General features: G+C 39.5%; 1 protein-coding gene and 1 pseudogene across 6 annotated transcripts; one reads left to right on the forward strand and one right to left on the reverse strand.

Annotated features, from left to right (window-relative positions):
• Nucleotides 1-1008: 1008 nt before the first annotated feature.
• LOC128745401 (uncharacterized) lies at nt 1009-92495 on the reverse strand. 6 transcript variants are annotated; one of them, XM_053842470.1, is made up of 13 exons: nt 87206-87264; nt 83216-83653; nt 40787-41609; nt 30195-30896; nt 22865-23050; nt 22288-22458; nt 7813-8040; nt 7542-7748; nt 7265-7475; nt 7064-7196; nt 6054-6260; nt 5698-5984; nt 1009-5345 (listed from the first exon to the last, which is right to left on the reverse strand). In XM_053842470.1, the coding sequence occupies exons 3-13, from the start codon at nt 41574-41576 to the stop codon at nt 3479-3481; spliced, it is 4989 nt and encodes a 1662-aa protein (XP_053698445.1). In that variant the 5' UTR covers nt 41577-41609; nt 83216-83653; nt 87206-87264; the 3' UTR covers nt 1009-3478. The 6 variants fall into 6 exon arrangements, with proteins under 6 accessions (XP_053698445.1, XP_053698446.1, XP_053698449.1 ...); XM_053842471.1 differs by having other exon boundaries at nt 83216-83511; nt 86899-87250; XM_053842474.1 differs by having other exon boundaries at nt 7813-8037; nt 83216-83511; nt 86523-87250.
• On the forward strand, nt 44685-47365 carry LOC128745618 (ATP-dependent zinc metalloprotease YME1L-like; annotated as a pseudogene).
• Nucleotides 92496-144179: the final 51684 nt, after the last annotated feature.

Raw genomic sequence — 144179 nt, forward strand, 5'->3', positions numbered from 1 at the left:
GAGAGATGATTATTTAATACTACAAGTGACAGGTTGTTTACTTATAGGCATACATTCTTAGACAAAATATGAAAAAGTTTTGCCTGTCCGGAAAATGATTCAAAAGTGTCCGGATATTGATTCACTGAGATGTCAGGTGTCCGGATTTATGAACAAGACAAGCCTGTTTATTTCTCTTATTTTAATGTTTTTATTGGGTTTTCATTGTAAAATTGACGTGTTATTGCGAATTTAAGCTTTATATTTGATTATAGTACAAAGCAATTACTAGAATGTTGCGAAAATATTGTTTACGGAGCATATTAAAAATATGACCTGCTTAAGTGTCCGGATATTGATGCAGCATGGTATACGACCGGGTGCTAACTAAGTTTGACGGGTGTCTTCTGATGGACGATGAAACCTATGTCAAGGCTGACTTCGGGCAATTGTCAGGTCAAAAATTTTACTTGGCAACGGCTCGGGGGGATGTTCCAAGCAAATTTAAATTTGTTTTTGCCGACAAGTTTGCACGAAAATTTACGATTTGGCAGGGCATTTGCAGCTGAGGCAGAAAAACGAAAGTTTTCGTTACAAATCAATAAAACAGTTTATTTTGCTTTTCCCGTTTAAATCGTATAGGAGCATTTGCTCTAACTCTTTTATTCATAGGGCCTAATGACGTCGGAACTGTATCAAAAGGAGTGTCTCTGAAAACCAGCTTGGTCAGATTTGGCAAGCTGTCATTACACCAAAGTCGTTCAAGAATGGTATGCAGAGAAAGGATTTTTTTTTCTCCGAAAGAGCTTAACCCACCCAATTGCCCCCAGCTCCGCTCTATTGAGAAATACTGGGCAATCATGAAGAGGAGACTCAATGCAAAGGGAAAAGTTGTCAAAGACATCAATCAGATAAAGACCTGGTGGAATAAAATAGCCAAAACGATGGACGAATTCGAATTGCTTCGCATCAATTAAAAGACTTGAATAATAATTTTAGTTCAACATGTATTAGAGAATCTTTGTGCAATCTTATAGATTTTAAATCTACATATTTTTGTTGGGATTTCTGCTTGTGGTTACGTGATTGGTGTGTAATATCCATGTAGGTCCCAGCTGCGGCCTTTCTTAAATCGTTTTTATTTGTTATTACTAGTTAAAATACCGATTTATTTACATGATTTTGTTTTCCAGAAAATTACGCCTTTCCGTAACTCGCGCGGTAGCTCATCAGACTTAAGAGCTATCCGCAGCAGCATTGTGAGCTGAAATATCCACGTACACGTACGAGATGTTCTTTTTCGTAGGGGAAAGTGTGTTCAGTATAGAATAGAATCAATTTTATCGCTTTGCGGCGGGATAAGCTCGTTGTGAGTCTCAAACCAGTGGTAATAAGCCCTGACGTATGTAAATTATTTTTTGATTCCATTACATTATTTATCATATGAGAGTTTGATTTTGTGTGACAACATAACACTAAAGGCTCCAACTACAGTCGTCAAGATCAATTTCGCTGCCATGTTTCTTGTTCAGTTTATTAATTTTCCACAAAAGTGACCAATTTGAAATGAATGTTTCATCGCGAACTGCCGGCGGTAATAGGAGCTTTTTGCAAATGTTACTTGTTTGTTTTCATTTCGGTATTAATGCTGAGTATAGATAGCTTGCATATGCAATCTAATTTAATTTATTAGTTTTTTCTTCTAATTATTTTAACAACAGTCATTTTTGCTAAAGGACCTTTTTTTGTATTTCTATCGTATAAATAACAACAGTTTCAGTGATTTTTATAACGGTGGTGCACATCAGATGAGGAGAATGGCAGAAGAAAGTAATGAAACTTTGGGCATATGGAGTTAATCAAAGTGTAAACACGAAAGTGTAGAAAAATTATAAATAACGAAGATTATATGAAGTTGGTTGGTTCGAAGTAAACTCTGATCAAACCAGGGTATCTTCCAACCTCGCAGAAGATGACGTACTAGCAAAATAAGTGTGCCTAATGCACGATTCATGCTTATTAAGAAGGGTTGATTGAAGTATCTGATTGGATCAGAAAGAACTTCGAGCTTCACCTTCGAGCGATAAGGTAGCTTTAATTAGTTGTGCAAGGAAATATGTGAAAATATCAGATATCACATTGGCGATCATGCCAAATTGAGTATGTGAAAATAGACAGTGAAGTGTTTGCTTTGCATTGCATGCGTTGATGAGGCGGAGGTGGTTGGGATAAGGAAAATGAAATTTTGTTTTATAACACAAATGGACTGGTGTCCAACAGGGTGTTAAACAAAAGTAATGCATCGTTTTATGGCCAGTGTGTACGTTTGTTTCTTCTTCGCTGTCGGATCCTATGGCTGTTTCAATTGGTCTGTAGATAGAGTTATATGCCTTCACATTTTGTATACGTGCTGCTGGGGCTGTTGCGTGTCACTTGGTTACTGAAGATCTTTACTACGAGAGTAATGAGCCAGAAAGATCAAGGATCCTGATGTTTATGCTATGGTAGTAGGGATGTCTGAAGTGGATCATGCAAGATAGCTAAAATATCGCTTAAAATATCACACCGCATCGATATCTATATTCTAACCTTTCTACTATTTTTTAAAATCTGTTGTAAAACACCGTTATAAAAATGTAGTTAATGCCTGACTTCATTCATCAGTCACGACAAAAATACATGAGATTAAGTATAACAGTTTCAGTTTTATTTAATCTTACACACGACACACCTAGTGTCAGGATACACTGATAGAAAACGTTTCATGCTATTTATTGGGCTACTTTTTCCATGTCAGCTTACTAAAATCGTGCTAAGTTCTACCTCGCATCTAAACTTTGAAAAATAATAGTAATTTTGTATTTACTACTTGCGTACAACATTTCATATCTTAAAAAATTATGATAAAATAGGAATGGACGCTGATAAATTTGAACTGGCAACCCGGCAAAGCGACTTAAACCGCGAAACATTTAATTTTGAACACAAGCCAAGTTTTCTTCTATTGCAAAAAGATTTCTTCTAAATTTAAAAACAAACTTACTGCTAAACTGAGAATCAGCTGATTTTAATAATGCTGCAAAGCTTTTAATGTACAATTCGATCAAATTTGTTAATTTTTGGTATTTTTGCTTGATCAATTCGCTGCTAAATGCGGATGTCCGGAATTTATCTTACAGCATTACAAGTATTTTTCTACAGATCGGGGTCTGCTAAATTTTTCCAAAGCATAATATAGTCATTGTTTTTACCAAAAAATTAAAAATCATCTATCATTCAATAACGGTTGTTCTAAAATATAGAGAGCTAGAGATTTGCGCTAGACTACTTTTATCTTACGAAACAGAATCTATCACATCGGTGTCTTTCATTGTTGTCTCATTTTTGTTCGGTTAAGTCTATATCTATGTGTAGCACTAAGAAAGAGATAGTCACTAGTTTACAGAAGACTGAAATACACAAACATGCACACACGCGCGCGTACCCGTTAACATTATTACTATATTTCGGCCGTATCGCGGTTGGAATGTTCAATGGCCGCCAGCAGATCATGCTTCTGGCGAACGTATAGGCGCCCTTTTTTCCACGGATTTTGCAGCTGAAGCGGACGAAAGTCGTCTCGCAAACAGCGTTCTCTGGCACCGATCACTGCGACAAGGCAGAAATTTTCCAACTTATCAGCTGCGTAGATGGGCCCTTCTTTACCCTTCAGTACAACCGCCATGTTGAGCTGTTTCACCACAAGATCGATCACTTCCCTAGCGGAAGTTTTCTGCGTGACTCGTAACTTTAGTGAAGTTCCACTTGGCAGTCCCGTCTCGTAGGCGGCGTAGACCTGAACGATGCTTGTGGTCACGGGACCGGTGCCTCCAGATTCTGAAGATTTTGCTGATTCGGCACTGGTCGACTCTGATGCACCAGGCGCAATTGGACGCCGTTGAGAAGATTGAGCCAAATCTGGTATGGTTGGCTCAGGTACCGTTCGGTGATCGAGAACATCGGGTGGAAGTTGCTGGAGGTGCTTCGCGGGTTCTTCGGCTATATGAAGTGCGGTTTGATAGCCCTTCGCCTCGTTTTGCAGCGCGGTTAGCGTAGGCTTTAAGTAGGTTGTTACGATCGGTTCGTAATCAGGCTCGATTTGATTGAGAGTTTTGAGAGCCTGTTCGCGAGGTTTCTTGCTCACTACCTTGGTCAGTGATGGCTGAATGCTTTGATTTTCCATGTCTTCGTTGGTGTTGGGTTTTGTTGCGGTGGCAATCGGGGCTGTGAAAGGCGATCGGACATTCAATAGTGGACTGGAAGTTGCAGAATAACTGGAATACATGGTTGGCGGCCGTTTCTTGTTGCTATTGGTGGATTGTTCGGAAGTTTTCTTTTTTTCGATATTCAATGTGTCCTCCGAACGAGAAGGTGGTAATCGTGGGACGACGAACTCTTTTTCCGGTTCCACTCCTGTTACTGAATAGTAGCTGTTGCCTGAGTTTGAGTAGGCAGAGTCAGCGCTGTTTTTTCGTGAATTGACGTTACTAACATCTAAAAAGCGTTGACTGTTGTACTTTAATAGCTGCTCGGATTTGGAATATTCGGCATCTAGTAGGCCGTTTTGTCCTAGGGAGTTCTCAGCCGTAGGTCCAGGCCATGAACCTCGGCCTGGACTACTTTTGTGGAATACAGGTGGACAACCAGGGGGTTGCAATAGTTTTGGTTCACTGCCACCCTTTTTGTCGACGTTTGTGGATACCTTTTTCCCGAAGTACGCGCTTTTGTAATCCAAAATTTGTTTCATATTTAACTCTGGCATGTTAGCCCGATCCCTTGCATAGCTTATCACATCCATCAACCAGCGTACGCCTTTCCAAATTGTATTTAACCCAGTGGATAAATCCTGTAACTTAGCTAAACGGTCCTTCGCTTTTTGGAGCTCCAACGTACTAAATGCTTCCCTATGTAAATGGTTCGCCATCATAGTGTCTAACTCCAAGATGCAGGATAACCGTGAGTACTTCTGTACGATATTACTCTGGTAGGTTTTCAGATGAATCATTTCGAAGGCCTGAATCGGCATCGAGAACAAATCACCCCGCTGAAGTAGAACGTCTTTCTGGCCTGGCACTGCACAGCTACTCTCTGCCGGTGGGCAAACAATTAGAAAACTCACATCGTGATTCAATTCAATCACTTCGACGTCGTACAGCCGATGAGCGACTGCAACGTCTATCGAAATGTCCATGTACTGGAACAGATTGTGCACGGCTTTGGTTAATATTTCCAGAAAATGAAACTGAACTTCGGTCGGGCCCTGGGTTTTCGGTCGAAATTCCAGCAAACTGGACTGTTTGTGCTGCTTGATGAGTTCCCATTCCTCCCTGAAAAAAAAAGTTTAAATTATTAGAAACTTTGAATCGACTAATATTGAAAATTTTCACAAATGCAATTATTTAAGTACTGCAACTTATTTTATATCGTTTTCAGGGGTTAACAAATGCGTTTGTTCGGAATATGATGCGAAACAAAATTATGAAAAAAATAAAAACCATAAACAGCTAAGAAAGCCAGGACGTGGCAGCATTATCAGTCACGTCCTACTTTGAAAGAATAAATTGTTCGGAAGCGGTTTACACAGTAACCGTCTGACAAATCCCACCTCCATGTTGTGCCAGCGGCGATAAACCAGCCACTCAGACTCGGCTTGTTCGAATGTCATCCCAATATACTTACGCTGATACGTGCGGATTATCGCGAACCTTGCAGTGCGGTAGTACGTTCGGGGCCTTCACCGGAACCACCACCTGGATTACCTCCACCGAGCTTTGCATCTTAAGATAACCAATGTAAAGGCCCCGCGGCAGCCGAATATTGGACACTTGATGATAGTTGATCTGGTCTTGAATCGAGTTCATTAGCAACTCGTTGATGCTGCTGTCCTCACTCGAGACGGCGAGCTTCTTGTGGATTTTATTTAGTGGAATCCAACGTGAGTTCAGTACTGATATACTTTTGGGACTCTGCAAAGAGAAAACGTTTGCTGCAGTGAAATCTCTGTTCATACAATAAGCAACTCTACGGTGCAATACCTTTATGCAATTAACACAGGATAGCACCACGGTGCCGTGCACGTCTCGTAGCGGTTTGTAGTATAATTGACCTAGGTCCGTAATGGAAAGGGCGGCTTGCATCTGGCAGGCAGCCGACAGCAGCTTCGTTCGAAAGTGAATTGCAGAGGAAGCGTTACGTTCCATGTCCATCCGTAGTAGCTTCACGTCGTCCCACGTGCAGGCAACCTGTTTCAAACAATGAGGAGAAAATATCATGGTAGGTATAGCGTACTTTTTTGCCGATGAAATATTTTTACTGTGGGAAATAGTTATGGTTCAGCATGTTGGAAAAATATTCTTGAACTTTTTTTTTCTTATTTTCTTAATGGCTTAAGACATGATTCAACTGTGAGACAGCTTTTCCTGAGCAAGAGTATTTTAATCAGCTTTACTGAATAAAACATATTTCATTGGAAGTATTAAAAAAGACATCGAATTAATTCCGATAATCACTTTATCAGAAGTTGAATGTTGAAGAAAGTTGAATTATTACCCAACTAGTTGAGCCCGAATCTTACGATCCGGAAAGTAAAAATGTCTGTCAAGAAAACTGCATTTACATACATTTCATTTGCTTAGTTTTATTTAAATTACGACATTCGAAAATCTTACGATTACAACAATATAGCTTTAAGAAATTGTTTTACATAAAAAATCAAAGCCTGGAAATGAAATTAACAGTTTTTATACTCGCATTGGGTTTTGTTTAACTTTTAAAGATAACATCTCTACCACGAACGAATTGACATGATACATAGAGGAAATTCAATTCTTTTAAAATATCGTGCTACATATTCCGCTTGCTCACTAACACCCGCTGTTATGCATATTGCGGAGTAACTAATATTTGTAGGGCTTTATACTGAGGGGGTTTCACATTTGTACGATTTTATACTCAACAATCTAAGCAACGCTCAAGCGCCGTGATGCGGCCATGTTGAGAATCATGCTTTTGTGCTAAATATTCGACATTTCGCCAATAAACTTACCTTCATCATCCAATAGAAATCGGTGTGCAGGTTGCTAGTGAACGTTTCATCGATCTCTATCACCGGTACGAAGTCTTCGTTGGTGAGAAGCAGTTTGTCTTCGTGGTACAGAACGCAGGCCAGGTAGATACCCCTGTGTCACCATAATAATGTCAGTGAGTTAGTAAGCAGATGAGCGGAAAATAACAACAAATTAAATACCTCTTCATATTTTTCTGAAACTTGGACGCTGCCGAAAAAAGCTGCTTGATTGTGGTTTTCTTTTTGATGGGTCGTTTTGCCGGAATCACTGTATCTAGGGCAATTTCGGAAGCATCATCTGGTCGAGCTAGCCGGACCGCATTGAACAGATCATCCAAGTTACGTTGCTTCCCGGCAAAACGGTTCTCGCGACACCCCAGGTCTCGCCAGCCTGTGAACGGATCGAAAAACGTTTATAATGGAAAATCAATCATTGTTGTGAGGCGGCTCAACTCACTGGATGGAACGACGCAGTTTGGCGTGGACAGTTTGTAAGAGCCCCAGCCTTTGATGTTCCCAGCAGACGCACGAAAGAAATACCGTCGACCCTGTATCAGTTCGTTCAGATTGCACACCGCACCCATACAGCCGTGGAAGCTGGTCCATTCGTTGACTTCTCGCTCACCGACTATGTTACTGAAGTCCGAGCGGGATGACCATTGCACTGTTGCGAAAAAAACAGATTTTCTCCATTGGAATCAATTCACTTTCATCGAACACACTCTTACCTTTGAACTTGGTTGATATGGCACCTTCAAGTGGTTCATACAGCCTCAGACTAACTGAGCTGCACCCGGTTACATCGATTTCTATCCGATTGGGTAAATCGGGCGGCTTAGTTTGATCCCAGCCCAGTATCATCCTTCGAAGACCTTTGACCCGACGCTCCCAAAGTCCGACCTGCTTGTCGACATCACTACCGGTACAGCTCGTAACCGATGGTCCCCCACTTCCTGCTAGAACAGAAACGAAAAAAAGAAAAAGAAACCGGTAAGTGCCAATTTTCGAACAACGATTTTTCAGTCTCGTTCTACAAGCCTCCCGACAGCACACCTTGCAGGTGCAGTGTAAGAACGCTGCAGCCCTAGAAAATGCCGGCTGTCTTCTAATCACGAATAAAGCAAGCTAGTGTTGGTGCTGAAAAATCACTGCATCGCACAAGGATAAGTGGCAAACCAAATCACTACAGGTTGTAACGCTAATGAAACAGCTAGGAAAACGAAGATAATTACCACAACTTTGAATATTGACCACCATGTAATTTAGAGCTGGCGTGAATAGAAATCGAAGAGTAGTATGTATTAAATTGCGATCTTGTACAATTCTAGATTTTGATTGAAGTTTGAATTACAAAAGCTGTCGCATTTCTACAGATACGAATATTTTTTAAATCGGTACACTTTTAAAGGGGATTTTTTTTTTAATTGTTTCTATTTGCAGGCCCAGAAATATTTAACTAAAAACGGGGCAGATTTTGCAGACACAGTAATGAAATAACATTAAAGCTCGATCAACATATTTTTAATTACGGAATGGTACGAAAATAGCAATTCAGTTTCCCGTAGGGAAGATTGGCAAAACCAAAAACAGATAAACAACGAAGTTAGTGGCTCTACGTATCAGCAGCGAATAGCATCCACCAAGTTTGAATTATGCTTTCCGGTCTGGTGTATTCCACAGGATATTAACCCTTTGCTGCAAAAGGGGGGTTCGGTAAATGACAGCTGGAAAGCAGAAAACCTCCTGCCCACAGGTAGGAAGCGGGATGAAACCCTCACGTCACCGTCGTCATTGGTGGGTTAATCTAGAAACAATGGAACAAGCAGCGATAAGAACCGGTAGTCTGTTGTCGCAAAGAATTTCCAGTCCAACAACGGAGAGCGGCGACTTATACATTTTTCATTCATTCCAAGCTGGGTTGTGGACTTTTAGTCGAGGTTCTATTTATGTAGCTCTTTTGTTTTCGTCTTTTAATCTATTTTTAAGCTATCGATTTAGCGACGAGCATGTTTTGTACAGGTATATGTATATGGTAATTATAGGTTACATTTGTTTAAAGATTCATGTAGGTCCTGAATATCTTATTGATTTAAATTTGATTCGGATACAAATTCGATCCATTATATTCAACATAATTTCAGTGTACGGCACACGGTCGATATTGTTTAAATTAAAAAAGCTTTCTATTTTTTATTGTTTACCCTCCATAAATTGTAAATATATTTCAAGTTTTGACGTAGGACTACGTCTTTGTTCACTATACTGGGACTGGGTAGCAATTTGTGAAAACGAAAATAGAAGTGTAACGTATGAATGATAGATTTCAAATGGTAATAAGGCCATTACAAATATTTTATAAAGTTTTTGTCCTTCCGGTGTTGGGCCACTGAAGGGGGGGGGGGGGCGAAAAAAAAACAAAGAGATTTTTTTAATCGAGCAAAAAAAATTGATTTGAGGTATTTTTACTTAAAGTTTAAACATGAAAACCAAATTTATTCTTGCTTTTAATATAAACGTTATTATTTTCCAAGCAAAATACTACGAAAAACGACAAAAAGAAAAATTTTCCGGCCGATTTTCGGAAATTCCGTTGTTCGAATTTTCATTTCTGTTTCGTGCTAGAGGCATTAACTCATCTCGTACACTCATTTTTCGAGTTTTTCAGGCTGTAGAACCCACAGACTATTGATTTTATGAAAAAAAAATTAACTCATATCCTAAAAATTATTTTTTTGCCCCTCGATTTTTCAAGCCAATTTCCAAGGGGGGGTGACAAAAACTTTTGAAATTATTTGCAATGGCCTAACTACTAAACTACTAAACGAAACTGAACAATTCATATGTCGTTGAATAGATAAAATTATCAGCAATTTTATGGAAGTGAGAGACTAATTTTTCGGGGGGGGGGGGGGGCTCCCATACAAATGAAACCCAAATTCCCTCAAAACTCGATGCAAATGGAACCAAATTTGGCATGTGGGGGTTTTAGAAGGCAATAATTTTTGCTATGGTGTACTGAGACCCCTTTCCCATCTAAGAGGGGGGCTCCCATACAAATGAAATACAAATTTCTTCATAACTCTTAAACTAATCAAGAGTATGGAACCAAATTTAGCATGTGGAAGTTTCAGAGGGCAAGAATTTTTTCTAAGGTGAACTGAGACCCCTCCCTTCTTCTGGGGGGGGGGGGGGGGGGGGGGGGGGGTGCTCCCATACAAATACACCACTCATCGCGATGAATCAAAAAGAAAGCTATTCGTTTTTGGCATTGGTGAAAAAGTACGAGTTTCAATTCGCTTTTCTCTCACTCTCATAAAATAATTCTCTGCTAGAAATGAATTGCCAAAGGATTTGACGTTTCGAAATCACCTATGAGGGTGTTTCGAACCGAATCAGTACTTTTATCGATGAATAGCAATGCAAAGTTTGCGATGAATGTGCTTTGGCTTTAATATTATTTGTAAACATGTCAGGCTACGTATAATCATATTTAATACAATAATCTGTGGGCTGGTCATTCATTACTATTTCAACCTTTATGATGCAAACAAGTGGTTTTTAAAAGAAATCTCTATGTCTCAATGGTTGTAGGCGTTGTACTTATGAACCTCCGTCCACGTATTTCCAAAGCCACCATTGCCATTCAATGAAGATTTGAATCTGAATATTTCACTCTTCTCTTTTAAACATGCCCTTAAACAATGGCACTCACAGATACTTATAAACATACATCTGCCAGAAATGCAGTTTACATTAGTCATTGATCTAATGATCTGATATAGTCCTACGTCACCCTTTCGTACAACCCTTAGGGCTATATACCTTGTAGTTTTTCAACTAATGTTATTTCGTGTAGCATACATTCGACTATATTAAAAATATAGCAAGATTTCTTTAACAAGTTTTTTTGATTTGGACCTGTTTTGTCATAGTGGGTATAAGCACCAGTGCGGTAAGCAACTGCACCAAATGATATTTGTTCCGCGTATTTAAGCTATCATTTGTGTATGTATGATTATACAACTATTGTTTTTTTTTGGGGCGAACCAACCAACGTTTGAAAGCCCCATCAAATAGTAAATAAATAAATAAATAACTATAGTTTTTTAATTTAGCTAATTTAGCAACGTGCCTTGCTCCAATAATAGAGTAAATGTGTCTGTAATAGTGGAAGATGTTCCAGTAATGGTGGAATTTCAGTTTCTAACTTCGAAATAGTTTATCTATGAGTGCATTCTTCATTTTCTTATTCATGTGATTAAGACGTATTAGACTGCTAAACACTTCGAATTGGTTTCAGAAAATTCACACAAATCTGGTCGCAAAACTTTTGATCGGGCGTTTACACTATTACTGAAACAGGGACACTAAAGTTTTTCTTTGTTAGATTATAGTTAGATTATAGACAGTATAGTCAGTTAGATTAAGGCACAAATCTTCCACATGATTGTGAGGAACGTGCTGCTCGAGCCAAAGATGCTGATAGATTATAGTCACTCTAACAGCTTGTGTCATTCGTGACTTCTGTAGGGTTGGAATTTAAACCCGGGCCCTCGGCGTGAGATAAAGTTGTTCTAGTAATAAAGCTTGAGTTTCGTTCCTCAAACTAGGGTAAAGAACCGGTTTTAAGCAGTCTAAGCGGGTCACTGATTTTTTTACCTTATTACAAGCGATGCACAGTGGGCAAAATCGACCGAAAAAACGGAACTTTTTGTTGCCGCTGTTTTGAAGGTAGCCCATTTAGCCTCATTCACTTCTATTCAGGGATGGTTCGATCACTTTGACTCAATTTTGATTCATTTGACAGTAGCGTCCTAACCGAGCAAAATTTGACAAATTGATGTATGGGACATTTGTAGATAACAGCTAAATCTACAATTTTGCAGTATAAAGTGTTGCTGTATCTTTCATAGTTACGGTGCTACAATGCTAGTACCTCATTAGTAACTAAATGAACGTTCATTTAGTTACTAAAGAGGTACTAGCATTGTAGCGCCGTAACTACAAAAGTTACAGCAACACTTTATTTAGCAAAATTGTAGATCTAGTTACTATCTACAAATGTCCCATACATCAATTTGTCAAATTTTGCTCGGCTGAGACGGTATTGTCAAATGAATCAAAATTGAGTCAAAGTGATCGAACCATCCCTGCTTCTATTTTTAACACTTTTGAAAGAATCATACAGAATCATTATTTTAAAGCCACCCTAACTCAGTAAGCGGCGCCCTAAGCGTCCAATAAAAAAATATGGATCTAAAATTTTTCAACTAGGAACAAACACACCAAATTTAAACGAAATCGAAGCACTTGCAGATTTGCTCCTTTTCCTATCAATACATTCTCAGATTTCTGTAAAAGTTGTAGGGTAAAACAAAGCAAAACACTCTTTTACATGACATTTTTGTGAAAAACTTGATTGTCGTTCGATCTTCTGACTTTTTCAACCTTCCCAACAGGCATGCCTTTTTGAAAATTACTGGTAAAAGTATCAAATTGGCATTTTACCTGTAGTACAGAAACTACACACTTGTAGATTATGACGCATTGAAATAAAATTGTTCATTTACCTTTTTCCTAACATTTTTCTTCTTTTCTAACCACAGAATCAAAAATTAGAGAGTTTGTAGATGATTCTTTTAAAACTTACCGTCATTTCCGCGCGTTGAGACCGTCATCAATCGATTTCTCGTGATTTTTTACATAAGAAAAGTTACTTTTTACCCCTTACAGCGGCAACAAAAAGTTCCGTTTTTTCGGTTGATTCTGCCCACTGTACGATGGGTTGACTAAGTGGGGGATGTCAGCATACCAATCTTCTTGCTACCTTTAGTTCTTCAAGCTGTTGCCATTGGAAGACACTATTGTTGAGCTAAACTTTTGATTTTTCGCTTTAAAAGCTGGAGCGATGGAACTAATTTTGATCAGATCGAACATATTTTCACCCTCAAGGTGCTTTTCTAAATTTTTAACGCCCCCATAAAAAATCCCTCGAACTTTTCCCCTATTCAGTAAGTTCGCGTTCCTATCCGCGACCTACTAATCTGCATCTGCATTAATAGATTTGATATTTTTGGTCGGTAGATGCGTAAAATGCCATTTTTCTAAATTGTTTATCGGGGCATACACTCACCGTGCCATTCGGAAAACGATATTCGTCGTCTCTTTTATTCTCTAGTGTTCTTATGGGAAACTGCGAGTTTGACGTCTCACTCGCTGTTCATAAGGATGATGGGAGAACAAAAGAGGCAAACATAGCAGTGCACACGGTCCGACTACAGAACAGTGTTGTCAAAGCAAATAACGTTGAAACACATCGTTGCTCCATCAATCACTGAGAAAATCTTCGAAAATTATTGAAAAAGGTGACTTTTCTGTTGTTTTTAATAAAGAAAAATTAATTATTAACATACTCTTGAAAGTATTGAACCACGTTTTCACCGTAGGAGGTTTCAGTTAATTTCAAACCTATAATTCCTATTTCCAAAACCTAGACAGTGCCTTAGCAACACGATAGTTCATGAGTTACGCTGCAGTTGCTGCTACTGCTGAACAGGCTCCGTCAATTCAGAATTTATTTTCAGTTTTGTTATAAAATAATAAAACTTTCGGCTAGTAACAAAGCCTTAGATAATAGAAAAACAGGTAGTGAATAATATGGTATGTGACAATTGAGTGCTTGAGTTTTAGAGTGGTTGTAATCAGTGCTGAAAAATGTGATGGATTGGTTAGTTGCGAGGTGACGATTGCCTTTAGCAGCTGAAAAATGTACGTTTTTGGACAACAATTTTTAATTCATCATATTTCTTATCGGAAACCCAGTAGATCGTATTTGTGTGACTTAAATCTATGGTTAAGTGATTTGTGAACACTGCTTAACTCGTTCCTTACCTAAATCATTAAAAAGTCACTGTTATTATAAGTGTTCGAAGTCATTTAAATTGTAGAAGTATTTCTAGATAATTCCAAGACAACCGAAAATAATGACAAACAGTTTTCTACCAATATTACTGGTACAGCCACTATTACTGGCCCATCCACCCTAACGCTAGCAACGTGTACGAATTAAAAAAAAACTGCTTACTAAAAACCTTTAATGAGTACCTTTTACTATTAGTACTACTATTACTATTTAGTTTTGTTAAAGTTAATTGCCACAATGGTTCGGAAGAAAAAATTTCAAACCCTAAATTTGCGATTTATGCATCTGTGTCTTGCCGAATGCATTAAGTTGTATGCTTCGGTTTTTGTATATTTGTGAAATTTATATCCTTTTCCATACAGACTTCATCACCCTTATAATGCGTTACTTATTCAACATTTAATTCTACATGACAAACAGACAAATCGTAAATTAATTTACAGTATACATTCGCAATGTTCATATTGTTACGCTCGTGACAACAATCTGGATTGCATTCCTTTATTTATCGTAAATAATTTACACGAAATGGCATGGCGAAGGCGAAACAAATAGACTGCAGTACACAACTAATGCACAGCACAGTTTTATTCCTCACTATAGGTCACAACTTTTCTCACTTCTGTTGACTCAGTAAATATCCTGGCAAGGCAAGTGTCCACATCTGCTGGTGGCTTTATAAAGTGCAATATTTACATTGCAAAACGTGGACAATAAATCTTAACTATACTAATTGTAGGGCATTTAATTTCTTTTTCAGTGCCTAATACAATCACTAAGCTTGTATTAGTAGTTGGCAGTGACTTTATGACTCATGTGATTTAAATTTAAGTAGTTTTCTTTTACTGTACCATTATCTAGATTACTTATTTTTCTTTAAAATCAGCTTTGCAACATCACTTTTAGGTAGTTAGAAATCCTTAGAGTAACAGAAATACGTGAATGCTCAATGATTTAGCAACGCTGCTCTAGAAACTCCCAGTACTTGCCAAAGAGTAAAATATTGCAGTTTTGTGTGCATTCTGGTTGCTTTGAGCTTTACGCTGCAGTTTTGTTTATTTTGATTTTCAGTTAATTCTTAAATATTGCCTACATTGCCAAGTTTTTTGTTAATGGCGCTTTAGTTGATTTCAGCACATATTTCATTACTACTCTCTTAACAAATTCAGAAAAACAGTAAACATGAGTTTTGGTTGAGATGTTGGCAATTCTCGTTGCTTGTTTAGCTCAAAGATGGCTGTTTCGGCGTTTCTCTAGTACAGTGTGACTATTAATTTTAATAAAAATATAGTTTTTCGCTACTTTAACTTCCGCCGACTTCGGTCTACAACGGATCAAATATTTACACTGCGGTAGATCCTGTTTGTTGACTTCAAAGCCGCATATGATACCATCGACCGGAAAGAGCTATGGAAAATCATGGACGAGAACAGCTTCCCCAGGAAGCTCATCAAACTGATTAAATCTACGATGGATGGTACACAGTGCTGTGCTCGGATTTCGGGTGGATTGTAAAGTTCATTTGAATCACACAGAGGGCTTCGTCAAAGTGATGGTCTCTCATGTCTGCTGTTCAACATAGCGCTACAAGGTGTTATTAACCGAGCGAATATCAACACGCGGGGCAGGATCTTCAACAAATCTAGTCAATTCGTCTGCTTTGACATGGATATTATTGGCAGAACCTCTGCGGCGGTGGCTGAACAGTACACCAGACTAAAGCGCGAAGCAGAAAAGTTTGGGCTAAAGGTAAATACGTCTAACACAAAGTACATGCTGGCCAGCGGAACCGAGGCCGACCGACGCCGCTTGGGCAGTAGTATGATGATCCACGGCGATGAGTTTGAGGTAGTCGACGAATTTGTCTATCTTGGCTTACTGGTAACAGCGGACAATGATACCAGCCGTGAGATTCGGAGACGTTTATCAGCGGAGGTCGTGCTTACTGTGGGCTTCTCAAGCAATTGATTTGCGGTAGAGCAGACTAAGTCCCCGTCCAAAGTGCACTCTGTATAAGACGTTTATTAGACAGGTTGTCTTCTACGGGCATGAAACATAGACAATGCTCGATCTGCAATGCTCGAATGCGATGATCTGCGAGTGCTTGGAGTTTTCAAATGACGAGTGCTAAGAACGATCTTTGGCGGCATACAGGAGAACGGAGTATGGAGGTGGAAGATGAACAATGAACTCGCATACCTCTATGGTGAACCCATAGGTGGCTAAAGCTGGACGGATATGATGGGCAAGAATGCCGGACAACTACCCTGCAAAGATAGTGTTCGCCTTAAATGCGGTAGGGACAAGGCGACCAGGAGCGCAGCGAGCAAGATGGTTAGACCAGGTGGAGCGAGATCTGGTGAAGAGTACTTGGTGTCTAAGGAATTGGAGAGCGGTAGCCCATAACCGAGTTATTTGGAGAAACCTTGTTCAACAGGCTTTGTCTTAGGACGGTAAGCCATTTAAGTAAGCAAGTATAGTCCAGCTGCGTGTTTTGTCTTAACCTTTAATGGGGTCAGGCATATAATTGATTTTTTATAACGGTAGTTTTATACAATCTACAGAGGAAATGGTAGAAGAAAGTATCAAATCAAAGATGTTGGTAGTATCCAAACAGAGCGTGACAAGGCGTGAAGGGGAAAGAGTGGAAAATTAGGTAAGAGAGGAGAATTGAAGCAACGCTTAAGAAGTTATGTACCGTTCCTCTTCACCCAATCTGGGGTATCCGCGGGTCGAAGCAAGCTATAATCTCAGCCAATTATAACCGGATTCGAACCGATTTCGTTAACCAATGTTGCTTGTCAGTGTGGGATGCCAAACAGTAGTGTCACGATGGTAATCTGGCGCCACAAGGGGTTGGTGCAGGCATTACAAGCCATCAGTAATTTTATTATTGTAATGTATTATGTATATATGTGGTCTACTTTGTTTGACGACTAATAAATAAATAAAAAAAAACACCACTACAGGAAGCAGTAAATAAGGACTGGAACAATCGGCATAGACCAAGGTAACTAAAAAGGACTAACGATTGGAAGCTTGGAACGTGTAACTGCAAGTCTCTCAATTTTCTGGGAAGTGCCCGCGCTTTTCTCGACTTATTGACGGAAAAGTGCAAGTTCGCAAGTTCGACATTGTAGCGCTGCAGGCTGCAGGTATGCTGGAAGGGGTCTACTCATATTTATAGAAATGTTGATTTCAGATCATTCTATGTATAGAAATGGATACACCATTTACCCGAGCTGTGGCAAAACACACAAGCTGGGAACATCTCTTATCACGATAGGCGACATGCAAAAGCGCGTGATTGGGTGGTTGCCAATCGACAGTCGTATGTGTATGTTAAGGATTACATGCCGTTTCTTCAACATTACTATTATTAACGTGCATTACCCACACCGAGGAACTGATGAAAATGATATGGACGCTTTTTACGCGCAGCTTGAGCGTGAATACGACAACGTCCCAAGACATGATGTCAAAATCGTCGTCTGAGACCACAACGCTCAGGTTGACCAGGAGGAGGAACTCAGACCGGTTATTGGAAAGTTCAGCGCTCACCCGCTTACGAACAAAAACGGCCATCGGCTCGCTGACTTTTCCGCCTCCAAAAATTTGGCCATACGAAGTACCTATTCCCTGCACCGCCTCCCATAGCGGTACACTTGGGGATCACCGCAACAGACAGACTCGCAAATCGACCACATTTTGATTGATGGAAGGCATTTCTCAGATATCATCGACCTTTACATCGACTACCTTTTGATGGTTAAAGTGTGCCAAAGACTATCCGTTGTTACCAACATTCCACCCGCCACGGTACAATCTGGAATGACTCAAATTACCTGAGATCGCTGAGTACGTGTAATGTTTTGAGGCTGCAGGTGAGGGAGAGCTAAACGAAACCCCTTTCCAGGACTTCTGGAACAGTGTTTAAGCAGCCATTATCAGCGCAACGGTAGGTATCATTGGGTTCGCTGAGAGGAGTCGACGTAAAGACTACCTCGACAAGGAATGCTAGAGGGTACAGAGTAGACGAGAAGAATGCAGCGCCGGGCGTCGATGCTGCAGCAGGGGACCCATCAAAACATAGAAAGATATCGACAGAAACGAAGACAGTAAACCCAATTTTTCCGGGATAAGAAGCGCTGCCTGGAAGAAATGGATTGTGAGCACATGGAAAAGCTGCATCGTTCTCAGGAAACGCGAAAATTGAACAAGAAATTGGACGTAGCCCGCAAAGGCTTTGTCGGGATAAAGACGGAGGAATCTTCTCGGAAGAACGTTAGGTGATCAGAAGATGGAAGTAGCACTGCACTTAAATGGTGCGGAGATGGAATACCAAGACAGCAGGGAGAATGACTACGTCAGTACGGCGGATGATGGTGATGTGCCGACCCTCACAATAGGTGAAGTGATCGAAGCCATCAAGCAGCTCAAGAACAACAAGGCAGAACAACAAGGATAAAGATGGCATCGCAGCAAAGCTTATCAAGATGGACCTGAATAGGTTGGCTACCTGTATGCACCGGCTGATAGTACCGCCTACAAAGTACTTTGTCAGAGCATCTTTCGCCATCTATCGCCGCTAGCAAGTCGATTGGTGGGAATTTATCAAGCCGGTTTTGTGAGCGAGCGATCGACACCGGACCAAATCCTTGTGCTGCGACAGATCCTCCAAAAGTGTCGCGAATACCAAGTCCCTACGCGTCACATATTCATAGAATTCAAGGCCGCCTATGATACTATCGACCATGAAGAGCTATGGAAAATTATGGACAAAAACGGCTTTTCCGCGAAGCTGACACGACTGATTAAGGACACGATGGATGGAGTACAATGCTGTGTGAGGTTATCGGGCGGGTTACCAAGCCCTTTTGAAACACGCAAGGGATTTCGACAAGGGGATGGTATTTCCTATCTTCTGTTCAACATCGCGCTAGAAGGAGTTATGAAACGTGCGGGTTTTAACATGCGGGGCACGACTACAATAAAGCTAGCCAATTTTTCTGGACTGGAGTCCAGCACCTCTGCGGTTCAAAGGTACATGGGTTCCAGCGAACCACATGCCCTGACGGGTGTTGTGGGTTCAAATCCGGTTATGATCTTAGATTATAGCTTGGTTCGACCCATGCACCTTCCAGCGTTGGACAAAAGGTAGGAGTCACAACAACTTGTTAATCGTAGCTACCAGTTAGCCCCCCCTCATATTTCCGATCTTTCCCCTCCATTAAAAAAATATTACTTTCCCCTACCGTCCCTCCATCAATTGTAGAACCAACGTTTAAAAAAATATTGATATTAATTCTTGATCACATTTCAAGGTCAAAGACTAAAAACACGAGTTTGGTCTAACTCCTGACGAATCAGCTGCCCGTGCGGCCTAGTGGCGCACAGGGATATAAATTTTACATTACTTTTTGTTTTCTTCTTCATCTTCGCCCTCGATTCTACTCATGGGCGGGAGTGCGAGCTGTCGAAATAAGCAGATCGGGTCCATTTCCGTCACATGCTCTTATTTTTTATTGCCTAAATTTCAGAAAATACCAGATTACGAAAGAGACTACAGGAAAGTACGGTCAAAATAATTTTCACAATTTTCCATTTCAAATGGGTTTTGCACAAACAATTGCGTTTCAATGAATATCATATAACTGTTATTATTTTGAACTGGAAAGCATGTAACTTACAGTAGAGAAGTTTACGTAATTTTTCCCGTAAAAAGGATGTGTGAACTTTTTGACTGTTGGATGTCTCTCCAAAAGATCTGAATTGATCATTTGATATTGAGCTCTAATAACTCAGCAATTTCCTCATAGATATTCAATATTTTTGTACCATCGGAACGGAGAACCAACCCCAATAAATGCATATATTCTTAACCATCTTTATTGAATCATGGAGTTTTGTTAAGAAAAGCATGCATTCACTGTTGGGGTGCATCAAGATAAGATTTTCCATGGGTATCTGTATTTCTGCTTGCAATGCAATTCGCTTTCACCTTCTATCTTTTACAAAAGCACAGACATAAATCTCGTTTTACAGAAGATGCTAAGAGTCCGCGCAAATGGTTTTTTACTGGATTGAATTACAATCTATTAAATTCCCGCTGCAGCACAATTCTGTATATCCGCACTCGTTTGATAGCGTCGGAAAGTATGCTGTGTGGCGCCGAGAAATGCAACGATAATGTCACTGTGGGAAATATCCTGTGGATCTGTAGATTGAGATGCTAGTTTCAACCTGTTTTGGGATACAATGATTCAATAGTTGGACGATTTTAATGGCAAATTGTAGATCTTAGTATTTAAAATTGATTTGTTTGTTCCATGAATAATTGGATTATAGTTGAAAAGCAGATAGGTAAACATACATTTTCAGATTAAGACTAATTCAAAAGATTCAACAATTTTGTTGAAAAAAAAAATATCAATAATGTTTCCAAACAGATATCGACGGATTTGCGTCGCTGCACAACGACCGTTGATATCTAGGTATTTAGGTATCTAGAAAGTGCGTCAAATAAACAACTTACAAGACCTTGATTTCTTAATAATATAATTTAAATCTACAAATTAATAGCGACAAATTACAATAGCTTGTTGATTAGCCTTTCGATTATACCTCCTAATAGGACCACTATTGTCGGTCTCAAACGAGTACTGCTTAGATGAAAGTACATGACTGCTTCAGTCGGCTAGGGATGGTACACTAACTTTATCAGTTGAAAGTTCTCTATCACTTTTAATCAACATTCGGGAATGTGTTGTGCGAATCGCGCTCCGTTATGTGATGATGATAGAGTTGACACGAAAAGTCGACTCATTCCTAGATGATGAAAGGAGCTAGAGTTAACTGGCTGGAGATGAAATATAAACGTATTCAAATTGTCGAGGATGCAATTAAGATTCGCTTATTAGCGTTGCAATGGAAGCCAGTTTAACGAAGAGAACTTTTGCACATTGTGTTCAGACGACGAGTGTAAAAGTGGTGCATGCAATGTTACTTATTAGAGAGAATGCTCGCGAAAACTTATTGGACTTTCAAATTATTAACAACTTGAAACTTTAAGCACCAACTTCCTAACCGGGTGCGAGTGGTGCTGAGATGCTTCTTACCTTCTACAAAGTTTTGCGCCTCCTCGAAAATATTCCACTTCATCATACTACATCAAATGTGCTTCATATATGGAAAGATGTTTTTCTTCTAAAGTAGAATTACCTACGCCTTTGTTTTTTTATATTGCGCGCAATTTAAAAATACATGAGAAGAACTCAATACTAAGTTTAGAGAAAGCAAAATTTGAAGTTTGGTTTTTGACGCTGGAATGCCGTGAAGGTGGTCTTCCGGGTCTCTTGGTTGGGTTCGAAATACGACGCTTGTCTAACAAGCCAGTCGTCGTATGTTCGAATCTCAGCTGGGAGAGGCTAGTTCATGTCTAATTTCTAATCCAATTTGAAATCTAAATGCAAGTCCAACTACGAGTTTAATGTTAAGTTCAATTTAAGGTCCATCTTCTAGTTCAATTTGAAGCAAAGTTTCAAGTACGAATTGGCAATTGGTGCAAAATTAAGCTCCATTTTATACTAATGAAAAGTTCAATTTGATGTACAATTTCTCGTGAAATTTCAAATTCAATTTTTGTTTAATTTCAATTAAATATTCGTGCTTAATTTCAAATTCAATGTCAGCTCCGACTTTATGATTAATTTCAAGAGCGATGGCACAGACTGCCTTGTTTCTGATTATTGATAAGGAATTCATGAATTAACCTGGGAACGATACACGCAGTTTGATAAATCGACCCGTAAACCGTAATGTTATAGCAAATTCATAAATTAACCTGGGTTCGTGTTAACTCGAATCCGAAATTTATTAACGATACGCGCAGTTTGACAGATCGGCCCGTAAACCGTAATGCTAAACAGTTTTAACTTGCGCTTCGGCCTGAATGCTGTCAGTTTAACCGGGATGCAATGTCGGTTAATTTATGAACGCTTTGACAGCAGTTCGATTAAAACCGAGTGCTAAACGGCCTGAGGCAAGTTAATTGAAGAATTCGGTATAGGTTTTGCGGACAAGTAAAGTATATGGCATAACTCTTTTCACTATTCTGTTCAGTTTATCGTAAAGTTAAAAACTAACATTCCAAGTAATAATTTAAGTTTTATTACACTCTTACAATGATCAAAATTGGTCAAGAAAATTGCAATAAGAGTACGATAAAATTCGCGTTGTTACTTGGCATACAGCTCGTCTCACAAAAGCACTCATCACTCACCGATAATGTTCGAGAAGGTCGTCTTGCCTGCAACCCCACTGATGCCACCGCTACCCTGATGTTGATGGCCCGGTTGGCTTCCGTCGAAGTTTCCCAGTTCATGGATGGTGGTCTCGGCCTCGCACAGAAGATTGTTCAAATGCAGTCCGACGTTATTGTTGGCCGCTTGGACTAATTTTTCCACGCGTAAAATACAAAAAGAAAAACAAAAAAATATTACGAGATCTATTACTCAAGAAGGGTGCCTTGTTTCTAGTTACACTAAGCGTAGTTCTAAATTTAGACAGGTAGTTCTTCAAACGAGCTCTTATGACAACATTGTACGACTGGCGCTACTGAAGCGTAATGTTAAATTTAATCATCGAATTTAATTAAAAACTAATTAACCTCTTGGGAAATTTGAGCTGTCGCTGCTACTTCTTCTTCGGCAAAGCACATAAACATCTGTTACACGGGAACCAGACGAGTAGCGCACGGAGAGCGACGTTCGCGCCCTCTGGCGTCAATTAGCAATATGGAAGCTAAAGATAGCGCGCCATTTGGGATATACAACAAGTTCGCTATAGATAGTACTTACTCGTATGGGCATTCTCGATGGCACCGTGCTGTAGCAGCATTTTCGTCATAGATCGATTATTGCTGAGAACGGCCACATCGAGGGGAGATAGACCGTCGCTGTTCAGGCTGTTGACGTCCACGTCTGTGCTCTCAAGAATCGTACGAGCCTTCTCCAGATGGCCATGCTCGACCGCAGCAAATAGGGCTGTAAAAGTAAAAAGTGAACAAAACTTCATTTACTTCAACCCACAACCAAAGTTTCAGATTGATTTGGTTCGGTTTGGTTGTCACATTCGTTTCAAATGATTCGAATCGGAGGTACGATTTCGCGTGAAGAGTCTGCCACCCATCATTCTTGAAATGAGACGCTTGCAATTGTACGCATTTGATGCGGCTTGTTGGGATGTTTCACCCTAGGTTTCACCAATAGTCAACATGGAAAGGCATTTGCTCTCGGTTGGTTTGAAAGATTATCTTTGGCAGATCATATGGCACCGGACTTTTCGAACGAGGGCTGGATTAAATTTTAATTAAAAACCACTGCCAGAGCTTTCATTGGAAATCAAAATGACTACAACGGATGCAGTGCAGTGTCATGGCAGATAAGATCAAAGAAGCATTGAAAAGCCTCAACAGGATTTAAACCTGCGTAACTTTTTCAAAAGGACCTAAGTAACAGTAACCGAAGAGAATCTGTAGCCCACAGTCCCAATTATCACGGTGGCATAGAAGCATTTCAACACAAGTTCCACATGCGGTTAAGTGCATTTGTATAGCCGCGGCGCGCCGCGATCAGTAGAAAATAGAAGAAATGAAGAGAATCGCTCATTGTTACTTGAGTCCTTACGAAAACTTTAGCATGAAATACAATGAAAACACACCTACTAGTGAAAGGAGCCGATATATAGCTTGTGATCGCTTTCGAAGCTGGTAGCAACCTGAGAAAGAGAAGCCAGCTCAGTGACAGATTTATTGTTTTGGTTTTCTTCTTATTATTATTGATGCCAAACATTCAAATAGTACTATTTAAATCAAGTTAGCATGTTCGGGTTTGCGAGGGGTTTGATATTTCATCGCAAATGAATACTTCTCCTATTTTATTAAATCAAGCTAGCCCGGTTCACAGTGACAGTTGACAGGTCATACCCGGTTTATGCTGACAGTTCCGTGTACAAAAACAATCCCAGCTGGCTGTTGTCTCTTAGGTGGCAACTATGTTACCACTAACAACTGACGTTATTTTGTTCACTAACAGTAGTGAAACTATTCATTCATGGTATTCGGCAACACTTCTGATCTGTTCGATCACGGACGGAAGATTATACAATTGTCAGCTTGAGAGCCTCTTTTTGTTTTTAAGCGCCATTTTGCTGTTATTTAAAAATAATAAATAGCTGCTGGATTCATTTTTCTAATTTACTGTTAACTCATTGATGCATAGATATTTCCAGATAGAATTAATCAAAGGGCGTTTGTGGCAAATATAAACCAAACGGATGAGAGTTATTTTTTACTGGACTAGCATAGGAAAATCAACCCCCATCCGGTTTGTTTACGCTTGCGACATTCGCCCATTTGTTAATTCTATCTTCATTTGTTGTTTGTTGCATCGCCACCTTCCCCTCAAAGGAAATAAACTTTTCTATCAGTACACTCAAAAAAATCGGCACGTCGCATCCACGTGAAAAATCATGTAAACTTCTGTACAGCAACTTACGTGAGCTTCATGTACTAGTTAATGGAAAAATTGATACAACTTACCGGGATCGCACGTAAACTGGTTAGTATGAGTGTGAGTTACCAACAATTCACGTGCATGTTACATGAAAAGTGTGATGGATGAGAATTACCTATGTTTTCACGTAAACTTGACGTGCTGATTTTTTTAAGTGTATAATACCACTGCACTGCCAAACCACAAGTAGGGGAGAGTAGTCAAAAGTGAGACAACAGAAACATTGAGTCAACGGGAATAGCTACGTCATTATACATTGAAGATCCATGATAGTTTCATGGAAAGTGAAGTTTGTGAACCTACATCGCATCATGCAGTTTGAGAAAAATTTGATGATTTTTCAATAAAAATTAGGTTGGGGGGGGGGGGGGGGGGAGGGGAGAGGGGGGGGGGGAAGGGGATGTGTCAAAGCAAAGTTTTTCTCAATCATTTTTAAGTGATTTTCAACAACAAAATACATATTAAATTTAAATTAAAATTACTGCAAGGCATCACATAGTAATAAGAGTTAATATTTGACAAAATATAACAATCGAACTTCGTTAGTTCACTATTTTTCATAAAACATTCCCATTGGCAATGGTGAGACGCAGAGACGTGGGTGACACTGAGACATAGCTTTTGCCATGCAAATTTTTTTTAATTTTTTTTTATGTTCAATGGCAAATTAATACATAGGGATTGACTGTAAATGAATTCTGAAGTATAAGTTAAAAGTCAGATGTCCAGGATTTGTCCTTTATAAGAGTATAAATGTATATGTGAAAATAATCGGAATTTTCAATCATACTCAATAATTATGCATGCTTTGTAGACACAATAAACATCACGACCTCTAAACTATTCTTTATTACCCAAAAATATGGTTGAAATAGATTTCAAATAGGCATCTTTGTATGCAATACACGTTGTCTCACTCTTCCACCTAGTGGTTAACAGTGAGGCAAACACCTTCACATTTGTGGTTGTAACTAGAAATACTCACAGTAAGAGATACGCGGAAACTAAAGCCTACGATTTGGCACAAGCCCATGGCAGACAACCATGTTCTCGCCGCCAACATCTCGTGTGTGCGAAAATGAGATAGCAATTCAGCACTGCGTTTCACTCAACTGCCAGCAGTCTGATTTGGGCCCGCTGTCAAATTTTGAGCCCCGGACATGCTGTCGCTGACGTTTACTGCAGCTCGATATAGAGATGTCGATGGGGTGATTTGGCATCAGTGTACAAAAACTGCCAGCACTTGCTGCGGAGCAAAATGCTGTAGCAGTGTGACTTGATTGTTTTCAAGATGATCCGCTTTTGTTTTGTTTACATCAATTTTGCACAATAGAGCGTTATATCTTTCAATTTAATCAGTGTAAAATGCATTGCAAAGCTTTATACACACTATGTCCGAGTATAATATTCAAGGTGCGTTACAATAGCTTAAGAAGGTTTCATAACTATTTCAATACTTGTTAATCAAACATTTAAGCAAACAGTATGCATGTTCGATTGGCTCCCTTTTGGCAATTCTCGCTGCTCGATTGGCTCCCAAGATGGCTGCTTCCGCGTATCTCTCACCTCTGAGTATTTCTAGTTGTAACTAATTTCGCTCATAACCAAAACGACTGAAGCTTTTTTTCAGACAACCTTTCAAATGGATTGAATAGTTGGTTGGTAGTTATCATTTAAGAAAAATTAAAATTTTTGTAAAAAAGTGTCTCACTGTAGACGTCTCTCCCCTACTGGCAGTCAAATTTTTCATTTAGCAATTAAGATTAACGATAATTCTCCGAAGATTTGTGTTTGACCATTATAACAGGTAGCAAGGGCTGGAACCACTACATGAATTTATTTACCAAACATCATATCGAAAATTGCTTTTCAGCTATTGCGAGACCAACGACATCGAGAAAGAGGAATGGAGTAATTGTGAAACTTTTAATTTGGGCAGCACAATTCGAGCACAATTTATTTTCATTTTCATATTAAAACCATCTTGAAAAGCGACTGCAAAAAATAAATTGAATGTTTCGATTTTTTGGGTGGTTATTCGGAATTATTTTTATTTTTCAATCCCCGCAAAACCGAGCCCAACTTGAGTCGTGTAATCATATCAGTTTTGCATTGGAATGGTAATGGAGTTTGTGCATTTGAATCTATTATTTTTGTGACAAGTAATAGCTCATATCAAATAGTAAAATTTCTATTACACTGTATAAATTAATTTTTGCAGGATAAAAATAATAATTAATTGTTTATCTGTACTATTCGTATAAGTCTACTTAGTTTTACGTACACATTTGTCTGGAATGTGTAATGTGCGTTAATGATTATTTAGGTAGTCGTCAGAATCGAAACCACAACGAACATTGCATGGATTATTGAAGATACTAGAAGATAACTAGTTGCTTCTGGTGCTGGTGCTGGTGGACAATTTAATATTTAACAAGAAGCAAAGTATTGTCACTGCAAAACTGGCTATCTTCAATAATCCATTGCTCAGGATCATTTAATAAATTTATCAGAAAATTTAATACTTTCGGAAACGATGGTTCTACGATGGATGTAGGAAGCGGCACAATATGTGTCGATAACCCAACCAAACGCGTCGCTTTCTTGATAAGTGGATTTTGCAGTCTCCTTTTGTCCAGCGCCTCTATGGTTCAAAGGTACAAGGACCAGCGAACCACATGCCCTGGCGGGTGTTGTGGGTTCGAATCCGGTTATAATCTCAGATTATAGCTTGGTTCGACTCATGCACCTTCCAGCTTTGGACAAAAGGTAGGAGTCAAAATGACTACTTGTCAAGCCTAGCTACCAAACCCCCCCCCCCCCTTCCTTTTCGCTCTTCCCCTCCTTCCCTTCATCAATTGTAGAACCATCGTTTCAAAAAGTATTAATATATATGTATGACCGCATTTCAAGGTCAAGACAAAAACTTGAGATTATTCAACCAGAAAATTTAACAAATCAGGAAAAAAAGTACCAATCTGGCTTCCTATGTCGGAAAACCGGCCTTTTTGCAGGATTGACCGGCAACCGGCTTTGCAGGTGAAAAACCGGTCGGGCCGGCCAGAAACCGGCCACTTGGCAACCCTACGCGGATCGCGAATCCTGAATTACTCACTCGTCGAGTTAGCGACTTCGTTAAAAGCGACCAAATCAGCTGTTGCCAATGTACACTCTTAAATGAGCTTACCCGTAAATTGGTTGGATTTTAGCTAAATCCGTACACTTTAAGGGCATTTTAAGTAGTTTCAACCAAGTTTGAGCTAAATCCGACCTATTTACAGGTAGAAACATTTAAAATTGTAGCAAAGGTACTTAAGAATCGTTTGTCGACAGATAGAAGTTCTTGATCGGGGAGAAAATCGAATGCCCGAAATCCGTTATAGGGAACGTACCAAGTTACATGAATTAGCGAATGAAACTTAATTATTTGCTTCATTGTAACTGAAATTCTCTTGCATGTTTTGCAAGAATTCGTCATGCGAACGGTAGAGAGGCAAGAAGAGAAATCATGAATCGTTCAATATGAGACTTACGCCTTCTAGGGCATGATATAGCATCCTCTGAACAAGAGCCAGTTTTTGGACTAACGTAGACTTGAACGGTTTGATCATTTGGTTCGTGTTTCGTGGATTCCGGTGAACATTATCGATGGATTCGACAGCCGCATCGAAAAGAGTGGCCTGCGTTTTTAACCCTAACCTTAACCCTAACGGAAGCCTAACTCTATATCTGGCCAAGATGTCGCTCTGGCCAAGATATCGCTCTGGCCAAGATGTTACAAACGGAACTTTCAGCTTATAACAAGATATTTAATGACTCCAAATTATGACGAAAAATAAAACAAGACGGCCAAAACACGGTGCCGAAAACTGTACATTATGACGCTCATGAAGTTCAATTGCGTGGTAATGGACGGCATAACCTGTGTCAAGGGTCTTAACTCAAAGCAGACTTCAAGAAACCAACCAAATATCTGGTTTGACAGACTATCTGTACCTATGACATGAAAAGAAAGCTATATTATATTTGCAAGCGGGTAAACTAGGGAATGTATACGAACGAGTGTCTGGAAAAACTCCTGCTGGTAATGCTAAAGCAACACGATTGATCCGTGTCGTTTTGGTCGGATTTAGCTTCGTATTGTTACAGAACAAAGACTATGGAATGATATGCCGAAAACAACGTGCAGGTGACGCCCACATGCAGGCGAAAGTTCCGCCCAATCGGTTAATATTTGTTGGTTAATAATCGTTAAGCGGAAGCTGGAGAAGACCCTAAAAACTGCTAGAAGTACTTTCAGGTAAACTGTGGCGTTCTTCTGGCGAAGAAATTGGACAGCCACCGTACAGAGTCTGATAACAGGAATTAAACGTAAGGAATGGGAGCATGGATGGAAAAGAAAGAACAGTTGAAGTTTTTGTTTTCTTCGAAGTACTAAAAATTTCTTTTGGAAACTCAAATTAACAATGCCTGTTGGCGAAGTCTGTTTCGGCACTGAATCAGATATTAAGCTTCCCCGTGGGTGCAAAAATTTCACACTGCGGCTCTGCCTATCAGTGCAGTGTGAAAAAACTATTGATACAGTCAAATTAGTTGACTTAGATTACTGCCTTGCGGAACATAGAATAAATAGTCATGAATAAATGAAGGAACTGTAGTCGGAGCGGCTTCCATAGATTTCTTGAGAAAGTAAGACGTTCGGAAAATTTACCCTGGTAGAACAGTATCGAGGTGTTTAATAACTTTCAAAAGTGGTAAAAATAATAATCTTTAATTATTTCAAATTTGGTTAGATTTCAAGGAAAAACTTGGAATTTAAAATTAGTGGTATGTTTAAGTGCATACACACCAATTTCATAATATCAGTAAAGGCACCAACCACAGAAAATTATGCTATTTTTCCATATAGTTGTTCCATATAGTTCCATATAATGTGATAAATGTATCTTGGAAAACAGAACACTTTAACTCTCTCAGGTTATTCTTGTGCAATACTGCATTACACATCATGTCATAGCATGAGATGCAGAGAACTCGTAGCAAGAAAAACAATCATTAAACTTATATGAAATCAGGAGGTTTTATTAAATATCTTGAAAAATTTAAAAAAAATGATTTCAACAGGCAGTATTTTCAACTCTCTGCATTAAGAGTTAGACTGAGAATTTGTATAATTGTGAGCTAAATTCGCTTTTTCGCCTTTTGCTAATGTTATCACGATTCAACTGTCGGCTTACTAAACGTTAAACAAATAGCAATAAATTAATCATTTGAATGTGTGTTTCAATTTAGTTACTATCCGGCATATTTGCTCGATTTACTGACGCCCATTAATTCCACCACCATCAGGTTTATGTAACCATCCATCAAAATCACGAAACGATAACCTAAACGATTCCGAGGCAACGCCGAGTGTAATCTACGTAATTATAGCCGATACAAATTGCAGGCACGATGAGTTATTTTCCCTTATAATAAACTGGTCCGAACCAACAACTGAAATTTAATGAAATCAATCAATTAACGCAAACAAAACTACGTAATCAATCGTCCGATGGAAGCACAAATGATACATGTGGTAAAGAAAAAAAAATGTAAATAAAGCATAACATACCATGCAAATGAATATTTATTTGTGTCAGCCTATCCAACTGCGCCTGGGCCATTTTGTGTTGCTTTTTGGTAATTTTGTGCTTCCAGTAAGGATGATTCGGAAAATTCGACCCTGTGCCGCGGTCTCCCGCCGGTTTGGTAGTGCTAGCAAGTACATCGATCGTAGTTCCGACGTTATTTGCAAAACTATTGTTGTTGTTGTTAATGTTGTTGTTTGTCTCGATGAGGCTTCCGACTCGATGGGTGATTGCTTTGGGGCTGCTCGGGTGGCCTTCGTCGTCTGCAGAGCTGGTAGATAGATGACGAGTTTTCTTAATGATTTTTGGAGAGATTTGCCGTTTGCTCGGTGGTACTGCAGGTTGCGAGCCCGGCGGATGCTGCTGGTGAGGTAGTAGATATTCCATCTTCTTCGCTGAAACCGAGCTGAGATTCGGTGAGCTGGCACTGGTCATTCGGCTCAGATTTCGAGTGCATTCATCGACATGGCTGAGCTCCAGCGGCACCGACAGTGTAGATGGCGTTGGGGACGTGAGCGTTGATTCTATGGTGGCGACATCTAGCAAACTGCTGCCGTACTGGGGCTGTGCCGAAATAGGTATGTCATTTTCCTCGGCCCGCTTGCTAGTTGTTGGACAAATAACGCTGCAGTCCGAAAGTCCGACGTTCGATAACGACCGACTCACCACATCCGGTAAACTGATTTCTAGAGTACGAACGAAAAGTAACGAAAAAGAACATACAATAACTAAAGTGAAAATAAAACAGAACTGAAATAAAAAAAAAAAACAGATAAAATGAAGAGGTCGCCAATTTTTTTTAAAGCTCGCCCACGTTTCTGACCGAATTTGTATCATGCATCATCACCATACCATCCCGTAGGGCTTGGTGAGGCGCGCAAAATTAAACAAGCTTGTGGTGTGCTGTAACGCAACGGCCCTGAACTTGGACCATTAGGCCACACTACCGAGTAGGCCGTACGATTGCGGAACCGACCGTACACGAGTAGTGGCAAATCACTTTTGTTACAATTCTCTGGTGCGTCTGCTGGTTTTCTGCTCGACTTTCCTAGCCGGGTTCATTTTCAGCCAGATGCTGGGCGATAGATAAATGAGTATTGGTCTTCGTCCTTCTGCCATGAGCTAGGGTTACCAGGAAAGTTTTATGGAGAATTTAGAAAGTTTGATGATTTAACTGCAGACTACGGTTGATATAAAATAAACCAGTGAAGTATGAAATCATAACATTGTTTCCAAATTGCTTTATTTTCACAGAATTGGGGCTGCATGTTAAATCCGCAAACCCTGATAACAATGATATATAGCACAGGCGGTCGAGTTATCCTTGGCTGTTCGACAGGCTGCGTTTCTCAGCTCGTACTGATCCGCAAGGAGAGTTTGCAGTTCACGACACGGTTTAATTGGTATATGGTTGCTGCCGTTTGAGACCTGCAAATCAGCTGCCAGGAGAAATAAAGCCTGATTGATAGATGTTTTTAGCCAACGACGGATAGCGTTCGTAATGTGAGGTTTCGTGGCTGGAAGTTGGGATAATTTTCCCGCTTGGAATTCCAACGAAAATGTTTAATATTGAATGTAAGCAAAACAAAGCCTAGGTGCTACATTCCGTTTCCGAAACTTGACTTTTTGCTATTATTCGACAGATTTCACAGTCAACTAATGAAGTACAAGGCAACTGCGAATAAATAAAAAAGCAAATTTCAAACAAACAAAAAGAAAGGGCGTTTTTAAAGCCTGATTTTTTTTCGATGGCAATCGTAATTAACATAAACTGATTTAATTTCTTTCATTAGAGGTTATCTTAAAAATAACACAAATTTGTATTTTCCTCGAAATAAATTTCAATGGAAACGCATGGTCGATCACCGGTAGAGGGACAGAACGCAGGCTGGTCTGACCAAATTATCCGCAAAGGAAATATTTTTATTCGATTTTCTCTTGAAACCACTTCAAAGTTATATGCGCTCTTCGCCTGCATCCACTGGATCAATGTAGTTTCTATAGGGTACTGCTAAGCAGCTCCCTTTGACCTATACATAGAATCAGGGGATTCGATCTGATTCTGATAAATAAACTGCCACTTCAAAGGAAATCTTTATGAAAATCTAATCAACCACATAAATCGTCGAAGCTTATTGATGGCACCTCTCCAAAAAGCGTAAAAATGTCATTACATCTACAGTTACGGCCATCTTCTTCGGCTGGAATACTTGAAACGAGCGCTCTCGGTGATGGTAAAATTCAATTAAATTCCTTATTTTGCAACCATTCGTCAGATTAAAGATGGGATAAACGCTTCAGTTAAAGGATGTGAAATTAAAACGATGGTTCTTCACAATGAAAGAATGACATGATGAGAAATTGTATTCCTGAAGCGCTCTCATCGCATATTCTTTTCTATGTTTTTGTTTCTGAACTATCCTTCAACTTGAACTGTTGGATGCTAAAAATAGCACCACTCAGCTGGTGAGGTGAGGGCAAAAGACAACCCTGCAATAAGCGGAAGAAAAGATGCACTGCCTGTAGCTTCAGACATTCGTTTCAGGGAAAATAAGTATCGGATTCCAATTCTTTGTTTCGTAACTCTTTCACGTGATAACAACAACGGCACGTTTTAACTAATGTGCTCAAAGTAAAACACTATAAATAATCGCACACCACCCCCGGGGAATTCGCTAGAGCCCTTTGACTGCTGCGCTCCTTGCACGCCCGGAATGAAACCGGTAAGGATATTTTTAGACCGACTCGGAAACATCGACGAGTGTCCTCTAGTCCATCGTACCAGCATGACGGGAACGAAAAGGATGCACTCTAGTTGCCCCGGCTCTCGGTGCCACCAGACGCCGTCAACGCCGTTCGGTCACGTGGACTGGATATGCCGAGGAAAAGCGTATGAGTATGTAACAGCAGCTTTCCTCAAACCCTTTCTTTCGAGGTTACTTTTAAAAGAACGCGATTTGAAGAAAATTTATTGCTGCTAGTTTTTTTACAGCGCTGCTTACACCGGACAAGTCGACATTTGGGGGAGCAAAGGACGACGGAGAACTTTAGTTGGAAATGATTGTTTCTATTCAATTTCAGAAACGGCTTTAACTTAGAAGTTGTAAAGTCTGATTTGCTAGTATGATCACACGACGGTTTTTATTACCTGTGCAAAGTAGTGTATACAAATAGAAGTTAACTAAAGGGACCTTATGCAATTCATAGGCAACAAATACATGCAGTATGGTAAATTTAAATCATTCAATTTCAACATTCTTTTTTGCGACGTGTGGATCGATCTTGGTACAATAATGTTTTTGCCATGTTTTGTTGTTGCATTTATTATAGCTTTTAGCGCAAAATTTAGATAATAATTAGAATAAGTACTAATATTAGCTTAGCAAAGGAAATTGGCCCAACTCCCTAGCAAGGCGCGATGCTTTAAAGCTCTAAACTCTGTGACTACGAAGAATATGTGCTGTTATCGCAAACTCTTGTATTCGAATTGAAAACCTCCCAAGTTCCATGCTGTTGAATTACTGTTTATTTAGCATCGGAAATTCGGAACACAGACTGCGCTAATCGACTTATTGATGAGATGATAAAAATTGTTATCAGAATTAGAATACTGGTGGGATACGAACCTTACCACTATTCAATGTTATGAGCCGAACACCTCGGCGGTAACTTTGACGTTTTTGAACCAAAATTCTGTTCTAATGTGCATGTAAAAGAACGATTCATACGGTAGTTCCACAGTGGCAGCCGTAATTCTCGCTGTTTCTCGTCCGAAAAGTGACGTTTTTTGTTAGTCGAATGTAAATTATTATTATCAATGTGCTGTTATGAAGATTCCAAAAAAAAAATCTTCCCTGCTGTATCACACAATTGATACATACGTGATTAAGTTTTGTTGGTTTCGTCGCGTCACTTCTACAGCCGTACGTATGCTGTTTAATAAAAACAACACGCCTGTAGCGCCACCTCGTAATGTGACAGCTTCAGGAAACAGGGTCGATGCCCGGACGGTGGCGCCAACCAACACTGTCGAGTTGCAGGACAAGCAGAACTTTAACAGTCAACTAAGGATGAGCGAACGGCTCACGAGTCGTTCTAATGAACCAGTTCACAAGAAGGAGTGCTCAAAAGTACGGCTCTTGAAAAAGCATCACGACTCATCAAACTTACCCGAAGGTGACACGAAGTTTGGTTCGTGAATCGTAATTTACTGAACTGTCAGCTTGGCGGACAAACCATTAACTATGAGCCGCTCATTTGAGTCGGTTCGCATCAGCAAATGAACGGTTCGGAACCGCTAACACAAAAGAGTCGTTTTGCCCATCTCTACTTGCCCGCCTGGTTAACTGAATGTCATCGTGGATCAAAGTATGTAAAGCATGATAATATTATATCGAGATTTACACCGGGGACATCAATTCGCTATGACGGCGTTGCTGATACTGTTCAGAGTTTTTCGTGAGAAAAAAAGAAAGGTAAGTATTTTTGCTTTTGTCATCAAGCACACGTTGACAGTACGGCATGGGATTTTCTGTAAGTGTGAGCAGCCTACGAAATCTTTTTTAATGTCATCGTCGTGAATATGGAGATTAGCTTCGACAGTTCGGTCTGCGATTGCGTCATGGGACACTCGGGCCTCGGAGAAATCAGAGTGAATGAAGTCATATGGTCCTCCCAAAACGGATTTGCATCAGCTGTAAACAAAGACGGAGCTTTGTTGATGTTAGCGAGATGAGAGGTTTAGGCAGCGATTCAGCATGCGGCGGCTAAAAGAGTGTCAACTGTGAAGGGATCGTTCGTTAAAGAGCTTGAGATCCGAACAAAGGGTATTCCAAAAGATGACAACGTGGCAAAGATAACCTATGTTAGCTGCAGTCGAGAAAAAGAAGATCACGAATGAAGTTACCAGTGAAGATCGCGGAGTGTAGAGAAGCAAAAGCCGCTGTAATACGCATCCAACAACAAAGCCAGTTAACAGTAGGCAGCTCTACAGATGCAAGCTAAACACTCTTGCAGACGAGACATTAGCGAGCGTAGGTGGCCTTTCTGGCTGATGAAAGGGAGAAATCCGCAACAACTCCTCTACTATATCTCCCAAAGCCTGAGTAGAGCTCGAACGGATGCTTGTGAAAGACACGACTGAACAGTTTCTTACCAACCCCACTGACCAGACGTCGAATAAGTCTTCAAGTTCCGACATCCGAACTGTCAAGAGTGCGGTACTTTTCACGTGTCGGATCTGGGGTCTCATCGCAGCAAAAGATCGAAACAGGAATACGATGTATAAAATCCTACAAAGCTCCCGTGGTCTATCGCATATCAGCAAAGGATTTCAAACCCAACTCCATGCTATCCGTATGAATCTCGCACTATGTATTCTCTAATATCTGGAAAATCGCGATATATTTGGCTGATTGGATGCAGGGTGTCTTAGTCAAGGTCAGCAAGAAAGGGGCCTTCCTTTTTCCTTTAACTGGCGTCCACCGACCACGAAAAAGCGTTCGTTCGACTCAATAATGAAAATTGTTGAAACGCAGTACGAGGCATTCACATACAGAGTCCTCCTAATAGAACTTTGTTGGTTCGGATTAGAGCAGCTGCTCATGCGAGTCAAAGTTGTACGACTTGGCCGGCGGCTGCTCTGAACATCAACGTAGTCTAAACTAAATCATCGAGTGTTTACGTGGACAATCCCTCCTACATCACAGTTGCGCAGTAAACTGTGAAGAAAGTTGAAAAATTCTGGTGACCTGCCGGTGTCAAGTGACGGTACCAAGGTCGACTGGACAGTCCAACGATCCACAAAACTACAGCTGCTTTCGCGACTTTTCAAAATGCATGGAAATGTCAGTGACAGAGCAGAACAAGGCCTAGGTTTTGGAATACTTGGCAAACATGAAAGCCTGTTAACGACCGTATAAGATTATTAAGTATTAAGGCAAACTACCGACCTATAGCTTAATCAAACTCAAACCGATAAATGATAAACACGAAAATATAAATTTTATACCTTTCTCGAGAAGACGTATGAAGAGTGGCATGACATGAAAGTTGGCATAAGAGATACGAATGCATTATTTTCGTCCCGTAATTTGTAGAAAGCATCTGGCCTAAGCCACAAATGACAATGGTCTGGAACTAAACATAGATTCGGGCCACAATTTCATGGTACGAAAGATCCACGTGCCCAACGCTTTAAAACTAAAAATATCGGCGAAAGTGTGGTTCAACATTCAGCGGTTATCAGCTAAAAGAGTGGTTACAGAGTGCTCACGGAAAGTCGATAGACCTGTCGATGATAAAATTGGAGTGGATCAAAACGAACAGTGAAGACATATTCACGGTATCTCAAGTATTACAGCTCGAGAAGTGGTGGGCATCACTGCGGGAGCTACATCGTACGAGTGCTTCGATGCTGAGTGACAGTAAATGACAGATGAGAAGTGCAGGAGTTCATATGCTGGCTACAGGTGTGAGGCATCGGAGCAGAGAAAGACATCCAGATGCTAGGGCTGCCGAGAAGAGACCCCATCGCTGCCGGTTAGTATTCTACGAAGCGATTAATGGTACCAGCATGCGAGTTCTGCCAACTCCTGTTATATGAAATGACAACGAAGGATACTTGATTACAGATATCGTAGAGGGGATCGGGCGATGGAATCAACATTTCAACGTGCCATGACGTGAATGACGAAGAAAATAAGGTCGCTGCCAAGGGTAAAAAATAAAAATGGCAGATAAGCGGTAGAACCAGTAACCTAGGCCTAGTAAAAGAAAGCAAACTTGTAATGTACCATATGCTCATAAACTTCAAGACAGCGTATGATTCAATCAAGCAAAATAAGTAGAGCATGCTTGGGTGTGATATCCTATCAATGCTGATTAAGCTGCTCTGTGCCTCCCGCGACGGTTCTATATAAAGCGGGTAAGATCTGTCTCATTCGTGACATTAACAGCTGCGATTATTGGCGAAATGTTGTCAGACACTAACGAAGTCTGCAAGTCTTTGGCGAAATGTGTATCTGTCAGAAAAATAAATATATAGGTAGTAGAATTAAGCGGGAAAATTTTCATCTTTCTCTATCATCATTATTATCAAATAACGATTTATGATCTATTCGTATTCTGTAAGTATTTTGTTAATTTAAAGTTTGTAGGTACATTTTACCATGTTTATCAAATTCACACTGTATATAGGACATTCAGCATAATATGTCAATGAGAAAATTTAGCTAAAATTCATATTTGAATTCGAGTAGAAAAAAAAAGAAAATTTTATTATAAATTCCTATTTCCACCGATCGATAAAACCTTTTACCGGGACTTCCGCCATTATAATTCCCGCACTATCATGGTGAACTGCCTACACACCGTTTGGCCTATCTCGGTCAATTACTGAAACGGTTCGTTCGATTTTTCCGCAGCGGAAATACTCGAGTGCGATTTTCAGCATGGCCGGGAACCGAAGGACTTAGTGTGTCACTCACCTGCGGTAGCCAAATTGGAGGAGAGCGCAAAAGTTCGATATTGAATTAAAATTTATTTCACTTTCAGTTCCCAGTTCCACCGTCATTCGTGCGTCCGACACCCTCGACCTGAATAGATCGCACTCGGTTTACAGGGAACCTTTCGTCCGCGACATTCACAGTAATATAATGTGATTACTTTTTCGTCGCTTATTGGAAATGTATCGCAACGTCAGGATTGTTGAAACGGAAACAGGCTGAAGGAGCGAGCCACGAAGAGTCCTCACGCAAACAACTTTCTGCAGCGGGTGATTCCTGAGTAAATAAGGCGGAGGATGGTGTCGATGTGGTGCGGTTCTCGAGTGACCAGCATTGGTGACTAGAGGACGATGACAGCCATTTGACGGATGACTTGGATGTTGACTGAACGATGCCGAGATTTATTATGTCTTTAATCTGACAGTTGTCTAAGCCGGTAAGTTTTCCGTTCTGTCTCTCTAGAGCCAGACAGATAGTATTGGTAGATTGAAGGGTGGTTTAATGTGACGATGATTGGATTTGATGCGGAAAGGCACAATATGCTAAATTATATTGATTGGAAAGCTTGTTTTCTGCTATTAGATGTAAGGTTTTCGTTCCATGAATGGATTTTGAAGCTGAGGTGCAAATTCCTTCCAACACGAATAGATCAAAATATAAAATGCTTCTATCGGCGTGAATGGCTATACAGTGCGTATTTTTTGAAAATTCTAGTATAAATCTTCGTAAGAAAATAAAAAGATTTTTTTTAAAACTTCATCAGAACGTTTAATTATGAGTGTTATACATAATTGGAAAAGTGCTTGTCTTTCTCGAAGAAACATGCAAAATTTGGAAATGGAGAAATGAAAACTCTGGAAACTATGAGTTTTTATGTCTCAGTGCTTGTGTTAATGTGAAGCGAGTGGTTAAGCTCAATCGATGTTCTGACCCACGGGCAGCTTCATAAGGAGGCCGCCTTTGATGCTATTGAGTGTAACGTTCCGTTGAAGCGCGTGCGTTCGTCCGCTCGTTTGCATTAACGTGCGCGCTTCGATATAAAAATTCATAGCTTCTAGAGTTTTCATTTCTCCATTTCCAAATTTTGCATGCTTCTTCGAGAAAGATTAACAAATATTTTAAAATAAAAAAAGTCGAGAAAAAAAAGTTCCAACTTTGACAAAATTACAATTATTTATAAAAAAGCACTATTTAACTAAAGAAAAACGATCAAGAGGAGGTATGGTATACCAATTTTGAAAGCTTGTGGAATAGTGAACACATCTGGTAGAAAGTCATTTTTTGATAATACAAACTATGTTTACAATCAGCATTTAAAAAATAGTGATTTTTTCGGATTACAATACTTTAAAAAATCATATCTTGCGAATCCCATCAGTAACATTGAAATAAAAAAATACGTGTCGGTTTTTTTTAACAAAGAACGTAAAAAAAATATTCCGAAAGAAAAAATTTTTTGACTGTAAATTTCCCGTGGAATGACCCATATGTAAATAGTGCTTGATGTTGAAGAGTAGTTCAATACATATCAAATACATAAAAACGTCTCAACCAATTCTTGGAGGAAACCAAAAAAATATTGGCTCGAAAAAGTTTTCAATAATTTTTTTTGGCCATTTTTTTATGACCACTCGGCTCACTAGGAAAATATTCATCTAGTTTCTACTAAAACAACTTAAATAGCTGCAAAGGTTTAGGTTTGATGTTTAGACTAAGATTTGAGGTGCTATTTACATTCATTTAAAAATAATGGAATTTTCTCAACCTGCAGCTAGTCTCAACCTGCAGCTGTCTACCCTACATGTATGAGTTTTGATTCGATGCATATTTTTTGGGTTCACATCGATATTGAATTTTGATATCGATGCAATGTGTTATTTTGATCTTTTTGTTGAAGTTAATCTTCTCTGAAAATAAAATCCCTTACGAACTAAAACAAAAAATATGCAGCTTATTTTTAGGATCCAAAAGCAATTATGGAATTGATTACTAAAGGGGTTATATACAGTTAGAAAAAAAGTCAGTTAGCTTAAAAAAGTCGATTCTTCTAGCATTTTTCTAGAGAAGACTCTTTGGCTGAATAAAGTGAAAATTTGTATACATCTTACGGTAGCTTTTGGCTGTATTTGAACATATTTTGTTTTTGAAAAAAGTTATTGAAATAGTTGCTATTGTTAATCTCGTGGAACTCTTCTAAAATAAGGCGTCTTGCGGTAAGCACGGTAACTATGGACGGAATCATCGAAAATCGAAAAACCAAAAAGGAAACCGTGATAAAATATATCATCTACAGTTTGATTGAAGGAATTAGCAAAATAATTATTTTTGACGAAATGGCGGCCTCTTAAACATCAAAAATCGATTTTTGGCAAAAATTTGCTCTTAAATTGTCCATAAAATGAGAAATTTCAATTGGTGAGCAAAAACCTTTGATTAATCTCTAGAATATATCCTTAGAACACTTGTGTCAAAATTTGAAGTGATTCGGTTCAGCCGTTTTCAAGAAATCTTGCTCACCGACTTTGAAAACACGATTTTGAGAAACACGCGTTCCTTTTTCAATCGCTCTGACACGTCGTTACAAATATGCGTATAACTTCGCTAATATTTGTCGAATTGGCATAACATTTTCTGTGCGCATACATAAATATATGTACATTACGATCATGATAAAACCAGATAACCGATTTTTCGAAAATTCTAACTGTATGTAACCCCCTAAATGATTTTTTGACAGAAAGATTGATTTTCAAGTGACTGACTACAAAAAAGTCTTTGAAAGGAAACGGTTTCCAAGAGCTGCTGCTCTGAAGATTTTGAATACGAAAGTTTTCACGTCATAAATAAAGTTCATTTGCTTTAAAAAGTAGCTTTTCTGATCCAAGAAAAAGATAATACGAAATAATATCGTCTCCTTATTGCAATTACTAGGTATGTATTAGTATTTTAGCAATTATTGCAATAATTCGTACTATGACTCTAATTAGGCAAACAATTTGTTTTTCGTTTTCCAATTTTACTAGCTGCACTAAGGGGACGATATCGATTAGACATTGAAAGTGGTGCCTTACTACTGCTACTGCTGTTGGCCCAAACTGAACTTTTCCGAATGGTTGCTGTTTTCGTAACTGTTAGAGTTTCGCCTTGGGGTTCATCCTTCGCTGCCTCTCGGGTATATTGCGATGGTCCACACCCCAAGCTAGCCTTACGCACCGTTAGCCTGTTGTGGGGTGGCGCAGCTTCTTCCGTAGTGAGCGTTTGCTCAAGTCGGCCTCCGATTATGGCGGCATATCGAGGCTCGCTGTTCACCCGCAGAGATTGTGTTCGTTTAACTTTGTGTCGAGTGGATCCGTCCAGCAAAAGGGCAGCCGCCTTTGGTGGCATTTGGTCCGGAATTTTGAAAGTGGAATTCTTCGTCGCTACGAGATAGGTTTGCTTTTTGGTTTCATGACTAGATTGTGACGAGGATGATTGCAACAGTTTGAATTCAGCATAAGTTTCTTTTAGCTTTTGTAGCTTGCTTTTCAGATTCGCTTTAGCAGCCACCGCTGCCGCAGTGGTCAGTGTGTGCGACTGATGCGCTGATGGTATTTGGTTATGGTGGTGATGAAAGTCCCTTCTGGGAGGTGATAGTTGGTTATATTTAGCAGCCACAGTGGGATGTTTTAGGCGTGTTTTCAGGCTTCGCAGTGAGGTGAAGGACGACCGCATCGAGTGACTGCGACGAAATGGCTGCTGCTGGCTGGTGTCACCAACGCCGCAAATCTGCGGTGAATCCGCAGGATGGACCTTATAGGAAGACGACGAAGGACGTGGTGACGGGCTTGCGGCTAAAATGCTTTCAAACCGGCGGTAGTCCATGGCTTTTTGAAATCATCGACGGGTTTCTAAATGCTGTTGGGTGGGAGAAAAAAGGTGATTCAAATACAGAAATAATTCATTGACAGAGAGTGAAACAGAGAGGGAGTGAGAACAACCTTTCCGGGGGTTCCGGTCTGTAGGCTCCTAAATCTGCGCTGTTAAAGAAAGTGGATGCACCATCATTCACGTTGAATCATGCCAGATTAATATCGAGGTAGCACGAATTTTCTATCGCATAGTTCAATCTATAAAGGTTCGAATCGGCTTTCGATCTTCACGGAAAAAACGCCCACAAATTAATCTGCTTATATTTTTCAAACAGCCCAATTATTCAGTTCAACCTACTCGTTCGAAGGTATAATCCGCTTTGTGGAAGTTGGGAAATTTTAGCAAGAATTGCAAAGGAAGGTCCACTACATTCAAATGAATGTGACGAGTTAGTTGGCGTGCATTTGAAAGTTGAAACTCAAGTTTAACTTAAAATAACAATGTAACTTTAATCAAGTAATAATCTAACCTGTAACAGAAGTGGAATAGGGGTCAAATTAATCATCGGTGTTACACTTGTATTTGTATTCGCTAATTAAATTAGAGCGATTTCACTGGAAATTTTCATACTCCTTTCAATGTTGGTTGATAAATACGGTGTTTTACACACATCTGGTGTCTGAAATAGTTTTGACTGAAGTTTTTGGAGCGCCTTAGTAGAATACGAAACCTAAAAATAAAAAATAAGAAAACTTATCCAATTTAATTCTACTATGTGTATTTTATTCACGACAGATACGTATTTCGCCTACGACTTGCAGGCTTCCTCAGTGTAGTTCGAAAACAGACACTGAGGAAGCCTGCAAGTCGTAGGCGAAATACGTATCCGTCGTGAATAAAATACACATAGTAGAATTAAATTGGATAAGTTTTCTTATTTTTTATTTTTAGGTGAAATAGTTTTGTTTTTTATCGACAAATTCAAATATTGTCCTTTGGGCAGCAGATAGCTGAGTGAACGTAAAAATCTCAAAAAAAAAAAAAAGAAATCTATTTAGAGTAGAATCTAAAGACCGAAGCAGTTAATGGCAATTTCGAACCCACCAAGGAAAATGTTTTTATAAAATGGTAAATTCATTAAAATTTGAAACAACCCTTAAGTTTTTCTTTAATGATAAATTTTGATTCTCTTTGATCATATCTTCTCAGTAGTATTTGGCTTATTTACGAAAAGAACACGTGCTCCGCTCAAGATAGTTAAAGTTACAATAATTGTATATTCCGAGTACCACCGGTTTCCATCCATTTAAGTTACAGCAGACACGTAACTCTTATCCTTATCTCTTTGTAGTTTTATGCGGAATATGAACAAACAGCTAACAGGCAGCTCTGGAAGTGATTCCATTGCAAGGAAAATCATCGTTTAGTCGAACTACTGAGCGGCTTACGACAGCATCTGACCCGTAGTGGGTGACTGGGTGCTGCTCGAGCACCTAGAACACCGAAAGCTCGACATCGGGGCACTGCAGGAGATCTGTCGCAAAGGTGAAAAGGTGTCGAGAAAACTCCGGCGGCAAGGCTCAGTTTTACCAACCCGAACAGCATATGTCAGTCGCATTCAATTGTAGCTACTCACTGTAGCATATCTTGATATGGGGCTTACTCAGCCCAGCGATATGATAAATGGTCAAAATGATCAGGTGATAACTTTCATACGGAATGCATCACCTAATTGGGATACATGCCCACAGTAGTAGAGGTAGTTAAGCAATCTTTGATGGCTCACTGATACGACATAATAATGGTGCTCTGATTTTCACATAAACAAACGTGCATTAATATTAGTACAAACTACATTAAAATCCTGTAAAAATATGTGAAAAGTTGCATGGAAAATATTTACAAAATAAATTTAAATGTACGATAGCTGTTCGCTACGGGACATTAAGATCGTCATCGGCGGTATAAACGCTCAGGTCGGCAGGGAAGTGATTTATAGATCCCGTAACCTACATATCCCCACATACAGGCTGGTAAACGGCTGGGTAATGCGTACCATCGGTGCCTTGCGCACTGGGCATGAAATTAATCCCACGGTGGTCTAAAGCCTCTTACTCAGTAACTCCTACCCTTCCTCGTGGTACCAACCGGAATACGAGCAACCTCGGTGGAGATCGGGTAACCAACCCCGGTGGTTCAAGGTAGTGTGTTGACAGATTAAGAATCAAGGGCCGTTTCTTTAATATTAGCATAATTAACGTGCACAGCCCTCACCTCGAAAGTACCAATGATGACAAAGACGAATTTTACGCGCAGTTGGAGTGCGAATACGACCGCTGCCCAAGGCATGATGTCAAAGTCATCATCGGGGCTGTAATGTTCAGGTTGGTCAGGAGAAGGAAATCAAACTGGTTACTGGACGGTTCAGCGCGCACCCGCAAACAAACGGAAACGGCATTAGACTTGTCGACTTCGCCGCCTCCAAGAACATGGCCATACGTAGTACCTTCTTTCAGCATAACCTCTACACTAGCGGTACACCTGGAGATCACCTAACCAGACGGAATCACAAATCGACCACGTTGTGATAGATGGTCGGCACTTTTCAGACATTATCGACGTCAGAACCTATCCGGGTGCTAATATTGATTCGGATCACTACTTAGTGATGGTAAGGATACGTGAAAAACTATCTGTTGTGAACAACATACGATATCGGTGCCCGCCTACCGCGACTGAAGCAACCGAATGTCGCCGAAAACTACGCGTTATCTCTCGAAGCTGCGCTGCCGAAAGAGGGTGAACTGGATAAAACCCCTCTTGAGGACTGTTGGAATGCCGTGAAAACAGCCATTAACACCGTAGCGGAGAACGTCCTATGCCGTGTGGCACCGAATCGACGTAACGAATGGTTTGACGAGTAATGCCAGCAGATATTGGCTGAGAAGGACGCCGTGCGGGTACAAATGTTGCGTAGAACCACCCGTCAGAATGTGGAGCGATACAAACAGAAGCAGAGACAGCAAACCCGACTCTTTCAGGAGAAGTATCGCAACCAAGTGGAAGAATTCGGGCAGCTGTACCGCTTTCACGACACATGGAAGTTTTATCAGAGACTCAATGAATCTCATGAAGGCTTTGTGCCGCGGGCCGAAATGTGTGGAGATAAAGATGTAGGTATCTTGACAGACGACCATGCGGTGATCGAAAGGTGGAAGCAGCACTACACTGAAACCAAAATGCACGCTCTATTAAAGTGTTTCGGGATATGGATTTTGAAATAGCACTGCACCATGATTCCAAGAACGTTTCTCATTAGATTCTAAAATAATTCACTTTCGCTTCAAGTGATCTTGCACATAATCATGAATCAGCGAAAAACATTTTAGTTACATATTTTTTTAACATGACTTTGAAGTGAAATTCATTTGGATTCACCCCACTGGTTTTGTACAGTGATTTTAAAGTGTGAAACACTTTCGATGCATTTGTTTTGTTTTATAATGTTAAGTGACGTCTATATTGACGATCACGATAGTAAAATGGCGATAGCGAACAAACGAAATTATGTGTGTTCGCTATTCGCTTTGGTGATTAAACAAAATTGTTGCATGCAGAACAGATTTTTTGTTCGATAAGTATTGACCAGCATCGTAAGTATCAGAAACCGAGTGAAGTATGTTAATAATAAATAAACTTTACCACGAATATCGCTTTCAGAAAGCAGCATGAAAATCATTCATCTACCAAGCATGGAAAGGAAACTCCCTTGGCGCAGCAGGATTTCATTTTAGCTACTCCGGTTGCACCGCAAATCTTCCATAAATATGATCTCGTTCCATTTTATGCTCAAACTCCCTCAGCAGTATACTGAACCATTCAATAAGCTTTTAAACGAGGGTAACGATCCGTCGATAGCGGAGGAACAATGACAATGCTTGAAGGTCGCTTTCGCTGAGGGTTATCTAACTGCCATACATCCGGATCACGTCAATCGGTCGGGAAAAGCGATGCGATATCTCAAAGTTCACCAGCAGCTGCTTGTCATCATCGTGTTCATCGGAATTTTCATCAGCTTGTTTGTCTCGACCAACGAGTTCGTCTTCAGGTCTGATGTCTGCTACGCTTTTTTTTGTTGGTTCAAGGCTCAACCGGTGATGTTAATTTTTGGCAAACGCATTTACCCTTTTCGGTAGAATAGAAATCGGTAACCAGGTGTATCCCGAATACATCTCGGTTACCTTCGAGGATGTGAAGGGTTGCGACGAAGCAAAACAGGAGCTGTAGGAGGTAGTTGAGTTTCTTAAGAATCCCGACAAATTTTGCAACCTCGGCGGAAAGCTACCAAAGGGCGTACTGCTTGTGGGACCACCCGGTACCGGCAAAACAATTCTAACTAGACAGTGACCGGTGAAGCAGGCGTTCCATTTTTCCACGCTGCCAGGCCCGAATTCGATGAGGTACTGGTCGGTCAGGAGGCCAGACGAGTGCGAGATTCATTCAGTGCTTTGTTGCATGTGAATGATTCGAAAATATTAGATCTCTCGTTTAATTTAAAATACAGAAGCAGCGAAGGAACGTGCACCTTGCACAATTTTCATTGATAAAATCGATTCTAGCGGGGCAAAGCGAATTAACCCAGTCTTGCATCCGAACGCAAATCAGACCATCAATCAATTGCTGTCGGAAATGGATGGATTTCAACAAAACGAAGGAGTTATCGTGCTGGGGGTAACCAATCAGCGGGATGATCTGGATCAGGCTTTGCTAAGACCAGGCCGGTTTGATGTTGAAGTGGTTGTGCCTACCCCGGACTATATTGGTCGAAAGGAAATTCTCACCTACTATGTAAATAAAATTTTGAGCAAGGAAATTAACGTATAGTCCAACTGGCGAGAGGAACGACGGGCTTCACCGGGGCCGATATTGAAAATATGGTTTATCAAGCTGCACTACGGTAAGTACTAGCTTGTATTTATTGATTTTTTGAAGTATAGACGAGAGTGGTTAATTTTTCAGAGCTGCCATCGATGGCGTGGAAGTTGTTTTTATGAAGCATTTGGAAAATGCCAAAGACAAGGTACTTATGGGTCCAGAACGTAAATCTCATTTACTAGACGAAGAAGCAAACAAAATTACGGCACATCATGAAGGCGGACATGCTATAGTTGCCTACTATACAAAGGTATCAATCATCTAATAAAGACGCGTTTTACAAGAGGTAGTAAATTTTCGAAAAATTTAATTCCAAGAATCGCATCCTCCAGGTGACAATCATGCCACGCGGACCATTGTTGGGGCATATTGCGTACATCCCGAAAAAAGAACGTTATTATGTCACCAAATAACAACACATGGTGGGTAGCAGAGCAGCTGAGGAATTGATTTTCGGAGCAGACAAAATTACTTCCGGCACGTATTTTTGCATTATTACTAAAATACCACATTTTTAACCATTTATTCTGGTTTATGATATTACTTACAGGAACAAGCAGTGATCTGAAACAGGCGACATCCATTGCTTCGCACATGGTACGCGAATGGAGCATGTCCGACAAGGTAGGTTTGCGTACGATCGAATCGTCGAAGGGATTCGGTGCACCGTCGGATATGCTCTCGCCATCGACGATAGAAGACGTGGATGTTGAGATAAAGAAAATTCTTAACGACATTTTTAAACGAGCAAATCCATTTTGAAGCAGCATGCTAAAAAAACCAAGGCACTGGCAGAAACGCTGCTTAAGTACGAATTACTCGACGCCGAGGACATCAAGGCAAAAAAAAAATGTAATGAAGTCTGAACGTTGAAGTTTGTATCTGTACGTGGCGTCCACGACAAATTGTTAGTTATAAGTAGCATACTTGCTTATTTAGACTAGTAAACCGTGAGGTACATCTATAATTATTTATAAAATCAAATCTGTTGCTGCAGCAGCACAGTTATAGATTTGTTTCTTGTTTCGATAATAAAGCAACCATGGTGTCTATAATGTGCTTGTGAAAAGTAACCAACTTTTCAAAAGGGCCAATCTGCAAAATGTAAACAAACCGAGTGAGGGTTATTTTCTACTAGCATGGGGAAAGAAATCCTCACTCGGTTTGTTAACATTTTGCAGATTGGCCTTTTTGAAAAGTTGTTGCCGAATTGATATTTTTAATGTAGGCCAATTACATTATATGAATCCGATTGAATATCGTATGATTCTTATTTGAAACTCAAATGCAAAACATCTAACATTTAACAAAAATTCATTCAAGATTCATGATCTCTACACTTCACGTTTATGTGAAAGCATGTTAGAATATCGTATGATTCTTATTTCAAATTCAATTGCAAAACTCCTAACATTCAATAAAAATTAATTCAAGATTCATGATGTAAACCTTTCATGTCTACGTGAAAGCACGTTGATCGAAAGTGTTTTGCTATTGAAAATGAAGTAGTGCACGATGAACAAAAACGAAGTGTTTTGCACATGAATTCTATATGGTTTGGCTAGTAGGGCGGATTCATGTGCAAAACACTTTATAGCAACGTGCAATTTTATTTCCGTGTACGATGAACATCTGCAACGAAGATGTGCCACGCCCATCGAAAACGGAAATTAAAAAAGCCATCCAGCTGCTGAAGAATAACAAGGCAGCGGGAAAGGATGGCATTGAAGCGGCACTTATTAAAATGGGCCCAGATCAGCTGTCTGCATCAACTAATTGTCAAGATTTGGGATACGGAATGACTACCGGGGGAGTGGAAAGACGGGGTTATCTGCCTTATCTATAAGAAAGGCAATAAGCTCGATTGTGAGAACTATCGAGCGATCACTATTCTGAATACCACCTACAAAGTGCTGTCTCAAGTCATCTTCCATCGACTATCGTCAATAGTCAATAGATTTGTGGAAAGTTATCAGGCCGGCATCATGAAGGGTCCGTCTACAAGGGACCTAATCTTGATCCTACGGCAGATCCTTCAGAAGTGCCGCAAATTCCGAGTCCCCCTGCTCATCGATTTCAAAGCCGCATATGATAGTGTAAACCAACAAGGGCTATGGAAAATTTTGAACGAAAACGGCTTTCCGGGTAAGCTTACTAGACTTATCATAGCTACGATGGAGGGGATCCAGTGCTGTGTGAGAATCTCGGGTGGATTGTCGGACCCATTCGAATCTTGCAGGGGACTTCGACAAGGAGATGGTCTTTCCTGCCTGCCTATTCAACATTCCGCTTGAAGGTGTTATAAGACGAGCGGCGATCAAAATGAGGGGCACGATTTTGAATAAATCCAGTCAATTTGCTGACGGCTGTGGATGCAGTCGGCAGAACATTTGAGGCGGTGGAAGATAAGTACACCAGACTAAAACGTGAAGCAGAGAAGACTGGGTTGAAGATAAATACATCTAAACCGAAGTATATGCTGGCGGGTGGGACTGAGCGCAACAGGGCCCGCTTGGGCAGTCCCGTGGTAATCGACGGGGATGAGTTTGAGGTAGTCGACGAGTTCCTATACCTTGGCTCACTGGCAACAGAGGACAACAACAGCCGTGAGATTAAAAGACGTATTATCAGCGGAAGTTGGGTCTACTACGGACTCCACAAACATTTGCGGTCGAGCAATCTGAGGCCCCGTACAAAGTGCACACTGTACAAAACGCTAATTAGACCGGTTGTCCTCTAAGGGCACGAAAAAAAAGGGAGATATCAGCAAACCTTGGAAGCTCATCTGTAAGCGTTAGAGCAGTAAAAGGGTGCCCACAAGGAGGCGTAATATCACCTTTATTGTGGTCTTTAATAGTTGATGATCTTCTTCAAAAGTTGACAGCGCTAGGCTTTGAAATAATTGGCTTCGCAGATGATATAGTCATAATTGTTCGAGGAAAATTTGATTCTATTATCGCTGACCGAATGCAAATGGCTTTAAATTTGATTTCATCATGGTGTGATAGGCAGGGTCTCAGCATAAATGCCAATAAAACTACTATCATACCATTTACGAGAAGAAAACAATTTACATTAAACAACATCAGATTGAAAGGAACACTTTTAAAACTTTCAGACACTGTCAAATATCTTGGAGTATTTCTTGACAGAAAACTCAATTGGAACACACATCTAGAGCAAGCAGTAAACAAAGCTACAAATGCTCTATGGATATGTAAAAGAACTTTTGGTAAGCAATGGGGACTGAAACCGAAGATGATTTATTGGATCTATTCGGCAATTGTCAGACCCAGGATTACCTATGCCTCGTTGGTCTGGTGGCCAAAAACGAAAGAGAAAGCTACCCAAAAAAAGCTGGAAAGACTTCAAAGGCTAGCCACTCTTTCAATAACAGGTGCAATGAGAAGTACACCATCGAAGGCATTGGATGCTTTACTCTATATACTTCCATTGTATCAGTTTATACAATTAGAAGCTGAAAAGAGTGCTCTAAAAATCAAAAGATCAATGAACCTCTTTGAAGGTGATCTAACAGGTCATCTCAGTATTCTAAAAACTATTAGTATTAATCCTATTGTAAATAATAATGAAGATTGGATGGAGAAAAAATACAACTTTAATCGAATATTTCGGGTATTTGAGCCTAGACGTGATTATTGGGAAGATGGTGGTCCCGATCTTCGTCCAGGCTCGACAGTTTTCTATACAGACGGTTCAAAAATGGACAATCAAGTTGGAGCAGGAGTGACTGGCCCAGGAATAGACATGTCAATTTCTATGGGCAGATGGCCAACTGTATTCCAAGCTGAAATACAAGCAATTATAGAATGTACGACTGTGTGCTTGCGCAGGAACTATAGACATTCAAATATATGCATCATGTCAGACAGCCAAGCAGCTCTAAACGCTCTAAAGTCGGCGACATGCACATCAAAACTTGTCTGGGAATGTATTCAATTACTCCAAAAATTGTCTTGTCGTAATCAAGTCAACCTGTATTGGGTCCCAGGTCACTGTGGAATCGATGGAAATGAAAGAGCTGATGCGCTTGCAAGACTCGGATCATCTAATCAATTTGTAGGACCTGAGCCCTTCTGTGGTTTATCTGCCTCTGCTTTAAAAATGGAGCTAAAAGCATGGGAATGTGCGAAAGTGGAATCAAATTGGAATAACACTTTCATTGCTAGGCAGTCGAAACGGTTTATCTCTCCAAACGTTTCAATGACTCGCAAAATCCTGGAGCTTTCGAAGAAAGATCTTAGCATTTATACTGGTCTTATAACAGGACATTGTCCGAGCCGATATCATCTGAAGCTAATGGGAAAACTTCAAGATGATATATGTCGCTTCTGTGGCATAGAAAAAGAAGACTCGGAACACCTGTTATGCCGATGTCCGGCAATTCTCAATAAAAGATTAAGGTTCTTTGAAAGAGGGCTGTTAGAACCCTCTGATATTTGGAGAACAACTCCCAGCGCAGTAGTGCACTTCATCCGAAGTGCATCACCGGGCTGGACAAATGCTATTAGTCAAACAATGACGATCACTTCTGATAGTGGTACGTCATCTTGACAACATAGCTATAATAAAACGGGGGATATATCACAATAGATCAAACAAATGGTCGCAGTGATAAAAATACCCAACATGGAAAAAAAAAGGGCACGAAACATGAACACTGCTAGAAGAGGACCTACGAGAATTCGGAGTTTTCGGACGGCAGGTGCTAAGAACCATCTTTGGCGGCGTGCAAGGGAATGGTGTATGGAGGCGAAGAATGAAACGCGAGCTCGCGCGTCTCTTTGGCGAACCCAGTATTCAGAAAGTGGTTAAAGCTGGACGGTTACGTTGGGCAGGACATGTTGCTAGAATGCCGTCCAACTATCCTGCAAAAATGGGTTTCACATCGAATCCGGTAGGAACAAGACGAAGACGGGCACAGCGAGTGAGGTGGCAAGACCAGGTGGAGCGATATCTAGCGAACACTGGGTGTCCGCGGAACTGAAGAACAGCTGCCATGGACCGAAATAGGTGGAGAAATTATACTGCGCGGGCCTTGTCATAAGACGTTAGGCAAAATTGGAAGAAAAAGAAGAAGAAGAAGCCTACATACCGACACGACTAATAACGGCCAGTGGTGCATCAACTGTGTAGCGTCCCGAGACCTGGTGGTCAGCATTAGAAGCATCTCCTTTCCAAACGAAGATGTCCGTAAGGACTATTAGACACCTGAACAACCTGATCTACGAACAATGAATCAAATCTACCACGTTTCCATTGAATGAACCGTGAACAAGCACCAAACTATTGGAATAAAGAGATAAAGGATTTTTTTTCGAAAAAATTCCCACTGTGTTTGATTTAAGGTTATACGTGTTAGCAACCACTGGAGGAGAAAATGGCTTGGAAAAATATCTAAGCATAATTTGTAGAGCCGTGAAGGAAAACCTGCCCTTAGCAAGGTGTTTTGAACCGGTGAACATACGATTTATGGAATCTTTAATATATTATATCTTTAACTTGGACTTGCACAGATAATTTAATTCAGTCTAATTGTTGTATTCAACAAATTTGCTAATATCGAAATCGTAGTAGTAATTAAAATTAATAAAAGCAATTAAAAAAAGAAAATTTTCGAGGTTATAAGTTATCGTTATCGTTATCGCACTTTATACTAATATTTACAATTTTGTTTGCATATGTGAACCTCTACCCCTCTCCCCTACGGCTCCTTGAACATGATCATTCGAAAAAAAAACATCAATTGCGGTACCATGTATATGTATATGTCGCAGTGGTCAAATCTTCCGACCATGTATATTAAATTATCTCCTGTTTGGCCCATCCTTTTTTTTAAATTCGAACGCATAACAAAATGGCGAACATTCAAACATAAAACTAAGGTTTTTAGTCGAAAAAATGTACTTTAAACATTTCTAAAAAATACAAAAATTGTAATATCGAAAAAAGGATGGGTCAAACACTAGATAATTTTGTTGGCTTTGAAACAAAAAAAGAATCATAAGAATTGCTTGAGCCATTCTTGAGATATTTATGGCACCGACTTTCAAAACCTGGTTTCGAGAAAAACGACGTTGAAGTTTTTATTCGCTGTGTAATCGCTCCAGACATGCGCGGTACAAATAGCTATTTTTCCGATTTTTTTTAAATTGGAAAAGTACTATGCCCCCTTAAAATGAAGGTTAAATTATAACTCCCCGAATAAATTTTCCATTTGCTTTGTTTTTCATGTGACGTCACATAATTTCATATCCCCCCTCCCCCGTACGTCACAAATCGTCACGATTATGTCAACCCCCCTCCACCCTATAAGCGTGACGTACTTTATGCATGGCTCCTATTACGGTATGATAAATTTGAGTGCTCGTCTGTTAGAAATGCTATAATCATTGCTCAAAGTAGCTAGGTGGAGATTCTTTTCAGCAGTAGCAAGCTGGCGCACAGTGGAAAATACTGGGACAGAACACTCAAAATGGAGTTGAAGTTTTCCATGAAATATTATTTTTCTATGAAAGTAGACAGACTAAATAACTATATTCCAAAATTTCAGAGTACTGGGAATGATACAGCTTTTTGGAGAATTTTTTGAATCTGAAGTTTGTGTGACAACTTCCCATATTTTTCATTCAACGCAAGTCTCGAAAAACTGTTTTTAATCGTATCCTGTTAGGTATTTGCATACAAAGAAAACGTGATTTGGTATTGAAATGGTTATAGATTAGCACCTTATTTTGCAGATTGACGAAAATCAAGTACACTCTAAACTATATTTGCTTCAAATCTCAAAATAATAACAAACATGTGACTTCGCATTTTCAAAGTTGAGCATCTTTTTTTGGGAACGGAAGGTAACCGTCATTTTTTCATATTTTATGTAGAATTTAGTCTACTTTCCAAAAACCATATCCGCATTTTGCGCAGATTTGCGCAAAGACTAAAATTATTGAATTTTTTAGAACCATGTTTTTTAGCTGGGATGGAAGATCAGAGATTTTGATAAAATCTGTGCTTTATCGCCACACGCACAGATCACGATCCGTGCAGATCATGAAAACAGTAAATCCTTAGCGTTGATCACAAGATTTTGTTCTCTAAACAATCTCAGCAGTCGATCAAAGTGTTACATTTTACCTAGCTGCGAGAAAAAAGGTCACGCATGTTGTTTGTATTGCAATTCATACAATACACACAACCAATCGTCTGTATCTGTTATATTTCTCAACGCAATCATACGATGAACATGATCTGATATGAGATTTGTCATAATCTGTACGGATCGCGACAAAGTGTTTGTCGCTTACAAGTAGTGATGTCAATGAATCTGAATCTGATCGCTCCCATAATCTTGATCGCTAGAAGCGATTTTTTTTCCATCCCTGGTTTTTAGGCAATTCCGCTTTGTAATTACTTCTAGCAATACTATTATAGATACTTTTAAAGAAAATCTTTGAGCATTTAGCAGCTAAAGGTTAGTACCAGGTCAGCAGAGCAGAGTGACACTTTGATATTCAAATTTTAGTGACTAAACATGGTTATTGGCTGGAGAAAGCGCCTTTTTTTAAATTCAAAATTTATTTTTAAATGTGACTCAACGTTATGGATTGCTGAGTGTTACAAGGTCATTCTACTTCGCCTAATTAACCCAGTACAAAAAAAAACACAAAATAAAAATAATAGTTCAAGTAGTTATAAAACTTTTCTTAGAAAATTATTGATTTTTTTAAATATTTGTAAACTTTAAGTTAAACTTTAAGTTGTAAGTTCCATACTACTTTACCAATTTTATTAGTTTTGTCTTAGTTTTATTCTGAGTGGCGCCACTGTGGGGCGATTTGCTTCAGCAGCTGAAAAGATGCAAGTTTTTCGAAACTATTTTTAATTCATCATATTTCTTGTAGAAAACTTCTATGTCGAATATATCTATGGATAAGTGATTCATGTTCTTTTCAAAAGATTCTGAAATCATATTTTCACAAAATATTACATTTTAAGCTCATTTATGTTCAACTGATTAAAATTGACGCCCTCTGATTATTCTGTACTTTACCCTTTGTCCCCGCACTTGCCGTGCTCGAGCGAAATTATTGCGGATAGTTTTTGGTGGAGTACCTACAAACCGAATGCGGAGAGCGGCTTATGCGTATGAAGAAATGTCAAAAAAATGGAATAATTTGCTATTCACTTCAAAAAAAAACCGGGAGAATTTAGCCCATCATTATTTAATTCAACTAAAATTGCAGCGACGATTTTTGAAAATTTTTGGCGTCCAACCGAAACTATGATTTTATACAGTTTTCTCAGAATAGTTTCTTGTGCATACGGTAGGACCACAAATTGAAAAGCAACCGTAATGTGTTGTCGTTTGCTTTTCAATTCATGGAGACGCATTATTCATTACGGTAAAAGACATCCTTATAATATGCTACCGATATAAGTGCCCCTGTATAGCGCACTACACAATAATGGAAAATTTAAATTCGAAATCGCTGCAAAAATTAAATGTTTAGAAATTATATTGCATTCGAAGGGTTGATCGAAGCGAACATCAATCAGGCTGAATTTGTGAAATTTGCTTTGAAAACGTTATTACTATTTTCACCCATGTGTGCAAATTGTCTTACTGTAGCGATGAGGCCACTTCTGAATGGTAGCACAACCGCGGCTGGCATGGATGGTGAACATCAATGAACAACAAACCACTAGATAGGTGAGTACCCTGCAGGATGTATTAGAAATTCGTAGAACGTCAATCGTTATGTGACGAGCAAATATTTTTGCACATGTAGTTACTAGAATTGCGTACATCGCACATTTCGCTACATGCTTCATCGTTTCCTGCCACCATCGTCATCCTGGTCCTGGATAAAATGATACACAAAAAAAAACAAGCATCAGCAAACAAATAACCGGTGAACAAATTTGCAGCCTGCTGCACAGCTTCTGCTAATGTTGGTGAGTGAAAATTTTCCGAAGCGACAGTGACCATTGCATCGTATTTTGCCAAAGGGAAATTCGAACGTGCAGCAAAATTGCTGGGATATAAATTGGGTACTGGACAGGCCATTCATTGCCCAAATGTGGTACCAGAAATTTGTGTTTAGCAGCCGTTTTATGTTCACCGAATAAAATTAAACTTAGCTGGAGCCTATGGTAGGACATTGCTCTAACATATGGGAAAGCTCGATTTCAAAACAGCATATATAACTAGCTTTATTGTGAAACAAAAACAACTGGTAAGTTTCCAAACCGGATACACCACCAAATGTCTTCAGCAAACTATCGTTACCAAAGGCAAATACGTTGGCAAATCTGTCTAGAGTAAACAACTTCTTAAAAGTTGGTTCATTCCGCGCCAAAATCCGAGCAACATAAACACAAGCTGACGGTTGATGGAGACGCCCGGTTGCGATTTACATTCAAATGACACAAACTTTTTGATGCCAATCACCGAGAGTGTCGAAGCCAGTGCCGAAAGCTACAGACTCAAAAATGTGTTCATCGCATCCTGTGTGATACTTCTATAGCAGCAGCCAGTTGAGTGGATCCCCTTCTATCGCCTGACGTGCCTCATCCTCAGCGAACGAGCAGCAGACGTTCTGACACGGTCGGAGTGGGCGAGCAAGGTTCAGTCAGAATGTGGAGCAGGAGCATGTTTGGGCTCTTTAGTTAACTTTGAACAGCATTTTGGTTGGTAGTATTCTCGGAACAACTTATTTCCGTTGATCGTAGGCAAGATTTTTCTTTAATCTAACATGATTCGGAAGGTAGCAGGAAAATGTGTCTTTAAGATTGTGACTAAAACGTGAGGTATGGTTCGTCATCGAGGCAACAACTGGGAAGTGATTCGTTTATTGCTGTTGGCATAAAAGCGGTACAATAAAACATTCGTTTGTACTTGCGCGCGATTAATGGATTTTGGACTAAAAGGAAATGGCAGTAAAAATCTGCAGTGTGAATAATGATGAAATTTTACACGTACTTGATCAAAGCAATTGGTGTACCAATAAAATATGGTAGCAATATTTTAGAACTCAATGTTTTGTCATGATTTTTTGTTCGTTTGAGGAAGGCAATGTCAAACGAACTTTTTTCATAACTAAAAATAGATGCTCGGTTTTCTAACATGGTCCTTTAAAAAGCTTGCTCATGCTTTTGCATAAATTGGAACTCGGATTTAAATTAGAATGATTTATATACCTTCAGAAACATTAACTTACTTTTCGATACTGTTTCATTTTGTACATTTGACTGCTTCCTACAAGGCTGAATTATGCGGTCCTCCGAAAACGAAAGTTCAAAGTATGTTTGGGTCCCAATCACGAATAGCTGTCGGGCGGGATGGACCGTGCAAGTCATAATAGCCGAAACGGTCAAACGAACCGCATCGGATTCCAGATCGGAAGACAGAGAAGTTATCTCCAGCGGAGATCTGCGTTCTATTTAATTAACTCATAAATTACCGGACGGGACGTGATATCCATGACGTCATCGAAAGCACAATTGTGGATAAAAAATCGCGCGCAAGACGGAAAATAACTGACGGCCGTGCGGAACTACTTCATTACCGGACGTCAGAGAGGGGAGCCTTTGCTGTCCAGATGGCATCTAAGGCGGGAGTGGTGATTGATGTTAACAAGGGTTTTCGAAGTTAGTAGAGAAAAAGCGAGAAAAAAAAACATTTTCAAATGGATGGCAGAAACTTTCACTCGGAGGCCGGCAGGTTTTATTCGTTCAACGCGCCCGACTGGATGTTAAATTCGGTTTAATGAATTGTACAGTGCGCTAGAAGTTGTCTGGCATACAGAATAAGAAATTATTATGCTAATAAAGATAACTTAGAATTGGGGCGTCATTCGGCAGCGAAATCTGGTTTGGTGCATTGGAGCAAGTGTCGAGTATGTAGCTATAAGTGGATTCTCTCACTTTCACATCCTTGACCGAAATGTTCTATTCATGGTAATTTTACTATTTATTGGAGCATTGGAACAGAAACTCTAGTTTGAAGGATTTTGCAACAACAGAAGCTAACAAAATTAGAACAATTGAAAACCACAAGTCGGAATCGCTTAACGCGGAATACTAATTGTGCAAAACAATTCAGCAACCAATTACCAAATGGCGCCTCCAGGATGGCTGGGTGTGCAAAATGAGGGTAATCACCAAAAGTTTGTGCCTCGTTCAGGTAACTTCCCCATACTACTGAAACTGATCCATGCTATAGATAGACTGGAAAACAAAATTATTCACCAAGCAGCAAATATGCTCCTCCTGCCAGCGTTTTGCGTGGCATGCGGAAACTTTTGTCTGCCGTGTTTTACGGGTATACTTCTTCAGTCGTCTGCAGAACGGTGGAAAAATCTCGGTTACCAAAATCTTTCCGACAAAATGCAGTGCATTGAATACGTGGCAAAACACGGTTTCCTTCAATTAGACTTTGGCAGCAATAAATTCGTTTTTCTTTGGTTGACCTCATCACAGCGGCCAATCTATTGTGATATCGCCTGAGTGTTTTCTGTAACCTGCGCTCCCTTTTTTGTTGTCAATTATACTCAATTACGCTATTGATCGACATGTTCCTAAACGCACACCTCCATCGGTTCGAAAACAGACACCCAACAGGAAGAAGCCTGAAAGTCGTAGGCGAAATACGTATCTGTCAAGAAGAAATATACATAGTAGAATTTAACTGGAAAGTTTTCTTTTTAATTTAATTTAATTTCAGACACCTCCTCTGTCAAACATACACCTTGGCAGACTGCAGAGTTGCGACGCTTGAAGACATCGAAAAGAGCAGCTCTAAGAAGGCTCTTGAAATATGGTGGTCTATTGCTGCGTGATGATCACAATGGCAGATAAATAATGCATACAAGCGTTCGAGCCAACGCTGTCATGCGAATTACTTGCGTAATACAGAGACACAGAGTAAACTGAAAACAGCGCCGCACTCGTTTTGGAGATACTTCAACGAGCAAAGGAAAGAATTCGGTCTACCTTCAGCAATGAAGTACAGAGACAAAACGGGAACGAATGCAGATGAAAATTGTCAGCTTTTCTCCGAGAAGTTCTCCAGTGATTTTCATGTGAGACACTGTCAGCTGACCAAATCTCGTTGACTGCAAATAATGTTCCGCTTTTCGGGCTTTTGCAGAATGTTATTAATGTGAGCGATGCGATGCTAACGGGTGACAATTAAAATTTTGGAATTTTTTCGAGACCCCTATACTCAACAACAAACGAGCTCAGAGAGAAATGAGAGTATGTATGTGTTAGCTCTTTTTCTCCTCTTTTTGTCAATATTGTTTGTTTTGTTTATGCTTACCCAGTTTTGCTTAAAATGGCGTCGAAACAAGAAGCATTTCGGAAGCGCGTTGTGCACTTCTATGAACTACCACAGAAATCTCGGCAAAAAATATACGGTACAACAGTTAAAAAGCAAATATGTTGCGGCTTTCACTGTTTACCATATCCTAAGATGCCCAACAACTATTCGCAAGCAAGGTAGTGGAAGACCAGCCAAAATTATGGACGCAGGAGGATATTGTTCTCTTTCTCGTTTCTTGAACAACAAGCTCTCTATCAATTAAGATGCACCAGACGAATGTTTGAAGAAAATTTTGATCCCGTTTTGGACGGATAGAGCATCATCGCATTACGCCATAAAAACACAATCGTTCCTGAATACCCATTCAATTCCATTTTTACCCAAAAACCACGACCCGACAAATCCGTCTCAGTGCGTCCAATCGAAGATTTCTTCGGGACTTTGAGTTCCTTGGTGTACAAAAATAACTGGAGAGCCACGAATTGCAAACAGTTGATTGGTAGAATCGAGAGATGCATTCGCAAAGTGGACATGACGGCCGTACAACGCTCCTGTCTCGACGTCAAACGAATGCTACGCCGAACAGCCGATTACGGACCGTTTTTAAATGTACACTAATTTTTTTTCAACAATGGATAATGTATCTTTAATTTCGGTAAATCAGATCTTCTTCATGTGTCTTTGTCTTTTTTTCACAAATTCCAAAATTTTAGCTGTCACCCGTTATGATCCAAAAAGACATCTCCGAAATAAAGCCGTCCACCTCCGTTGGACCGGACGGGATACCCGCTATTTTTCTCAAGAAATGCACCACAGATTTACTTGCTCCTATCCCAAGCAACAATGTGAGTTTTATTGTACTCTTATGGCGGTCTTCAAGACCAATTTTCGTCTTAAATGTCATAATAAGAGTGTAATAAAACCCAAATTGTTACTTGGGATTCGTCCTCTTTGCAATTTGTCTCTGTCTACCGGCATTTTTCCGACGTTATAGAAAACGTCGTTTATGTTTCCGCTTCATAAGAAAGGCGATAAAAAGGACATCGATAATTATCGAGGTATCGCCGCTTTTTATGCGGTATCCAAGCTATTCGAAAAAGTAGTTTTGGGACCCTACCACTGGTCCATGGTAGAATTGTAAGCAATTCAATGACGATTCTCAACATGAATTAATGCCACGTCGATCAACCACGACGAATATCCTTTCATTTACTACTTATGCTACAGATACAACGTCGAACCGTTTTCAAACGGATGCAATTTACATCGACCTTTCTGCTGCTTTGATAAGTTAAATCACGAAATTGCGAAGTCCTACTTGGCTGATCGGCATGTGGCAAAATAAGATAATCGTTATCTAGCTAGTTTATTGCTACGTCCGATATTCCACAAAGCAGTCATCTAGGCCCGCTCATCTTTGTGCTATACTACAACGATGTAAACTTTTCGCTGCGAGGACCCAGGCTTTGCTTTGCTGATGATCTTAAGACCTCTCACGAGGTCAAAAAAGTAAAAGACACCATGTTTCTGCAACAGCAAAAGAAAACGAGAGTCCTGCATCAAGGATCTGAGAGTCCTTCTTGACTCACAGCTGACCTACAAACACTACATCAGCTACATCGTTACTAAAGCATCCAGCAGTCTTGGCCTAATAATGAGAACTGCGAAAAGCTTCACCGATATATATTGCTTGAAGAATTTGTACAGTGCACTTGTCCATTCGACGCTGGAATATTGCTCAGTGGTCTGGAATCCCTATTATCTCAACGGCGTTGATCGGTTAGAGAAAATACAACGCAAATTCATTCGGTTCGCCCTCCGTCGCCTGCCTTGGAACAACCCGCTCCAGCTATCAAGATACCAAGCGCGCCTGATGCTAATTGGACTGGACACCCTAGCAACCAGGAGAAATCTGTCCCGAGCAATCCTTATAGCTGATCTCCTAATGGCGAGGGCCGATTGTCCGTGGCAACCACGACCTCTTCGTACCAGAATGTTCCTCCAAGTACCGTTTCGAAGGACAAATTATGCAGAAACGGGACCATCGTCGGGCTACTACGAGTTTTCAGTCAAGTGTCAGCTGGGTTCGACTTTCATCTAAATCGTAGGACTATTCGTGGGAAGTTTTTAAATATTTTTCGTACTAGTTAGGCTAAATTATCATTAGGACAACAACATGTCTGTTGGTGTAAACAATAAATAAATAAATAAGGTACACCGGGGCAAGCTGAAATGCGGGGTAAGTTAAAACGGAAGCGACAATGTTCACCGGAAATGATGAATTGCTGCCAGATGGTTTTCAATGAAAAGGTGCACCTAAATGCACCTTTTGACCGTGATAAATGGAAGATCGAAGTGACTCAATGCTTTCCGTCCTCTTGTTTACTTTTTGCCATTCGGAAATTTAAAACAAACATTTTTTCGGGTTGTCTAAATCTGCTCATTAATAGTGTATTTGATAAGTTTTATCTCAAAATTGTACGTCTGGTAATTATTTGGTTTTGATTAAGTGTAACAATGTTAAAAAAGTCTATGTAAAATACTGACCAAACTCGTGTTTTTAGTCTTTGACCTTGAAATGCGGCCAGGCATTAACGGGGTTATGAGCTCCGTTCCCACTTACCCCGTATTCCCAATTGCCCCGAGGTACCTTATGTAACTTCCATGCTAATTTACGAACTTTTTTAGTTTTGTCTCAATTTTGTTCTGACTGGCGCCACTGTACGTCAGTACAATCCCTGGCGAGGCTCACCAGTGTATACATTTAAGGTGATACGGTACTGAATGGCGTCCATGTGAGATACAGAGACTATAGATTATCAGCGGCGACCAGGCACTCAAAATACGCTAAATTTTGAACCATTATAAATAAAGGTAACTCTCCGCTTTGATTCAAAATTAGCGGATTTTGAGTGCCTTGTCGCCTCTGTAATCTATAGTCTCTGTAATGTGAGGAGTTGGGTGCCATCGATCCGGCCATTTTGGATTCAGTACCATTCCACCTTAACTACAAGAGTGTCTTTTGCACTGTCAAGCGGCGTCTTTGTGGTAATATAGAATTCAGCATGAAGGCAGGGTAATGAGAGGCCTGCGAATAAACCCATGCTAAAGTCATTTTGCCATTGAATGACCTGATTCTACTACTATAAGATTCGAACTCACGATCATTTGCTTGTCAAAGCAGACTCAGCTTACGGCTACATAACCCGTCGGGCGGTTATGAATACAATGTATGCAATTTGCAGCTTTTTAAATTAGCAAAAGCTAGGCTGCAGAGCAAGCATAATGCAATGCAAAATAATTGCTACACTTGAATCGTGATACATTTCGTTTTCTTTGTTTTGTCTAATTATGCTCTAAAATATATTCTTTTCCATTATTTGAAGAGCATATTTCTTTCGTGGCAAGTACTAACAACACTACCTACTAGAAATGACCTTCTATCAACCGTTCGAAATGATACATAGTATACTTTCCGTTCCTGCGTGCCATCAGAGTGTTTCAAATCAAATACAGCTGCTGACGGTTATAGACGAGGAAACACTTTTTGCTCTAGGTTCTCTTCAATTATCCTTTAGTGAAAGTATCACATCTTCCATTTTCACCAACACAAAACAAAAAACGGTGTCAAGAAGAAAAGCGCACTTGTTTTTGAATCAGTTTCGCTAGCATTCATTGGTACAGAATTTATGGACTCGGTTTCAATAGGACTTGAAAAGAGTACACTCACGCTGACGGTGCTTTTTTCAGTTCTTTCCGAGAATAGGGGAAAAACTTCACAAATGAATGTAGGTTTTCTGGTAGAGTGCTGGCAAAGTCGCACACTTTCACTCATTAATCCTATTGGAAGCATAATTTACAATCTTCAGTTTGACGGATATGTTGGTCATGTTCTAATTTGCGGATTCTTAGAAATATTGATGGCACTCCGACTACAGACAGGCAGCTAATTTTTGGTCAATGTGTCATGTTATTGGAAACAGAGTGTGCTGTTAATTAGGATTCTAAACTAGAAATCAAACTGTACCGCCAGTATTTTAGCTGACACTTGTGAAATTAACATTCTATAATCATTCTATATAGGCAGATAACAATAAATGCAGGCTGTCTTTGAAAAATAAAAAAAGCATTCTAATGGAATGTTGGATCAGACCCCATATTGTGTTTCTTTCAATGCAAATAGATTACCTACCTACTTTCTAGTATAGTCTCTTTGAGAGTAGAATTATGACCCCCCCCCATCAATAGTGAGGGGCTCCTATACAAATAAAATACAAATATCCTCATAACTAGAGAACTAATCAAGCAAATGGAACCAAATTTGGTATGTGTGGGGTTTTCGAGGCAGGAATCTTTTTATGATGGTCTGAGATCCCTCAACCCCTGTGGTAGGGGGATAAGGACTCTCATACAAATAAAACAGAAATTTTTGCGTAACTCAAAAAGTAATCGTACTCGAGAAATTTTAGACTCTTTCATAAAACCCGTAGAGATCACCTCTATCTAGATTTATTTATTTTCCTAGATTTTCCGTGAATTGGTACATCCCGCGTAAGGTTTTTCGTGAAATGGTATTCTGCGAAACTCTATATTCCGCGCTATGGTCAACCGAGAATTGGTGTTTCGCAAAATTGTATTTGGCGAAATGGTTTGTAATGATGGCAAATATTTAAATGCTATCCGCTTTATTTTATCAGGCTAAGCAATGGTGGGAGTTGTTTTCTATTTTACTGTGAGGAAAGTTTGTATATTAAAACACCTCCTCAGAAACTCCTTGCAAAACTCGAGATTGTGATAAAGGTCATCCGAGATTCAGGATTTATGTACAACACAGTTTAATTTGTGGCAATACGAAATTTGTCGGGTCAGCTAGTGTGTTAATAAATATTGTTGGTTGGGAAAACCCGCCTTGAAATGCATAAAATAACACCGCTCCGCCGAGATTCGAATATACGACGACTGGATTGTCAGACAGCTGACTGGGCGGACCCAAAGCCGCAAACAATCTGTTATGATTTCAGTTTGCAGATAAATGTTTATATCATCGGCGTAGCACAGTCTTTTTTCAGAAGGCAACAGTCGAATGACGTCGTTCACGAACAGCAAGAATAGGAAAGGTCCCAAAATGCTACCTTGTGGAACTCCAGAACCATCCCCGAACCAACTCGCTTGAGTAGGGCCCAATTTGACGGCGACACCCTATCTTGCCAAATTTTGCCGTAAGACGTAGTCTTAAGTCAAAACAACAACGAATTAATGATTCGAAGCGTCGTTTGAAGCTGGTTACGGGTGATAAAGTGCAAGGAATGGAGCGGCGAGATCGAGAGCCAGCCGGACCGTCCAGAAACATTTTTCTTGTCCAGGTTGTGGCCTCTCTGTTTCGGAATACGCAGGTAATTCTTCACACTACAAAGAATTTTTGGAAATAAAATAAATAAAGCAGAAACAGAGAAAATTTGTGTTTGTTGAAACTTGGTCTGATGTCCGGATGATTTCAGGAATAATTTTCTGCGGGATAGTATTACACAGACATAAATTAAAGATGCGTGCGAGAGCGAGATAATTTCCCATATTGACAGCCTTGCGTGCGTAATTTTAACGAAATCATATCAACTATCAAAATGCTCTTTTAATTCTCTTTAGAACTAACAGCATTTTTCCTGCTATGGAAAATCAGGTGCTCTGCCACGGAGCTAACACCATTTGCTTTCTAAATATTGAATTTATTTTATTTTGGTAGCTACTTCCGTTCTCTTGAAGCAACCACGCAGAAATTTCCGCTGTTTCTCAAATCCCAATGGTGCCTTTCTGTGGGTATAAAATAATAGCGGATATAATGACAAAAGTTTCCGATGATAATTTTAAACATTTTGACTTGTGTTCAGGTGTTCTCTAAGGTAATTTTGAAGTTTTCATTGACCACGATGTTACTCTCAAGGCAATTTATATCCATAGCAAGAAGTAATATAAATCATATGCCACCCCCGGGGTCGTTAGTCGTAACAACTTGTACCCAGTGTATGTAAATAGAAGAATCGCATTTGCATTAGGTTGTCCGCTTTGAAAAAATAGCAAACTAGCTTTGATACAATTTGTAAAGGTCTCGGAACGGTGCTATTATTACTTCATTCGGCTTTACTTTATCTTGTTATCTGAGCTCGGTCTCTCACAGTGAATTTCGTAACATTTTGTTGCGGCAGGCAATCAACTTAAGGAGGCATTCTCACACGGTGTCTTGTGCAAACCGGTCCTCTCCGCAACCCCTCACGGAAATCATAGGACGGAACAAAGCGAAAGTGAAAAGTTTTTCTCGCATAGTAGCCGCCTCGGCCTCGACGTACTACGATAGGTTATGTTAGCAATTTTCCGCTGTCTGTTAGGGCTTCAATCTTCAGCCCAGCCTCCCAATGGTAAATGGTATTGGGCTGGTCCAGCGAAGCGAAAAACGAAATTTGTTAGATGACAAAAAGTGAGGATGAGTGGCTCGTTGACGTTAAATTGCTCTTGACTTTGAGACGTCGAAGGGTGAAAAGTACTTCAAATGTCATGGTGAGATAAGCTGATTGTTGAATTATCGAATCGGTAGTTACATTTATCAGGATCAGTGATAATAAGCAATTGTGCATTTAGATCCAATATAAGCACCTCTACCAGCAGCTAAAGCAGAAGTCCAAAAATAATCAAATCCAATCAGGTTTCATTAACAGACTAGCAGCAAAGCAAAACGAACAAGAAGATTACAGTTTTATACGTCCGCCTCTATCGAGCCAATGGCGCAAATGCTTTTATTTAGGATGTTTTCAGCCAACGCGAGGTTGAGCAACTTGGAAATCCTGGCACGTGTCTCTCAAATTTAGGCAATTGTATCAGAGCTATAAAGTATGTTCTACCTATTCTGTTAGCATATTGCTCGACTGACGACGCTGACCTCAGCAGGATTTTTGTGTAGGAGCAAAAACCTAAAAATCTCTCCAGATTAGGAGAAAAATTCCATAATTTTGATGATTAATTTTCTCCACCAACAGCGCCGTTAATGCGCAGCAAAGAACTGAAGACAAGAATAAGGCAGGACATTATTACTTCGCATTTTCATGGACAATCGCTTTGGGTAGTTATTTTTTACTTTTGCTTCCTTCGAATGTTTTGTTGCAAAGGTTGAAGCGGTCCGATGCATATCGCTCGGCGCGCCGGTTGATTGTAGGAAAATGCCTTGTTCACCTTTTTTTTGCTTCGCTCACAATGGTAGAAGGATTAATTAATTTTCATCCTTTCATAACTTATTCCTAGGAATAATAATTACGAAGCAAAGGGTGTTGTTTCAGAATGTGTCAGAAAATATATGTAGGTATTTATGTACAGAACAAATTAGTAAAACAGATTGCCACTTCTGTGGCAAATTAATCTGTATATGGCATTTGACCAAACGGATGTTTTCTTTTCAAATCTAAGAAGATTTTAGATGTTCTGTAAGAAGGTATCAAATCAATGAATGTAGATACCGTTTAAGGTGAAGTTTGTGGTACTAGCAATTTAAAAATGTGACGTGAAGAATGCATTATACGATAGCCGAAGATTGGTAAACTGAAACGTTATGCAATGCAACTACCAGTTCTTTTTATTTCACCGCAAATAGCTAATTAAGCCGTAAGATAGCTAATTTACGGTAATTGTAAGTTAATCGAAAAATGTATGAAACAGAAAAAATGGCATGCAAACTGTGAAAAACAATTGACTGTCCCATCTGGATTGGCCCACCTGGACAGTCAATTATTTTTCACAGTTTGCATATCATTTTTCCCAGTTCATTGAATTTTCATTCTTCACAAAAACACAGTTACTCCCCTATAAGAAAACAAAAATAAATTGACCAGTAAAATCGATAAAAAAAGTTGTATAAAACACTATACGATAAGCATGCTGAGTCACCAGCTTGCATTTCAAAATGGTGTCAAACATTGATTTTTAAGTTCAAATAGGCACTATCTTTCCAAAAAACAATTAGCTGCGTGATTTTGATGAATATTGTTGAACCACCTTCCGCATATGGGAATTAAAAATGACGTGAAACATCAATTTTTAACAACTAATATCCATTTTTGCATTTTTCAATCATTCAATCATTTTTTCAAAAAGATCCATATTATAGGCTTGCTTGCCAATAGGGTTTTCCAAAAATCAGGAAAAAGAAAATTAAAGAGATTGGCAAAAATTTAGCAGTATTTTGTCCAAGGCAATGGTAGTTTATGGGAAATATCTAGGAGATTTTATTCGCCACAAATGGAAAATTGTAATTGAAAAGCGATGTAATTTTTTTATGAAAAACGCACAGACGGTAAGCGCAGAAGAGAAATCGATTTATTCTTGCTCTCTCGGAGGTAACGTATCCGGATTAGTGAAGGGCATTTTTCATTTTGTGGATGCTTTGCATTGTCTGCAAGGACCATTTTTTTCATTTCACTTTTCTTGCCGGAGCACTACAAAACATATACTTTCAAGGCCTTGAGCAAATTTTTTCAGTCGGTAGAATGCATGTTTGTATCCTCGTTATCATACAGAGAACATTTGTTTTACTTTCTATTAGGCAAATTTTGTGATGGTCTGATGTAATGATTTGTTACCACGGAAAGTGGATGAATCAAATTAGAAGAAAGTAATGAAACAAAGGCGCTGATAGTGTCCAAACAGAATGGGACAGGGCGTGAAATGGAAAAAGCGGAAAATTAGTTAAGGGAGGGAACGTTTACTAAGTTTGTAAAACGTTCCTCTTTACCCAAGTTATCCGCAGATCCCTTTGCTTGGACAAAGAGGAACGTATTAAGATTATAAGTGTTGCTTCAATGACCTTTTCTTACATAATTTTTCGCTCTTTCCGCTTCAGGTTTTGTCTCGCCCTGGAGATACCATCAACATCTTTATTTCATTAGTTTCTGCTATTGTTGCCTCCATCGATTGAAAAGAATTACCATTATAAAAAATTAGCAGAAAATCACGGCTATATATTTTCACGTTAACAAAGCTAGCTAGCTGATTTGGCTTTTTTACAGCAACAAGCTTTATGTTTAATAGCTTTGTGGATCAAATCATGGTGGTTCCTGACCAGCAGCGAAATACATAATCAATTTAATTATTGCTCTCAGCAGAGTGTAATGTGCCTACTTGAACTTGTTACCTAACTCTTAAAGTGGTTATAAAAATAGACCAACCTCTTGTTTTCGTTTTAATTAACCCTCTAGCACCTAGCCCCGTCAATTGGCGGGTTAGGAGTATGACTCTCAAAATCGCCTTAAATCGCTGATACTTCATTTTTCTATGTTAATATTTACTCATACTTGCTCATTATAGTCTAATATATCCATTCAAATACATAGTTTGACTTATAATGTTAATTTAGAGGATTTATCTTTTGCAGGAGTTAAAAGATTCTCGAAAACTAAGAAAAAACTTGGGCACTAGAGGGTTATCAGTACCATCATAAAATACTCGAAAGAACAAATCACAAATTTTCAGCAGTTTCCGTAGTTGTGCAGCATATGCGCATTAAATTTCGATAGGAACTGAATACGTGGCTAAAATCAACGCGCCAACGAAATTTTTCGACCTAGAATTGAATAGCGAAATAACCAATAACCAATAACCGAATTCCAAATGGCCGAAATTCAACAACTGTCTCAGAAGGCCGAAATTGTAGGCCGAATCCCTATTTGGCTGTGAAAAAACATGAATTGGAAAGCAGTTTCCTGGATGATTCATGGCAAGACGGCCACAGGTCTCGAATGTTCACCGGTGACCCGCCGTCCGAACTGCTAGCCACCGCGGGGAGCAGGCCCGCCGCAGAAGCCACTTCTATTTAGGTGCATGCATTTTTTTAGGTAGGGCAGGGACCAGTAGGGATTATCCCTTAGTTGAGTTCGAATGAGCGAGAGGACAGCATATACCCAACATTTGTGCAGATCGAAGGCCGCGAATTTTTTGATCGAATATGACATTCAGCCATTTGTGATTCGTCCACTAGATCTATTATGCCATTTGTTATTACGGTCACGGCGTTTCGGCCAGTCGTAGGTAATCCAATTTTGAAGTGTTTTAAAAACAAATTATTTAACATGAATATTTTCGATTCTTAATTACTAGCAAGTCATTTTAGTTGCATTCTGTGACATGAAAACCGATAGATATCCCCAACCACGGATAGAACATCTGAGTAAAATCTTGATGTTAACATTTACTCCATCCATTAAAAAAATGGAATCATCAAATCTCTATCGTTTGTCGATTCATTTAATTACATATCGCAATCGCAATCGAGAACACGAACACCATTGTCCAAATGATTGGTGCTATCGAATCGATGGCTCTTCGTGCCTGCAACACGTATTAGCCATTTTTCCAGAACCTATCAACCCACATTTCCCATGAAGGAAAATCCACTCAGGATCACCCACCAAACTCCGTCCCTGCAATTTTGTTCTGCACGCTGCTTGGTAAAATCTAGGATTCCCCGGGTGTGCACAACTGCCGGCCGGGAGAAGGAAAAAATATCGTAGGTGATACAATATCAAACACGAGTGAGGTGGGGCCGATTTGGACGTGCGGCAAGCGTGAGATGATAGAGTAAATAGTAATTTTGTACATCAGGAAATGGAATCCTCATCCGAAAGGAGAATGTTGACCAATCGAGTGGGCGTTATAGAGAGCTTGTTGTTGATGTAGTCGCCTCTATACTATCTTTTTAAACAGTACCATAAAGAGGAACTTTATCCTTTAATCCGATGACTTGTTAGTGTGCATCTTGATCATCGTATTCGTTTTCTGCTGTCATTAAATAACACAGCTTTGCAATAAAATTTCAATAAAGCTCGTAAAGTAAAACCGATTGCGTTAGCATACTTCATGCTTTCTACTATGACACAAGAAACAAGGTGTTTGGATTTCACAATAAAGATGAAATGATTATACATCACATTTCTCAGTGCAATAAAAGTGACATCATATCTTCCGGAACCTGCCTCAAAAAGGTCATTATCAGTTTTCCACGCTATAAAAAAATCAGCCCTATTCGGCAATCCACATTGGTGCGGGTGATTACACGCGATTATTCGCTTTTCCTCCCCGTCCGCATGGTTAAATCGTCGCACTGCATCGAGAGGAATGGACCCATGGTAGGTAGTAACAAAACAAAAGCGAGAGGAAAATGAAAGCGAAATTATCCGACTAAACAATTACGACACTCCGCTTTGCTCGGTTTCCTCTCGGTGTATCTGTCTGTGGTAAAAGTTGTAAACAATGCAAACAATAGAATGATCACATCGTTGCCACACCGAACGAGGTAGGGTGGGTAGAGGGTGTGTGAGACAGCACATGACCTGAACGGAAGGTAACGATGCACTTTCAGCTGGATCCGCGCTTTGTTTGCAACTGAAAACGATAGCGGCTTTGAAAATTTCTGATTAGCCTTGCTAATGAGACAGACGGTAACGTAATAGTTTATGCAACTATGTACGCTCTTGTGAAGTAAATTCGTTCAACACGATCGAATTTCGAGCAGCTTTTTAAAAAAAATGTTATGACAGAATAATTTTATAATATCATTATAATTATTTTACCACTTTGTTCGATTATTATTCTGTATTTTGCTAAAAATTTGCATAAATAGGACTTCCTCAACATAGCAGGATAGGTGCTTTATTTTAATATGAGCGTACGTTGCTAAGCCATTTCGATAGGCATATGGTGCATGATACGAGCTCACATGGAACACGTAAGTGTTAGTCTCTGCGCGTCCGATTACCAAAAATTGATTGTAATTATTCCATCAGTTCGACCGAAAACCATTCGCATCTTGTTTGTTTGTTTGTTTAAATAGCTTGACTTCCTAAGACAAAACCTATTGTACAAGGTTTCTTTAGTTAACTCGGGTGTGGGCTACTGCTCTCCAATTCCTCGGACATCGATTATTCTCCGCCAGATCTCGCTCCACCTGATCTAATCCTCTTGATCGCTGCGCTCCTGGTCGTCTTGGTCCTACCGAATTTGAGGAAAACACCATCTTTGCAGGGTAGTTTGTCCGGCATTCTTGCAACATGCCTTGCCCATCGTATCCTTCCAGCTTTAGCCACCTTTTGGATACTTGGTTCTGTCAGCGCAGCTTCGAGCGTGTTCGCGTAGTTTGTTGCGACGTTTGGTCGACCGAATGTTATTCACAACGGAGAGTTTTGGGTGCATCTTAACCATCACTAGGTAGTGGTACCACGTACGGCCATGTTTTTGGAGGCGGCAAAGTCGATAAGTCTTAGGTCCATTTCATTGGTCAGCTGGGTTGCGCTGAACCTTCCAATCACCGGTTTGTGTTCTTCCCCCTGGCCGACCTGAGTATTGAAATTCCTGATGACAATCTTGAGATCATGTTTTGAGCAGCGGTCGTATTCACTCTCCAACTGCGCGTAAAATTCAGCCTTGTCGTCATTGGTACTTCTGTGGTGAGGGCTGTGCACATTGATGATGGTTATGGTAAATGCGCATCTTGTAATTCGAAATGGCGTTAACCATCGAAAAACAAACTCCGATTTCACGAAGAGGCCATAGTGCACTCCTGAAAAAACATTAACGTGGGATTCTGAATCCAAAGCTTTTCAAACGCGAGAGTAATTCTTCCGCCAATCCAGTTTGTACAAGATTTGGGGTTGGTATAGCAGGAACAGTTTCTGGAATAAGCAATCCTATTGGCAATTGCTGGTATATTTGTACAGGTGAAAATCAACTAAATCTCAATTTCTATGAGTCCATGTAATGAATATTTGATTGCATCGTCCAGCGCGATAAAACCGACAAAATTAATTAAACGAACCATTTGTACTAAACTTACTAATCCCCATCATCATCACCAAGTCCAGTTGAGCAAAGTTTTCGAAGATAAATAACCACATCAAAACACAGCGCTAGCGATAGGTAGCAAATGAAACCAGCAAAAAACTTGTCCAATATCGTACCAAACACAGGGTGGGCAGCACAGTCCTGTGTCTGCAAACGAAAGTATCTTTTCATAGTTTGCGAACAAGTGGGTAGAGGTTGGTATCTGGCGCTTTTCAGCAAACTATGGTTTGATTAATGCCACCAACACGATTACCCGTGTGTTTTTGTTCTTAGCAGTTCAGGCATGTAGAGAAGCTTGTATTGATCTACCCTATAGGCTGCAATCACTTTTCTCATTTGAATGCTCATAATACATACAGTAAAATTTACTAAAAAACGTTGAACTGTTAAACTGTGGTTCTTGTTTATCAAGCATTTTTTTCTAATGAGTTGCATTAATTACTTTGGTGATAATTGTTAAATTTGCTCAATTTTTTTGCAAGAACTAAGTAGCAAAATTATAATCGTTATATGAAATAGGCTTCAAACTGCACGAAACTCAATTGACAAAGTTGATTGTGAGTGAGTGAGTGATTTCTAAGCAATTTTTTTTTAAAAAAAGGGAGAATAGCACAGCTGGAGTGAAGGTGTTCTTCGAGCGTAAAAAAGTATCAATAGATTCTATTCAGTATGTGGGTGAATGCAGCAGCAGATTTTTAGCCGACAGCAGGGTTGGTGCTTTTCAGCTAGATCCGGCACGCTACGTTCCGCTTCTAGCTGTAGCTTTACTGTTTTCCGTTTTAACCGAGAGATATAAAAAGAACATTGAACACGCGATGTGCTTTGTTACCTGTGGGTGACTGCACCCCAGAGGGTGGTGGATCTGGTTAAATTTCATTATACATTCGAATGAATTATGTTTGGTATGAGATGAACATCAGAATGAAAATAGTGAAGTATCAAAACTTTATAGTTTTATTGTAGCACAGCTATATTCTCGTTGTTATTTTATGAATATGTCGTTTTATTGCCAGAAAATGGTTACAAATAAATTATTCAACTTATCGCCCATAACTAGCTACAAGTTTTTCTAATTTTGCTGCAGAGATGGTTCGATCACTTTGACTCAATTTTGATTCATTTGACAGTACCGTCTCAGCCGTGCAAAATTTGACAAAGTTATGTATGGGACATTTGTAGAGCTAGTTATTATATACAATTTTGCTGAATAAAGTTTTGCTGTATTTTATGTAGTTATGGTGTTACAAAGCTAGTACCTCATTAGTGACTAAATGAACGTTCATTTACAAATCAATGCGTCGAAAACCAAATATATGGTAGGAAGAGGCTCCCGAGATAGTAACGTGTGCCTCCCACGGATAGTGACTATTGACGCCGATAAACTGGAAGTGGTTGATGAGTTCGTATATTTGGGATCTCTGGTCACCGTCGACAATAATACGAGTAAGGAGATCCGACGACGCATTCAAGCTGGAAATCGAGCCTACTTTTCCCTCCGCAAGATGCTTCGATCTGGGAGCATACGCCGTCGCATAAAGCTGACGATGTACAAAACGCTAATCAGACCGGTAGTCCTCTACGGACTTGAGACAGTACTTACGGAGGACATACGTACACTAGCCGTTTTTGAACGAAAGGTGTTGCGGACTATTTTTGGCGGAGTACAAACGGAAAGCGGAGAGCGTCGTAGGCGTATGAATCATGAGCTACAGGCACTGCTTGGAGAGGCAAAGTTGGAAGATTACGGTGAGCCAGCCACGTCGCAAGGATGCCGGATGACTGTGCAGTGAAATCCGTTCTCTTTAAGAACCCTACCGGCATCATGAACAGAGAGGCGCAACATGCTAGATGGCTCGACCAGGTTGGAGCAGACTTGCGTATGTCGAGACACGCAACGATTTGGCAACGAGTAGCGCAGGACCGAGTACAATGGTGAGGAATTCTTGATACGGCAAGAGCCACCCAGACTCTCGGCTGCTAAAGTGTAAAGTGACCATCTTTGCAAGGATAGTTGTACGGCATTTTTGCAACATGCCCTGCCTATCGTATCCGTTCAGCTTTTGCCACCTTTTCAATACTGGGATCGCTATTGAGTTGTGCGAGTTCGTTTTTCATCCTTCACCTCCATACTCTGTGCTCCTGTGTGCTGCCGAAGATCGCTCTTAACACTCGTCTTTCGAAAACTCCGAGTACACGCAGGTCCTCCTGGAGCATTGTCTCGTTTCATACCCGTAGAGAACAACCGGTCTAATCCGGCATCTTGTATAGGGTACACGTTGTACAGGGGCTTAGTTTGTTCGACCATAATTGCTTGTGGAGCCCATAGTAAGCACGACTTCTGCTAGTAATACACCTCCGAATCTCACGGCTGGCATTTACATTGGCATTGCATTCATTTCGAGTATTGATATATTTTTGGAAATTTATTTTTAAAAGCACAATATATGAATCGTAGCCATAGTTGTTTTGTGATGACACTGGAGTCTCAACTGAAAGCACATAATGGCGAATTACGCGTGATACAGAATTTAGGGAAGAAGAGCTTGTCAAATGTTGTTCGACGTTGCCTCTCATCTCATTAGATGACTCAAATCTGACCGTTATACATACGGAAAAGGTTGTTCAAAAAATTTTAAAATACTATAGTTAGGTAACTATGGATAATAAAAACTTGAAAGAAATTTTTATTTGCATCAGTATTATAAAATCGCATTAAGGTGCATTTAATTTTAATCTGCAGACGAAGTAAAATGTTCAAAAAAATGCCGGGGGTTTCAGGGTTACAGCCCCCTAGAAATGAACGCTAATGTCGCCAATCAGTATTACAGAAATCCCCCGAATAAGGCGATGGATGGTGCTGTACGCTCACCGCAATATTTTAACTATACATAACCTAATAAAGTTGATTTTTGGTACTAGGTTGAAGCAGATCTTAACAATGGACCAAAAACCAACTTTATTGATTAATGGCCAACTAAGAAATCGCCGTGGGTGTACAGCACCACCCACCGCCTTATTCGGGGGACTGCTGTATACCCAACAAATTTTTATAAAAGGCTAGTTTGCCGCCTGTACACCAACCAACGAAGCTCAAAAATACAAAGAAACATACTGCGATTTCCTCCGGCATGCCCGAGATTGTAACTAGTAAATGTTCTGGCATTCAACAGCTTTCGTTATGGTCGAAAAGTTTACCACAAATAGGTAGGCATGGCCGTTCCACGGAAATGCAAAGGCGCGTTTACAGTGCAAGACAAATAGGAAATAATCGCTTTGAGGTTTCCTCTTGCATCCGCAACCATCGCTAGACGCACCAGAGAACCGAGAAGAGCACAGTGGAGTAAGTTGGAACAACCAAAAGCAAACATGAAAAGTAATAGTTACAACGATTGGTTATAGCATAGGTCATTGCAGGAGCAGAGGAAAGTGTGTTCGCTCTCAAATAGCAAGTGGTATAGCACCGGCCGAGGTTGAGATGCCTTTTCCCAATGGAATTGAATTGGATACGATAAAATTTTCACCGGTTCTCGATGGGCCTAGTTGAGCATCATATGTGTGGCTGTTATGTCGAAGAAACATCGTTCCCAATTGACGTCAATTGTTGTGCCACTCAAGAGCAATGAAAATTACCACTTTTTGCAAAATGTATGTGTGTGTGTCAGTAGCAAAGTGGGCCAATATCATGTTTTCATAAAGAGCCAATCGCGAGGGACCAGTTGTGGGTATGAGTTGGATAATCCGATTTGATATTTGAGCACACACTTGTGCGTGATATAAATTGAGATCACTTCACCACATACTTCGGTTGGATTGGAGAGTGCGGTGGCAATTTTAAAATATTCTTTTCCACAGTTTGCGCTCTTACAATCGTATCAAATACCAACGAATAACAAATTCGTTTCGTACCCATATCAAATGGAAGAAGTTTGAAAAAGTTGATATCAGCATATTCCACCACGCCCATTGGCACTTCGGTTCACTTTTTGGCACTTTTTTCTCCTAGGGAAAATTTCAACGCGAATAACCTGGCACAGTTCCGGTCGGCAGACGATGATGACAAGAAGCTTTTCCGAGGAATCTGCTGCTGCTGTGGAAAAAGTTTTGCGTGCTTTTACGTTTCGCCGATTGCTATCATCCGGAGAAACTGTCCCGCGTCTGTCAAGTCAAGCTGGATGTAAAATGGAAATCCGAAACAAAACACAAATTCCGCGAGAGAAAAACTTCCTTCCAGCTCCAGAGTTTTTGTTTGTGTCGTCTTTTTAAATCTGTTAACCTTTTGTTTAAAAACAAAGGCATTAAAACTGTTAGGAAAATGGAAGGAATCATTCGTGGGGCAGTGTTGACATTGTATACCATTAACTCAGCCAGATTGAGTAAGGCATAGTTTTACCTAGGATCAGCAGTAGGATCGAATAAGCAGTCCAAGTATAAGCAGCTTAGTACTTAGGTAGCAGTAGTTAGGGCAACCAAAGTAGCCAGCAAAGGCGGAGGGGTAGGGGCAAATATACCAAAAAACAAAAATACATTATTTTTAATGGTAGGAAGTGATAGAATATGAATGTGTTTTGCAATAAACTGATACGTCCAAATTGAAAAATATCATAAAACATTGCAACTCAGTCTCGAGTCATTAAAGGAAATTAACAAACCTGTCATTGCAACAAGTCAAATTAGACTGTTAGATGCATGGTTCAGCTACACTGGTTGTGTAAGTACTTTATTTTGTAGGAGAGTGAAATTTTGTAGCCTTCTTCAATGTATCTTGTTGGTTGCAAAATCATGGAGCAATTTGGTTAGATTGATGGAATAAGTTAGCACTTCTGGGGAACAAAATCATTTCCGCTTTCAATCAGGTGAAGCAGTATTCATGAGCTATTTTCAAGTAGTAGTCACGTGCTCGTGGCTGAGCGCCACCGGAGATGTTCAGAGGTGAAACGTGAAAAAATCGAACATCAGCTGCAAGCAATGTGCTGGTTATGTTTCTGTTCAACGTATGGCCATGTTCAGCACATGTAACATTGTTTGAGAACAGCGTAATATGCACTTTCGGGCTGCCGGACAAGAGTGGGTCACAACGAAATGATGTTTGAGCGATATTCAACTTTTATGGTAACCATCAAAAAAGAGTTACATTCATGGCCGCGCGATGCATCACAGTGGTTTGTAAAAGTTGCACATGCATGCAACTAAATTTATCGTAGTTGGGGGTGTGTTAATTGTTGAAAACAGTCCGTAATTGGATTTGAAATAAAAGTCTGGTGTAGATTTGCTCTTTTGCAATGCATGTGTAACTATGCGTAACTATGCTGGAGCGACATATATTTTTCATTGAAACGTAACTGACTGCATGTAGACATATTTTCACCATTTAAAGTAATGTATAAAAATAGGCTGCAGCAATGAATTTTTGGCAATAACCGCTTGATAGATTTATTCATCAATAGAGAAACTTTTAACGCCAATCGGCAATAGCTCTGCTAAAGACTTATAAGGTTCATAAAGCATTTTCATTTACCTTCATTAGAAAAGAATGTACAAAGTCAAATATAAGCATAAGCATAAGCATAGGATACCGCCCGTGTGCTGCTACTTAGAATGTACAAAGTCAAATATAGTATCCAAAATACAAATGGGTTAGAAAATTGAGTGGGAAATCACATTTCATTTCACTGTTCTATTCGAAACTCGACAAAATTATTCGTCAGTTTTCCGGATTTTGATCTTCATTTTGATTGTTTTGCCAAATTTCTAAAAGTAGTTTGGCACAGGGTTATAAAAGATAAGTAGATTAATGTAATCAACATCAAAAGCCACATGACGTCATTTGTATACCAACATCACTGTGTTTCGCAAACACAGAAAACTGAACACGTTGAAAGGCTGGAAACGCGCAGATTTGTTTCATCGATCAGTCAGTTAGACCGTAATGTCAGGCCGACCATCACGTCAGGCGAGACACAATTACAAGCAGACATATGAGATTGGACGTCCATTTCTCACCTCTAGCCACTCCACCCTGACTTTTTTTAAAACTAGTAACTTGTCCACTCGGGCTAATTGTTGGAATTTGGGCTACAGAACAACTACCGGTGCAGTGGAACGATGGGGTTATCTGCCCGATCTACAAAAGAGGCGATATGGTGGATTGTGAGTACTATCGAGCGATCACCGCCTACAAAGTGCTGTCCCAAATCATTTTCTGCCGACTATCACCAACTGCGAACAGATTTGTGGGAGTTTAGCAAACCGGTTTAGTCGATAGTCGATCTAGAACAGATTAAATATTTACACTGCGGCAGCTCCTCCAAAAGCGCCGCGAATACAGAGTTCCCACGCGCCATTTGTTCGTTGACTTCAAAGCCGCATATCATACCATCGACCGAAAAGATCTATGGAAAATCATGGACGAGAATTGCTTCCCCAGGAATCTCATCAAGCTGAATCAATCTACGGTAGATAGCACACAGTGCTGTGGCAATGAGTTTGAGCTGGTTGACGAATTTGTCTATTTTGGCTCACTGGTAACGGCGAAGCCGTAAGATTCTGAGGCGTATTATCAGCCGAAGGCGTGCTTACTATGGGATTCATAAGCAATTGCGGTCGAACAGACTAAATCTTCGTATAAAATCTACCCTGTACAAGATGCTTATTAGACCGGTTGTTCTTTACGGGCATGAAACGTGGACCATTGCTCGACGAGGACCTGCGAGTGCTCGAAGTTTTCGAATGACGAGTGCTAAGAACGATCTTCGCCGGAGTACAGGAGAACGAAGTTTGGAAGCGGTGGATGAATCATGAACTCGAACAATTCTATAGCGAACCCAGTATTTAAAATAAGTGACTGAAGTTTTTGGAGCGTCTTAGTAGTAGAATTAAATTGGATAAGTTTTCTTCTTTTTTAATTTTAGATTGAAAATAAGGCTGAAGCTGGACAGATACGAAGGGTAGGACATATTGCAAGAATGTCGGAACACTACCCTACAAAGCAAGTTTGCTTCAAATCCGGTAGGAACAAGACGACCAGGGGTTCAGCGAGCAAAATGGTTAGACCAGGTGGAGTGAGATCAGGCGGTGTCGTAGGAATTGGAGAGCGGTTGCTAACAACCGAGTAAATTGAATAAACCTTGTTCATCAGGTATGTCATAAGATGGCAAGCCAATACGTAATTTCGCGTTGATTTGATAATTTTACACCTCTGAACCAAATTTAAAAAATTGTTGGAAGAATGTTTGATTTAAGCCCTTTTAAACTTTTAAAGGGCAGATTGTTTATCTAATATACTAACACTTTCAAAACAAATGGAAATCTCAGAAGGTATTAATTTTTGTGCATCTTATATCCATTGGCGACAATTATGGTGATTTTCTGATATATGTATTGGAACCGCCTGGATATTCTCCTGACCCCGAGGGAAATGGTCACTTCGCGACCTGAACGAAAACACACCATACAAAACCTTAAACCTCATCAGAATTTAATAAATGAATAGACTAATAGAAGCCAAACCAATAAGCTCGGGTCACGTTGATCGTACTTGGACATATTTCAGAGACTCCCGGGAAGTCCCGGATATAGAAGTCAATTCCGAGAAACCCCAGGGAAGTTAATAACAACATTTGCTAACCAATTTTTCCAATAATTGAAAATATTTGAGCAATGTTTAACAAGAAACCATCGCTCCGTGGTTGGTTGGTATAGGCATTGCAAATTGAAATTAGGGTACGGGTGGGTATTTCCAGCCCATTAAGCGGTAACCTGAACAATATTCAGAAACTACGTTGAAACTATATTTATTCGAGACCAGATTTTTATACCAGTTGACAGAATAATATTTACTGAATACCGGCGTGTATTTTGGTCTTAATAAAACGCTACTGAATTTGAGTTATAGTCGCGAGAAATGATGAAGTCGCTGCGGCTAAATTGAGCCCATTTTCTATAGTGATGTCTTTGTTTTTTAAATCCGACCGGCTGAAATAGCTAGCACAGCGATTACATGCTTTTCAAAAACAGATCAAAAGAGACAAGAAAAGAGAGACATCCATCTGCTTCTCGCTATTGCCTACATTCCGGGCTCATTGAAGATAATTAGTTTTGCAGTGACAACAGCTTGCTGCTGGCGCTAGTGTATCATTGAATCGTTCATATACAGTAGCGCCAGTTCACTCAAATACCAGATATGTAAATAACGCAGCATATGCTGGAATTAAAAACAAAATGCTGCTAATGGCTAGTGAATGAAAATTGATTTATATTTTCATATCAGAGGGGAATTTTTGTGTTCTTCCGTGATAAAAAGAAGTAGAATTGTTCTGTGATAGCATATTCACAGCTGTTTAGTTTCTAGAATAAGTAAACGTGATCATAATTGTGTGTTTTCTAAACCATCATCAAGAGCGAATACGCGTAAGCGATTGCTGCTAGTTTTTTCAGCCTGGTTACGTGCTAGTGGAAAAACAGTGGTTTTGATGTTTATTGAATAAAATTAAGCAAATTACTTACATTTTTATGAAAATAGTTATAACACATTAAAGCCTATGAGTGCTGCATTCGTTTCAGTATTGTTATATAGCGGTAAAGTTTTTATTTGGGAAAGTGTAGCCAAAAAAGGTAATGTATGCCGAAATTAGTAGCGTGATGGGAATACCCTCTCGTATCCTATGTTCGAATGACTGAATACAATCAACGTAAGTTAGAGTATTTTTTGTTGATAATTCCTCCATCTCATGTCTGTCAGGTGCTATATGGCTGCTTCCGGGCCCGGAAAGATTTTCTTCTCTGATCCAAGCACGGTACGGATTTCGAAGGAACTTGTCCAGGACAGAAAATCGGCCAAATGGCCTGTGGGAGACATGAGATGGTCACCAATCGCTATCTTGTGAAGTGCTGATGTCTTTTGATATGCGACATGACATATTTTACTGATGCTGAAATGTCCCTTGGAACCGATTCCGGATTCCCAGTTTCCTCCCGGATCCGCATGGCGCGCACATGGCTTGTAACTGCAGCAAAGTAACTGATATGACCACAGTCGATAATTTGTTAAAAAAAAATCAGCATGTTTCCAACAAATTTCAAATATTTAGCAACATTATCTAAAAAAGCTATGTCGCGGTCCCCCAAGGAACACCGGAATAACTCCGGACCCATGTGACATATGGCTATGATTTTTAAATATTATGAAAGTAGAAAAGATTTTCGGGAAGATTCCCAAATTTAGTGAAAAAATATTGAAAGATAAAAAAGTTACGGCTATTTTAGCAAATTTTTGGATGCTACAAATGATGTAGACCTTAGAAGGGTTAATATTAAGAATTCTAATTCAACAGATGAAACTTTTGATAGTTATGACTTCACGAATTTTGAGGTGATACACGGGCAGTATATAACGGAAAATTTGTTCAATTGTGGATGTTTCTTTGTATGGATTGCAAACTGTAGGGAGAGACGTCATTATTGCATAGAAGTGGCACTTACGTCAAATGGTTTTTCCATTATTGCCACAATTTTTTTCAAACAAAACATGTTTATTTTTATGTGTATTTTGTGTATCATATAGTAAAGCATGTGTTGCAATGAAAATGTCGATTTTGGTGAAATTTTTACGTCAACTATGCATCCATGGGCAGTGATGGTTTAACACGTGGTTTGCAATGAGTTTTTCATCGTTTTTACATTGTTTTTAGTATTTACGTCACTTAAAAGGGCGTAACTCAAATTTCCACCGTAGGAGGATTTTGAAAATTTCACCAGAGATGCAGTACAACTTCACGAATCGACTGGTGAGGTCCGATTTCTTGGAGAATATTTTTTTTGATAATAACGGTCTTGGGGAGCACCGTGTACTTAAAATGGTTCCTAGAACATGTTCCAAGAAATTCTGATAGATTTGATAAACACGGAAAAGAGCTGGGTTCAATTCATCATGTGCAGAAAATTGTCGTTTGTGAGTAAAAGGCTAAATACTGGAAAAATTTCTTCGCTAGCACCCTCTCACTGTTTAAGTCGTTGCAATGTTCTTGCCATTTTAGAGCGACACTACTACTTGGCCATTAAGGGCTTTTCAAATTGTACTTAGTATTGCTGATCGGATCTTACGTACTATACGCATTAATCAATATGGAATGGATGGCTTAATACTAGAGAATGTTCTGGGAGCACTGTTTACGCTTGGTGCGGTTTTTAGATGCTCCAGTTTTTTTGAGGTTTAAATGTAGGTTTAAGGTGATATTAATCGTCTCGTCATCGATTTTGCAAATTTCCAACAGCCGTTTTTTTTGTTTGAAACAAAAATTTTGTTCATGGAAATATATTCGCTGTGTTCAAATTGGCAAGAAGAATGCAGTAAATATATTTCTTTAAACAGAACCCCGCTTTTGGGCCCAAAAACTGCTTCCGAAATCGTTCTCTCCGACGAAAAATTGATGACTGCTAATTTCCCGTTAAGTCTTATGTGTCTAGGTATTTTGTGTGTTCCAGTGTGGTGGTAGTCCCAGTGGTCATCGTATTATCTTTTTTAAAAAGTAAGTAAGCTACCAACTAGCCATCTAATGATTGTTGGGAACAAAGTCGCCCTCGGCCATTAATTTGCTGAAATTGAATTAAAATATAATGCTACTAATTGAAAATATTGGACATACCAATGTCAATAAAGTCGGCGATAAAATCGATTCAACCACCACCGCATTTGACCTTTTGTATCAGTAGTGCAATACATGTGTGAATAACGGAAAATTATTTAAATACATTCACAACAATGAGTTGGAAACATACTATTTTCGCATCTAATTCACGACAAAAAGTACTCGTATGTTTGTTATTACACTTTTTCTTTGGCAAATTCGCTCCACTATATCGCCACACACTGTGGGCTCATTCGGACGGGATAATCAACATACAGCGACCAGCAAAGGGTCTGCAATATGCGCTATTCACCCCGTGCGCCGGCAGCAAAACCCAATATCAGACTGATAGCGGTATTGTGCAAACATTGACACTTGCGTGCCTCTGTGTACACAGTTTTCTATCGTCGATGTTATCCGCTTAGTTTGGAATACGATTAGTTGGTGGTTGCCCGGTGGGACAACTCGCGCCTGCAGACGGGCTTTTCATCGAACAAAATTGATTGCGTGCACTGAACGAAAAATGATTCATTAAACGTTGCGGGAAGCAATAAAAAAGTATGCAATATTATCGGCTGGCACAACAAAAAACCCGCCTTTCCCATCATTCAAATTAAGTCAGCTATTTTCATTTGTTCTTTCAGTCTGGCTTGTGTAGTAAACGCGATGTAAACGATTTGTTTTCTTTTGCCTTTGCCGGAGGAGTTCGGTGAACTGCGGCGTAACCAAATTTAAATCCAGATTACTAATGGTCGAAACATTTTTTTTTGTGCTCCCACGAGGGTCACAACCTTTTCAGCCGGAATCGTTCTCTCACTCCCTGTTTCACTTTTATTCTGTTAAGTAAGCCAATTTAATTAAACTGTAATCATATTTACCGAGACATCCTAGCTTTGCACCGCCGGCTCAGAGGATTTTTCCTAATGATGCGGCGAATTAGGGAGTTTTCCGAGCCAGAGACTACAAGTGGTAGTTGCATTTACTAAATCTAACAATGGCGCGAGGTATCTTAGCTTTTCCTTAGGGTGGGTATGTTTTTTGCCCACCGAGACGGTTGTTTGTTGCTTACGGAAGAATCCTTTTTATTTCATTCATTCATACAGTCACGAAAAAAGCAATTTCATTCATTCTCACTTTGTGTGCCTTCATTCTGTTTTGAAGATGGTTTCTGATTCTGAAGCCGTCGTGGAATGTCGGCAGCATATATACACGTGCGGAGATTATGTTTCGGGTTTGATGAAACGGATTAGGTGGGAAAGAGTTTCAACTGAGCTAGCTAAGTTTGTTGAGTTCAGGCGGTGATGTTGTACGAGTTTCTGTGGAAATTATTTCTTGCATGTGGGTGTTTTCACAATTAGTTGTAAAACTAGCGATATATTTCTATGTTGAACTCGTGTAGTCTCTTTCTGAGATAATGTCAGCTTAGAATAGCATTGCAATTTGTTATTTAACCAACAAGTACTCATGCTTTTAAATTTACGATTAAAAAGTCCCAAAAAATGAGGTTATGTATCTATGATGCAGCCATTTTTGGTTCGGGTCAGAAAGTTGGCCAAAAAGAGAGATAGTTACAATGTTAGCCTAACCTTACCCTAATGTTACATTTACAAACAGTTTTTGGAAAGCTTTCTATTAATATGAATTGAAATTGCGCGTTGCCTCAAAATTTTGCTTCAATTCATCGAGGAGTCAATAAAATTACAATGCTGATTGTATAACACCAACATTTGATTTATGGGCCCGAATTCAGCATAATTGGTTCGATAATGATCAGTGGCAAATAGTGTTCGAACTTCGAACGTGTAAGTTTCTAAAAAGTGCGTATACATTTATTGCGGAGGTTCCACTTTTTTGACTCCCACGCGAAAATTATTAGCGTGGTTATTTTTTGCGTGTCACACACATGTTTGCAATTTAGCAATTTGAACCATCAGTTTCTCATCATTACCACCCCACTGCACCCCTCCTTGCTTGACAATTGACAGGATAATAATTATCCTGTCAATTGTCAAGGCACAATAGTTTTGAAAAGAGTTTGGCGGAGTCAATAAGTTGTGAAACTATGTCGTTAACAAATGAAATCATTGCAAATTCACAATGCGCCTTTAATGTATCGATATTTATAAGCTTGCAGCGGTCCTCATAAGACGGAGGGGGGGAAAGTGGTCCAATTTAAATTACGGAACGAATACAATAAGAATTGTTTTGGTATTGATTCTGTTTATGTATGCATTGGAAAACGGAGAAAAAACGGAGCTACAATACTCTAGAATTGACCAAACGTAGTGAATGTAAAGTGTCTTAAACGTGTATGGGTCGTGAAAATTATAGCTAAACCGCTTTATAAAAGAGAGCATGTTGTTTGCTTTACTAACAGTTGTATATCATAGTGATCTATAAACGTTAGTTTTGAGTCTAGAATAACTCCTTAATCTCTAACTCGTTCGCATTTTTTATTATTTGGTCTCCAAGGGAGATGTTGGTGTTAGTTGTATTGCGTTTCCTACTGAATGTAATTCAGTATGCATTTGCTCACGTTTAGTTGAAGTGAGCTCTGTTTACACCTGTCTCATTTGACATCATATCATAAGGAATTATATTTTTTTATTTTTGAGAATGCATGAAATATCGTTAACGAATAAAATAAATAGTAGTGGTTCCGGATGAGACCCTTGAGGGACTCCAACAGCGACTTGAATTGGGCTAGATGTGTTTTCTTTAGTTTTAACTGTTTGTTGGCGGTTTGTAAGATTTTGATTTGTTCCAAAGATTTCGCTCCAAATTTTGTTACAAATTTTACAACAAATTTTGGAAGAGATTTGGACTAGATTCTGGACCACATTTTTGATCAGATTGTGGACCTGGAGCAGATTTTGGGCTGCAGTTTTATGATAAATTTTTAAACCAAATTGTGTATCAAGTTTTAAACCAGATTTTTTATCAGCTTTTGTTTCAGATTTTAGAACAGATTTGGACTAGATTCTAGCTCAAATTTTGATTTGATCATATTTGGACCGACTTTTGAATAAGATTTTGGACCACATTAAATGTGGCGAATGAAATGTGTGATCACTTATTGGGCTCAATTTTTTATCAGATTTTGGATCAGATTCCGGGCTTGAAAAAGATCTTGGAGCTGAACCAAATTATAGATCAGATTTTGGGACACATTTTTATAAGATTTGGAACTTGATTATAGACCAGGACCAATTTGTGGGCCTTTGGATTCGATTGCGGACCATATTTTTATCAAATATTTTTTCTAGATTCTGTAACAAATTTTGGAACAGATATGAACTTTCTGGACCAGATTATGGACTACATTTTTAATTGGATTTCGGACCAGATTCTGGACTTGAACCAAATGTGGAACCTCCATCGGAATCTGCTGGGCCAGATTGTGGACCACGTGTTTATTAAATTTGAACAGATTTTGGATCAGATGCGGAACCAGATTCTGGGGCACATTTTCAATCCGATGTTGGTCCAGATTTTGCATTAAATTTTGAACCAGATTCTCAAACTGGGCCAGATTATAAACTAGATTTTGGAGTATATACAAGTTTGATCAGACTTTGGTGAAAATACAATCCTCTGGAAGATATTCCTTGTAGGTGAAAATAGAGAAATGAATTCTCGCTCGGTTTGTTTACGTTTGTTTGCGCATACGTTTTTTTAAAGTTCCAGAGACGTATTGTTTTCGTTCATAAGTCCATTAAATACACTGACGTACTAAATTTTATGCAGTTCTAAGACCTTTAGACCCATTTTTACGATAATTTTGAAAAACATCCTTATCTCTGCACACAATGTAAACTAAATGCCACAAATATCCTTTACTGAAACTATTTATTGATAATTTATTCCATCCTTCATTGATGCCAGGAAGCGACTCGTGTGGTGGCATTAATAAACCGCTTAACCTGCTTCTAGGATGAGCGCTACATCAGTTCATATAACTTATTGCTTATTAGTGTGAAGGTTCATTCCACCACCATACACATCAAAAAGTAATATTCGTAACAAGACACCTGTTTACCTACTACATTCTACATTTTTAATTAGCTGAACTAAGCTATCTAGGTCTCTTTGATGTAAGCAAATTTCAATCTGATAAACACCATAACGTGTCAAGAAGTAAAACTCAATTTAAAACGCCACCTCCTTTGCTCAACAAACCTATACCTAGCATAGTCTCGATTGCGTTAAACATAACGAACACGAACAACATCAATCATATGGCTCGCAGCGACCGAACATATGTTAATTTTTCAGCACTGACTATCACCGCTCTTCGCACAGTTTCTCTAGCTCTGCTTTCCGCTGAGCTTCCCGTAATTCCAACTTCCTTGTGTAATGGATCCGTAACAATGTTACTATTTCGCCGCTGTATATAATCCCTGGTCTAATGCGGATTTCTTAGGCATTTCACTTTGATTGCTCCTTAATTCCCCCCTCTTAACCGTTCGTTAGGCGGCAGAATAATACAGCACAAGCCTTTGAACTTCACAACATGAGCATATGATCGCGGCCATGAAACGGCGGGTGTTGTGCAAATTACCGCCAGAAAGCACTTGATAGAGCACTAGCTTCACAAATATGGTTATTCACATACACAGACGTACACTTTTTAATTCATTCCAGCAACCCGAACGGGGAATCAGCCGGCTGGATGCGTAATGGATTTGAATTTCGTTATTTCCACTTTCCGACTGGGTTCGGGTCGCAAGCAATTCAAATTTGATTACGTTGCGTCGAGTACTAACGATGATCAAATAGCATATTCTGTTGTTTGTTTTTATTACTTCAGAAAATGAAAACAAAAATGCAAATTTCATAAAAAAATTTATGGGCGCGTGTCCTCAAACCTCAAACTACCGACGCTAATATCGACAAACGACCGCCAACAACACGGTCAGTTGCGCGTTCCACACCAAACTGATTACAACAAAAGCGTCTAGCGTCGCCAACTGTAACTTCGCTTCGACAACTCCTGCTGACGAAAGGTTTACACTGGCTGGCAAAGGGGCTTGCCTGACGGTTTTTACGAGAGCAAATTGGTGTGCGGATTGGTGCAGGGTTGTATCAGTAGGTACATTCTAGCTATACGGTGGATGATTTTACATGGACGACCCCTGTCAGGATTGGTAAGGTCCGTACATTGAACAGTGTCAACATCGGTTAGATGTAGTGGCGAGAGCGTGTGCGAGAAGTACTTAAAACTTATGTAGGAATATGCTGAAAGGAGAGGGCGATATAAACACAAGCCATCAGCAGCTGCGGCGGCCTTCATTGCGGCGCGACTTTATGAACTGCCTGTAACTGGGGATGATCGTTAATTTCAGATGTTTTATACAGCAAAAACATTCGATTGAGTTGAAATGCTGCTCCAGTTGGAAAAGGTTTTTACCTTGATGTCTACATACTAAAAATAATGTTTATGATACGTAGAAAACTGATCATCTCTAAAGATATTCGCTAGTTGATTTTTCCTTGTTCCGATTCAGATGAACCAACCCAGTTAACATAGCCTATGTTGTTTGTGTTTGGTCACTATCGCAATGCTTGGTATACACTCATACATGTGTTTCAAAATACTTTAAAAAAAAGGTTCCTTGATCCTTTCTAGGGACTACCTGTGCAGAGTGCCTGTTTTCTTTTCGGCGGAAATTCTGTATGTGTTTGTGTTTACGTTTCGTAAAATCATATATGTTTTGGGTTTGTAAAATCATATTGGAAGGATAGCGCATGCGAAAGCTTAGCTTTAAACTATAAAGCTTTTTTTTTTTGCTATTTCTAGATAGCAAGACTTATTGCTAAATTTATGGTATCATTATTGTTGAACATTATTACCTACGTTAAGATATGCTTGGAACGGAAAAGTTTCAATGGAATTACGTATTTAGTAAACTAAGAAAATTGATGGACCGAAATATTACCGGATTGCAATGCAATTAGTTAAATTTTTTATCTTAGCTCGTCCTAAATTATAATCATACAAAATGTATGAAGCACAAATTTTTGATACAGCTATTAGAGAGTGAAGTGTTTAATTCATACTTTAACTACGATTATGTGCTAACGTCAGAACTGACGACACTATTATATCATAGTACATAACACATATCGTTCTTACAACAGTAATGTACAATGTACCGTGGACCCCCGTTCGTTTAACCGCTTTTAATGTGAATACTTTTTAATTTGAACCCCGCTGGTTTGCACGATGTGCAAATTAAAAATGGTTGAAATGTCATTCTCAACATGACATCATTTGCTTATGCAAGCAATGCACTTAAAGACGATTCGTTCGTTCTGATCTAGCGTGTTCAATCTGTTTCACATTGCGTTTTCCCTACGATTATGATAGAAATCCGTTCGGAGAATGAAATATTCGCTACTTGCAACTGCCAACTGAATCAAACCAGCAACCAACACAATAACAAAGAGCAGAGTAGCCAGTTCACACAAGTTCCAGCATATTTAGAGTTGCCAGTTTTTCAAATTAAAAACTAACCCCGTTAGTTTGCATGAGGAAACGTTCAAACGAACGGGGGTCCACTGTACGCCTCTGTAATATTGTAAGAACGATATGGGCTATATCCTATAATAATAGTATTTTATTCATGGTGGAGTTTTTCACTTGCTAACAAACTAACCTTATAGCAGCACATTCAAGAATGAAACACAAAACAAGCTGATCTAGTCCTACTGCAACTAAGTATTTGACATAAGTTTTGGAAACTCAACACAAGGCGCAAAGCAAATTTCTCTTCGATAGAATAGTAATAATTTATATGGATCATTTAGCCTGATCCAATGGAGACTGATCAGTAGAGGATCGAGAGAAAACAATGTTTACCTCCCACTGACAGTAACTATTGATGGTGATGAACTTGAGGCCTAGAGGTACAATACTGGCCTAACCGATTGCCGGGAAGGCTTTGCTTTGCTTTCAACTTGAGGCGGTTGAAGGGTACAGTACATGTTTAGCATCTCTAAGCACTGTCCAGAAGCTATCCAGAAGAATGCCCAACTCTTTCACGGAATCGACCCGGGTGTTATTGATTATTTCCATTTTATAGTCAAACGAAGAGATCTGTCTTTTTCTGCAGAATGAGGTAACATTACTTTTCTAGAAATTCATCTCCATCCCGTTCAGAGTGCACTAATTTAGCAACGACTCCGTCATTGCAATCCGAGCAGCAGATATCGAATACCGATTGCTCGCGAGGACTCGCACTCTCAACCGCGTGTGTAAGGGAGGGCGTAAGATGAAGAAGAAAAGAAAAAGCAATGCAAAATCTTTATCCATAAAACCTAGTGTGCCCCACGGGTTGTTGGCTGCTCAAGAGTTGCTGGCCTCGTGATTGAGCTGTGCGAAAGATGCTACGAGGCTGTACGTTTGCGAGTGTGTAGGTAGCAGGATATATGCACACAGAACCTGCGATATCACTGTCCGGCCAGAGTACCTCACATTGGCCGTAAACTTCAACGCATCACAGGGCCTCTTCGCTGTGGTTCGCAAAATTTTAAGAGACCCAGTCTTTTTGGAAATTTTTTGTCCTAGGATGTCCCTTTTGTGGCGTGCTGCATTTAATTTTGAGGCAAAATATAACCTAGGTTTTGTGCAATCACGACCAAAGTTAACGACGTGACTGATAATTCATGCCGTGTTACACTTCTTAGAGTGAGATCGAATGTTAGAAACCTTACAGCAATCCAGTGCTATGCGCCAACAGATGCTGCCGACCTGCAGGAGAAAAAGAGTTTTTACAGCTAGCTGAACAGCGTGGTAGAGAAAATCCCGAAGGGGACATCCAAATCCACTTAGGCGACTTCAACGCGAAGATTGACTCAAACAGAGATGAGCGAAAACGGGGAGCTGTTTACAGAATTCTATGGTAATAATAACATGGTCATTGCTGGATCGCTCTTTCTTCATAGACCAGTACATAAAGTCACGTGGGTCTCCCGCGACGGCTGAACAAAAAACCAAATCGACCATATCTGCATCAATGCCGAAAATGCCGAAGGAGCCTTCTTGATGTACGCAACAAACGCAGCGCTGATAACGTATTCGACCATAATCTTGTTATCGCTGAAATACGTTTGCGCGTCGCATGTGTCCAACGACGGGAGGAGAACGTTTGCTGCCACTACGACGTCCGCCGATTGGAGAATCCTTAGGTGAAAAGGGCCTTTGTCGAACAACTTGAATCCCCTTGAGCCACCCGGTGGAACCGTCGAAAAGCAACGGACCGGCATCAAAAACGCCTTCATCACGATCAGTGATGAAACCTTCGGCAAAGCAAGCAGCGGGCGGAAGGAATGGATCTCGTAAGAAAGGAGACCTAACTGAATGCGGTAACTGGCGTGGCATCACGTTGCTCTGTATTACTCTCAAAGTACTCTGTAAGGTAATCCTCGACCGGATCCAGGAGAAGATCGACTCTACTCTCCAACGGTAGCAAGCTGGATTCCGTGCTGGCCGATCATGTGTAGACCATATCACAACACTCCGCATTATATTGGAGCAGATCAACGAATTCCAGGACTCTCTTTTGCTTGTGTTCGTTGACTTCGAAAACGCGTTCGACCGACTCAACCACGAAAATATCTGGGGCGCACTTAAGCGTAGAGGAGTTCCAGATAAGCTAGTCCATCTCATCGAGGCTCAGTACGAGGCCTTCTTGTGCAAAGCTTTGCAGGACGGCGTCTTGTCCGACCCAATAAGGGTTACTGCTGGCGTGAGACAGGGCTGCATTTTATCATCGCTTGTATTTCTCATCGTTATGGATGAGATATTAGTTGGAGCAATCGACAGTAGACCAAATCGAGGATTGCCTTCAAATCCTCTAACGATGGAACAGCTAAATGACCTCGACCTAGCCGACGACATTGTCTTGCTCGCACAACGCCGAAACGATATGCAGAGCAAGTTAGATGACCTGACAACCTCTCCGAGAGCCCCAGCAGCAGGTCTCATAGTCAATGTAGCAAAAACTAAGTCTATAGTAGTGAACACTGACAATTCCACCAACTTCAAAGGAGCGGGACAACAAGTTGAGCAGGTAGACGCATTTCAATATCTTGGTAGCCACACAACGCCCGATAATGGTACCAAGACTGATATAACCACCCGGATAAGGAAAGCCAGGGGTGTCTTTGCAGGTCTGTCAAACATTTGGCACTCAAACCAGATCACTCTACGTACGAAAACCCGAATCTTTAATTTAAACGTCAAATCCGTACTGCTATATGCCTACGAAACGTGGTGCGTCTTAGCGGAGACAACGCAAAAACTGCAGGTATTTATTAACCGGTGCCTTCGATATATCATTCGTGCCTGGTGGCCTGACAACTGGATATCCAATGAGGAGCTCCATCGTCGGTGTCATCAACGGCCAATAGTCCCAGACCCAGAGGCTCATGGCGACGCAGCTTAGCCAACGACATCCGGGCTGTAGACGAGAACCTGTCCTGGCGACAGGTAAAAGCCATGGCGGGTAACCGTCAGCAGTGGTGATCTCTGATTGCATCTCTTTGTTCTGCTGGACCGGCGGACATGGACACATGGTTAAATAAAAAAATCTACTGCAGACGGTAACTTGAAAACTATTTGCTCAGCACATGAAAGCAACCGCTTTCCGGTTTGACAAACTGTTCGTCAGAAAAATCTTGTTGATCCGATAACTCAGCTGCATAAAGTTGAAGAAATTCGACTTCTAATAATAAGTTCATAATGTGCCCTCTAAGTTATTGGTTGCCTTAAAGCAACTCTTATTCCAGATTATAATCTCCATATGTATAGGTATGTCTGTCTGCTTTTGTGATGTGTTTGCATGTGTGAGTATGTATTTCTGTGCGTCCATATAACAAAATAACAAAACAATTATCGCTTGTTGCACAGGCTATTAGTCTTGTTTAAAAATACTAAGACGTAAGACCTAGTTGATCAAAGCAGGAGCATATTTAGATAGCAATGGGGTAACGCCCTCCTTGCACTGTGAGAATTAAAAGAAGAAATATTGTAAAATACAATCGGCTCTATAGTTTTCAACGCTATTATACAACACATGTTTAATTTTGTTTATCCAAAACATTAATATACTCATGAAGCAGACATTATAACATTGTACCTACGTAACTGTTCAAAAAAATTGTTAATCCACCATGTGATCCAATGCAATCTTTGGTAAAGCTAGGATATGTAATAAATTACTAAACAAATGGGTGTTTTTGCATCGATGTTATCAATTTTTAGTATCGTATTTTTATTATACTCTTTATAACGTAGTACATTTACCCCAAAAAATAACTATTCGCGATCGAACCGAGAACAAACTTAATCGCGCATAGCACTAGCTAGTACGGCGGGAAACGGGCGCTGCGCTGTGCATCACACGACCCACGTCTGACGTAAGTGCTAGCCTTCGGTTAAGTGGCTGTCCCAAAACAACTGAAACAAGAGTACGTGATGTATACACATTTTTATCTGCGGTGCTTTCCCGGCTTGTAAACGTTCGAAAACATCGCATTAACATTGTACACATTGTTTACACCCGTTCGTTATTATTGTTTGGTGTTATTATCACAAGCGGTCGGCAGGCCTGGCATGGGCGGCGGAGGGCTCCGCTGGGTGGAAAACCGATACAGTACATGTTGCATGTCGGTAGGAATCGGTTTCAATCGAAATGCTGTTATAGTGATCAGAGTCCGAAATTGAAAATCGTCACGCGACGGTGCAACAATGAACCGTTAATTCGTTTAGTGTGAAACAGATTCGTTTTAACACTGTTTTTCGTTAGCTTCAGCGAATCGGGTTTCAATGTCTTCACTTGTTGTTTGTTGTCTGCACCGCACAGTGGGGAATCGTTGGCCATCAGCCAAACAAAGAAAGTTCATTTTGACTCCCCATTATATTTTTCCTGTAATTCTATGCAATTGAAGGGTTCAAATGCTAAATTTTGATCAATACGAAAAAATTTGAATTTTGTTTGATTTTTGAAAATAGTAAGTTTAAGTGTTATTTTTTTGAAAAATAAAAAAATGATGAAAATAGGACTCACATGCAAGTACGGCAGAGTAGAATATAAAATTGGCTCATTTCTCTTATCACCGTGGCGCTCTAATTACGGTTATTATAGAAAACATGATCCTGTCTGTTCGTGGAAAATTAACTATTCTTAATGGTACTATTCTTTGTTTCTATTCTACATCGTGAGCTACAGTCATTATTACATGAGTTGATAAGCTCAATGATTTCATTAGTTTTTATTTTTGGAAACATAGACATGCTCATTAGTGTAAATAAAATTATTGTATCACTTAATCAGCCAATAAGTACTTACCGAAAGAGAAGAATGATAGCCATGTTTTGCACATTTTGAGTATCACTAATATTTGGACAAAATTCACATTCTGGATAAAGTGGAGCTGTTTTTGAAAAATCCATTAGCTATTGTGAGGTGCGTTCAGAGCTGGAGTGTAATTCTAGCAGCTAGGTTGATCTTTGTTAATAAAAGATGGAAATATTTTCAAATGGAAATGACGTATGTATTTGTCAATTACCAGAGAAAATTCAAACATATCTTTTTGAAGTTAATGTCATGTCAAGCATACGCATATCGTTATCCTAATGCCAAAGCCGACTGAGAAGATAGGCAAACTTATTTAAAAATGTAAAAAATATTCGAGTTAATTTAACAAACAAAAAAATTTAAAAATCCATAAATAAAAACCAAAACAAGATGTGTGTACAAGGACACATCGACAACGAATGACGAATTTCAAATTTGATGCAGTCGCACTCGATGTAATGTAATCCGATGTTACCCGGTTCTGTTGCTGAAAAGGACTCACACAACCTATTGGAAATCAGACAAGCGCCGTTTGTCAATTGTCAAACGTTTGTGTGATTTCTAATTGGCAGAGAAAGCCGCGGACTCTCGTTGAGCTCTAGTTGAGAACTAGAAAGAATGATAAGTACTGGAACACATCGAAATAGTAAAAAACAGTCTTTCTGCAAAACTAGTCCTATTGCCAGCCGTCGATTTTGTGACTAAAAGTGAAAAAATCACCAACAGGAAATGAAAGTGTAAAAATCATAAATCATCTATAAGGGCTAGTGTCGTGAGCACTTATTCATGAGATCTCTATTCACTACTGAATACTCCAATAGAATGATAGACGTATCCGACAGACAGGGTCCAAAAATAAACCATTCATACATCAATCCATCGGACCGATTCAGGCCTGTTCACCGGAAACAAATGCGTCGGTATAGGAAATGTGGCAAAACCCAACGCTATCACCTCGATCCTTTGTCGTATTTACAGTTTTGCTTTCCACCCACCGGGGTTAGCTAGTTTGATCTGGGTGTAAAACGCCTCCAGCACAAATTACACATTATAGTTACATTCAATCGCCTCAAAGGCACTGGCGGCCACCACCCCCGGTACCGATGACCGTCCGGCTAGAATGGTCGATAAATTGAATAATTATCGAACTCAATTAATAAGAGGGGCCTCATGTAACATTATAACTAACCGGCCTGAATGATGACACATGGATACCACGAAGTTGGCGTAGCAGTTTTACGCATATAGAGACAGTTTCCATCAAGGACTTCAACGCTGTAGGTTTCGTAGAACAACCGACTGGAGAGCGAGGAGGGTTTGGTTTATTTCAGTAGCAGTTTAGTTATAGTTATTGTTTTCCCCACAGGTAATTGATTTTTAATGTGCTGATCCGTCTGCCTTTTACGGCCTAACGTCTTACTACACAGCACCGCGCTGAGCGAACGGACGCCCTGGGCTGGTGATGTGATGGAAACATTGATAGTCACCTGAGCGTGATGGTGATTGTACGTTTGATAGACGGCTCTGTCGTGCGGTTGTCTAACGTTCCTGCACGCTGCGCCGGCATATGTATACACTTTTCGAAGTGTGTGGTAATAATAGTCGATTGTTCCGGGTATTGCGGATGCATCTCAGCGCCACAAAGTTCTAAACCATCAAACCCGTAATATTGCTAGTACGGCAATATAACGGGTGGCAACTAAAATTTTGGAGATTTTTCCTGGCTCCTATACTCAACAACAAACAAGCTCAGAGAGAAATGAGAGTATGTATGTGTTAGCTCTCTCTCTCTCTCTCTCTCTCTCTCTCTCTCTCTCTCTCTCTCTCTCTCTCTCTCTCTCTCGCTCTCTTCTCTTTTTGTCAATATTTTTTGTTTTGTTTATGCTTCCCCAGTGCTGCTTAAAATCACGACGAAACAAGAAGCATGTCAGGAGCGCGTTATACACACCTACGAACAGCCCCAGAAATCTTGGCAAAAACTATACGGTACAACATTTAAAAAGCAAATATGTTACGGCTTCGACTGTTTACCATATCCTAAGATAGACCAAGCTCGTGTTTTTTTTTCAAAAATCAGAGGGGGGGTGTGCAAGACACGACCGCATATATAGGTGACGCAGGCCTACGTAAATCTCTTTGTAGTGATAGTGGCATGTATTCATGCTTGTAAATCATTCAATTCTTCATGTATACATGCTATATGCAACATATATACATGCTACATGCGTTGTATGTAACATTTATCAAAGTAGTAACATTGCATACGTTCTATTATCAAAAGATTGTGTATTTGAAAACAATTTAACAAAATCAAGAACACAAACTATTGCTTTCCTGCTACCTTACTGAAATTAAAGATTGTTTTTATTATCCATGGTTTCCCACGTTGAAGGGATTTTACCAATTTAATCCTATTTCATGCAACAGCACATCTTTTCACTACACTTCTAATGAAACGGCAAGCATGCGTATTCATACAGCGTCGTATTATAACCGAACAGTACAGCTGTAGCACATTTTACCAACACAGTTATCAAGTTCGCCGAGGTTTAATCGTCTCGCAGTAAAGAATTTGCGATCTGTTGGGACAATGAACTTGTGTCATTTTTTCTGGCACACTTCCCTAACACAGACATCAAATTGGACTAGGTTTAATCGCGTTCGTAAGAAATCCGTTGGCACGAGGGGGTTTTGTCACTCTTTCTGGCGTACTTCCCAAGCAAGGACATCAAAATGGTCTAGGGTGTTTAGAATTGCGACTTACGAGTGTCGCCTGTCGCGGTGTTAAGAAATCTTGTTGAAATGAGGAAACCTTGTCACTTGTTTTGGCTTACTTCCCAAGCACAGATATCAAATTGGTTTTGGTATAGGTTTAGATCATCGTAAAGAATCTTCCAACCAATCACGAAGCGAGAATTCTGGTAAAACATAGGTTCATCATTTTCAATTTTTCAATAGTTCAACATCAAGAATCCAAACTTTTCTTCACTTGGGTCAATTCTTATCGATCGCAAAACCGCTGAAGCGCTCAAAACATATCATTTTTCGTGACGCTCGCATTTTTCGATTTTTTGGAATGACACCCTATCTCAAAACTTGCCGTAAGACGTAGTCCTACGTCAAAAATATTAATATCCTAAGATGCCCAACAACTATTCGCAAGCAAGGTAGTGGAAGACCAGCCAAAATTATGGACGCAGAAGGACATCGTTCTCTTTTTCTCATGCCTTCAACAACAAGCTCTCTGGAGTGGTTATCAATTAAGATGTGCACCAGACAAATGTTTGAAGAAAATTTCGATCCTGTTTCTACAAAATCATCTTGCAGATGGACAATACGTATTTTGCTCGGATAGAGCATTATCGCATTACGCTTTAAAAACACAAACGCGCCTGATCCCATTCGATCCCATTTGTACCCAAAAACCACAACCCGAACAATCTATCTCAGTGCGCCCAATCGAAGATTTCTTCGGGATTTTATGTTACTTGGAGTACAAAAATAACTTAAGAGCCACGAATTGCAAACAGTTGATGGGTAGAATGAAGAGATGCATTCGCAAAGTTGACATGACGGCCGTACAACGCTCCTGTTCCGACATCAAACGGAAGCTTAACAGCCGATTACGGACCGTTTTCAAATGTACACTAATTTTTTTTAACAATGGATAATGTATCTTTAATTTCGGTAAATCAGATTTTTTTCATGTCTCTGTCTTTTTTTAAGAGCTTGAGAAAAAAAATCCAAAATTTTAGTTGCCACCCGTTACTTAGGGGACGAACAGAAGCACAGTAACCGTAACGATGGTGCAGGAGTGTAGAGAGTGCGATTGGAGTGTAACCAAAATGATTGTTAGAGAACTTACTAAAATTTAGGTTCAAGATTTTATAATATAAAATATCGAAGCGTGGGTTGCATGCGTGTACCGAGCCTTATTTTTGTCTTTTGGGATCGCCGATTTTCAAAGTCAAACAGTAGGTGACGGGAAGTTTGCCGTTTGGTTTAATGCTTACTCAAAAATAATTAAGTATGCGTCAGCTCAGCCACTGTAGAAAGGAAATCCTACAAATTAGTATGCTTAATTGATGATATTTGGCAGGACAGATTTCGTAAAATTATTCGGAAATCTGATGTTCTCCCGACGTTTCGGCACAGTGTTAGTGGTCTTTCTCAAAGTGTAATATCCTTATTCGTATTTATAATTCAGTATCACTCATTAAAAGTAATTATTCCTGCTTTGTCAATACACTACTAGCATATGTGCTGCTCTATTTGCCTATTTCCCGAATAGACAGAACTGGCTTCTTGTGAGCACTACTAAATGCAAAGTTATTTGCTTTCGCTTTAATTACACTGTGAATGAACACTAAATGGTCTTTTAATCTATATCGTGAGCCAATTAACTCTAAGGTATCTCGACAGCTTGGCCGAGCAGAATTTGATAATTTTTTGAATGGGACGTTGGTAGAGCTAGTTATTACATTTGGCTGTCTCCGTCGTCGTCAGCAGCATAGCCGACGGTGGCTCGTGCTGTTTCAAGCAACCAGCTTAATTCAACTCGATCTATTATTATTTCCGCTCGAACACGGCAAGGGCGCGTATATTCTCTTTGAGCAGCGTCACAGTTTCAAATTCGTAAAGGGCAAATGATGCATTCATTTTTAGCTCAATCCACAAAAACTTTGCATTCAGACAGAGGCAATCTATCTCTCAATCTATGATATTAAAGTCATTCGCGAAGCCTATGAGTTGGTTACTTTTGCTGAAGATCGTGCCTCTCGTTTCAATACCCGCTCGTCGGATCAATCCCCGAAAGAGCGATATTGAACAGAATGTAAGGTAAGGTGGCACTTGTCTTAACTCTCACCGCGTCTCGAAGGGTCTCGAGAGTGTTCCCGAGATGCGCACGCAACAATTCACTCGATCCAAAGTAGCTCTTTACAATCGCGTCAGTTTGTCCCGAAAATCATGTTCGTGCATTATCTGCAATAGCCTATGCTCCCTTGAAGTCATCAAAAATGTAATGTGTGGGCATGTTATACGCCCGACATTTTAGCAAGTGACGCGAACTCCGATGAAACCCGAAACGATGAAACGATGGGGGAATTCTCCCCCAGCAAACACCAACTCGTATATCAATGCACGAATATTATCGTTACTGACTTTTAATAAATTCAGGATCGTAAATATAGCCGAATGAAATGCACACAAGTTTGTATTCTGTCGTATTTGACGATAGCAAGTGATTGACCTACGACTTCCAGTATAGAATCGTATAACATTATAAAACTAATCGCTTTGAGTCGGATCTTGTCGCATACAAAGACTTATAAAGTTGAATTGTTAATGTATATTTTGTAGTACGTATATGGTCTGTAAGCTAGTACGCATATGCTAGTTTTGTGCATCAGATACGTTTTTCAGGGTACATCCCTTTAAGCCCGAGCCCACACAATTGTGTAGGTGAGACATAGCTACTTTTAAAAAATGTTCCTTTCCTTTCTAAATGGCGTACTTTTACATATATGGCATCAATCTTTTGTGTCAATATCGTAGCTCGTAGAAAAAATAGAAAATAGCTGAAAAGAAGTTTTTTTTTGTGCTTAGGTTAATTATTGTCTAGTTTTCAAAATCTTGTGAAAACAGCAAAAAGTTTTATCTGTCGTATTTTCTTATTGGATCCGTATTTCGAAATTGCTTAGATAATAAATTATTGGTAATAAGTATTTCTAATTGATGTAATTAAAAAGTTACGGGAAATAACTTTTACAGCTTACTTATGCACATTGTTTGTCATACCTACACAATTGTGTAGGTCCGGCCTTATTGTGTACCTACTTCTACCTTTACGTTCCCGTCGGGACTTCAAAAATTAGTGTACTTGCCGTTACACTTTTGACTCTATCTTTACTATTTTTTGATCGATTTTTATACAACTTGTCTTCAAAGAACCACCTTAGATTGACCTTCAATGAAAAAATATATGAGCAAATGTTGGATCCATTCTCCCGGAGATATTCCAGATCGCAGTGGAATTATTTTTTCACGTCATAAGTAACAGATGAAATAAAACAAAATCTGCTGCTGCCATCTCATTTTGGGTCAGTAAGAATGAATACATTATACTGTAGAGCACTCGTTCATGCTCCACACTACGGAACTTCCGTTTAGGGTACTATCGGAACCTAAAACTGGTCATTTATAAATTGTAAAATAATAAAGAAGTGTGGCAAATGATGTATTCAACTACGGGATTTTCTAAGACAAATTCTTGGATGAACATTTGAATGTTTTTAAGCCAATCTGGACGTTCCGGTATATCTGTTGTATTCAGGTTAGTAAAAACTTGCAGAAAGTTGCGTGTATTTCCATAGCTACGTAACGACCGTTCCGCTGCTTCAGAAGCTAAAGTCTATAGCCTCGAAGCGATGATCTCACTCTAAACTAAACGGGGTCAACCCGTGGAATTCTGTGGACTTCTTTACACAAAATAATTAGGTTTTCATGTTTTGTTTTTTCAAAGCCTGGCTTGGTATAGTCCAAAAAGGGTAAAAAATGTTAAAAATAGGGGAAAATGAGCAAAATGGGGCATTTCCCGATGACAAACAGGAAAGCGGTGGGCACCATTCGATTCTCCGGAAAATTTTACATAAGATCACCTACATTTTATCAGCTTACAGGCCATATCTTAATTGCGTCTGTTTTTTCGGCTAGTTTTTGCCCATATACAATGGTATAAGATAAGGCCGAACCCACACAATTGTGTAGGTTGCTAAATTTAGCAAACATTTATTGCAATGTGTAGAATACACTGGTTTTGGTATCTCGAGAGATAAAAAATAATTGGATCAATATGATCCAAAAACCAAAAATATCGTCACTAAAACCCTCCGTGCTTAAATGGATATGTAGGTACATATAACTCATTTGTTACCCTGATATGCATATGAAAATGTTTACTGTTACCTTGTACTATCGGTAACAGTCGGGACAAACAACTTCTTTCATCCATTCCTCCGGTAACTTCGCCTTCTCATAAATCTTGAAAATAATCCAGTGTAGAACCGTTGCCAATGTTTTGGTCGTTCACTTGGCTGATAGGGGGGTAGTAGTGTTGTAGCACAGTAAATACAAAATGTACAGCAAAACTTTATTTAGCAATATTGTAGCTAATAACTAGCCCTTCCAACGTCCCATTTTTTGTGTATAGACGTTATCACAACGAACAATATTTTGATCTATTGTAATATCGTCTAGGTATTTTATGAATTCCGCACTTCGTTCTTTTGACGTAGAACTGCGTCTTACCGCAGGGTGTCAATTCAAAATTTGGATTGAAGCCAGCGTCTCGAAAGAATGAAAGATTTTGAACGCTAATAGCTCTTCAAATTTAAAACGGATTTTGTTGGTTCGCATACCATTCGATTCATAGAAGATGCAGTAATTTAATAGCTTTCTTGACAAGATTGTTTTACAACCGCTACATAGTGAAAATCAACGGAAACTTTCAAGTTAAAATTGTTCCATACATTTTCCATGTGCGTTGGTTCACAGGGACGGATGATGATTACGTTCACAAAGCTTATAGTTGTGGCTGCTGCTGCTGCTTCCGGACAGACTAGCAGGATAAACTTGTGGCGGTTGCGTAGTACTGCCTTCTTGACATGTAAAGACTATTGAAATGACTTAAAAAGAAAAACAAAGCCTTTAGCGTCATTCAATCGCTGGCGCTGCTCGACTTCCGAGCTGATTACCGTAACTGTTTACTTCGATCTAAGCTTGGACCCCACCAGTGGTAATCCGACTTTATTGTACAAGCTTCAATTTCGATAGTGTTTTTGCTTGCTACAAAGCAAAGCTACATTCCTATTTGGAAACTTGATCTTCTGTTTCTATACGACAGACTTTGCAGCCAGCTGTAAGAATGCAGGGTAATTGTAGGAGACTTGAATATGCGACATCTGGCTTGTTAGACTAGTGTCGTACCTCGAAGCCAACTAAGAGGCTCAGGCTTTTTGCTTGCTATATGATGCTGCAAACAAGCGACATATGCAGTCATGGACTGGCTAATGTAAATCAATTTTTGTGCCTTAACGGTTGCAGCTGCGGAATGAGTGAGCAGACAAGAGCGAATATGTTCAGACGACAAAGAATAGAATTGAATGCTATCTGCACGACAAGCTTGCTATTTAAAAATTGTCAGTACGGACAAACGTTAAGCCAGATCAAGAAATGGCTTTAAAATAACAAATTATTTTGAAGATTTAATTTTTTTCCTAAAATTTTGTTAATAGTTAATAGTGAGTGCGACTTCTATCCTAAAATACTCCGATTTTGGAACTGGTAAAAAATACATATCAAAAATACGCTACAATTATTTAACGCTATTTTACGCCATACATAGGTCAACACGGTATGAAAGGTTTTCTTTAGTGACTATTCATGGTTTCTTCGCAAAACCCCACCCAACGTAGATCTACGCTTAAATCACTTGGGGGATCATTGCCAAAAGGACGATTTTTTGATAAAATCCAACATGGCAGCCAAATCCAAAATGGCCGCCAAATTTTTTTCCACTTTATTTGAAAGCCCTATCCTTCCTCTTTACAAAGCTATGTCGTTTGTAGTTTATTTCATAGCAAATTTGAAAAATATCACTATAGTTATACGATAATTGTAAATCTTGCTACAGATAACTGGTTGTTTCATTTTGTTATTGCCAATGCATACCTAGTTTTATGAATTTTTCTCGTAGCATTTTTTCTCAGCTTTCCAATGGTGGTCTTGAAAATCGGTTGGGGGACTCATGGTGAATTTTATTCGATTATTTGATAAAATCCAATATGGCGACCAAATCCAAGATGACTGCTAAAAATTATTACTCCATTTGAACGCTCTATTTTTCTTCTTTACAGAACCATGCCATTTGTTAGTTGTTTCTTTGCAAATTTAGGAAATATCACATGATACAGATCTCATAGTTTGCTAAAAATTCAATTCGATTTTAAACTACAGAATCCCTAGGTCCACTATTTAGAGGTATTACAAGTGTAATTCGCATTTTTTAACCATTTTCAATCAATCAAGTACAAAAGTTCCAATATTTGAAGACCTCGTGTGATTTGTGGCCCCGTTTCAACAAAAATTACTCTATATTTTTATGGCGCACCCTGTAGCACTGTGCAAGGTCGTCTTTGTTTTTTTATAAACCTCGTATTTGTATAGATATCATATCACTGAAGAAAGCCAATATGAAAGTAAATTGCAAATGCAAATTTTAATAGGTAATCAAATAAGAATTATTTCCACTTTAATATCCCTGAATATAAGCGTAAAATGATTCCAGGAATAGGAAATAGGGTTCAGCTTCTCTAGCTGGCTGTAGGGACAGGTAATTTCCGATCGCACTTTATTGATGGTAACAAGTATCAAAAGTCACCGTCAAACGCATCGTTTCGTGTATCTGTCTTTGACAAATAACTAACCCTCCTTGCCTTTGAATAGTGACCCGTCTTCTAGTAACGTACGCATGGGCGGCACTTGAGAAAACTTTATCTTCCCCGTCAACCAACCAACATAGTACCTACTCAATTGGTTTCCGATACTAGGAGATATGGTTAGATATTGAAAGCCCCGAGCTTCCGCAGTATAAAAGGCACCGAGGAGGAACGAGCTCGTACGGACAAGTAATTGATATGCTTTCCCACAACTAGCACTCGTTGGACGTTGGTACCGTTCGATGCCAGTGTGTCAGTGTGTTGAGCTGAGTTTTTCAGCTTGTCTAGAGTCATTATTAATGTGTAGCTATTAGTGCCGGCATTCTCTTCCGATGCAACGGAGATGGCGGCAGCACCGGCTATAATCAATAACAATCTATAAAGTTTCGTTGGCGGTGCTATAGAGAGTGAGAGGCCGAGAAGGTCTCACATTTATAGTTGATTGCTTCATTGTTCTAAACTGCTTTGGACGCTCTGCATTCGGTTGATTGCTGTGCATAGTTTTTGAGCAAAGGACAAAGTGTAATAAATTCCGGAAAGCAATTAAAAATTGCTTCTATTTCTCGTACGGTTCGGGTTTCTTCCGTGCACTATAAGCTCATTGAACGCACCCCTCGAAACCTACGAGAAGGATCCGCAAACACGAAACCATCAAACACCATTAACTAATTAACACATCCTATGTCCATCCACACTGGCGTTTCGGAAAGGACTGCCACAGTCGAGATGCACGCGGAAAGGTCAGGGACCGGGTTATCGAGTTGTTTTCTATGTCGCGCCCGGTGAACTCCGACCGAACGCGGGTTGGCCGATTGAACTGCTCGTAGTTAACTGAGCGGGCTGTGCTTCAAGGAATAAGTTCTATATTCAACCCCAACCCCGGAGAGGTAACTGCAAACAGCGTGGGAGAATCTCTGCCAGTTACAGTACAGACCATTGAAACGACGCGGATACATACTTCGAACCGGACTAGCAACCGACTGTATAGATGCAGTCGCCCCTGGAGTGCACACGAGAAGGTGTAAGTTTAATTAGGTCTACTGTTTACATTTCGCGCGTGTGGTGCGCGACTTGATTGATAAGTCTGCCTTCGATAGAGAACCGGTGCGTGACTCGCGAGTGAGTGACGCGAAACTTCGTCACACTATGTCGGGGCTTTCAAGGGGCTAAATCGAGCAACCGGTGCCTAGAGAGAGCTCTCATGCATTTGTTTCAGAATATGCAAATCGTAGAGGCTTTAAGACAGTATGATTCATAAGTGTACTTGGAACAAACACTTAACGATAGTGGATGATGCTGCTAGCGTCGTTGTCAAATATTTTACTGTAAATTTTCTTCTATCTATAGGATCCCGACTAGAACATTATAACAGAATTAATTTAATAACAACTAAGTAACCCTTTCAAAATTTGAACCTATCTGGCAGTATTTGCTAGGTGATCAAATCCTATGGTAACTATAGAATAGACGAATATCATAACTTTCTTCGAAAATAATTCAATATGCTGATTGGGGTACTGACTAGTAACTGATATGATTTACATACACCGCGAAGATAGCAGCGCTGCTCAATATGGCAAACCTTCGGTATATGCTCATGCAATTAATCACCTAGTTTGACTGATGAACTCGAGCGCGAAAACCAATATCTATCAGTAAATACGACATACCGTAGCATATTTAATGGAAACACCTGCTTCCTCGCTTCTTACAACACACACATGTTGGCTTATCAATTACTTCAACAGCGATTCAATCGCAAATAACTGTTTGCGGCAATAGTTCGCATATAAAGTTAGCTTCAATTTCATTAAAATGGTTAGCCCTAAACATAACGATAGCTGTTCAGTGCTATTTAATCACTAACATTTACCTACAGCAAATGATACGTGAAATTAAGAAACTGGATACATATTTGCAATTGCAAATGAAACAGAAATACCACTGCATAAGATTAAACTAATTGCACAACCACAGGGTGCGGCAAAGAAAATGCGAAAATTTATGGTAGGGTACCGGAGGGTATTCCCAGCACGCTACTAAATTCGGCATACATTCCCTTTCTTTTGCTGCGCTATCCCAAATAAAAACTTTGCCGCTATATAACAATACTGAAACGAATGTAGCACTTATAAGCTTTAATGTGTTATAACTATTTTCATAAAAATGTAGGTAATTTGCTAAATTTTATTCAATAAACATCAAAACCACTGTTTTCCACTGGCTCGTAATCTGGCTGAAAAAAACAGCAGCAATCGCTTACGCGTATCCGCTCTTGATGATGGTTTGGAAAACACACAATTATGATCACGTTTACTTATTCTAGCAACTAAACAGCTGTGAATATGATGTCTCAGAACAATTCTACTTCTTTTTATCGCGGAAGAACACAATAATTCCCCTCTGATATGAAAATATAAATCAATTTTCATTCACTAGCAATCTGCGCATTTTGCTTTTAATTTCAGCATATGGTGCTTTATTCACACTACTACCAAGATGTGATGCAGTTGCGCCTGAAACTCTTTTATAGTGTTGACATAGCAAGTATTTGAGTGACAACCACTTGCTTCTGGTGCTATTGTATATGCACGATTCAATGATACACTAGCGCCAGCAGCAAGCTGTTGTCACTGTAAAACTAGTTATCTTCAATGAGCCGGTATCTAGGCAATACCGATACGCTATCCATTGGTCTCTCTTTTGATCTGTTTTTGAAAAGCATCTAATCCCTGTGCAGGCTATTTCGGCCGGTCGGATTTAAAAAGCACAGACACCACTATAGAAAATGGGCCCAATTTGGCCGCAGCGACTTCACCATTTCTCGCGACTAGAACTCAAATTCAGTAGCGTTTCATTAAGACCAAAAGACACGCCGATATTCAGTAAATATTATTCTATAAACTGGTATAAAAATCTTGTCTCGAATAAATATAGTTTCCACGTAATTTCTGAATATTGTTCAGGCTACCGCTTAATGGGCTGAAAATACCCACCCGTACACTAGCTTTCTTTTCAGTGCATTAGTATCGCCGTGAAAAGCAGAAGAGAGGAGACGCGAAGAGAATCTCTCATTGTCACCATAGGCCTACTTGAAAAATTACCCGAGAATTTATTGTCGCGTAAAATTAGGCTGTTTGCAATATGTACAATACGCGTTGCAAAGTAACAACATCTGTTGTATTCAACCGGGAAACATTGATAGTTTCAAGCATACTCTCACGTATGGCGCATGATGAAACACTAGTGCCAACTTCTGTTCTTTATTCTCAGAAACTAGAGACGGTGTCCTATTGTAAGTCCGTTAGTTTTTTTGACCCATTTAAAAAGATTAAGGTTTGCATTACCTTAATGAGTGGATACATGGTCATACTAATGGTGCAAAAAGATGCGCTATATTTTATTAACCTTTACATCCCCGACTTCAAAAATGCAGATACTTTCAGACTGAAAGTTTCAAAGTTTCAGTTACGCTTTTGGCTCTATTCTCTAGTCTTAAAAGAACCACATTAGATTGGCCTTTAATAAAAAAAATCATAGGGGTTGTGTACAAGACACGACCGCATATATAGGTGACGCAGGACTACGTAAGTCTCTTTGTAGTGATAGTAGCATGTATTCATGCTTGTATTGCGACATTTGCCCCTATTTAGACTACCCCGATTTACACGATTATCACAGTCGAATCTCGCACACGATTTCGCTCAAAGAAAATGAAGTGAAAAAGAAGGGGAAGAAAGAAAAAGAAGTCAAACTCATTAGTAGATCAAACTAAAAGTCACTCTAGTGTCAGATTACCAGTGCAAAATGCGGTACGTTGCATTACATGATTATCACAGTAGACTAAAAGGGGCAATAATCATTCGATTCTTCATGTATACATGCTATATGCAACATATATACATGCTACATGCGTTGTATGTAACATTTATCAAAGTAGTAACATTGCAAACGTTCAATCCTCAAAAGATTGTGCATTTGAAAACAATTTAACAAAATCAAGAACACAAACTATTGCTTTCCTGCTACCCTACTTAAATTAAAGATTGTTTTTATTACTCATGGTTCCCCACGTTGAAGGGATTTTACCAATTCAATCCTATTTTATCAACAGCACATCTTTTCACTACACTTCTAATGAATACGCATGCTTGCCATTCATACAGAATCGAATTATAACCGAACACTTCAGCTGTAGCACATTTTTCCAACACAGATATCAAATTCGCCGAGGTTTAATCGTCTGTAAAGAATTTCCGATCTGTTGGGACGACGAACTTGTGTCATTTTTTCTGGCACACTTCCCTAACACAGACATCAAATTGGACTAGGTTTAACCCCTCTAAGGTCTACATCATTTTTAGCGCCGCAAAATTAACTAAAATGGCCATAACTTTTTTATTTTTCAATATTTTTTCACCAAATTTGGGAATTTTGCCGAAAATATTTTCTATTTTCATAATATCTATAGATAATGGTCATATGTTATATGGTCCCGGAGTTATTCCGGAGTTCCTTGGGGGACCGAGATATGGCTTTTTTAGATAAAGTTGCCAAATATCTCAAATTTGTTTGAAATCTGTTGATTTTTGAAAATATATCATCAACTGTGGACATATCAGCTACTTTGCCGCAGTGATGAGCCATGGTGCGCGCCATCCGGATCCGGGAGGACACTATGAATCCGGAACCGGTTCCCGTAACGGGACATTTCAGCGTCAGTAAAGCATGTCGTGTCGCATATCAAAAAACATCAGCATTCGACAAAATAGCGATTGGTGATCATCTCATGTCTCTCAGAGGCCGTATGACCGGTTCCGGGTCCGGGGAGGGTTTCTTTTCTGATTCAAGCACAGAACGGATTTCGGAGGAACTTGTCCGGGACCTGGAATCGGCCATATGGGCTCTGAAAGACATGAGATGATCGCCAATCGCTATTTTATCGAATGCTGATGTTTTTTGATATGCGACACGACATGCTTTACTGATGCTGAAATGCCCCGTTACGGGAACCGGTTCCGGATTTATAGCGTCCCCCCGGATCCGGATGGCACGCACCATGGCTCATAACTGCGGCAAAGTAACTGATATGTCCACAGTCGATGATATGTTTTCAAAAATCAACAGATTTCAAACAAATTTTAGATATTTGGCAACTTTATCTAAAAAAGCCATATCTCGGTCCCCCAAGGAACTCCGGAATAACTCCGGGACCATATGGCATATGGCCATTATCTATAGATATTATGAAAATAGAAAATATTTTCGGCAAAATTCCCGAATTTGGTGGAAAAATATTGAAAAATAAAAAAGTTATGGCCATTTTAGTGAATTTTACGGCGCTAAAAATGATGTAGACCTTAGAGGGGTTAATCGCGTTCGTAAGAAATCTGTTGGCACGAGGGGGCTTTGTCACTCTCTCTGGCGTACTTCCCAAGTAAAGACATCAAAATGGTCTAGGTTTAACCGCGGTGTTAAGAAATCTGGTTGAAATGAGGAAACTTTGTCACTTGTTTTGGCTTACTTCCCAAGCACAGATATCAAATTGGTATAGGTTTAGATCATCGTAAAGGATCTTCCAACCAATCACGAAGCGAGAATTCTGGTAAAACATAGGTTCATTATTTTCAATTTTTCAATAGTTCAACATCAAGAATCCATACTTTTCTTCATTTGGGTCAATTCTTAGAAGATTTTCCGATCGATTGGTGTAAGAATATTGAAAATCGATCGGAAAGCCGCTGAGCTATTAGCGCTCAAAACCTTTCATTTTTCGTGACGCTCGCATTTTTCGATTTTTTGGAATGACACCCTATCTCAAAACTTGCCGTAAGACGTAGTCCTAGTCAAAATTAGCTGATAAATTAAGGTCCCATTTTCCCGGAGATATTCCATATGAGTATCAGATGAAATAAAACTAGAAATCCGCTTAATTGACTGCGCAAAAGTTATCCATTTTATTTGTAGTCACTAATAATGAGTTTTACACTATCCTGATAGAGCGCTGGCTTACGCCTCCCACTCCGGAACATCCGTTGTCGGTTCTACCGGAACTCAATAGTGGTCATTTGGAATTCTTTTCGAAAATATAGCAAATGCGGAATCAAATCACAGGATTTTTCAACACGAGCCGTTTAGTGGACATTTGGCTGTATTTTAAGTTGATCTGGACATTCCGGAATATCCGGCATCTTTTCTACCGAAACTCAAAAGTGGTCATTTGGAATTCTCTTCGAAAACATGGCAAATGGGGTATCAAATTACAGGATTTTTCAACATCAGCTCTTTAGTGGATATTTGGAAGTATTTTGAGTCGATCTGGACCAGGGATGGAAAAAAATCGCTTCTAGCGATCAAGATCATAGAGCCGATCAGATTCAGATTCATTGACATCACTACTTGTAAGCGACAAACACTTTATCGCGATCCGTACAGATTATGATAAACCTCATGTCAGATCATGTTCATTGCATGATTGCGTTGAGAAATATAACAGATACAGACGATTGGTTGTGTACATCGTATGAATCACAATACAAACAACATGTGTGACCTTTTTTCGCAGCTAGGTAAGATGTAACACTATAATCGACTGCTGCGACTGTTTAGAGAACAAAATTTTGTGATCAACGCTAAAGATTCACTGTATGTCAAGATCTGTACGGATCGTGATCTGTGCGTGTGGCGATGACTCACAGATTTTATCAAAATTACTGATCTACACCATCCCTGATCTGGACATTCCGGAACATCCGGCATCTTTTCTACTGAAACTCAAAAGTGGTCATTTGGAATTCGAAAACATGGCAAATGGGGTATCGAATTACAGGATTTTTCAACACGAGTTCTTTGGTCGAATAATTCGCTACTCCATGTATTAATCTAAGATCCACAGGGCTTGGAAGGAGAAGTAGGTTCGAATCCGGTTATAATTAGCTTTGATTGTAGCTTGTTTTGACCCGCGGATCCCCCAGCTTGGGTAAAGAGGAACGGCACACAACTTTCCAAGCGTAGCTTCAATGACCCTCTCTTGATTAATTTTTCGCTCTTTCCATTTCACGCATTGTCCCGTTCCGTTTGGATACTATCAACACCTTTGTTCCATTACTTTATTTTACCGTTCCCAACGTCGATTGTGAAAAACTATCGTTATAAAAATTAATTATATGCCTGACCTCATTAACCTCATGACCTTTCTATAAAGGACTTCAAATATACAATAGTTTGCCACAGGAAGCCAAATGTTCAACGAATTTGACCCAGTTCAAACGCATGGTTATTGAAACAGTGAAAAGCCAATTTTAAATCAACGATTATTGTGAACTTGTCGAGTCATTCACTCTATAGTCTGCTAAGGCAGAACCGTTTTTTACTAGGGAATATCCTGTTGCTTGCGAAGGCGAGACAGGTGAAATAGTGATGGTCCTGTTGCTTGCGAAGGTGAGACAGGTGAAAAGTAATGGTAGCCCAATCTATATGAAATCATAGAAAATACGATTATCAGAATTTAATAGTATTGTGATGGACATACGCGGGAGAGTGATGCAACAAGTAAATGGCTGATAAATAGATAAGCAACAATATGTGTAGTAACTATATTTAAATATCCAAGAGATAAACGTCCCTCCCACTCCAAAGATACGCATGGGGTGGAGGCAAAGACCATATAGGGTCTGGGGCCATCACAAAAAAAAAAGGTCAAGACAAAAATACGAGGTTGGTCGGCGCCTGCGGCATAAGACTTATCGACTTCGCCGCCTCCAAGAACACGAATATACGTATCGGTAGTACTTTTTTCAGCATGACTTCCGTCATCGGTACACCTGGAGATCACATCACTTGGCAAAGTCACAAATTAACCACGGTTTGAAAGATCGTCGACATTTCTCAGGCATTGAAGTCTGAACATATCGGGGCACTAACATTGATTCAGCCCACGGGCAAGTGATTGTTTGAAAAAGTCAAAAACTATCTGTTGTATACAACATACAACATGGCGTCCGCCATAGCATAACCATAGACAAACAGATGAGACACTTAGGTTAATTTAATCGTCTGTGCAAAAACCACTCATTTTTTCAAAATACTCTGTTTCGCCACATGGCCACACGGAGGCACTCGACTTGCTTCGAGTGTTGAGTATAAAACCCCATAAATGTAAATAACGCTGCAGTGGTATAACGCTACTGAAGCAACCAGAGGTCGTTGAAGGCTTTGCGTTATTCCTCGAAGCTGCACTGAATGAGATCTAATTAGATGAAAGCCCCTCTTAAGGGCTGTTGTAGCACCGTTTAAGAAGCCATTAACAGCGGAGTGAAAAAGGTCTTAGGTCGTGTAGTTCCGAATCAAGTTACCGAATAGTTAGACGAAGAATATCAGCAGATATTGGATGAAAAGAATGCTGCGCGTGTACTGATCCTACGGAGCGATACAAACAGAAGCGGATACAGGAAATCTGACACTGCAAGAAGCGCCTCAAAGACAAGAGGGAGTGCAGGGAACTTAAGCAGCTGTACCGTTCTCATGATATACGGAACTTCTATCAACAACTTAACAACTTAACGTATCTCGCTAGAATTTTGTGTCGTTCGCTAGAGATGGTCGAGTAGCGGACATTTTACCTTAAACCCGCACCCGTACCTGTACCCGCCGGATTCGGGTATTGAAAAAAATTAATTTTTGGGGCCGGGTCGGGTACGGGTTATTAATTTTTTGTTTTGAAATCGTGTACTGGTCGGATTCGGGCATCTCTATTGAATACATTGAACACTAAATATGGTCGGGTACCCGTGCTCGTACCCGTACCCGACCGGATTCGGGTACCACAAAAATAAATTTGGTACGGGACGGTTTCGGGCATTCAAATTTTCATACCCGACCATCAAAGCAAAGCAAAGCCTAGGTGCTACATTCTGTTATCGAAACTTGAACTTCTGTTTTTATACGACAGACTTCGCAGCCAGCTGTTAGAGTGCAAGACAATTGCAGGGCCAGTTGCTACGATCCTATTGACTCTAACAGCCTCTCACAGTCGGGATTCGAACATATGATGACTGGCTTATTAGGCCAGCATCATACCTCGAGGTCAACTGGGAGGCCATACCCGAGCATCTCTACACCGAAATATGCAGAGATAAAAATTGAGGTATTTTGACAAGCGACCGTGCGGTGCTCGAAAGGTGGAAGCTACAGAGACCGTAGATTACAGAGGCGACAAGGCTTATTGCGCTAGAAGTTGTTTAAAGGTGGACGGCGATCAACATGCGGGCACGATTGTCAGGAGATGCAGTCAATCTATCTGCTTTACCGAAGACGTGGAAGGTGTCGGCAGAACATTAGGGCGGTAGAGGATCAGTAGACTAAAATTCAAAATAGAGAAATTTGAATTGAAGATGAACACGCTTAAAATGAAGAAGTTATCGGCTGGTGGACTGGACATTAGAGATGGTCGGGTAGCGGAAAATTTGCCCGAAACCCGCACCCGTACCCGTACCCGCCGGGTTCGGGTCGGGTTCGGGTGTTGAAAAAAAATAATTTGCGGGTTCGGATCGGGTACGGGTTCCTAATTTTTGTTTTTGAAGCCGGGTACGGGTCGGGTCGGGTATCTCCATTGACCACATTTAACACTAAAGATGGTCGGGTACCCGGGCCCGTCCCGTACCCGACGGGTTGCGGTCGGGTTCGGGTTTCAAAAATAATAAATTTGCGGGTTCGGGTCGGGTACGGGTTTTTAATTTTTTTCTTGATCGGGTACGGGTCGGGTCCGGGTATTCAAATTTTCATACCCGACCATCTCTACTGGACATAGCGCAACAGGATCCGCTTTTAGGCAGTACTGTACTTAGATAATTGACGGGGATGGAATTGAGGTTATCGACGAGTTCGTGTACCTTGGCTTACTGAGAAACGATGACAACAATACCAGTAACGGAACTGGAGACTTGCGGCCATGTAGCGGATTTGATGGACGTTATATAGGCCTTGTCATAAGAAAAAAAGATCAACTAAGTGAGTAAGTAGATCTATGTTGGCAGAATGGAATAAAATTATGTTATTAATCAAAACAATGCATTACTTTTTATTGTTCAGTCTTCCAATAAAAATGCAATGTTTCCGATTACTGCCATTTCTCACCAAACAATCCAAAAGTGATGACTCAATAATCCAATAACCTCACTCGATGAATTGTATTGCCAGACGCTTATCCTTGACATGTCATCCGTTACCGGCCGCAATCATTTCTGTAGCATTTCATCCAAAAATACTCCCTGTTCATTCCAAGTCCAAAAATAAATCACCGTATCGATTGTTAAGAACTCCTTCCACGTACCGTCTCAGCTGCCAATGCCAATGAAACAGTTCAGCTTTGCTTGTTAGAAGATGAACGGCGTCCAGTCCACCCAGGATATATCATTAAATGGCACAAATACATAGCAATAAAAGCCGAACAATTTGTACAGAATCAGATGGCATCGAACCATATCATAACTGATTCGGTAATTCATCGGATGACGGTTCGCCGCAGTGAATGGGCGTGCGAGTGTTGTGCCATTTCCCGTTGACGGCAAGCACGCAAGTGAATCGGTGCCGGTTGCAATGGAAGCATGATGTTGTGCATCATCTGGAAGGAGATGCCTAAGTGGACACATATACATCTTCCTTAGAGAACAATTCTCTACCAACGAAACGACAACGTTCGTTACAAACCACAACAAATCTCCGCCGGGAAATGTGGGAGCAAATGCTGATGGAATTAAGCCCGACTCACTGGTGATGACCAGAAGAGACTGTCGCAGGCAACGCTACCGGCCCCAATTTCACTCAATTTACTTCACTCAGACTGGTTTAAATTAATCGCCGCTTTGCCGCATCAATCAAATGAATAAAGCAACTTTCAGCTGGCAACCAATTGCTCCAGACTAAGAATGATGCCTCCGATGGAAGGCGTCATCATCCGTCAGCACCAGTAATGTATGTGGCAAGTCCCCACCGTCGTCTATTCGGACCGAGATGGACCTCTATCAATCTACGAAGTTTAGCTGCGCTTTTTGTCTCATTCATTAGTGAACTCGTTAGTTTCTACATTGCTGCAAAGAATCCTAATTTTGATGAAACTACAGTGTCCTGTTTTTGAAGCCATACCTAGTATGGATGTTTTCCAAGCAAAATTCTAAATTCCGTATTTTTCTGGCTCTTTGATGACATTATCGTATGACGTTCTGATTGAGTTTCAATCGAAATAGAGCGTAGCATACCATCACTGTTGTCTGTACTCTGAGTTGTAAACATTTCCATGCTACTGCACTGTGAACCGTCGCTGAACTATTGCTAAACCACATGCTGAGAGTTCGTTAATTATATTAGCATTTGTTTATCCGTTTGTTTGATTGTATAATCAAATCTCCGCAAGGTTCAGGATATGAGATAAACAACATTGAAGTTATTTGCAAGCTTGGCAAATACAGTTCCCATCGCGTTGCATGTTTGCTTTTCGGAGACAGCATTTCACTAGGACTCGTGACTCGTGATAGCTATATAGCGTGTATGTAGAACTGTGCAGAAATAGCTCCATTGTTGAGTTTTTATAAGGGTGTATACATGCAGGTATGTATGATGGAAGTTGACTCATACTATGTTGACGAAACTTGGCATCAAATAAAAGATCCGGTTTTGTCAAACGATATGCTCGTTTTACAACAAAACGTTTATATTTTTATCTAATTGGCACTACAAGTCACAGGTGTTTGTAAAATAACAAGCAAGTTATAAAGAACTTTGATATCGCTCAGGTGTAAAAAGATATTTTCTGCTGCGGCATTGTACGGACTCCAGCTTATTATTCCATCAGTTTTTGTCCTGCTACTGTAATAAACTGTAGAATACCTTCCACATTAGACTCCAAATTCGTTGGTGGGAACACCCCCACCCAAACAGGTGTACACAATCAGAATCGAATCCATAAACGGACAGTGAAATTGTTTAAAAATAGCTTCTTTATTGATGACGATCAATCATGCATGTTACACAAAGTGACAGAACTGTAGGGTGAGTGATGCTATATTTCCCGCTTTCTTAGTTATGTTTTCCAGTTTCTAGGTGAAACCGATTTTAGTAATTTATACGGTAGATGGCCTGCGTGGTGGGCGCGACCGTCGTTAAAGCAAAATGGGTAGTGAACGGTGAAACCGCCCCTTCAAATTATAACCCACATCCGGGTTTATTTTCGGGAAGCGTTGTTTTCCTCGTGAAAATTTGTTCAGCTAACTTCTCTACAGTTTATTCTTTGCAGCTAGCCAGCCGGAAATACGCCGACGTTGCGCTGGCGGCAGGAAACGAAGTACGAGATGTAGAGGAATTGCAAAGAAATTACTTTAAAACACCGGCGCTTTGCGATCTAGAAAACATGGAAAAGCACTTTAGGGCAGCCAGCCTAGTTGGGCTAGTCCATTTTCAGCGTCAAGCGCCAGTTTATCGTTTTTATGGAGTTGCAATGCTTGCTGGTGTCGATTGAAAGGCTTGCCCTATAGCTTGTCTTTCGGCAGTGGAAAAATCATGGCCACGGAAAATCCGAAATAACCAAGACTAGGGGTTGATAATTAATTCAGGTGAAAAGTCGTTTCAGTATATAGCTAGGAAACTTTCGTTACTCTAGTCAAAGCCAAATACAGTCGACAGGTATTCCATTAACTTATCAAGAATATGACGTTCGAAAGAAAAGCGATCGTGCCAGTAATGGGGGTGCATTAAGCTTTATTCTAATTTAATCATCTCTGGAAAAGAAACAAAGAATTTAACTCATTTTAACACGCTAATTCACGGACAGCAATTTGTAATCAGTAATCTATGGGTGAATAATTCCTGCGAAAATAAGATCGGAAGCACCCGGACGTACGAACGGGTGGTTAAGATAATAAAGCGCTATGCTCAAGTTTTCGGATAATATTCAAATAGAAATAATTGCTGCTTAAGGAGTAATAACAATTTGTAAGAAGTAAAGATTTCTCTCTAGTGCAACGTCCCTTTTGAGGGTTTAGGCGGCAATATCAACTTTAATCTGCGTTAAGATGGCCCATAAAGTTGGAGCCGTGTTTACGCCTTCGGTGAGTGCAAGTTTTACGGTGTGTGGTGATTAATGTTCGCTGCAAACAGGATAAAATCAAAGTTTGATACCAAGTACTAATTTTAGTGTATATATTATAATCGTGTGAATTACAACGGTAAATACCGGAAAAATACTGGTTATTTATATCCTCCTCTGGTAAAAATGATCTGCTGTTAAGGCTTGATACCAAATTGTTACGTAAATATTTGCTGCGCAAGGAGCTCACTGAGATGAATAAATTTTTGTTTATTGTTCATTGTTTAACGTTGTTGATAGAATCAGGTAATAGAAATTAGGTGACTACCGGTATTAAAATGGGGAGAGTGCAGTGCAGAGTGATGCTCCTTTTATGATTTTGACATTTTATCAAAATGGCTTCCAAGCAAGAAGAGCAATTCATTCAGCAAATCTTGGTCTCGTATACGAAACGTAATTCGTAAACATAATTCCGAACGATAGGGAAATCGTTAAAAGTGCCGAAAATATCGGACAGTAACGCAAAAAAAATGTTCGGGAAATGTTAGGGGTAAGGAAACGTCAAAATTTTAAATTTTAAATTTTAATTTTATGTAGTACTAAAAATTAACGCAAGATGGCGACAATTCCGGAGTAACCGATTTGACTACATAGCGAAAACAACAACAGGCAACTATAATTGTAATAAAAAGATGGTTACTTACACTTACTTACATCAAACAGACTTCAAACAGTGTCTTGGAAACACTACACTAGAATCTCATTTTACGTGGTTTCGTTTTATGTACACGTTTTTACATCCAAAATTTGAATTAACGTATTCTCGTTTTACACCCAAAACTTGAATTAACGTCCTTTTTTACGTCCGAGATTTGAATTACCATCCTCTCGTTTTACGAAACCGGGAAAGAAAGGTGCGGATATTTTCAAGCATATGAAATTGTCGATGTTGATCCAGCAATACCTGGTTTGGCAAGCAATCTGTGGATGTGAAGTCATTTTTTATTGCAACCTGGTTCATCTTTTGATGTAGGATGTAGGATGTAGGACCAAATTTGGCATTTGGGGGATTTTGGAGGCATACATTCATTTTATGACGGTTTGAGACCCCGCACCCCTGTGGTAGGGGAATAAGGATTCTCACACAACTGAAGTTTTTAGAGAGTCTTAGTAGAATACGAAACCTAAAATTAAATATAAACTACAAGGTATACAGCCCTAAGGGTTGTACGAAAGGGTGACGTAGGACTATATCAGATAATCAGATCAAAGACTAATGTAAACTGCATTTCTGGTATATGTATGTTTATAAGAATCTGTGAGTGCTGTTGTTTAAGTGAATGTTTAAAAGAGAAGAGCGAAATACTCAGATTCAATTCTTCATTGAATGCAATGGTGGCTATGAAAATACGTGGACGGGGTTTCATAAGTACAACGCCTGCAACCTTTCAGACATAGAAATTTCTTTTAAAAATCACTTGTGTGCATCATAAAGGTTGAAATGCCACCACATGCCAACTTTGGTTCCATTTGCTTGATTAGTTCTCGAGTTTTGGGGAAATTTGTGTTTCATTTGTATAGGAGCCCCCTTCCTCTTACACCCTCCTTACACCATTGTTCTCTTACCGCCCTATAAAATTGCTGGTCATTTTATCTATCCAACGACATATAAATTGTTCAGTTTCGTTCAGTAGTTTAGTGGTTACTAGCATTTGAAATCTTTCATTTAAACGTTACACTTCTATTTTCATTTTCACAAAGTGCTACCCAGTCCCAGTATAGTAAACAAAGACGTAGTCCTACGTCAAAAGAAAACTTATCCAATTTAATTCTACTATGTGTATTTTATTCACGACAGATACGTATTTCGCCTACGACTTGCAGGCTTCCTCAGTGTCTATTTTCGAACATAGAACACTGTCAAAGTTCTTTTAGTGTTCCAGGCTTTAACACAAAACCCCGCCTAACGTAGTAATTTTTGTTCTGATTTTTTTTTCAAAACATAATTGCTAACCATTTTAAAACTAAAGTAATAACTTTGTTGTTTTCGTCTGTGAATCATAGGTATGCATGTCGGCCATATTTTTATATATTCGATTCATCATTTGGCTAGACAAACTAATCACTGAAGGTCATCTAGGTATGAAAACATGCATTATCCTAAATATATAAGTGAGCCGACTAAGTGTGCCGATTAGTTAACTAAATCTAATCTAGCGAACCAGTTGGCCGGTTCGGTTTAATGTTTACACAATTACTGCAAACAGGTTTGAAATCTTGCTTGGGTGAAGTCCATCTTCCAGCCAAATAGTAGGACGAGTTGGCCTTAATTTTATTTTATCCCGCATCTAGTTATTGTGTGCTTTAATTTCCAAGGTATTACACGTCCCTCTGAGAACAATCTAATCTTTCACTGTCGTTCTTTAATCACATTTTTCTGCCTGTCGAATTTGAATTTATGTTTTCGGCATGTCATTACCAAAATATGCGACGCCCATTTGTGCAGTTCCTCATTGTGCAGATCGTAAAACAATTATTTGCAATCGTTCGTCCTTAAAAATAAATCAAAAACAATCCTCACAATGTACCGGCAATAAACCGGCCGAAGTGAACCGTTAAGTTGAACACGTACACGCCGGATGATGGAAATTGTAATGCACCAACGGGAGACGATGACAACGATGACAATGATGACATAGAGAGCTCGTTGGCAATAATAATGACGCCCTAAGTTCTTTTTCTGGCGCTCTTTTTTCTCATTTCCGGTACATCCTTTCTATAACAATTCGTCTGCTGAAATCGGTGCGAATCCTTTTTTCGCTCTGTGCTACTTTTTCTCTGTGCCAATGTGAACCTTTCGGTAACCCATAGAGCCGCTACGGTTATCTTACTTATTTTTTCTACTATACCAAAGGTATACAAATCGGTTGAAAACTTGAAATGCTAATTTTTGTTTGATGTGAGTTTCTACAGTACATTTGGGAGAAAAATCGAAAGCCGATTCAATCGACAGCCAGCAGATGAAGGTAGAGGGATTAGTTGATGAATATTTCCCTTCTTAGTGATTTCGACAAGGGACAGTATCTTTATCATCCAATTAGTTTAAATGAACGAGAAGATGCTGGCAATTCAAAATAAGTCTGGTGAGTAATTCAAGACAACTATTAGCTTTGCTTCAAATTTTAAACGAAATTTACGATATGAGTGAATTTTTGGCAGCAGAAATTGTATAGTTTTAGGCAAAATTATTTTTGATTTCCTATTTTGAGTGCGTATTAAATACTTTACATAACTAATTAATGGCAAATGTGTGGACCATCATAATAATCGACTGCAACCTCTTCATCATACATCTTAGTTATCATCTGTAATGGGATTCAAATTATTATACTGTACCTTATGTTAACGGCAGCTTTTGAACTGATCGTGATTCTTTTGCTTTATTTCTCGTAGGAAGTAGAGTATGATCAGCAATTTCCTATTCTGTTATTGTTCTCGTTCGGCACACCGGGCGAGTTTGCACTATTCCATATCAAATACACTTCTCACATCTGGCTACTGAGACGAGCATAAAATTGCCAGCAACAGCAGAAAACCAACAAGCAGGAAATCAACTACACCGTCTGTAACTATTTGCTGCTCAATACGCCGTTGTTTTCGCCTGTTTCCTACACACACCTGGTATTCTTCCTTGTACACCGAACCCAAAAGCCGTGGAACCGTACACTCGAGTAGACTCAATATTTAATTGCACCCGCACGTTGGAAATTAATCACACCAATCCACAACCACCGCACATGAACATGTACAGCTTTAAAATCGATACAACGATCGAATGGAGTGAGGCAGCGATCATCAAAAGCACACACTCACTCCCATGGGTCACACTAATTGCTTATGCTTAGTGTGCAAAATTTGCACGACACTTCGCCTCTGTAGGGACTAAGAATTTGTTGACCCTTGAGCAACCAAAACAGAAAAAACGAAACTTTCACCCGTTCTCCGCACCACTGACCACTACAAAAACATACAACACACACGCGAATCCGGGGAACACTTGCCGTTCATAAATAATGTTGCCGCAGACGTTTCCTCGATCACTTGATCGCAAATCACAGCGTGCTTTTTATGCGGCGTATGTTGGAAAAAGGACCTCTCTCTTCCGGGTATGAAAAGGGCACCGTAATACGCAACAGGTGCTGCTTATCCTGGGAATCACTTTGTTTTCGAGTTTCCTGTTTTGACTGTGCCAAAATAGTGTAACCACGGTGAATCCGATTTGATTCCAGTTGATCGAACAACGCCACAACTAACTTGTCTCGGAACACATACGTACGCAGCGCGATCAAGAGTGGAACTAAGGAACTATGCGCGTGAGCACAAGACTTCTGGCTGATGGGCTGGTGGTCAGTGGCGACCGTATACGGTATAGTGAAAGAGAGCTTTCAGTTTCTTCGTGTGGTTGGTTGTGTAGTGGTAGTAAACAGGGTCGAAACAGTCGGATCGAAAGTACGCCCGACACTACCACTACATATTGAAGAGCAAAATAATAAAGCATGCTCCATTCTGCACAGACGCCATAAGCAGCAGGCCAGCGTTGAAGTCTCTCGAGAAAGACTATTACCTGCCGTGGATTTTGACTTTCGTTGCGAGAAGAGAGCATAAGCTTTTTATGCTGGCGTGGTGTGACTCATTTCGGCTCAACATTGGCAGCTTTGGCAGACAGATAGCACTAGTAGGGTCAAAACGGTAATTGTTTTCTTAATTCGATGCCCGGTCAACATTGTTACATAACATTAACCAGATTGTTACGTAACTCTGTTACGATGTGACGTTGAAGTTACGTAACTTGAGAGTAACATGATGGTTGAAATTTCCCACTTTTTTACATAACATTGTTACATTACAATGTAACATTGCGATAATGTTTATGATGTGAGGTTGTAGTTACGTAACCTGAGAGTAACAGGATGATTGAAATTTCCCACTTTTTTACATAACATTGTTATATTACAATGTAACATTGCGATAATGTTTATGTAACATTGCAATAACATTAAAGCAATGTAACGTTACGTTACATTATTGCCATTGTTATGTAACAATCCTATTATTTCTGTTATGTAACAATATAAATGTTTTTGTAACGTCACAAAAAATACTTAACTGTGACACCTCAATAATACTTGCCACCAGAATGTATGTACAGCCTCGAAAATACTATGCAAATTGACTAACTGCTAGCAAGTGCACTTAAAAGCTGATCATAAACTCACGCAGTTTACGATTAGCTTGCAAGCGCATTTACTAGCAGCTACATAGTCAATTCACCTAGTATTTTCAAGACTTTACATATATTCAGGCCTCCGTCACCAATCTTTGTTCCTTAAATAATCGACAAATAAAAAGTACATTTAGATTCCAAATCATTTATTGCGGAGTTTCCACATATTTAGAGTCCCACGCGAAAATTATTAGCGTGGTTATTTTCTGCGTTTACTACAGATATTTGCAATTTAGCAATTTAAACCATCAGTTGGTCGTTATTGCCTCCCCACTGCACCCCTCTTTGCTTGACAAGCATAGTTTCACTGTGTTTAGTAGGTACAGGATAATTATTATTAAAAAACGTATTTGCGTAGGACTCGTAAAATTTCTGCAAGGTACAATATTATTCGATTCCTTTTAATTCATGTAGGGTAGATGCTCGAGTAGTTGTGGTAGTACCTATAGTGGTGGAAACTTTAGATATTCCGTTATTTTTGCAGATTTTGGTACAGTTTGACAAGTATCGATATACCAGTACCAGTTTCATTTGGTAAGCATCAAACGTCACACGCAGTGCCTTGTAAGTCGCAAGGGCCTGCATAGTGTCGTCGTCCCGCCAGTAAAAACAAAGTTAGATTAAACTTCTCGGTCGGTGGTTCTACAGTAGACGAAGGAAGAGGCACAGTTGGTGTCTAAAAATAACCCAACCCATGTCGCTAGCTTAATAAGGGGGGTTTGCAGTCTATTTTGTCCAGCACCTCTGTGGTGAACACACGGTGTTCAACACTGAAAGTAACACAATGTTGCTGTTTAGTAACACAGAAGTAACATTGTAATGTTACAAGGTTATCAAAATTTGACGTAACATTTAAATAAAAAAATGGTAGCATTGTTACGTTACAATGTTACCTGTAGGTTATGTTACAAGAACATTAAGTTTGTTACATTACAAGCTTAATGTTCTTATTACATAACCTACAGGTAACATTTTAAGGTAACAATTTTACCATTTTTTTATTTCAATGTTACGTCAAATTTTGATAACTTTGTAACATTACACAAGGAAACTATATATAGTAATTACCCGGTCAGCACTGAAAGTAACACAATGTTGCTGTTAAGTAACATTGTAATGTTACAAAGTTATCAAAATTTGACGTAACATTTAAATAAAAAAATGGTAGCATTGTTACATTAAAATGTTACCTGTAGGTTATGTAGCAATAACATTAAATGTGTAACATTACAACTTTTATCAAAATTTGACGTAACATTTAAATGAAAAAATGGTAGCATTGTTACGTTACAATGTTACCTGTAGGTTATGTTACAAGAACAATAAGATACGCAATAGGATACGCTGACATGATGCAAGCGTTTTAAGAAATTTTAATTTGGCGAACAATATTAGAATAAGATATTTTTCATATTGTATGCTTCGGACAATTCGAAGAATTTGTCTATCGAAATAACTTGTGCGAATCAAAATTTCACAGAGTAAAATACGCCTAGGGGCACGAACGAGGGGCTCACGTAGGGCTACGAATGCAAGTTCAATTCAATAACGCTTGACATGTTGCCAATGTTTGTAATTTTTCAAGTCACAAGTTATTAATTTTACAATACATTTATAAATGTTCTGAAACATTCCTATAAATTTGATACAAGAGGATAAATTCAAATTTCTTAAATGCCTGTATTCTGCGTATCAATTTCATCCGTTTCTTAGAGTTTGTAATCCCACTAAGAGTTTCATCAGGTCACAACCACTCTTCTTTATGATGATTTCCTAGGATATCGCATTTTAAATTTTTTTTGTGTGATTCACCAGTCAATTTTGTTTTATTTTGACAGGTTGATTTTAAATATAATTGCCTTTCAACTAACTTACGAACAACGAGTTAAAAGTATGACAGTTAAAATATCATCAATTAGCTAAGCGTCCTCTGCATATTAATAGTTCGTTTTGACAATCTGTTTATCAGTTATTTCACATTTGACAGCAATACAATCGCAAGTATGTAAACAATTGCATGCAACTAATTGTAAATCAACAAATTAAACGTCCAAAATTTATTTACAGATCAGATAGTGGCTAATTCTTTCTCACTTTGAAAATTGCTACATTACGTGACGTGCATTTATTGCGGCAACCCCTTTTTCATACAAGACATCAGTTAACATAATAGACAACAGATATTCATATAAGACATCAGAATAAATTCTTGCAGTATGTGGGTTGGTCGCTCACTTTTTTATAACTGTTCGCTTTCAAGACAATTGACCTAGGTTAATCGCGGTCCTAAGAAATCTTTTTAGGATATGGAGACTTATCACTTTTTCTGGTGCACTTCCCTAATGAAGATATCAAATTGGTCTAGGTTTACAGTAGGATTGGGCAAAATTCACGATAGTATCGATTATTGAATATCAATATCAAATCCCCCGCTTTATCGATACCGTCGAAACTATCCAGTGACGTGTCGTTGCTGGTGGTTCTTGGCCATTCCTGCAGAGTTCCGCCGGGAGTTGCTCCTTTTCGGTTCTAGCTCTGCTCGATCTCTGTCCCACCTCTGCCACTTTCACCTCTATTATGGCGCGTAAAAAGCTGGAAAGTCTTCGTTAATGCCGTCAACGCCCAATACTACTCTCTGTGCTCTCTGGTCAGATTTGAATTGCTAAAAATCGCATATCCTATGCACTTACTGTTCAATAACCGTTAAACATGTAAGTGACATTGTTCAAGGTTTTGCATAAGAATCAATTCCTAGGGGCCGGACACTTAGCACATTGTGCCGCGGCACTTCAGAGATATCAAGCGGCACACTACCGGTTCAATTTTACATTTGCAATGGGAGCACTGCCAGGTGTCAAAATCATCTCGCACGGTTGCCAGATCTATAAGATTATAACGAGTTTAACAAATCTTGCAGTTCGGCACTTACGGTACAGCATCGGCACAGTTCGGCTCGTTTCAAGTCGCCTAACATAAAAACGGCTGTGCCGAGTGACCGACCCCTTGGTCAATTCCAATAAAGTAAGTTTGAGAATTAAGCTTAGTAGCTACCTGAAAAGAAAACAACGCGTGAAAAAATCCTTAAAATATTGCTTTCTTGAACATTTCCTGGTCTAGTTTTAGCCTATATTTTTTCAGCTGCATATCACGCTTTATCAAAATAGTATCGGGATGAAATTATCGATTTAGCATAATATCGACGTCGTAAGTTTCGATGAAATATATCGAAATATCGGCCTTCGAGTATCGATATCGCGGGTATCGATACGGTATCGCCCAATCCTAGTTTACAGCGGTCCTAAGAAATTTTGTTACAACGAGAGAACTTAATCACTTTTTCTGACGTGCTTCCCAAGCACAGATATTAAATTAGTATAAGTCTGAACGTCGTAAACAATCATAGACCTATTGGGACGAGGGACTTTGTTATTTTTTTTCTAAAAATAAAGTAATCGAAATCACAGTAAACACATGGTTGTATTTAACTATCGTCCCCGCCTGGGAGCAAGGCGATCATGAAGAACATGTATGGGGATATTTGACCTAGAAACTTTTCGTCAATCTTCATTGATTCATGATTAAAAAAGAAAGTTATAATAGAAATCGCATAATTTCTTCATCTCATACACTCATAATGAGTCGATCGGTATCTAAACCATGAAAATCCATTCATAATTCGCAGAGCTATCAGTATTCAAAATTTTTCATATTTTCGTGACGCTTGCATTTTTTTCGGTATGATTGCCATAAGACGTTGTCATGCGTTAAAAATAATGTTCTGCTTGCTTATGATAAAGTTAGCAGCGCAATGGCCGGAAATGGTAATTTCGGTGCAGACTATGCTACCTGACTCTGAAAATAATTTACAGGGTGAGTAGTAATAACTGACAGTAAAGTAAATGGTCACAAAAATAAGACGCTTGCATAAATTTCAATCTTGAGTGTGTTTCGTGATACAGTATAACATTTGTGTTATATTAGTCCAATTCAAATCATTCTCCATTTGCTTTAATTACCAATCGTTGTTGAAAATCGTTACAGCTAGCACGCACGATATCCTGAGGCATTTCACGCTGCTTGAAAGTATCTACAATCAATGCTTTGGTGTTCCCTAGTTTGCCTAGCATGTAACCCCATGCCATAGAAGTCGAGAGGATTCAAATCGGGCGAAGAGGCAGGTCCCTCTTTTGAAGAAATAATATCTGGAAAATTGTTCTCACACCGAGTCTGTTATAGCTTTCGCCTGATGAGAAGGTGCAGAATCTTGATGTAAGCATTAAGTATGGTGCATTATTGTAGTGTTTTTTGACGATGGGAAGCAAGTGGTTCTTTAAAACATTAGCGATGTAATATTTAGTATTGACACTAGGTTCAATGAACAGCAATGGAGCATTCAAATTTTTGGAGAAACATTCCCATACCATCGCTCTGGAAATATTCTGAAACCTTTGAATAGTCTGTTTCTCCCGAAGAATATCATAAAGATGCGCTGCATATATCCGAACATTTGATTGGTTGTGATGATCCTGTAGCAGGAACATTTTTTCGTCCGAAAACAGAATTTCATTCGCTTAAGCAACTGCCGACATCTTTCGACTCTTGCAACCTTCTGCTTTTCAGTAAAACCGAGTACCCGTTGTTTTTTGTACGGAATCAATCAAAGATAATCTCAAAATATTCTTAATGGTTGACTGCGAAATTCCCAGTTCCTTACGTCCAGGCTCTATCTAGTTTCCGTCGAATTCGCTCTCTTACTCGTTTGGCGGATTCCGGTGTCCTTACAGTACTTTTACGGTCAGGTTTAGGGAATATTTTCCAAGAACCGATTTCCTTGTGTCGCTTGGAACCAAAGATGAATCTTTGGTTTATTCTTTAAAATATCTCACAAATTTTTTAAAAACAGACTTATCACAAACCTGTTCCATTTTTGCGTCCATGTTTACTACGACTCTTAAACGAATGAAAATTCAATACAAACTTGCAAGCTGTGTTGACATTTGAATACACTTTAAACGAAATATATGCAGACAGATTTGTGATTAACCCATTTTTAATCACACACGCCCAAAACATTCTGACAGTTATGCACACTCTAATGCTCAATTAATGCTCTATAGAAAACATAGTGGATGGATTTCACGCCAACTCGACTGTGGAGTTGGCAGCACCTTATCAGAATTCAATGAAACTTCGTGTGTGTAGAGTTCATGTAAATAAACAACTTTGCAAATTTGACCGGTTATTGGTTTTGAGGTACGATGCTGATCTAACAAGCCAGTCGTCGTTTGTTTGAATCTCGGTTAGACGGTGCTGCTAGATAGAGTCAGTAGGACTATTGCACTAGCCCCGTAACTGTCCTGTACTCGAATAGCCGGCTGTGAAGTCCGTCGATAAAGAAGGGTCAAGTCTTAGAAAGACGTTTAAGCCCAAGGCTTTGCTTTGCATATTAAGTTTTTCCAAAATTGGTCTAGACTAACTTTTGGAAAGGGCTTAATGTTTTTTCTCCTTTTTTAAAATAAAAACTACAAGGTATATAGCCCTAAGGGTTGTACGAAAGGGTGACGTAGGACTATATCAGATCAATAGATCAAAGACTAATGTTAACTGCATTTCTGGCATATGTATATTTATAAGAACCTGTGAGTGCCATTCCCAAGTAACAAATTCAATTTTAAGATGCACTTGAAGAGGTTTCCAGCATTTGCTCCTTAAAACCGAATATAAAACTTGCAATTCTACAAATCTGCGATAAAACAGCCATAAAACCCTTATAAATCTGGGGAGGCCCACGCTAAAGAAGGTTCTCAAGAATATTTCTAAAGGTCCTCTTAAAACTTGTAATTCTTATCGATATGTATTTATAGTGACTTCCAAGAGTCGGTTGAAACTAAACAAAAACCACCACAAGTGTTGATGATTTTATGGTTGTCGTCTCAAAGAACACTTGCAAAACATCATACACTTTTCACAGTCTTAATTTGTTTAAATTGACTAAAAGCTATGAGAGAAAAAGCATTCACAGATATTGCTTTTCCAAAATAGATATAAATGAAAATTGAAAATAAAAGCAGCTGCTTTGTTGTCAATCAATGGGAAATTTTTCATATCACGCTCAGTTTGTCAATGTTTTGTGACATGAAAGTTAGAAAATTTTAACGCGCCGATTATTTTCGCTAGATTATTTAAAAATTTAATTAATAAAAAAAAATTCAATAATTTCATGAAGAAGTTGATAGCTACCAAATTTTTAACAAATTGCGGCAAAAAGTCTTTTAAGTGTCCGAACATTTATTTAAAAATATAAGATCACTTATGGTATTGTATAACAACATATTTATAAACGCCCATATGCAATTGGCTAGAATTTCAAAAGTAATCAAAACAGTCCTGTTCGCCATTTTTTCAATGGTTTTAACTAAATCAACCTGAAGGCGCTTATTAGACTAACACTTCTTGCACAAGACAAAGAAAAATTTTCCAAGAGGTCGATAAGTTCATCTATACTTATTGTATTCTTGACGAAGACAAGTTGTGCTTGAACAAGAATTGTTTGAATTACTTAAGGGGACCAAGTTTTTTGCAAGATAATCATTCACGTATAAATAAAGAAAACGTCAACAAAGTGTCAATGTAAGATGTTTTTTGTGCTGGAGGTTCACCTACTTATATTGAGTTTAATTATTTTTAAGCACAGCAGTCATTATGATTACCCATAAAGATTGATTTTAAAAATTAAAAGAGGGTTGCACGGCAGTTCCATGCGTAAAGTTTAATCTGCAAATTTTTTTATATACTTTGTCGTTACAATCGTCTTTAAAAAAATATGCTTCAACTGCTTCAACCCCTTCGAACATGTTTCCAACACCGGCTAATGACCTCTATATTCAGTTAAAAAATACAAACAACTCTACAAACCGGCACCGGCACCGCCTCCGCCAAAATACAATCGAACCAAATTTTCTAATAACACACAAATCTACCTTTAATGCATCATCACCGGCATAGTCTTTCCTCAGCTCATTTGGATTTGGATTTTTCATATGAAATCCTGCTAAAGTTTCGATTAAAAGATCCATATTTGTTCAATTTTCTCCTGGTTCAGATGCCCATTTTGACAGATCAGTTGTTTACGCTCGAATGTTCTTTCTTCAGAGTATGATATCTCTTACAAGAATATACGGTTTTAAGACGGTTTTATGGTAGCATTGTTAAGACAAACCAATCTTGCAGAAGAATGTAATAAATTTTTGTCAAAACTATTGCTAGGTTTTAAGGAGCGTCGTTTTTGAGCAGAAATCAAGTATCCTTTAAAACCACTTATAAGGTGAATTGCACTTATTGACATTTCAGTTTTATGCGTGTTTCTTCAAGTCTCCTTCAATCATACTTCAGAAATGTTAATCAAATAAGATAACATTCACTTGAGGAAAAACATTATAAAACCTGATAGATTTTGCAATGCTCTAATAAAACTACTATAAGAAATGCATAAGACCAATTTGCTATTGGATTGTTACTTGGGTTATTTAAGTGAATGTTTAAAAGAGAAGAGCGAAATATTAAGATTCAATTCTCCATTGAATGCAATGGTGGCTTTGAAAATAAGTGGACGGGGGTTCATATGTACAACGCCTGCAACCATTGAGACATGAAGATTTCTTTTAAAATCACTTGTGTGTATCATAAAGGTTGAAATAGTAATGAATTATCCTCCTACCACAGGGGTGAGGGGTCTTAAATAATCATTGTATTTAATATGATTATGCGTAGCTTGACATGGTTCACCTCGTTTGTGGCCCTTAAACTTTAACTCGTTTGTGGTCTTCAAAAGGGCCATTGGTTAAAAATAATATTAAAGCCAAAGCACGTTCATAGTAAATATGACGTGCCATTCGAATGTGCTTCTCTTTTGACATGAATGGCAACAGGCACGTAAGCTAGCGGCATCGTTTCACTGTCTTTTGCTCCGAGAAGGTTTTACTAGTTTACTTTCACAGCTTACCGCTTGTTACATAGCATAAAATATGGCACATACGCAAAAATTTCTATTTTATTTGTACGAGAGTCCTTATCTTCCTACCAAAGAGGTGAGGGGTCTCAAACCATCATAAAATAAATTCGTGCCACATGCCAAATTTGATTCCATTTGCTTAATTAGCTCTCGAGTTTTGAGGAAATTTGTGTTTCATTTGTATAGGAGACCCCCGCCCTTGTTAAAAGACGGATGCGTTTCAGTACACAATAGAAAAAATGCCTACCTTCTAAAACCCCCACATGCCAAATTTGTTTCCTTTTGCTTGATTAGTTTTCGAGTTATGAGAAAATTTGTATATTATTGGTATGGGAGTCCCTCTTTCTAAAGAGGGGAGGGGTCTCAATTTACCATAGAAACAAATCTTACCTTCTGAAACCCCCATATGCCAAATTTGGTTCCATTTGCTTGATTAGTTCGCGATTTATGAGGATCTTCAAAAAACCCTCAATGCCAAATTTGGTTCCATTTGCTTGAGTAGTTTTAGAGTTTTGAGGGAATTTGTGTTTAATTTGTATAGGCCGTTGTATAGCCCCCCCCCTCTTACTCCTCCATAAAATTGCTGATCATTTTATCTATCCAGCGACATATAAATTGTACATATATTGTATTGCGGATTTTCGGCTTTCCAGTCAGTTTTATATTGAAAACGGCTTTTTTATACTGCCTGACGTTTCGGCCTTTGGTTTTGGCCTTTTTCAAAGGTAACTGCAATAGTTATTTTATTATAATAACAGGATATAACTTTAGCACATTGAACATAAAAATATATTTTTTTTGACTTCTAATCACTACGGTTACGTTTTCTTGTCTAATCGTTGATTGCCAACAGAAGGAAGTTCGAATTTAAACAGCTCCAATTGCATTGGTTTGGTGACAAAATAATATACACCACCTAAGCCACGGTGAGCTGAAACAGGGTTATTAGCACAGAACAGAAGTGGAAGTTCGAACAATCGTTCGAGCAAAACCTGGCATCTACGCTCTGGTCTAAAACTCTACCAATAAGTAAGAACTTTGACGACTTCTTGTTTTGAGTGCACTTGTCATTCAAAATCTCGTCTAAACGAAATTCCTCAACTCGTCTAAATATTTCATCTTTACTTCGCACATAGGAGTATTTGATGCAAAATATTGGCCATAAGTCTAAAATGGAAAATGCATGATTTTATCTAAATATCGTTTCTATTATCACAATAGAGCACAAGTCACGTGAGTTGTGCTCTTGCCGGATTGATTGATATTTTTTTTCACGGTGTATGCTGTTATTTTGGATAGCAGTTTTCAAGAAGCATCCTATTGCTGGGTATATAAACCTGAAAATCTGAATGAAATATTATTTGTTTAACATAAGTGAGCATTTTCTTCGTAAAGAAGAATATGTTTCAATAATTTTATCCAGCTTTTTACGAGCCGTAATGGCGAACCGTATAATCTGTGTTAGTGTGTTCGTAATATTTGGACAGCATTTTTGACATTTCGTAATTACATCGCACGTTTTCTTTCCGCACGGTCACGTTAAAACTAAAGGAACGTGCGGAAAGAAAACGTGTGATGTATTTAAGAAATGTCAAAAATGCTATCCAAATATTACGAACGCCGTCCGCCATTATGGCATGTAAAACCTGGATATGCATTTATGTATCCAGCTTCTTCGAGTCATAATGGCGACTGTCATTCAACTCAGTTCGACAAGAACAAAATATATTTGTCATTATGTTTACGTATATATGTATACACGCATGTACATATGCATATACAAGCATAGGCGTCACACACACAAACCAATTTTATGTCACATATACAAACCAGTTAGCACCGCCTAGTTAGCTTCGAGGTACGATGCTAGTCTAACAAGCCATCTCGGCTTGGCGGGGCTTGCTAGTTAGCGTCAGTAGGATCGTTGCACTGGCCCTGTAATTTTCCTGTATTCTAACAGCCGGCTGCGAAGTCTGTCGATAAAGAAGGGTAATGTCTAGAGACGGTATAAATCCATAGCTTTGACTTTTTACACAAACCAATTTAGATTCAATGGATTCGACCGCAATAAATTTTATGAAAAGCTCTGAGGTAACAAGTTTATATATTTTTGGATAGAACTAAGTGTAAATTCGATTATCTGAACAACCTTAAGCGAAACTGAAATAAACTTTTTTTCACCGAAAAAGTCAACAAGAATAACATCACAGAACAGAAGTGGAAGTCCGAACGATTCGGCGATCAAAACTGGTAACAAAGTCTTTTGTGTTTTTATTTTTCTTTTGGGAAGGTTTCGTAAAGAAGCGAATAACAGCAATATAAGCAGAACGCTCGCTGCCAATCGCATAGCAGCTTTCACATGCTTTTGTGTGCATTCGTATACGTTCGTGTGTTTTCGTGGATAAAAGTGACTCGCTACCGCCAGGTTCGCTAGTATCTGTAGAAAGTAGCATGTACGTGTTTGGATTTGTTCTGTGATAACATATTAAAGTAAACTTATAGTTGTGTGGTACATTCATATTGTACCGGGATGATGAATTTAAACAATTTAAATATACATTGTAAGCGGTCGGTACCATAAATACAGCAGTCCCCCGAATAACGCGGTTTCGAATAAAAACGTTTCCACTAAGGACGGTCTCGAGTGATTCCATTAACGCTAGTGAGTCAGTTCTGCGCTATTTTTCATGCCATCATGAAGGTGGCAATCATTTGAGCAACCTTCCCGAAGACCGCAACTTTCTAGATAGTCAGCAGCGCAAGATACAGCCTATACAAAAATATTACATATACGCTAGCGCCACGTAGTGAGGCAATTCCGAAATGCTACAATCCAACAAAAAGCCCTCGATCTGCTGAACAACTTTGTCGAAGACACCAGCGTTCTATATGGTCAAGATCACCAGTCATTCCATGTTGGAACCAATTAAGTCAATTCCCATATTTACTTGTTTACTTGTTTATTGTCCAGTAGCGTAAGATTAATATCTTTTTAAAAATTGCTACTTCCGGTTCTAATAAAAGGTACATCATTATAATAATTTAATTAACTAATTAACACTAATTCACGATAATTTTCTTATACATTGTCTTAATTGAAATTGAATAATTGTCTTATCATATTTTAGTTTATACGGTTCCAAAAATTTATGCAGCCTCTCTTGAACATTGCCTCCGACGATGAACGTTTTACTTCGGGCGGTAGCGAGTTCCAGCTTACCACACCTCGAACGAACAGTGAAGCAGCGTAACATGCAGTGTTGTTGACTGGTACCACAAGGTTTTGCAATCGGCGTCCACGAGTTTGGATTAGTTTCTGATGAAGAATACTGGGGGCCTGAGTTTTTAGCAGATTCCACAGAAAGACGCACGATCTATGAGCGTAGAAGTTTTTTATCGGACATCCAATGAGGCTCTGTTGCAGGTGGCTCACGTGATCGTAGCGGCTCAGTCCATACACGTATCTCACACAGCAGTTTAGTGCCACACGTAATCGATCGAAGGAGCTTGCCCTGGGCCGGATGAGGAGCACATCGCCAAATAGAAAATGCGGCAGGATCAAGGATTTAAAAAGCGTCAGCTTAACGGCAGTCGATGCAGAGGAAGTACAACAGTAAAGCGTTCGGAGGCTAGCATAGATTTTACCACATTGTTGTGTTATCAAGCCATCCCACTGCAGATCGCATTGAAAAATAAATCCCAGGTTGCTGGCGCTTTCTGACCACGGGATACTCTGACCATCGAGAAGAAGTCCAGGTACTGGTGAAACGATACTTCCAGCTCTTCGACGTCTGCTTGTGATGAATAGTGCTTTGCTCTTAGCAGGATTCACAAAGAGTTTATTCCGTCGTGACCAATCCGCAACACGTTCGAGATCGTCATTCATCATTCTGACTAACTCATGTGCACAGGGACCACGTCCGCCGACGTAGAGTTGTACATCATCGGCGTAAATCTGAATAGAGCAGTGTTTCAACACAGTCGGTAGATCATTGATATGACAGCAGAATAGTAGAGGGCCGAGTACTGAGCCTTGAGGTATTCCAGATGGTACTTCCACACTACGGGAGCAGCAACCACCACAAAACACAGTCTGTCTTCTTTCACACAGGTACGATTCTATCAGACTCACGGCAACAGAAGAGAAGTTGAATTGCGTATATAGCTTGGCTAGTAGTTTGCTGTGCGGAATGGTATCGAAGGCCTTCGAAAAATCGAGCATCAACAGTATACCAGCACCTTTCTTATCAACAATGGCTCCTAGATCATCGTACACTCTTAGAACTGCGGTTTTGATGCTCTGTCCTTTGCGGAAACCAGCCTGGTAGTCCGTCAGTAAGCCACTGTCTTCTATGTAAGATGTCATTTGCTGCTTGAGAAGCTTCTCAAACACTTTTGACAACGCGCAGAGGATGCTTATTGGTCTTAGATTAGTGATATCGTTCAGGTGCGCTTTTTTCTTCAGCGGTATGACTTTCGCGTGTTTCCAGGAGTCAGGAAAGGTGGACCGTTCGATAAACATATTAAATAAATATGTAATGTGCTGCACAACTAACGGTAAGATGATCTTCACAAAATTAATTGGTAAATCGTCCATCCCAACGGCGTTAGACTTAATGTCCCAGATAGCGTTCACGACTTCCCAGTAATGTACTTGCTGAAAGGAGAAACTGTGCAACGATGCTGGTGCTGAACTCTCTGGTGTTGGTCTGCGGTGAGTACTGTTCGTGAAGTTAGCTAAGAAGGTACGATTCACTTCATCTGGATCGAACTCGCAGGGACTATGCTGTTTATCCTTGCCAACTCCACTCGCTGCCATAGGGTTTTCGATGAAGCTCTGCTGTCTAGAAAACGATGCAGATACTGCTGTTTGGCTTGCGCGATTTTTGTGTTAGCATGATTCCTCAGCGCTTTGTATCGCTGCCGCTTCACGTCTTTCAAATGTGTTGGAGCTTGCAACCAGTCCTTGTACGCCAAGTCACGCTCGAGCAAGCTCTGACGAACGCTATCAGAAAACCAAGGGTTGTTCCTACGGCGACTGGTACTGACACGAAGAGGAATGCATGTTTCATGCACTCTTTTGATATGCGCATTGAAAAAATCCAGGCAGTCGCTCGGGTTTTCCATCGCATAGAACCGGTTCCAGGGGATAGCCAAAATTTCGTTTTCCAGGACATAAGCATCGAAGTTGACGTAGTCTCGGTAAAAACACAGGCTGGAGGGTGGTGAGATGTCAAAGTCCAATGACGCAAAAATTAAATCGTGCTGCGACAGTGCAGGAAAGCTGACTTGTCCGAATCGCAAGACCTTCTCGTTTCTAGTGGTTAGGAAAAGATCGAGCTGCGAGCATCCTCCATCATAGAAAAAAGTTGGTTCTTCACTAACGGATGTCAAAGAAAAGGTACTGAGCACCGATTTGAAAAGCGCACGTTTGCTACTAGGCTGAAGCATGTTAGTGTTGAAATCCCCCACCAGAAAGATATTGTCGTAGCGTACAGCAAGATTAGACAACTTTTCCTCCAGGAAAGACGAGCAGTCGTTTTCCGGAGGATTGTAGATGACTATCAGTAGAATTTTCCGACCCGCCACTCGAAACTCCAATGCCAGACATTCAGTTTTATCCGTTGCATCTTCTGCAAGCGTTGTGCCAAAAACTTTAGAACAGGTTGAATACTCCCTGTAGTAAACCGCGATACCTCCACCACGCTTATATGTTCTGTCATTCCTCACAACGCGATAGCCTGTAACACCGATGCTGCGATCGCTTATCTTCGAATTAAGCCAAGATTCAGTGAAACACGCAATTTCAACCTTAGAGTCCCTTAAGATGTCTCGAACCTCATCAAGCTTACTACAGTTACGTGCACAAAGGCTTTGGGAATTTCCGTGACAGATGTTCAGCTTCCCAGGTGATAAAACAGCGTTCAGCACTGCTCTAGGAATGTTCGTTGAGGTGTGGTTAAAAGAGGGAGGCATCAAATATAGTATGGGAAGCAATTTCTAGAGGGCTGCATAATTATGGTGGAACGGGAATTAAAAATGTTTAACATACAATCTTCTAGTCAACTCACAAGAATACAAAAAATACTACTTAAACATTACTACAAAAATGAACGAATGTACATAGTTACGAATATTTATCCAGCTCATTCTCGGACTGAATGGCTATGGGTGGTCCACCAGCTGCAATCTTGACGTAGACGACACCTTGTTTAGTGTAAACTGATACCAGCTTTCCCGCCTTCTTTCGATGAAGTGCAGCCGATTTGAGTTTACGCGTTTCGATGGAGAGGTTCTCGTTGATGTACACACGACGATCTGAGTCCAGTCCAATGTGTCGTAGCTTAAGGTCTCGTTTCCGCAAGTATGCACTGTAGAACTCGTCCCTTGTGGTCTTCAGCGGAAATTCCACAACGATTAGCCCATCGCTGTCCGATTTGTTGCCGGATTTCAAACGCCTGATTTGCGCCAACGTGGTGGCCGTGTCGTTCACTGCTAGATGTCGTCCTATTGCCTCTAACGTCGAATGTAAATTTTCACCGTTTTTAAAAGGAATTCCGCTTACAATAAGCTCGTTTCGATTTTGTAAAGCTCCAAACTGTTGCGTCATACTATCCACCCTTGCGTTAAGCTGATCAAGTGCATTGTCATGTTGCTGAAATTTCACTGCACATTCGTTTTTTACCAATTTAATTTCATCCATCAAATCAGCTTTAACGGAGTCAATTTTGCTGTTGACATCCCTAATTTCAGTTCGTACCGTATCGATCAGCTGTCTCGTTTCCGAAAATTGCTGCATCATCGTCCGCAACATACCTAGTGATGTCCGGTAATCGCTCGATTAATCGAGTAATCGATTACAGCATGGAATAATCGAATAATTTCTAATCGAATAACGACTAACACATAATCGAACTAATCGATTACAGTCGCATCGATTACTGACACGAATACTGCTTTTTGAGGTTTATGCTTACTGAACTCAAAATGACGTGAAGCCCACATGGTAATTTTAACGGAAAGCTTAAATTAAACTTGTCGCGACTATAGTTACTATATATATAGTTCGGCGGATAGAAAATCGGGAGCCACATAAACGTCAAAAGCGGAGCCAAAAGCTTTTCAAAATCCAAAATGCAGGAGTAATGTTAAAAAAACACACTTTATTTTCATAGAACAAGTCATTTTCAACACCCGCCAGCGATTATTTTTCGTAAAAACCTGCACATTTCACCATAATTTCAAATTTAATTTCATAAATCAGGGATGCCAATTCGCCTGGTTTTCTATCCGCCGAACTATATATATAGTAACTATAGTCGCGACTTCGAAGCTATACACGTTCTCTTTTACCCTCATGGAACTGGCCATCAGCGATGTCAGATCTTCAGATTTTTGTGCATGCTTGTGAGTGTGAGAGAAGAATGCTTTAAGATCTTTCTGTTTCTGGCACTCTTCAAGAAATTCCTATCTTGCTATTGCTTCATTCATAGACTAAACTTATCCAAGTGGCAGCACCTTACCTTCGTAGTCGCAATTCGCAAATTAAATATTCGTTGCCAGCCAGCCTTGCCAGCAGTAAACAGTCTCTTTTACTTTTTTTGACGGATTGCCATGTCATAATAAAAAGCATTGCATGCAGATGTCAGTGCGTTTTTTTCCTCCCAGGTTTGACAGTGTTGTGGGGTTTGTTTTGATTACTTATTCGTAAGACTCAGAAGCAAAAAACTGCAAAAAGGGCAAAAATATATGTTGTACAGAACTGTTATCATTTTCCTGCTTCGGAAAAGTCGGGTATTTCCGGTTTCCGCAAACAAGTGGTACCAATTACAAGTAATAAACCCACTAGCAATAAAATTAGGTTACAAAGGGAATCAAAACAAAACACACAAAAACGTCAAATCAGAGTTGAGGTTAGGCACCGTGCAAAGGTTTATCCATGATATCTTTTATGTGCGAGAAAAAAGAGAAAGAAATATTTCTGTTTGTGTTTTCACCGTTTTCAAGCAACTTTTGACGGTCTTGACAACTCGGCATAGAGATTCCGTGTAAAGGCCCAAACAGAATGCTGCATCAACGCACCCGTCAATGTCAATTTGACAGTAAACCCATTCGAAAACTGTCAGAATAACGCAGGCGGACGTGCTGACGCAGCATTCTGTTTAACCCCCCTTCTCTATAACGAGATGCAGTGAACGTCAGCGACAGCATGTCCTGGGCTCAAAATTTGACAGCGGGCCCAAATCAGACTGTTCGCTGTTGAGTGAAACGCAGTGCTGACATGCTATCTCATTTTCGCACACACGAGATGTTGGCAGCGAAAACATGGTTGCCTGCCGATGGGGTGGTTTGGCCCTTAAGTGAAGTGCGAACAAACTTAAAACTCTCTTTGGCAAGGCAAACAGAGACTAATCGAATTCGCATGCGTGGGATTTCACATGAGAACAAAATGGTTCAAATACCTCTTTTTACATTTGTCATCGTGAATCATTTTTAAAATATTAGTTCTGTTGGTTGGTCCCGCTGGTTTCCGGTTTCTGTGCTATTATTTGAAATAACTTATTTTTCATTCTCATAGTCACACGGGTACGCGTACATGTGGATGTGTTTTGCTTTTTGGTTGGAGATAGCCCATAGTTGATTTTTCGACTAACGAACCGTCCAATTAACGAATCCTTAAGCAAGCGAATCATTGCTGTATTTGATTTGAGCCAAAGCTTTTTTGAAAATTCATTTCGACAACTACCGCATACTAAACTGCTTCTCAGTTTACAGATACAACTTCTTTTTACAGGACAGGTCAGTAATAACTAAAGCGAGGATACCATTTTCAAGCTTGAACGATACTTATAAGCTGTTGCTATCCAATGAAGCAATAGCGCACGTAATACAAGACATAACGTAATACAAGACAGACGTAATAGGTCAGTGAAATTCTCCCACAACGGACTTTGTTGATTTAGAGTTCCAAATAAAACACCCCCAAGTTGGTCGCACCAGCTTTGTTGGATGAGTTATCCAACATACAGATAAAAAGTTAGTTCATTGAAAATAATTTTACAAATAAAAACCAGGATTTCAATGAATTTTTATCTAAAAATACTGGAAACCATCTGCCGTCAGCAATCCCAAATCTATCAACAGCAAGAGAGTTACAATGCAACGGTGTTCGATTTTTACTACGCTTTATCCACCACCTATACTGCCGCTACTCACATAACAGTCCCATTTTCTATGGAGTTTCCTATATTAATGGGACTGTCATGCGAGTAGCGGCAGTATACACAACGAGTAATCGAAGTTTCGTCGATTACCCGATTAATCACAGACGATTAATCGTGTCGAATAACAATTGATAAAAAAATATTCGATTACTCGTTAATCGATTAACTGAGAAAATCGGACATCACTAAACATACCTTCTAGTGTGATCGGATAAGCATTTGCATCACATTCGTCAGTCCGCAGTCGTTTGTTTGTCAACGGAGTATTCGTGCTAGCACCAGCAGCTGGCGGTGTACGTTGAACGCTCGACATTGTGTCGTGTCTCGTGTCTCGTGTGTGAGATGGAACAGTGAAAATCCAAAGATTCTATGCGCGTGTGTGAGGCACTAGTGAGTGAGTCTCGTCTGTTGGTGTTATGCGGGACAATAGCGCAATAGCGATAAAGAAATAGCAGTCTAGTGAAGGCACAATTTCGATCAGCAATAAACAAATTGTTTTCGATCGCACAAACGGGATAACATGACCCGAAATAATACGGACTCTCCGGATCGCGATGGAACGATTTTCGGTGGTGTAAAAACGGGTGAACTTCACTTTTGTAGCAATTTAATCCGCGACTTTTATCGACACATTCTCACGCCGGCCATATGCTACGTAGACTCCATTAACGTGGTTTCCATCAACGCGGTCCCTATTAGTGTCCTTATTGGGGCGATTACTATACAATTGTCTTAGCATTATCAAAACATTAGCACTTAGACCAGCTTTGAACCCGTTTGAACATCTCTTGAGATTATTTCAAAACTAAAAAATAAATTTGATTTTTAAACAAAATGACTTAAATCGAAGTCTTGTAAAAAATGGCCAGCAATTCACACAGGAATATTTGGAAATACGTTAATTTTATCCCAAACAGATTGGAACAGATTCTTTGCAAAAATACTAAAGAATATTATCAAGAGAAAAAATTGTACGCTGCTGTCCGAATACCTTTTTGGCTGATTGTTTCGTGTCAGAGCGCAAATCGCGAAAGCGAGTTTCTCAAAACTGTGTTTCCAAAGTCGACAAGCATGATTTCTCGAAAAAAACCTAAACCGATCTACTTGAAACTTTTAAACAAGTTATATTTTCGATTTGTTGATTTAATACAAGTTTTCTGGAAATATTTTCTAGAGATTAATCGAAGGTTAAAATTATTATTTTTTTTAGTCTGTTGCCGTAACATGTATTCAAATTTCCACGTTAATCAGTTAAAAGGTTTAGTCCTCTCAACTGTGTGTAGTATAACCTCTTAACCTTCCTAATGCATTAAAAAAAAAAAAAGATTTGAGATTGCTCTCATTCTCATTTTAATTCGAATTTCGTTTTGTATTTTGGAATAATTTATTCATCATCAATCAATGGCATCAATTGATGTACCGCAGACTTCGAATCACATCAGCTTGATGAAATAAGACTAATAGAAGTAATGGAGACATTTTGGACCAACATGGCCACTTCAACATAGGTGCCGGAAGAACATCTGGTACCTGATTCGCGACACATTGTTTAAATTTTAGGATAATTCATCTTACGGCACATCAAATCACATCATCTTGATAAAATGAGACTATTGAAAGTATAATAAAGACATTTTGAAAGCAAATGACCACATCACTATCGGATCCGGAACATCCAGTACCTGGTTCAGGGGAATTCTTTGGATTTTGGGATAATGCATCATGAGGCACATCAAATCATATCGCTTTGATCAAAAGACATTGATGGAAGTACAATGGAGACATTTTGGAACCAAATCCAAACCAAATCGTATGGCTCTGAAAACTACAATACATATATCAAACTAATAATGCGTTCTAGAAGCAACCATTACCATTGGAATAAAAACCATCTTATGATGCTAACCTAACAAGCCAGTCGTCGTATATTCGAATCTCGGCTGGGAGGTGCTGTTATAGAGCCAGTAGGATCGTTGCACTAGCCCCGTAATTATCCTGTACTCTAATAACCGGCTGCGAAGTCTGTCGATAAAGAAGGGTCAAGTTCTCAAGACGACGTTTATACCCATGGCTTTGCTTTGCTTTGTGCTGAATCATCCCGTTTTACGGTTCATTATAAATTAAATACCTTATGTATCCTAAAATCATCAATGGGCCACTAAATCCGGGTACCGGATTTTATGCGACTGACACTGGAGTGGCTATTTGACACCATTGTACTTCCATCAATTTCATTTTATCAAAGCGATGTGATTCGATGTTCCGCATGAAGCCTGAGCCTAACAGAAGGCACAAAAAAATGTCCGCCGAACCAGGTACCGGATATTCCCAGAACCGATGCTTATGTGACCATTTGCCTCCAAAATGTCTTTATTATACTTTCAATACCCAGCTAGCACCAACTCGTATAACAATGTACGAAAACTATCGTAAATATCTCCTAACAAACTCAAAATCGTAACTAAAGCTGGATAAAGTGAGATCAAGTTGATTTTCTGTCGTATATAATGATAACACGGTGTTACACAGAAAAAATACTTCTCAAATGACCTAGTGCACGTTGTTAGTCACACCTAGTACATCATAAAAACACATTTGAAATCTTTCTAACACCCTCAAAATTTCAAGTTATTGCAAAAAAACATTTTTTGGCTAGGTGTACACATACTATCATGAATAACTCAATAATTTTCCAAGCAATTTTAAGTTTTTTATACATTTTTGGAAAGCTTAGAGGATAAGCTTTCAGGATATATATACATTCACTATGGTTCTATAAAAGTTAGACGAGATTTTTTCAATTAAATATGAAATTTAACTAAAAAATTAAAAATTTTCTCACTTTAGGGGTCCTTAAAGTGACCTTAAAAATGACCCACATTCCTAAGCTCAACATCATTTGTTTTATATTCAATCCTAAGGCTTTTGGTCAAAATTTCAGCCAAATCGATCAACATTTGCAAATTTGAGACCATTTTTAAGAGTTGTATAGAATTGGTTGCTTCTCATACATCACCCGCCTAATCTTACATCGTGTACAAGATGCTCAGTGTACAACGTACACTAGGTCACTTGCAAAGTATATTAAAAAAAATTTTTGTCACACCGTGTAATGACTGACATACATACGAATTTCAGCACAAAATCGTAGAGTAGTACGGAGCGACTCACGCTTAATCGGATATTATCGTACATAAATACTTATATAGTCGTAACGCTCAAAGTTATTCGTTATCACGTATATTGCCTCCAAAATAGTACGGATATGCCAATTTTGTTTATTTGTTTATTTGTAAAAAAATCATCGGGCACAAGGTGGTCTTCATGATATAAACACATATGACAGTAAATACATACAATAGTACAATTACAAATTTATCGTCTACGAGAGAGTCGTCGTTGAAAATTATTAGGCGTCATGTTGAAATCGAACCAACCGTAGAGTTCGTTAAACCGTATTGCCATAAATCGGATAGGGTCGTACAGTCCGTAGTTTGCATTCCGTCCCTGCAGGTGCAGGAAATACCTGGTTCTGAGGGGTCGTTCAGGAGCATACAGATTTAGTTGGCTCAGAAGAGCGGGGCTGTCAATATCTCCTAGTAGCAATCTAGCCAGGAACGTGGCTTGAGCGTTGGCACGTCTTCTTTCAAGAGTCTCCAAGTTAAGCAGACGGCAGCGTTCCTCATATGGCGGAAGGTTTCTGGGATCGCGCCATGGAAGACTGCGCAAAGCATACCGTAGAAATTTTTTCTGCACTGCTTCGATTCTAGTGATCCAAATTTGTTGATATGGACACCAGATCACTGATCCGAATTCCAAAACAGACCTTACAAGTGCATAGTACAAAGATCGAAAACAGTACGGGTCACGGAACTCCTTGGCGATTTTAAAAATAAATCCAAGTTGCTTATTGGCTCTGGAGATAATGTCGTTGTAGTGTATACGGAAGGTTAGTGCGCTATCCAGGACGACACCAAAATCACGAATGTGATAGATGCGTTGTAACAAATGTCCTGCCATGTTGTAGCTAAAAGCTATGGGCTTATTTTTACGATGAAACGAGATGGCGAAGCACTTTGAGATGCTGACGGTAAGCATGTTATTCGAGCACCAATCTTCAAATTTATCCACAAGGCGTTGCAGTTCAATGCAGTCTGAGTCCCTTTTAATTGCTTTAAAGATTTTTACATCGTCAGCATAGAAAGATCGACAGCCAGGTGGCAGAAGAGCTGATAGTTCGTTTATAAAAAGAGAAAAGAGCAAGGGTCCAAGGTTGCTCCCCTGTGGCACGCCAGAGATGTTGTTGAACGAGTCGGAGACCTCTGATCCGATCTTCACACTTAGCCTACAGTGTGTTAGGTACGAATGTATCAGGTATCAGGTATCAGCATCTTTGGCTCGAGCAGCACGTTCCTCACAATCATGTGGAAGATTTGTGCCTTGCCCATCTTGCCCGTGTCATCATTTACCTGATGAGGACGGGAAGGAAAACAGGAGGAATAGGAAGGGGTGGATGAGGAATTTGGACAAACACAAACATATATATACCGAGAGATTTTTGTACCCCCGAAGGGATACTGCAATCCTTGGTAGTTAACTTATCAAAAGTACACCCCCTGGGGGGTACACTCATGATAAATAAGAGCTTATAGCTCAATACCGCTTTCGGTAAGGAACATCAAAATGTCTCGTAATTTTAGTTTCCTAAAATCCGATTCATTTAAGACGTAGGATCCAAAGATCCTATGACGCAATTGTGCTACTGCAGGACAGTTGCACATTACGTGATATGGTGTACCGTAGTCGGATTCACATAAATTACAATGAAACGATTCAGCTCGCTGAATCGTAGCCATATGATAATTTAGCCTGCAGTGACCAGTCAGTGATCTGACAAGAATACTGCAATTTACCTTTGAGTGTTGCAAAAGAAATTTCGCAACCTTCTCACAAGGCTTAACAATGAAACTTTTCGTTTGACGACAAGTTTCAAGATTTTCCCAATAACGTACATGTTCAGATGAAAACCAAGATCGAATCTTTTGTTTTATCCAACATGCCGCAATTGGTAAAGCAGGTTCCGGTCCGAAAACCGACTTTTCTGCTCCAGATCTTGCTAGTTCATCAGCCCATTCATTTCCGGTTATACCAGAATGGCCAGGAACCCAAACCAGATGAACGGCATTTAGAATGCTTAGTTCTTCTAATTGGGTGTGGCAGGCGATGACTGTTTTAGATTTAGAATTAGCCGCACAAAGGGCTTTTATAGCGGCTTGACTGTCAGAACAGAAGTAGATAATCTTGCCTATCAGTTCTTTCTGAAGTGCAAACTGAGCTCCGCACATAATTGCAAAGATTTCAGCTTGAAAAACGGTGCAGTAACTA

This window comes from Sabethes cyaneus, chromosome 1 (assembly GCF_943734655.1).
Source record: "Sabethes cyaneus chromosome 1, idSabCyanKW18_F2, whole genome shotgun sequence".
Lineage (NCBI taxonomy): Eukaryota > Metazoa > Arthropoda > Insecta > Diptera > Culicidae > Sabethes > Sabethes cyaneus.

Coding starts and splice junctions, on each gene's coding strand:
- LOC128745401 (XM_053842473.1), bottom strand. CDS start 41,576: ATGGACTACCGCCGGTTTGAAAGCATTTTAGCCGCAAGCCCGTCACCA. Junction 30,897..40,786: donor GGCCAACAGCAGTAGCAGTA/GTAAGGCACCAC, acceptor TTCGTACTCTAG/AAATCAGTTTACCGGATGTG. Junction 23,051..30,194: donor AATAAATATTCATTTGCATG/GTATGTTATGCT, acceptor TTACTTTTACAG/CCCTATTTGCTGCGGTCGAG.